Source organism: Solenopsis invicta, chromosome 3, assembly GCF_016802725.1.
Source record: "Solenopsis invicta isolate M01_SB chromosome 3, UNIL_Sinv_3.0, whole genome shotgun sequence".
Classification (NCBI taxonomy): domain Eukaryota; kingdom Metazoa; phylum Arthropoda; class Insecta; order Hymenoptera; family Formicidae; genus Solenopsis; species Solenopsis invicta.
In genome coordinates this window covers 1,532,191-1,658,229 of record NC_052666.1, presented here as the reverse complement: position 1 = coordinate 1,658,229, position 126,039 = coordinate 1,532,191, and the positions used below count along the sequence as shown (strand labels likewise).

Genomic DNA, 126,039 nt, shown 5'->3' with positions numbered 1-126,039 from the left:
TGAATAATTTTTCGGTAACTGCAATTCATTCGAAAAGATAAAAGATTATAGCACGCATTTATCAGACGTTATCAAGTAATCGGCTGATTTTATTGGATATTGTTTTATAATTTCACTGTAAAGCAACATTTATAAAATATGTAGAAACAATATTATTAAAATATTTTTTTAAATATTAGGATATATCATATTATTTGGTAAAGTTTTAAAAACATTTATACAATATTTTATAACAACGTTGATAAGTCATATAAAATCAATTTTCCGTCATGTTAATTTATTGTTTCTTGCTTACCGAGAATGTTTTCATATTTTGCTTATCCAATACAAACCGGTTAAGATAAAATCTGATTAAGATAAATGAGTAACTACACTGTGTACAATTCTTATTGTGTGACTGAGAATAATATTCTCAAATAATAATGTCGTGTGTAAGAATACTAATATCATTAATAACGCTGCATTATAATGATATAAAAAAACGATTAACAAAGAAAATTTAAAAACATAACCCGGAACTTACATCCCGAATCAGCGTATACATTAACTACAATAATTATAATCCAAATAATTTATCTTTACATAAAATGCAAAGAAATAACATTAACAAATAACAATCAAATCTAAATTTTAATCTCTGTTTGTAAAACAACTTGTAGCATAAACATTTTCTATGTGATTGTAGTTTGATTTTGCATTGATTTTTATCAGAACTTCATACTTCAGCTACACGATTGATTTTGATAACAAGAACTGCGGAAAATCCTACATGTTCTTGATCAAAAAAACGATAAAAAACGATAGAAAGTGCCAGAAACCTGATATCGTTTTGATAGAATACTATTGTTTTTAAATCAGGTTTCTGGCACTTTCTATCGTTTTCTGTCAATTCTTTTATCAGGGGTCTCTACGCTTACATATATGCTATACTTAATATTTTCTTCTAATATCGAGACTGCATAAAATGCATGCTATTGCTCATGATCATCATGACCTCGCTCTACAACTTTGTATTAAAAAAATGTTAACGTTATCTCAAACAAGCAGTATTTTAAACTTCCTTATTTTTAACACATTAAAACCAAACAAAATTTTTATTCTTACGAGTAAAGCTTTCCATTCAGCCGCCTCAGATTTCAACCGCATATGTTTTTTCCGATTCTATTTTGAAGGAAAACAACAATCTAAAAAAATTTCCATCTGATAGAAAGCGGTTTACAATGGCTATGGGAATAAATTTTTGAAATTTATCGGTATATGGACCTTATTTTCTCTATATTTCAGGTCATAGGTCATGAATGACTGAATTGATTTCCAATTGCAAACAAGCATTTGTAAACTAAAAATTATACAAAAATTATGAAAAAAGAAAAAATTGAAAAAAACATTAAATTAAATTTTAATTGTTATTAAACTTTTATTATATTTTTTTTTTTTTTTTCAATTAATTATGTTTTGCTTTTTTAAATTTAACGTGGGAAAAAGCAAAACATTATTGCGACAAATATCACCTCAGACAGGGTTCAAACCTGAGACCTCCCGAATCTCCGGTACGAGTGTCTTAACCAACTCGACTACTAACAAAAAGTGGTTAGGCTATTACTTAATCTTGTTCAATTTGGAATTGTGTTATGACTGAAAATTAATTCGGCGCACAGTTTATTGAACCTGAGAAAGTATATAAAATCACACAAAAAAAATACAAGCACGAAGACCTAGCTGCGACCGTAAAAGGCATTCTTGTTCAATTTGAATTAAAATTTAATTTGAACTCTTTTTATTTTTTTTCTTTTTCATAATTTTTGTATAATTTTCAGCTTTCAAATGCTTGTTTGCAATTAAAAATCAATCTAGTTATTCATAAGCTATAATCTGAAATATATATGTGGAGTTAAGAAGTACCGCGTCGCAGGACGAAAGGGGAAAAGAGGGCGCAGGCGAGCGAAGGCGAAGCCAGCGGCTGGCAACGAGGAGGGAGACAGAAATAGAGAGATCGAACACGAACACGAGGAACGGGACTCTAACTAAATCAGTCTAATTCTTTCCATGTACGCTATATTGAAATATATCTTTATCCACTATTCAACTCAGTGTGACTTCAATCCCACATATTGGGGGCTCGTCTGGGATTGAGCGAGCAGTTGATAAATATAAAGATACACGACGACGACGACGGTTAACCTAACCTATAAGAAAAAAGGGGCACGGTGAGAAAAATGACGGAAACGACGACGACGCTTGGCGAGATAGGTTGAGCTGTTACACCACGAAGCTGAAGGACATTAATATACTGCATCTGCTGTGCTACAGTCAAGAAGGTAACCCGAAAACGAACCGTAAAAACGTCCGCGCGTTCAAAGGATTCCGGTTCGCTAACGACGAGGAATACGAAGTTAAGCGAAATTTAATTGTCAATACGTTCTCTGTCGATGAGCTTGTAAAAATTTGCGAATGGTTTCAGTTCGATCTAGGATCTAAATCAGGATCTAAAGAAAAGTTAGCAGACTGCTTATGCACTCGATTAAACAAATTAAATCAGCTCAAGCCAGACGACGAAAGTGAGGACGAAGATGACGAAGATGCTCACACAAACGATGGTGAGGTTAACGATGAAAATGACCGACGTGAAGAGGAACGCACGATGAATCCGAACTTGTCAGGAGAGCCAGACAATAACGTTCAGGTACGAGGAAATTCACGACGATTTTCTGGGGACGAAGGGACATCGCGGCAAGCTTGTCAATTCGTTCCGTTACGAAGTAATAGCGAACACGACGCACGATGTCAGAAAGACGATCATCGTCAACGAGAAATGGAGAGACGACAACGAAAAGAAGTTTCTCGGCATTCAGAAGAGGGTACGCAGTACTACGAAGACGAAATACGACGACTCAACGACGATATAAGACGTCTCAATGCCCGACGTCATATTTACGATGCACGACGCGTGAATGACGATGGATACCACGACGAAGAGCAACGACGAGAAGACTATGTACGACGAGATTACAAGCAGGAGTATAACGAGCAACGAATTCCTTATTACGGTGAGACGATTACACGAATGAATAATAATATTCGACCACGAGACGTAGAGGCCCTGATACCTACATTCACCGCCGACGATGATTATCCAATTGAAAAGTGGCTGTCAGATTTCGAGGATATTGCGCAGATGGCCAATCTTAACGAGTTAGAAAGAGCTGTTTTCGGTCGCAAAGCGATTAAAGGAACAGCTGCCAAATTTCTACGATGTCAACGACACACGGAAAGATGGACGGAACTTCAAAAATCTTTGCTACACGAGTTTCGAAGAAAGAAGACGAGCGCTGAATTACACGAGGAATTAACCAAAAGAAAACAAAAATCGAATGAAAGTTTACAGCAATATCTCTATGCTGTAACAGAAATTGCCAGTTACGGAGATATTTCCGACGAATCAATAATTGATTACGTGATTCGAGGCATAAACGACGATGATGTTAACAAGATGGTCCTCTACGGTGCTCGTACATTAGATGAACTGAAGAATAAATTACGAGTGTATACCAAATACGTATCCAGTCAATCTATTACGACAAAAGATAAAACAAAGATTAGAAAAGTCAACGAGGTAAAGCCCACTAAAACAACGACGAGGGACACGACTGATATGAAGAAAGAACGATGCTACAATTGCGGACGCAGTGGACATAAGTCGGATAGTTGTCAAGACAAAGAAAAAGGCAAAAAATGCTTCAATTGTGATCAATTTGGGCATATTTCAGCGGATTGCTCACAGACCAGACGAATTAGTGCTAAACAGAAAGCGGATAAGTCAGCGGAGACTACGACGAAGAATGCCTATCTGGCTAAACAAGCAGAGGATTTCCACGAGATGAAGAAACACGTTTCCATTAATGGGCATAACATGATTGCTTTAATCGACACGGGCAGCGAAGTTAATATGATAAAATTTGAGAAGTACGACGAATTGGGAAAGCCCAAGTTAAATTCAAGAGCGACAACAATAACTGGCCTAGGTCAATATGAAGTTAAAACGATGGGCGGATTCCAAGCAAAAGTAAATGTCGACGATGTCAAGACCGAAATGGAGATGCACGTAGTTCCAAGCAGTGCAATACAGTACGACGTGGTTCTCGGTCAATCATTGTTACAAAATAACACGATAGTGATAAATCAACATACTATTAAATTGGTGACGCCAGCTGCCACGGATGAGTTAATAATCGAGGAAGAAAAGATGCACACCTGTGAACTAAAGGATGGTCAACTATCAGAAGCTAGTGAGAAAAATCCTTTGTGCTACATAACTCTAAACAACGATGAGATAAATTTGGATGTAGGCAATCAACGATATTTCGAGACTATTGTCAATTTGGTCAATAATTATCAACCTGCAGATGTCAAGGAAACAAATGTCAAAATGAAGATTATACTCAAGGATGACCAACCGATTTACCAACGCCCACGAAGATTATCACGACCTGAACAACAAGAAGTCGATCGGCAAATGAAACAATGGTTAAAGGATGGCATAGTGAGGCCGAGCTCGTCAGAATACGCAAGTCCGATTGTTTTGGTCAAAAAGAAGACGGGAGATATCAGGATATGTGGCGACTTCAGGGCATTAAATAAGAAAATGGTGCGAGATCATTATCCTTTGCCTATAGTGGACGATCAATTTGATAAATTGACGGGAGCAATAATCTACTCGACGCTTGACCTCAAAAATGGATTTCACCACGTGCCAGTCGAAGAAGAAAGCCGGAAATACAAGTCTATCATAGTTCCGAACGGCCAGTACGAATTCCTACGATGTCCATTTGGCATATGTAACAGTCCTTCAGTATTCCAACGCTATGTTAATGAGGTATTCAAAGAGTTAATCCAGAAGAATATTGTGCTTACTTATATGGACGACCTGATTATACCTGCCACAAACGAGGAACAAGCGCTAGAACGATTGAAGATGGTATTGGAGACTGCATCGAAATATGGACTGCAGTTCAATTGGAAGAAATCTCAGTTTCTCAAAAACGATATCGAATATTTAGGTCATGTGATAAAGAACGGAGCTATCAAGCCATCACCAAGGAAGATCGCGGCTGTGATGCACTTCCCAAAACCTATTACGAAGAAACAAATCCAGAGTTTTTTGGGACTATCTGGATACTTCAGAAAATTCATCAGGGGTTATGCCTTACTAGCACGACCTCTCTCTGAGATACTCAAAAAGGATGTGCCGTTTCGATTCGGACCAGAAGAAGAAGCATCGTTTAATCAGTTAAAGAGAAAATTATCTACAGAACCTGTTTTGAAAATCTTTGATCACCAAAAAGAAACAGAATTACATACCGATGCTTCAAGTGAGGGCTATGGAGCTGTCTTACTTCAGAAAGACGACGTTGATGGACAATTTCATCCCATACATTTCATGAGCAAGAAAACGACTGATGCAGAAAAGAAAAAACATAGCTACGAATTGGAAGTTCTAGCTGTGGTCGAGGCCTTTAAAAAATTCCGACACTATCTATTAGGCATTCCGTTTAAAGTGGTGACTGACTGCCAAGCTTTCGCGAAGACTATGGATAAAAAGGATCCGATACCGAAGATAGCACGATGGGCTCTGTACATGCAAGATTTCCAATTTACAGTGGAACATCGTTCAGGCCGCAGAATGCAGCATTGCGACGCACTTAGTCGTAACCCGGTCGCACTATTCACACAAAACGAGTTAATACAACGAGTGGCCAGAGCACAACGGGATGACGAATATTTACAAACGCTAGCGACAGTACTACAAGACAAGCCGTACAAAGATTTCTGTATGATCCGGGACGTCGTTTACAAGGAGCGCGATGGTAAGAAGTTACTAGTTATACCTAATTCGATGACGCAAGACATAATTAGAAGAGCTCATGACATGGGTCACTTTGCCGTTAAGAAGACTACGGAAATTTTGAAGAACGAATATTGGATTTCCAATTTAGAAGCAAAAGTCGAAAGATACATTCGAAATTGTATTCCATGTATTCTAGCCAAGGATAAAGGAGGTAAAAAAGAGAGTTTATTACATCCAATAAATAAAGGAAACAAACCGCTATGTACTTATCATGTCGACCACGTTGGTCCTCTGGAAATTACCAATAAAAAATACAAATATTTATTGGTGGTAATTGACGCTTTCAGTAAATTTACGTGGATTTATCCAACTAAAACTATGAGTAGCGAAGAAGTGATATCGAAACTAGAAGAGCAAAGCGCTTTATTCGGCAATCCTTCTGTAATAGTATCAGATCGAGGAGGAGCCTTCACATCTCAGCTGTTTGAAGAATACTGCACAAAACAGAACATTAGTCATCATCTGATTACGACGGGAACACCACGGGGAAACGGCCAAGTTGAGAGAATCAACAAAGTCATATTATCTATTCTAACGAAGTTATCAATAGCAAAGCCTGATTATTGGTATCGGCATGTAAGAAAAGTACAACAGGCCATCAATGGTAACCATCAACGAGCTATAGGAAGAACACCTTTCGAAATTATGTTCGGCACTAAGCTACGTCATGCAGACGATCCATCGTTGCAACAATTGCTTCAACAAGAATTGCTTGAATGTTTCATAAACGAAAGAGACGAATTACGTGCTGAAGCCCGAGCTCAGATTGAGAAGATTCAAACGGAAAACGTTAAACAATATAATCTACGAAGGAAGGAAGCACGAAAGTATACCATCGATGAATTGGTTGCTATTCAAAGAACCCAGTTCACTCAAGGATCCAAACTACTTCCAGGATTTATAGGACCCTACCGTGTTACGGAAAAAATTGGTTATGACCGATACGCTGTCGAAAAGGCTGGGCAGCAGCTAGGACCAAGGACGACGACAACCAGCGCTGACAAAATGAAGCCATGGTCAGAACCTCACGCAGCAAATGATGTCCTAGACGAAGTTCCTGACGAAATAACAAACCAGATTTCCCAAGGAGTTCAGGATGACGTTCCTGATAAAAGCGTAAGTGAGTCCGGGACGGACTCTAGTCAGGAATGGCCGAATGTGGAGTTAAGAAGTACCGCGTCGCAGGACGAAAGGGGAAAAGAGGGCGCAGGCGAGCGAAGGCGAAGCCAGCGGCTGGCAACGAGGAGGGAGACAGAAATAGAGAGATCGAACACGAACACGAGGAACGGGACTCTAACTAAATCAGTCTAATTCTTTCCATGTACGCTATATTGAAATATATCTTTATCCACTATTCAACTCAGTGTGACTTCAATCCCACATATATATAAAAAAATAAATAGAAAAAATAAAAGCCATATACCAAAAAATCTCAAAAATTTATTCCCATGCCCACAACGAACCGTTTACTTTCACAATCAGACGGAAATCTTTCTCTTTCTAGGTTGTTGTTTTCCTTCAAAATATATTCGGAAAAACCATATGCGGTTGAAATCTGAGGCGGCCCAATGGAAAGCTTTACTCGTTAGTACTCATTTATTTCATCTTTATTCTAACCCAATGATATACATATAGAATGATGATATATGTTATTTTAAAGAATAAAAAAGTCTTGAGAATCATACAATTGTGTTAAGAATACAGAAGTTTCACACACAATCCAGAGATTATTCACGCATTCGCCTATCCTAATTATTTTTACAAATTAACAAAAATCTTTCCTTGTCACACAAATTTATTTTTTGTTCTTTAGATAAAGTTATTGCAAAATAAAGCTACGCTCTTTTCTATAAATGGCAATACCGCAATAGACATTTGTTCACAGGGTATAAAAAAAGTTCAACCTAATTTTGTGAATTTGATGCATCAATTCAACGATGTATTTACCAAGTAAGGTACTTTGGTGTTTTGTGCTTCTGTTTGTTGCTTTGTCCTCAGAGTTTCAGGAAAATTCTACCAATGGCGATAAGCAAAGCGATAGTTCGACGGTACGGTACGATCTTTTCATAAGCTCTATGAAATATCGAGACAATGAGATTAAGTCTACACGGTGTGTTTCACCTGAAAATTTTATCAAAAATGACGACGAAATGGAATATGAGTTCTACATTAATTCTACAAAGAACGAGAGAAAGGAAAATATTTCGAAACAATATGAGTCACGCAAATATATCATAAAAAATTGCGAAGAAAGTAATCAGATTTCTATGAAGTCTGCCGCAAATTCTACGGACATCAATGATTCCATAAAAGAAATTGAGAATTCCTCCAGCATCGAAAGAAAGAGCAATTTTGAATCAAATGAATACGAATCGGATGAAGACGAATTGGATGAAGATAAATCGGATGAAGACGAATCGGATGAAGACGAATCAGATGAAGACGAATCGGATGAAGACGAATCGGATGAAGACAAACCGGATGAATACAAATCGGATGAATACGAATCGGATGAATACGAATCGGATGAAGACGAATCGGATGAAGACGAATCGGATGAATATGAATCGGATGAATATGAATTGGATGAAAACGATTATAACGACACTGAACTCCCTTATCCTATTATAATTAGTTCGTTTGAAGAGTGTCTCGACGGTACTTGCGTTCAGCTCTGTTGTCCTTTATATAACTTCATGACAGATACAGGCAAATGTGTTGCTAATGAAAATGGTACTTACTTTCTTCCAAAGATGTACATATACAAGGACGGTCCCGATCACCCAGCATTTTTCGTGACTGTCCACGATCCATGCCTTTCACAAGATTTAGGAAAAAGTTTACTTTCTTATAATGAATACTATTTTCTCACTAATGGCTCTTTGTATCAAGGCCCTGGCAAATTTATTTTACAGAGATCTTACTGCTTAGCCAGTTTTAATCTAGAGATTTATGAAGTTATGGTCTGCAATAATCAGAAAATGTATCCGATATATGTATTCGCGTGTCTCCTAATATCTTTGCCGTTCCTGCTGGTGACATTCGTGGTATATTCCATTTTACCAGAGCTCCAAAACATGCATGGCTATACATTGCGTGCACACATAGCCTCATTATTCATCGCATATGTAATTATGTATTATGATCAACAAGATTCCGAATTACAACGAGTTGATGACAAAATATGTTGCATTGCATTAGGTACAGCATGCATAAATTGTATGAAGTAATACAGTAATGCAATTTTTATATTATTATAACAGAATATTTACAGTAATTAGTAAATTTGTTTCCCGTATTTCTGTTTCTTTCTGATAATTTAATAAAAAATCTCACGGACAAACTTAGCAATAATTATAAACTTGATTGCCCAGATAGCACACAATATTTACGATAAATATTAATAAATATATATCATAAATATTTTTTATAAATATTATAGAAATATTTTATACATATTTTATATATATGACGGAAAAAGATTATAAAAAACTTTATCAAAACTATTGTTAAAATATTTTCTAAAATATTGGTCGCGACTTGGATGGGTGACCGCTTCGGAATTTCCGAAAAAAATTCCTAAGAATGGAATTTTTTTGCGAAAATTGTTTTTTAAAATATAGAAATATTGACAATTAATTGAAAAGGCCAGTGAGACGAGCAAAAAGGTGTAGATGTTCGTATAGCTAATAATACATATTTATTCGTATATAAAGGACACAAACGTTTCGACTCTACGGAGTCTTCTTCAGTGTGTGTGTATTCTTACATTACAGACGCAGAGCGCAAACAAATCTTCATAACAGCCTTTTAAATACAGTAGTCCGGGATTTAAAGCCCATGGTCCGAAATCCCGGACTACTGTATTTAAAAGGCTGTTATGAAGATTTGTTTGCGCTCTGCGTCTGTAATGTAAGAATACACACACACTGAAGAAGACTCCGTAGAGTCGAAACGTTTGTGTCCTTTATATACGAATAAATATGTATTATTAGCTATACGAACATCTACACCTTTTTACTCGTCTCACTGGCCTTTTCAATTAATTGTTAAATTGCATACGAGCTTACCAGAATAGTTGATAAAAATATTGTTTTACTCATTGGGATTATGTGGTGTAATATAATATTTATGCGGATATTTTGAACATTTTCAAATAATTATCATAAATCATAAATATTTTTAAAACATTTATGATAAATATTTATGATCAGTCCAATCTACGGCCATAAAAACATTTATTAAATGTTTTGATAAATGTTTATAAAATATTAAAATAAATATTATAAATATTTAGTAAATATTTTATAAATATTTTGTGCTATCTGGGTGATATTTTAAATACGTACTTAGTGATTAATGCATTACCTATTTGATTCTTTCAGCCTATATTTTGAATTTCTTCCTTTTATCGACTTTTTTCTGGCTAAATGTAATATGCTTCGATATTTGGTGGAAATTTAGGTAAGCAATACGTATAAATTTTATATTAGACAACACATCCCAAGCAACACAGTTACGTTTAATAAATGTTTAATAAACGTTTAGCCGAAACGTTTTTGTGATGTATAAAAATACGTTTATTAACCGGTCGAAATGTCTCGTATAAAAACGGTATTTTACACTAGTAAAAAAAACGTTAAATAAACGTTGTAAAGTAAACGTTGTTGTAGATATAACGCCTGTGGCCGCACTGAAAATTTCCAAGCGGTCACTCATCCAAGTCGCGACTCCGGTGAACGTTGCTTGACCTCCGTGATCGCTGTAAACTGATTCCTCATGATGACTTGTGAACACTTTATGCTGATATGTGTATATAACTGGTAGATCAGGTCAATATACGTAATCGAAAAAATGAAATATGTATAATTAAAGCACAATATTTATATAAACAAATATAAAATTATAGTTTTTTTTACTAATTTTGCAAATGCAGAATAGCATCTGGAATAACTTTTCTGTTATTTGTTTAAATAAGAATGTAATTAGAAAATATATATCAATATAATACAATAATTAAATTAAACGTGAAAAAATTTTTATTAAAAATACAATTAAAAACTATTGTTTGTTTATTGGGTTGTAGACCAAGGTTTCTTCATATATGGACCTATTTTGTCTATTATAAATATTAAAAAATTATGATATTGTAATGTTTCCGGAATATTACTGGCGTATGCCATGAGACGTTGCAGGCATATTTAATTTATGTTTCTGCAATGTCTCCGTAATATTACATTGCAATCTGCAACATTGCAACATTGCTGCAATGTTGCTGCAATTTTCTGTGCTGTGTGGGTAAGCTGCTTTTACAACTATGATAAATGTTAAATAATAATAATAATAATGTATAAAAATTAATAATTTTATTTTTTCACGAAAAAGATGTTGTCGGAGATAAAAAATGAATAGAAACTAATGTAATAAAATGCATTTGAATACTCCCGGTCTATTAAATGCATTATACCTCTAATGGCGGCGATTGTCCCCGATCCCTCTCTTGAGATTTCCTAGGTGCCATTAGTAAGCACTGCTTTATCCGTTTGTTTTCTGTTCCTGAACTCCCTGAATTAGTGTGCGCTTAAAATAAATATATATTTGATAGGGGTGACACTCTTTTGGACACAGCACGATTGGACACCAACCAATCCATCTTGACTTATCTAACCAAACCAACGGAAAAACTCTAGGTATCGGCCGCTGTGAGTGGTGGTGTCCAATCGTGCGGTGTCCAATCATGCGCACCCCTATATATTTGATAGTTAGCGAAAGCAAAGGCTTGTTTTCTGTTCCTGCACTAGACTGCACTGGAACGTTCCTTCTTGCTTTCGCTAACTTTGAAAAATCTATCTATTTCATTTTAAGTGTACACTTATTTAGAGAGTTTAGGAACAGAAAACAAACGGCAAGAAGGAACGTTCTAATGCAGTCTAGTGCTGGAATAGAAAACGAGCCTAATATAAGAATCCCTATTGCTAGGGACTCTACTGCTATAGCCTGGCAGTGGCGACACTGAGAATCCCACATACGGCACAATCGTTGATCGTACACTCGTCAACGATTGTTACAAAATGGCAGGTGATAAGATTATTGACTGCACGCAGAACGGTAACAGCGAGAAAATAAACGAAAATGGTGACTTAAATCTCAGTCTAAACCTGGAAGATGATTTCGTCGAATCGATCGAATATGTTCCCTGTCCCGAGTTTCAATTCTCGGTAAGCTGTCCCTCTGTCTCTTTCTCGCGCGCGCGTGTTCATCTCTTCTCTTTCTGCCTTTTTTTTTAATTACATCGAGGTATTTTGTTAACATTTGCGCGATTTTTATATTATACGATCCAAATAATTGTGTGCGATCGTGTAATAAAGAATATTAATATCTGTGCATTTATATCTATACCTAACCATAAATTATTTTCTTATGTGAGTAACTGTTGATTTAATTATATGACTTGTTTAACTGTTGAAGCAATCATTTTTTATAACTTTCATTATAACTTGATTATGATCTATGTATGATTGATTAAATTTTAACTTTTGTTTCATCTCAAATTTCATTATATATCTCAATAAATTTGCATATGCATATATATAGATTTTTAATTTGCAGACAATGGCATGTTACATTTGTAATGGATATTATGGGCCATGTTTCGAGGAACCAGTTTGTGCAACATGTCATGCATTTCTATTCCCAAATGACGTTGATCTGCTCCAAGTGCCAATTTTCAGTGAGGTATAATAAATATAATATCTGATTTTAGGTAATTGTATCTAATACACATGTATAATATACATATATATATATATATATATATATATATATATATAATTATATATGTATATTGATATATCAATAGACTATTGGCAAGTAATGTATTATTTTTAATGAGAAGTTAAAATGATATATGAAAAACATAAAAAGGAGAAAAAATGTTTTTTTTTATTTGGTATTGGTGTTTATAATATTTCTATATCAATTTTTAAATATAGTTTTATGTGCTCATATGAGTTATTCAACTCATTCGATAGTTACTCAACTTTGAAACACAGTCATAAACAGATATATGGAATTGACACTCCTATGATACAAAATTGTATTTCTGTGAAAAGTTATACACAAAAGGAAGAATTTCTGGTGGTTTTTACAAATAGTCCTACCTATTATAACAAAGAAAATAAATTTTAAAAAGTAGAGGTGCTGACTTTAGGTCCAACATTAGTATCAAATAGTTCTGAATAATCTACTCATCTTTTGACAAGTATTAGAATTCCTGATAAAAAAAAATTGTTTCCATTTGTATCATGTGACAGTTCATTTCTTTGTCTGGTGACTCTTTTCTGTATCCCATGTAATATCCCATGTATACTCTTGATCCCTTGTAGTTATCACAAGAAAGTTTATTCCTTTGTCTAATGTAGTATTTTTTAATTGATTGTACATCTTGACTTGTACATTGCTCATCTATGTATCTCAGGAATTTATTATAGTTTCAATCATTGTTAAATGGATTTCGCAATTTGTAACATAAACAGACGTAATTATATTTCTTTTTATTTTGAAACTTTGATTATCATCATTGTACTACACATTTTGTATCACTGAAGATAACCTAATATACGACTGAACTATCTAAAACAAAATTGTAATTTAGCAAATTATCAGATGTAATTTTTAAATCTCTTTGTGAACTCTGTATTTTGTTAACATATGATAGTAACTACCTAGCTTAGCTCATCATGCTCTATTTTTTGTATTTTTTGTATTTTTTAAATTTTAAATTAGTGAGCCTTTTTATTATCATTTAAAAACTTTTGATTCTTTTTAAATAAAAATTTTTTATATTGCCAAGTGTCTCAGTAGTCAAGCTAGTTAAAACACCCGCATTGAATGCAAGGGGATCCAAGTTCAATAATATTTTTCTTGTGTATGTTTCTTCTAAAAACAGAAAACGGATGACGAAGATTCGGGAAACGACGAACCAACGGATCTATACTACAATCACGAAAGGAGAACTAGTCAACAGCAGCAAAATTCTCCACAGAGTGTCAACCGCAGTATCCCAAACGCACAGCAGAATCCGCTTAATCATAACGCAAATGTTTCGCGCAGATGTTATGCACAATATCAAAACGCGGTGCCCCAGTGCAATTATTACGTACTCCAGAACAATTCGACCAGCAATTCTGTCGACAAATGTGTGACGTTTGCACGAAATGTGCCAACGCCGCGCGATGTGAGTCTTGATTTGCAGAGTATGGTCTGTAGGACGGGAGCAGACGACTGCCATCAGAACTGCATCAGCAGGAACGATCGAAATGCGCAAGATAGGGCGGAGGCAAATCCGCGGAGTACGCCAGATATGTTTGCACTAGATCACAACAGTCAAAATGACGAACTCGGATACAATACTGTGCGATATCATTGGAACTACCGAGTATGTGAGGACGCGGGCGAGCCGTCACGACCGTACAATCTGTCGGAACGACTGGAGATATTATCGAATCACAAACACATTGAGCATGAACCCATTAATGAGCCAGGTTTAGTAGAGAGATTGCCGCCCGAGGTGCTGCTTGCTATCTTCTCGCATCTTGATGACATCAGTCTGTGGTCGGCGGCGAACGTCTGTCGACGATGGTGCGGTCTGCTGTCGACACATGTTACGCAGCTACAATGGAAGCGACACGTGAAATTACGCTGGCCCCTCTATAAGCCCATTGGCTGTGTTCAAAATTGGTACAAGGTGTACGACTATCTAGCCTCATCAGCACCATGCCGGACTTGCTTGGCACAGACTTCTCTGCGATCAAGACCACCCAGGATGGAGGAGAACTCCTGGCGAAGAAACAGACTACGCAGCGAACTGAAAAGTTTGAGAATTGATCCACCAGAAGGCATCGAGGCGATGCCTCTCGATCATATGTGCTGCCATTGGCAAGCCACTATTACGGGACCAGTGGGAAGTCCATACGAAGGAGGATTGTTTTATCTGTATCTACAGGTTCCATTCAGGTACGTATTAAAGGGTACTTGCTACGTGCATTACAAGAATCTATCTTTTTCATAATAAAATCTTTAAAAAAGTTTGATAAAATTCCATAAAATATTTCAAAAATTAAGTTTCGATAAATTGTAATATAAAAATTAAAATTTTATTTTTATATTACATTTTCAGACACTTTTTAGAACTCAGAACTCTAATATTCATGGACACAAGAAAGTTTTCAGTTTGCATTACATCAATATTTTATGTAATGTATGTATATTTCTTATAGCTATCCTATGTGCCCACCCGTAGTGAGATTTCTAACGAAAATACTTCACCCGAATGTATCGAGACACGGGGACGTTGGCATAGACTCGATACATCATAATTGGTCATTAGCTCTCACAATATCAAAAGTTCTTATCAGTGTACAAAGTCTGCTTACAGATCCATATTGTCAGGTAAGTGTACCATTTTAGAATCGGTTTTTAATAAAAATATTTCAAATATTTAATTACATACATTTATTTTAATTTAAACTTTTAATAAAAAATTTTTAATTTATATAAAAATTAATCTCTCTCTGTAAATTGATACTATATAGGGTTCGGAAACAGGTGGAAGAAATTTTTAGAAATAATCTTAAATAATAAAAGAAAACAAAAATCAAAAATAATAAAATTGTGATTAAAACTTTATTTTTTAATTATAAATATTTAAATATTCACATATTTTAAGCACTTTTTACGTAGATATTTTAATATTCAGAATTTAAAAAAGAGAGTAACAATATATAAACATAAAATAGATTCCTAAGATTGATTAAAAATAATGAAATTAGCAAATGGAAGTTGGCATAATTGATGCGCAATTTTTTCAAACAAATTTTATCTTTAATATATCATTTAACATAATCCTGAAATAAACATAAAATATACAAACGTTTTAGCGCTTGTTTTCTCCATCTTCAGTAATACCAAGGAATTGTCAATTATGATTGAAACAAAAATCCGTGATCGATCAGATTTACAATCCTATAAATAAGATGACCACAAAAATCTCCATGAAGTTGCATCCTTCAAGTCGCATTTATGTCGTTTTAACTAACTACTAGATCAAGATGCCTATTTATACTAGACCATGTCATTTTCCATCATTTTGTGTATATTCATATTGCGATACGACTGCGTGGAGGCTTTTGGCACTTTTTACGCGAATATTTAAATATTTAAAATTACAAAATCAAGAATAACAATAATTTAATGGGAGCTTTATTTTTTAATTATAATGTCTAAATATTCACATGTTTTAGATATTTTTTACATAAATATTTAAACATTTTTAATTAAACAAACAAACAACTTTAATCATAATTTTATTATTCTTGATTTGCGTCTTATTTTGTTATTTAGAATCAGTCCTCTTTTAAATTTTCTCCCATCTGTTGTCAAACACTCTATTTTAATGTATATACTTATTAATGTCTGCATTATTATTGCTGATATGTATGACTGTTGTGGACAGGTATGTATGGAACCAGAACTTGGAGAGATGTATCTGAATGATCGTGAGAAATTCGAGGAAGTGGCAAGAGCATGGACGTGGAGGTACGCGATGCACGATGTTGTAACGCCATTTTAGTGCACATGGAATGTATAAATCACAATCTATATAATTACTGTGTAAGTTGTGTAATTACACCAGATATTAATTAGAACATAAATAAGCTATAAAGTATTTAACATAAATTGATAATGAGATTTGTGATATATTGTGCTAAAAAAAAAACAAAATCTACCAAGAACGACTGTATATATTTATAAGAATTATTTGTTAATCACGTGTACTAGCAAAATTACAATTGAATCTTTTTTATCTAAGAGTTCATTATAAAATGTATTAATATTCTTAATGTTGTTACTTTAATTGTTACGTTCCTCATGAAATAATTTAAAATCAATTATATAATATTGTATACAGAGTGTCTCGAATTAAAACTTTGTGTGGGGAATTAATAAACTAAAAAAAAGTTCTTTAGTGAATTGTTCGTTTTGGCTATGTTTTAGAGAAAATCACAAAAATTTTTGTTTTTCTTATTTAGTATTTACACTAAGTCCATATATAATTTTTTGATTAACAATTTCTCTTGTAAATGTAATTTTATCTTTTCATATTATTTTTATAGAAATAAATCATTATTCTAAAACGACTTAAAAAACGAATTGTTAAAATCCAATCTTTCGATATCCTGAGATATGTATAGTAAATTTAAGAATGGTACCGACAGTGCAATACGAGTTATACTAAATGCAACACTTATTTTGCTACAAGAAGTCATCATTTTGAACATCTTTATTAAAGAATAACAGAGAATAAATAAGTAATAAAGTACAAAATAAAAATTTATTTTTGCAATTTTCCCCAAAACAAAGCAAAAACGACCAAATTTTTAAAGGACATTTTTTAATTTACTAATCCCGTACACACTTTCGAAAACTTGATATTTAAATTCGAGTTTGTATAATATTCTTTGTAATGGCCTAATTTACACCGGTCATTTGATACGCATATCAAGCACTATATTCATATTAAATTAACTTAATTCAAATGGTGTAAATGGTAATGTGCCAGCCTGATACAATACATATCGAAAAAATGTATCAAATCAAATTAGTATGTATAACACATAACTCTGTAAACACTTGCGTATTAATCGATTTAGGTTCTCTTCAAGTGTCTTCTATACTGACAGTGAATATGTGTGAATCTGTGTTCCTTGGAACTTTCTTTCTATTTATTAACTCAATTTATTTGATGTTATTCAATGTACACACATTTAAATTAAACTTTTAGTGCGAACCATCTTGATTTGCGTATTAAAAAAGCGGTGAATAAACTAGGACAGTATATAATATACAGGTGGTCTTCCATATTTCTTCTTAAAGATGTATGTATTTCTGTGGTAGTTTAAGAGACGAAAATACTAATAACAAATATTGAAGTTATAATACTTTTAAAATTATAATTATAAACGATTAATGTTTATCAGTTTTTGCCTCGACATTTTTTGTATTAGAACTTTTGTTTTTAAATTAATTTGTCTTAAATTACCTTAGGATATACAGGATTTTAAAGAAGAAATGTGCGTGAGAATGGTATAACACCTTATATATATTCCATGCTTTTTATTACATGTGCGTGCGTGCGTGCGTATGTATATATTAGGGTATGTATTTGGATAGTAACTAGTTAAAAAATTAAAAATTGAATAATAAAATTAAGAAGTCAATAACTTTTAACTTGGTTAATTTTTAATTCTTTTAATTTTAATCCTTTAATTTTAATCCTTCTTTCTTTGAATGATTTAAATTCTTTACAGTTTTCAGGATGGAAATAATCGTAAAAATGCTAGTTAGCATTTATTAAATTAATTAGCAATTATTTTAATTTAAATTAGCAATTTAATTTCATAATATTATATTTATATAATTCTACGTGTTATAAAATCCAGCAAACATGCGGCGCACAGTTTAAAGAAAGTAAATGTATATAAATTCACCTAAAAAATTATTATTGAGCATTAATTATAAAATCCACTTGCGACCGGCATAATTACGTTCTTAATTTAAATGTAGTAAATGTAATTTAAGTGTCGATATACACTTCGCGGTCAGCAGTATGTTGAATATATTATTTAATTTTTAACTTTAAATAGTTATTTTTAAAACACAAACTTTATTAACTTTTTTTCTAAGTTAAAAATTTATGTAAAAGATATAAAATTTTATAAAAGAAAAATGTATATTCTCACATAAAAAACAATAATTCTTTGTTATTTTATATGAACTTTATTTACAAATAAAATATTAAATTTGATAATCCATACTAGTTATTTTGAGTAATTACAAAATTACGAATTTCTAATTTAATATGAATAATGCTTCTCAATATTAACTTTTAACTTGATTTAATCTTAATTTTTAATTGAGTTATTTTTTTAGTTATAACTTTTAACATAATTTTTAAATTAATCTTATAAGCCGTTAACTTTGCCTTAATTTAATTAAAAAATATATTAAGTTACCCAATCTTGATATAAATATGATGAAAAAATAGTGTACGTAAAAAGCATGAAATATATATATATATATATATATAATTTATTAAATTTTAAAATATTGTCTTTTATAATTTGCGGGAGAAGAGATTGCGGTACAAAGAAATCACAGGAATACCAACCGTAATCAGGTTTGCATTCTGAGGGATGCGCGACAATGCGCATACGAGTTGAATACCAGCGTTTTCGCGTGAATCCTAACCTCAAAAGTCATACACTGTACCGTACAGTACCGTACTCAACCGTACCGCAGGGCACAGGTGCATTACTTCGACGGCTAAATTGTTGTTGTAGTACAAAACGATGCACAGTTTCTAAAGAAGAAATTGGTATTCGAGAAAGGAAAAAAGACACTGCGAACGCCTACCATACATTTCGAGCTTTTCGGCTCGGCTTCAGCGCGACACGGCGCGCTCGCGGGCGGCCGTGGGTGACGGATATGATTTGTGCGACGGCATAAGATGATACTGAGGAACCTGCCATTCGCGCAATGGATTCCGATCCTGATCCTCGTCGTCGTAATAGTCTATCTGCGGTTGCGATTGAACAACCTGGAGGAAAGCTACAGAGCGCTCCGTACGTGTCTATAGACAACCTTGAATGTGGTCTCTAGTGTTTTTAACTCTAAACAAATCTCGAAAATTTTGAGAAAAAAGACTGGTTTTTTTTTTCGGTTCTTTCCTTGCTGTATTTTTCCAAGTTTCTTTTAAGATAACGTTATCTTTACTGTCTTCAATGTCAATGACTTTAAGATTTCTTTTATATTAAAGAGTAATATACCTCATAAGTAATTCATCAATGCAATCTGTATTATCACAATCGTTCTGTATTTTTCTGAAAAATTAACACTAATACTTTCCCAAGCAATAGGTTTAAAATATGTTAAATAAACATTAAATCTCAGTTTTCTTATGGCATTGTTTGTACGACATCAGAGGCAAGAAATGACATGCAATAAATTATTTTGTATATGTAGCTTTACTTTTTGGTTTGGATATGTAGCTTTTCTTTACTTTTCCCTTCAAAGTATAATTTCATAATTTTGAAATCCCTGTGTAAAATATGTGTCAAACCAAGACATTGGTTGCGTTCAGTGGAAAAAGCAACTTTGCAACTGTTGTAAAATTCTTTAATATTGGCTTATATATATTCAGATCCAGCAGAAACTAAGGGCAAATACCACTCATATTAATGAATCTTAAATTGTTACAAAACTACTTTTTTTTACTAAATGCAATCATTGTCTGATAATGTCTGTTATCATATATAGTGTTGCCAGATTTTGCCAGACTAATGTCTCACTGAAATTTTGATAAAATATTGATAGCTGTCTTGCTGGAGATCAATTATCACTATTACATTTCTCAATTGTCAAAACCATTATAGACAGCTGAAAAATGTATCATTATTTCAAGAATTATTTTGCACTTCTATGTGGGAAATACAGAAAAAACTGGATTATTTTCTTCGATTTCATTTTTCTAGTAAATACTATATTCAGAGAAAAATTCATAGTGGTAACAATTATAAAAGTGACTATGTCTACAAGTTTTATATGTAAAATTAATATACATGGTTCAATAAATTATTATACAGTTATTGCAATTTAAAGTAGTTTGTATCACTGTGATAAGAATATTTGTACAACTATTAGTGTATACTAAAATAACATCTCAATTATAATTATAGACTTACTACAAATATAGACTTATATAGACTTTACTACAAATACGCTATGATACTTATATACTTCCAGTTTAACAACCTATTAAGTACATAACTGGAATAACTATGATAGCAATAAAGCAATGATTCAGAATCCTAGGCGCTAAGACTAAGAATAAGGGATCTCAAGTTTGAATCTCAGTCAGTTCAATTTTTTTGTCATCTACATTTGTATTATTATTTTTCTATAGTTTATCCAACAATTTTACTACAAATGATTAATATTATTAATATTTTCCTAGTTTATGTAACTTATTTTTATTACAATTTCGTAATTCATAGTTGAGGTACTATTGTTCATTCACAAATTTATAGTTGCTGATACTACAATTTTTTTTCTCTAAGTATATCAAACAGTCCCTATTTAATTTTCCAGTAAAATAAAAATAACACGATTTCCTTTCTAGATGATGCCGTCGTACAGGCGCGAATCGACGCTAAGAATGATGGGCGCATTGATATGCGAGCAAGTAATGAGGATGATCTGGAGGATGTTGTGGTGATATACAACAGAGTGCCGAAGACAGCATCCACCAGCTTCATGGGATTAGTTTATGATCTATGCAAGCAGAACAAGTATCATGTGCTGCACATAAACGTGACCAATAACATGCACACCCTTACTTTTGCCAACCAGGTGCATCATGCATTAAGGAGGATTCACATACTGCTTAACTGTACACCCAGAAAAATATCGATTCTATTGTTAAGAAAAATTATTACACAATGTACTTTTCTTTTTTTTAATTAATAGTTATTTTTAACAAAAGAATATTTTCTTGATAATAATCTTAAAATACATTCATCATAAATTTTAGAAAAACTCATCATGTGTACTCAAAAAAAGAATTCACATTCTTTCGAACATTTATAAAATTTTATCGAAAATAATCTTGAAGAATGCTGATTTTTTTATCAGGAATGTATTTAATAAATCAGAATATTTTAATTGGATGCTTGAAGTAAACTTACAATAGATTTGCTGATATAAGAATTTATGAAATACTAATAAAATGATTTATCATAAATATTTCTCTATATATAACCTGTGATTTTTCACATTAGAATTTTATTTTTCTCATTAGAATACACGATAATGTTTTACATACCGGCAATAAATACAAAAGTTTCTGATGATAAATTTGAGTTTACTTCTACTTGCTGCATATTCTCTTCTTTCAATCAAAACTTAAGATATATATATCTTATAATAGATTTTATTACTAATGCAAAGTTATTTTATGCACAGGTTCAATTTGCAAATAACATATCAAACTGGAACAGTATAAAACCAGCATTTTACCATGGACACATGGCGTTTTTAAATTTTGGAAAGTAGGTACATCAAGATTTTTACTTTTCCACAAGATAAAATAAATGTTTGTTTTATTTATACTTTGATTTTTCAGATTTGGTACTAAGCGTATGCCTTTGTATATAAATTTATTAAGAAAACCTTTAGACAGATTTATATCATATTATTACTTCTTAAGATATGGGGATAATTTTAGACCTCATGTTATAAGGAAGAAACATGGAGATACAAAGGTTTGTACATATCTCCGAAGAGGTATCAAAAATTTTAACACACTTGAAATTTTGTTGTATTTCACAAAAAATTAGATAGTCTTCAAAATTTTTTTTTAATTCGTGGGAATCAAAAGCATATTGTAATTTTTCCTCATCTTTCTTTTATTTACAATCTTTTCATTTAACAAGTGTTATGCCTATTTCCACCAACGCAGATTACCTTTGATCTCAGTTTAACTTACTCTTTATCTTTCTTTAGTTCTAAGAATTGGAAAAAGATAAGGAGTGAGTTAAACTGAGATCAAAGTTAATCTACATTGATGAAAATGGACATTAAAGTTAAAAAAATATTTTAGAAATAAATTTTTACAAGTTTTTATTTATTATAAAACATTGTTCTAATTTAAAAAAACATTTAAAGCTTAAAAAATATACTTTAAAAAGTAACTTTTTGTTCATTTTTGTCCGATGGTGCATCAAACACTTCAAAGTAAAAAATGTTTCAAAAATATCAAATTTTATATAATTTAGAAACAAAATATTAAATTTATTACGTACGAATATCTCAGAAACTAAAAAACAGATTAAAAGTTTTAGCTTTTGTTTTTAAAAAACATTAAAAAAATTTTCTATGATTTTCTTTCCTCAAGATACTCTACTTTTTGTTAGGCGTGAGAAAATCTCAAATGTGCTGAAACTGAGTATATACTTATAAAGAATAAAGTCTAATTAAATTTTTTTATGTGCAGACATTTGACGAATGTATAAATATTGGTCAACCTGACTGTGATCCTAATAACATGTGGCTGCAGATTCCATTTCTATGTGGTCACGATCCAGCTTGTTGGTAAGTTTTCTTCTTACAGCTTCTTACAGTTTCAGTAAAACATTTTGAACAAATTTTTTACTTGGTACTTATTAGATTCTATTAATTATATATATGCACAGTATTAATAAATAAATCGAGTACAGCTATGCCAACTTGGTGACAAAAATAAATTAAGATTTCAATTTAACTGCTTTGTTTAAATAACCAATTCCAGATTTTTTTTATGAACTGAGAAAAACAAAATAAATCGAAATGTACAATTTATTTATAATAGAAAATAAATTTGTTAAAAATTGTATCTTAATTTACTCATTTTTTTACCTTTTAATTTGATTACTTAGAAAAAACTATGTAGAGAAAACTACCATCAAAAAATTTGAAAAAATTTAGAAATATCTATATTAATTGTAAACTTATTCTCAAAATTTTTATATGAAAAGCCTAGAGAACCTTAAATTAGACATTAAGATATGCAATTATTATTAGTATGCTCACTGAATTTTTGTAGGGAAATTGGTAACAGCTGGGCATTAGAGGAAGCCAAACGGAATCTACAGAGGTATTACTTCCTGGTTGGAGTGACGGAAGAGTTGAACGAATTCGTAGAAGTATTGGAGAATGTACTACCACGATTTTTCAAAGGAGCATACAACTTCTTCTTGCATAGTTAGTATCCGTGAAAAGAAATATTAATCGAGAGAGATATACAATCTGTCCTTTATTACATTATCACAGTTAAAACAATATCAGAAGACATCAGTGCTTTCTTTTGGTTTTAGACAACAAGTCACATTTACGACAAACTACACAGAAACTCAATCCATTGCCTGAAACGGTAGAAAAAATTCAGCAATCGCCCGTATGGAAAATGGAAAATGATTTCTATAATTTCGCTTTAGAACATTTTCACGCTGTGAAAAGGCGACTCATAAATGCTTCCCCTCAAGATGCAAATCAACGTTTTATGTATGAAAAGATACGGCCAAAGTAAACTAACTTTTTTTACATAAAATCTCGCTCAATAATGCAATAGTGCAATTCGTGCGCGACTGCAAAATGTGTATTTATTGTAATTATGAGCATACTTTTTTTATAAAAATGAATTTATAGAGTTAATATTTATTTTCTTTCTATTTATAAGATGTGAACGTTTTCTTTTCGAATTCCTTACAAAATTGTCTATCTAAAATGAAACAAAAACAAATTATAAATTAAATGACTCAATATAAAATAATTTAAGAAAATAAAAATTTAAATAAGAAGCCTAGCTAAGGACATACAATAATCGGAGATTTGATTTGTAAATTGCACATTATTGACCAATTCACTGACTTTTTGGTCTAAGAGCAAACATATAAACTGGATATAAACCGCGTGGGAATTTAGTCTGCTGTTGTTCTTTAATACAAATAAGATTAGCCTTTTCAAATAAAGATCGCAAGCTCTTCATTGGTCTCGTCACAGAAGAGTCTTCCTTGTCAATTTCCATGTTATTTGAGGTTGTGATATTTTCTTTCACCACAAGCACCCCATTGTCTTTCAGGCCCAATCTGCAAATTGAAATTGCAAAGTGAAAAATAGTACGCTGTGCTTCCTCAATAGAACGAAAATAAAACTCACGAGCATTTTCTGAAAAATTCTATTAAATCGTCATCCTCTAAGTGTCCTAATACCCACTGACACCATATAAGATCGTACTTGTTTGCCGTAGGGCAAAAGTTTTGTAATCCTTAAAAAAAACGAGCATATTTATATATGTTATAACATCTCATAAGGAAATACCACAAAATGTCTCCGAGCTGTGGAAAAGTGCATTAGTATAAAAACAAAATTGTTATAAGCGAAAAGCATTTATGAGAAAATTCTATAGTATCAAAAATAATGAAGAGTAAAATATTCTTTAATATCGTCAATTGTTTTACAGTTTTATATAACTCGATAACTATTTTGATTAATAGCAAGATTTCATCCTATAATCTTCATTTATTACCTTAAATATCCTTTTTAATTTGCAATTAAAACATTTTCCTAATTGTGAATTATTGTGGAGTTGTTTCTTTTTGAATTAAAAAAATATTTAATTTGTTCAAAAATGTTTTATAACTAAGAATGCCCACAAAAATTAAATTTTTTAAATTCAGAAAGAAACAATTCCACAGTAGTTCACAGTAATTTAGAAAAACTTTTTAATTGCAAATTTAAAAGTGCATTTAAAAATAAAAAATGACTTATTGAACATAGCTTTCAGCATCATAGTAGATTTTCTTGCAAACGTCTCTTTCAGAATTTTTTTTTTTTTGTTTTAATTCTAATGAAAATACGCTATTTAATTTGCAATCAAAAACTCCAAAGCTCGAAAACATTTTAGGATATTTCATTATCAATTTCGTGATTAAACATTTTACCAATAGGATAATATTGGCCGATTCTCGACGAACAATTTTCCAGGGCAATTTTGGCTACTTCGAGAAATTTCGGGTTCTGTTCAACGAGGTCTACATGTTTAAAAAATCTTAGTAATAAATTCTTCGTAATTCTACCAATACCAGCACCGCAGTCTAAGGCAAATGCCTTGGAAGGTGGATTTTCTAACTAAAACAGAACAGTTTTTCTTGTTTTTTTTCTACACATAAATTTGTAATTACTGCTACTGTTAACCCTTAAACTGTAATGTCAGACCGCTATTGAAATTTTACTTATTAATAATCTTGACATCAACAAAAAGTATTGTGAACTCAGTACCTTTGTATGCCATCTGTCCCTATCAAAAATTTCATTAGTCCCATTATTATTCGTTGAAAACATATAATGTGAAAATAGTTGAAAAATTGTCTCACAAACCAGAGTTTACTATTTATATTACTTTTTCGCAATATTGGGCATATATGTATTTCTTCATCTATATCTTATTTACATTTTAACTCTTATTTACTTGTGTGATGTTATATTTGAATGTTAAAAAAATATTTGGTTCAACTTTCTTAGAATGTTTAAAATTTTTCAAATGGGAGTAACAATTTTTTGAAAATTGGCTTTTTTCGAACTTTGACCCTAAACAATTCTCGAACAAATCAATGTATCAATCTCCGCTTTGTACCAAAAAAAATTTTTTTTATGTTCTTCAAATAATTATAATATAGAAGATTCTATTTGAAATATTTAAGTTAAAGTTCCGAGCATCGTTTGAGAGGAGGGGGGGGGAACTCCCTACAAACGTCTCAAAAACAAGCTCCTTGAAATGATCAAACATGTATTTCACAGTTTTTCATAATTTTGAGCCGTTTCCAAAATATAGCGAGTAATACAGACATGAGAATATTTTGTATATAATTTTTTTTTTGTTAATCCTCACATTAAGACATCTTTCTCTACCTCCGTTACTTACAATTATTCAGAATAATTGAAAATTTAATCATTTTTATCATAAGGAACTTATAAAATTAATGGAAACATAATAGCAGTCTGACAGACCACTGTTTACCAAGTGTGATTTTTTCAAATGTTACAGTTTAAGGGTTAAATTAATGTAATCAATTTTTATCTAAATAGTTTTAATACACACATAAAAATTAAATGCTCTATCTTAATAAATTTTTTTCTTAAAATTCTTCACATCCCTCAAACTTTCTTTATAAATTTTGAAATTTTTTCATAATTTCCATATAACATTATAACGTTTTAAAAATTTTTTCAAAGTTTACTATACAAATTTTCAGAAGTACAGAAAAAATCTATATTTTTCCTAGAAATCTTTATATAGGATATTCTGAAATTCATGATCAAAATACATGTAGCAAGAAAGTTCTCAAAACTGAATAAACTATTTGTAAATTTTTATTTATTAAAAGTTATTTGTAAATTTTTATGTGAAACAGTTTTTGAAATACTCGTAAATACAATAAATATTAATAAACTAATAATTTTAGCAAATAGAATAGTTAAAATAGAAATATATTAACACATTTTATACAATTTACACACACATAATGTAACAAGTAAAAAAAAAAGAAAAAACGACAATAATTATTTTCATTAACTATTATCTGCTTTTAAATTATTGAAAAGTTTCCTTGTTATTTAGTTATAATTATATATACAAAAAATATTTCGATCAAAATAACCGGGAAGCGCCAACCAACCGTATGACAAATTTTTTAAGCGTGTTGATTGGCTGCAAAATAGAAAATTTCTAGAGACTCGAAAAATTTTCTATTCTACAACCAATCAACAAGTTTAAAAAATTTGTCATACTACACGTGTAATAACACCCTAACGTTATAGTTCTCACGTCTACGTCTGAGTTAAGAGATCACAATATTTTACATATTTCACAATCAATTTCCGATTAAAAACGTTGAATATCCAATCTCACGGAATTCATACATAATTCACTTTAATTAATTTCTTTTTTATCAAGCATGCAAATAGACACAAAATGTATTGATAGGTTAGACTATAACATATACCTCGAAAAGAGATTTTAGAAAGAGTACAGAGCCCTTTATATCAGTCTGCGAGATAAATCCAAAGCCTCCTAGCATTCCATCCACAGTGGGCGGAATACGGTCCCAATATTTCGCGGCGGCAGTATAAAATTCACCCTGACACGCATCCGCAATGTATTGCGGATCCTGCATTTTCGCAGATTGTAACATTTGTAACCTGCGAATCTTGCGATCTGCGACTAACCAATGATCGGCAACTGTCGGCAACCGCGAATTCGCGAATGATTCCGAATCATGGTGGAAGTATAACACCTTCCACCATGCTATAAAGTCAAAGCGACCACCACGACCGGAACATGTGTGAGATCAAGGGGAATACAAATTCCCCTTTTAAAAACACAGTTGGCACAGCTGATGAAGACAGAGCCGAGCACCCGAGCGCGCGTAGTACACGAAATCGTTCCTGTCCACGTACAAAAAAGATTTCAATAATTTTTTTACATTTCAAGAAAATTTTAGATTTTTTTCAGTAACCTTTCAGCAATATTTCTGTAAAATTTCAAGTGCGAGAATTGTGAACATTTTCTTATCCCAGAGACATCTTTGAAATATTGCAGACATATTTCGAAATCTTTCTAAAAAATAAATGTCATTTTTTCAGTTGAAATATTTTTGAAACATTTCTAAAAATTTTGGTACTTTGTGAATCATTACGCGTACGATTAAATGAAGATAATAACAATTGCGACATATTAAAACGATGCTGAAATAAGCTAAAAAATTTTCTTTTGTATTTTGGAACATAAAACATCGGCAGAAAAATTTTTCTTGTAGTATATTTCTAATCATAAAAATAATAAAAGAAAATATATAAAACATATAAATCGCCTTGCAATATCCTGTATCTTCAAGAGTAAACTTAAATAAGATTAATAGAATTATCTATCAAGTATTAAAAAAAAAATAGAAATGTTTTTAAAAATTTTTTTCAATTATTTATTATTTTAATGTTTATTTTTATTGTTACAATTTTAATCAATGAAGTTCGCATCGACATGTGTGTTGAAAGTGCAACAAAGTTTATTATTTAGAAACTAACATTTTTATACAATCCACATTTTTATACAATTTTCAACGGGAATTTTTGGCACAGAATCTTTTCGTCATTCTCATTTCTAAATTCCCACACAAAGTCAACACTCATCTAAAAAAAAAAAAAATGGAAATGATTTAATGATAACATTATTAACATTTTAAAATTAATATACAATATACAATAGGAGAAGAGGATAATGATATGGTACTCAGATTATTATTATCGACTCTAACTAATAACGCCTCTCTATTTTCTTAACTATGCTCGTTAGTTTTCAATTTTATCAGTTGGGTATGTGGCGAAGCAATCGCCACAGTATAATATAACACAAAAATATTTTCAATTTTATAGCATACTCATATTTATTACTGTCACGAAAAATCGTGATATACAATTAATAAATCGCGTTTTTCCATGTCAGCAGTAAATATTAGCCCATTATAAAAATTTTAAATTTTGAAAAGTGTTGTATCAAGGTCAACATTTTTTCTAGAATATTTTGGTAACGTTATATATACTATATATCTATAATGTATTTATTGTAATTCTTTAAAGGTAATTCATATCTTTGACAGCTTAAAAAAAGAAAATATTTCTTATCTCTTGGGCGTCTTTATGACATTTTTTATACTTTTTTATTTTGTCTGGAGTATAACATATTAACTTTATTTAATTTAAGTTAAATGTACGCTATCATTTTTTTACGGAAAAAAAGCAAATGTTTTACAAACACACGTGAATTTTTCTAATAAATTTTTCTATCCTGGAAAGAAAACCGAAAAAGTTCGCAGAAAAATTGAAAAAAAAAACTAATTTTTTCCATGTCTTTAAAACTAAAAATGTGATTTAAAAAGAAATTACCGGAGGAATTTTCTTCTCCACAGTTAATGAAGTTTTGTACTGAACCTCCTGATCTTTCTTTATCGAACAACTAAGCCCACCTTTCGGATCATTGCATATGTTAGGTTTTTCTATAGGAAGGGGTATAAGCACGTCCAGCATCACAGCAAATGCTTTCACTATAACTTCCAAGACATCTTTGCCTATAAAAAATATATATTAATATGACCAAAAAAGAGTAGACAAAGGGTTAATGAGAGTGCACGGTAAGCAGTGCGCAGAAAATCTTTTCTTTTGGACAATTTTTTGGGATTTGTTTAATATTAATATGATTTTATCAATATTCTATAAATAAAATTATTGCATCAATATTATAAACTTTTTATTAAAAATTGTAAGTAAGATATAATTTTTGAATCAATAACACTCTCTCTCTTTCTCTCTTTCTCTCTCTCAATAATTATCTATGTGTATCAACAATGACTCCTCTCAAAGATATAAAACTTTTTCTAACGTTAAAAAATGATCCCTATGAAATATAATTGAAATACATTTGTTTTACTTACTTGTTAAAAATTTGACAACTATATCTACTTTGGAACCACGAGTATATATGCATTTCTCAACAGACATATCGGGGCAAGATGAAATTGAAAGATTCCGTCAACTTGCCTATCTCCGAACCTAAAGTGGATAGTATAGTAGTAGTAATTTAAAATTGTATACATCAAGTATACATTATCACAAATAAATGATTTATACGTAAGTATTATACATTAATTTATTGTTAAATAAGATTTATAAATGTTTATTCAACACGTGAATTTAATTTACTTTAATTCAATTTATTAATGATTACACAAACATCCGTATCACACAAAGATACTCTTTTTGTATTGCTGATTTGCTGTAATTACAGTAATAATAATTACATGTTAGCTAATTACTGCAACTGTTATTATATATACTCAGACAAACATCCAAAGTATACATCAATTAAATAACTTAATGTGTAATACTACTAGCTTCCGGTATTACGCCGCTATTCTTAATTTATAAGGTCTTTATTGTGTAAATATTCTTCTTCTAATTTATAATTAACGCAACGCAAATCAATTGATACGTTACTAACACTAATACTTCTTCAAATTATTTTATAAGATTTGTATCGTTCGTTATTTACCAAATTAATTGTTATTTATACTTAATTCTTTTTTTTTAGTAAAAATTAGCGATTAATTTTAGTAATTGAACTCTGCATGAAACATAATATTTTTTGCTTGAAAAAGTCCATAACTTTAATAAAAAAAATATATATATGTAAAGTGCGTATAATAAAATATAAAATGTTATGAAATTATTTCTTTATTGCAAATTCTTTGATAAAGAGTAAAACCAAAATATTTTGACTCATTGTCAGTGATATCAAAGGTTAAGACGGATTTTAATGTATAAAAGTGTTTAACAATTGCGAAGTAGTGCAGAGGAAAAAGTGACCGTCATCCTGCAACGTTCTGAATTATCAGTAATTATTTTTTATTAGGTTTTTGTATTTAAAAATCCGCTTTGAAATTAATTAAAATTTGAAATCTTTTTGATCTATTATCTCTAAAATCAAAAACCGGATCACCATAAAAATTACATATTTGTAACCTGTTCGTTGAGATCTTTAATACCCATCTTGACCCTTAATATTATTAACAATAATAAGTAATTAGCCAATTGACATCACTTTTTAGTATTTTTTTGAGGCAACTTTAATAATACATTTAAAAAATATCCTTATTGATTATATTTTCTTCCATTTTCAAACTTCAATTCTTATATATCATTATTTATTTTTATATTTTATATATATATATTTTATTGACGCATAAGAGTAACATTTTTGGTCAGATAAAATCTAGTTATTTCGAATTGTCTAACAAATAAAAAAAAAAAATGTTCCAAAATACCACGTAGGGCCTAAAATACGGACGTAAGATGACTTACAGTTATCTTAACTCTAGAACACATTATAGATGTAGGGAGACCCCCTCCCCTACCTATGAAATTTTGATCACTTGTTGTGTGAAGACGGAATGAGAAAAAAGATTCGGGATAGAAGAGGAGTTTGAATAAGTCTCCACTATTAATCGCTATGATTAATCAACTTTATTGCTCAACTAGAGTCTTTAAACGTCACGGAAGCAAATTTTGGTTTTATTAATAGCATAATGTGTTTTAGGATCAAAGATATTCTTTAATGTTATATAATTTAACAACATTTTTATAAGTCATTTTGAAGATCTAATATTCCAATTTTGAATGATGCTGTCTAGATTATAATTCAAGACATAAAAATATTGAAATATTAAATTTTGAACATGAGGATAATAAATTTATTTATTTTATAGGCAATATAAAAATTATTGCTATCAAATAATAGATCAAATAATAGATTTTAATACTTTTTATTAGTCTTGTTTATTTTAATTAGTATAATTAACATATTAAATTAATGAGCAGTCTTGATAAAGAAAATAATAACTGAGCTTCTTATGGAAAAGTTCTTCAAACTTATTAGAGTGCCAACTTACCACAGTCCTCCAAAACGAAGGCAAAGGAGAATGTTATGCCGCACAGAACACATATTAACAGTGTTTGCTGTTATCTATATAAAATTATCTAGATAATTATCTAGATAAAGAAATGGCTTTATCTTATCTTTATCTAGATGATCAGAACATAAATTATCTTTATTTTATCTTAAATTTAAAAAAGTGTTATCTTTATCAAATTATCTAAGATGACGTGTAGTGGGATCACAAAAATCGCATCTACAAAAACCACAAGTCGATCTCACGCTGTCGCAACAACTATTATAATCAAATAGCGTTTTCGACTGAAGGCGAACCCGGGTCAGATTCGACGCCAAAATATAATACATCATTGCCATTATCGGCAGCAGTAGAGCGCCTCTTCAGTTGCAGACAGCAGATATTTGTACCTTGTAGAAATCGATTATCGGACAAATTATTTGAAAAACTATTATTTTTAAGAAATAATGATTTATAATTTCTTTTTCATTTATTATTTTAACCAATAAATGTTTAATGTTCAACCAATAAATAGAAGTTTTATAAAAATTTTTCTGTGTCCTGTGTCCTTCCTTAACAGTTAAATTATCTTAAAATTATCTAGATAAAACAATGTATAAATTTATCTTTTATCTAGATAAATTAAATTTAAATCATCTTTATCTTATCTAAGATAACTTTAAATGTAATTTATCTTATCTTTATCTAGATAATTTTAAGTTATCTAAGCGCAACACTGCATATTAATAACGGAAAGACAGCACTGATTCGCGTTATGTTTCTTCCACGATCTTCATGCAGATATTAATGATGTTGTGTAAGATCTTTGCACCTAAATTTATAATACCCGCTTATCTAACATGAATATGTAATTTATGTTATTACTCTAATAATAGACTATTGTTGTTACAAATGGTTTCACAAATGGCTAGGTATCTCTTGGTTTCTCATCCACATGTATTGAAAAATGTTATTGAATTTTCAATAACGAAATATGATGATAAAAGACAAAATTTATAATGTGCAAATAAAAATAAATATATACTATATATAAATCAGTAAAGCCAGAATTTTTTTGTTACGTACAATAATATAACGAAAATTACCCCAATTATTTTACATATTCTTTTTAAGATCTTTATAGTTTTATGTATCGTTGCATTATTACTGTGGTGCATTTGTTAATTTTGTCAAAAATCTTCGGAATAACATAAACAACGAATCGATAGTTTTCAGACATTTCACCCATTCGGAAATTTGACATCTACTGAAATTTCACATCGTTTTAGCATTGATATTTTAATAACAAGTTAGTAAATCAATACAAACTTTTGTTTAGAAATATTGCTCAGTATTTTATTTATTCATAAACAAAGTTTTACAATATTGACAATGTTGCTTCCTAATAATTTCGTTGACATAAGTGAAAATGTATTGCTATATCATAAGAATACGTGCAAAATTTAAAGTTGAATAACTCGTGAACCAGAATTAGAAGATCGACTTCAGATTTTAAACATGTGTTCAAATAATAAATAGAAACGATTTATAAAATTTTCAAGGCATTGTCAATGTTAAGACGTTATTGCTAGTACATCCTTAAACAAAATTATTCGAATTAGACTTTTATTTCCGTTTACAATGTTACAATATTTCAATACTTAGAGATTTTATTATTTACATATAAATTATTTTTATATTTTTTACACATATGTGTATATATGTACATACAGCGAATTTTTAAATTAAACTACATAGTTCGACAAGTTGTATAAAAAGAAATACACGTTTACATTAGTACTTAATTGTTTAAATAAGACATTCTTATGAAAGAATAAAAACAAACAGTATTTTTTTATCATAACTTAAACGTAAATCCGATTAAAACGATAACTGTTTTATAAAATTACATGAAACAAAAAGTTTAAAGCTGTTTCTACAAAAGTTTAAAACTAAAGTTTAAAGTTGTTTCTTTGTACTTATCAATTTTTAAAACAGAATCTTCTGCTATTACATATTGCTTTTTACGACGAGATCTCGCACTTTCGTATACTAAATGCTGAAAGAGAAGAATGTATCTCCAAACAATACTTTTATACGTCGTGCTTCCAGACTGTTTCGAAATTTTCTCTGGAGAATATTCTCGAAAATTATGTCGTAAAATCAACAATTTAAATGTATGTTGTAACTATAGTTTTCACACGCAAGTTACTCTCACATTAACATTAAATAAAGTATTTATAAGAAATATTTACAGTTACTTACACAAACAAATGTTATAAATAAGTGTACACAGATTTTACAGGTTTGTGAAGATTGCAGAACTTCGAGTGAGCGACTCCGACTTTGAATCCGTGAACAACATAATTCCACGGTCGGAGTAAAAGTGACTTACAATTAGTTTCGCAAACGCCGCGTGAAATTCAGGAACAAGCGATTCCTTAACTTACGAACAAAAAACAAACAAAATAAGACAAATGTGTCACCATGCAGTATTTTTATAAAAAGCGTGCTTTCAGACTATTTCCGAAGCTTTGTGAATTCATTAGATTGCATAATTCTAAGTTGTTGCAGCATTAACTGTTCCACATTGGACAACTATAGTTAAATTAGACAACCGTAGTTATTCCTCTCTTTTTTAGAATTTTTAACGTTTGGAGGTTACACAAGGTTTAAATGACTCACTTCAATTTTGAAGAAAAGTTTCTTTAAAGTAAAACCTCACGAGCTGATAGAGTCAGTCGAACTAAACCGAAACGTTCTCTACAATTTTGCATATTTTGTAATAATTAACAAGATGTTAATTATTGGAAATCGCCATATGCTAGAATTATTTAATTAAAACTTAAAATGGAGTATGTGACATTATTATATTAACCCTCTTCAATTGGAATTCTTCAGTTCTTCAATAGTGTATCAGTAATTTGTTTGTATTTTTATAGTTTTTTTTGTAAGGGTATCAGGCAGTGTGTCGTTTAATCCTACACAAAAAGTAAAAAGACCTTTATTAGTAAAGACAATTGCTGTCCATTACATAAAAAAATCGTAAAATCAAGTATCAATATTATTCTTCCATGTTTACGCCCGATGTGTGACACTCATCACCTTTACTTATGTAACAATTGCGGCAAATCAAAATAAATTTGCAAAATTTCATTTTTTTTAACTTTCAAAACCGTTTGAGACTAAAAAAAAGTTACTTTTGCACTGATTTTTGCTTAATAAATTTCTTTATATAAACGTAATTTTTCTTTTCAAAAATGGCCAACATTCTATATGTAAAATAAACCTATTCTTTTAAAGATTTATCAGAAAATTATTTTTAATTAAAGTAGCATATTTCAAAAGTATTACCATAAACTTTTAGTAAAAATATTGAAAAACTTATTGTTTTGGGTAAAATATGTTTCTTTTGGGACTTATATTTTTTAAAAAATGTTAAAATAATGTAAGTATAATTTTATTTGTTAATTTTTCATGAAGAGAATGCATTCCATGATGTTTAAACTTTACATCAAAGTTTTTCCGATCTAATTACATTGTCTGGTTTTATATGGCAATTATTTGAAAATTGATGTGGAATTAAATAATTAACTTTCGAAAATTACTCAAGGGCTAAATTGATCCACTGTGACCACCAAATTTTAAATATGGTGTCATATTTCCTTCTTTATCAAACCACAGATCATATAAGTCTTTGTATGCTTTAGAAGCTTTAGAACCTGATGAATTTAAAATACTGGATACATTAGTAAGAGTTATTTTATTTTCCTCTAGAGATTTTAAATATTTTGTTTTATGTCCTTTTTCATCAAACCACAGATCATATAGGTCTTTGAATGCTTTAGGACCTTTAGCGCCTGATCCATTTAAAATAGAGGAAACATTAACTAGATTTATTCCCTCTTTTTCTAGAGATTTTAAATATTGTGTTTTATGTCCTTCGTTATTAAACCACAGATCATATAAATCTTTGAATGCTTTAGGACCTTTAGCGCCTGATCCACTTAAAATAGAGGAAACATTAACTAGATTTATTCCCTCCTTTTCTAGAGATTTTAAATATTGTGTTTTATGTCCTTCGTTATTAAACCACAGATCATATAGGTCTTTGAATGCTTTAGGACCTTTAGCGCCTGATCCACTTAAAATAGAGGAAACATTAACTAGATTTATTCCCTCTTTTTCTAGAGATTTTAAATATTGTGTTTTATGTCCTTCGTTATTAAACCACAGATCATATAAATCTTTGAATACTTTAGGACCTTTAGCGCCTGATGTACGTAAAATACTGGATACATTAGCAAGATTTATTCCCTCTTTTTCTAGAGATTTTAAATATTGTGTTTTATGTCCTTCGTTATTAAACCACAGTTCATATAAATCTTTGAATGCTTTCGGACCTTTAGCGCCTGATGTATTTAAAATAGAGGAGACATTAGTAAGATTTATTCCTTCTTTTTCTAGAGATTTTAAATATTGTGTTTTATGTCCTTCGTTATTAAACCACAGATCATATAGGTCTTTGAATGCTTTAGAAGCTTTAGCGCCCGATCTATATAAAATACTGGACACATTAGTTAAATTTATTCTTTTCCTTCTCAGAACTGTTAGATATTTTAATCCTTCCCCTCTAATTAAAAAGTCTAAGAATTTGTTAAATTCAGATGTTTTCGCTCTGCCAACAACACATCTAGTAAATTTAATTTCATTATTAGTATGTTTACTTTGAGCTGTTTGGTAAGTGGATTTATTATTTTTTATTTCTTCAAGAATCTTCTCCATTATTCCTTGTGTAATAGGGCCGAATTCATAGGACTCAATCCAACGTAACGCTAATTCTTGTAATTCTTCATAGCTGTATGCGTAATTGTGTAACTGAGTTATCATATTTCTAATAAGAGTATTTAATTTTTTCTTATCTGGCTGATTAACCGCAAATATCAATTTATCTAAAAATTTTTCCTTTTTTTCTCTTTCATTTTCATTAGAAAGTTGTCCCTCATCTTTCTCTTTTTGCAAGGAAGATGGCAACACTAACATATTTATAATCTTCTCTCGTGTTATTTCTTCCGAGAATTGATAAATATCATTTTTGTTCATAGACGAACAATATCTTAAAACTCTATATTTTTCCTCACAAATATTTACGCTATCAAATTTTAAAAGATAGGTATCATTAGATATCCTTATTTTTAACCTCTTTTCTTTTGTCAGATCAAAGTTTGCATTAGTGTACAAAATTAAATATTCTATATTCTCACTAAAGTTTTCAACAAATAGTGTAAAATATTTATTAATACAGAACATATTTTCTTTCTCTGAGAAGGAGAACAACTGACTACTGTCTATATTAACATCTGCGTTATGAACATATAGATAAGAAATTTTATTTTGATGGTAAATAGCAATGCTATTATCATTATTTTCAAAGTTTATGGAAAATACATTTTTATGCACAAATGTATCATGAAGGAAGCTCATTAATAAATTAAACTGATATATAATTCCGGATACATCGATTCCACGTTTTACATACTGGTCTGAAGTTTTTAAGTCACATAATATTCTTTCTTGTAATGCTACATAATCATTTTGATCTTTACCATTTTTTTTCATTTCAATTTTTACAATGCTGCTCAGTTTTTCTCTATTGGGCTGATTAACTGCAAATACTAATTTATCTAAAAATGCTGCTTTTATTCTTTTATCAAATTCCTGAGTAAGTTTTCTTTTTTGTACTACTTTGTTCGTAGAAGGCGAAAATTCCAACTGTTTTAAAAGCTTCTCTCTTGTTGTTTTATCTAGTGAAAACCGATAAAAACCATCCTCTTGTGTATCATCATTTGTAAATAAAAAATCTTTTAAAATATCACATTCTCCAATTTGTAAGTTATCAAATTTAAAAGGATAAAAAGTTTTAGATCGTCCTATTTTGAATGTTTTCTCTTTTGTAAGATCCAATTTTGAATTGGTATAAATAATGAGATATTCTACATCTGTCAATAAATTATCTGTTTTCAATATGCGTTTAGCAAAAGCATTAAAATAACTATTAAGTAAAGAGTTGCGTTTAGAAAATAATTTGCCATAGCTAATACTACTTTCTGTATAGTATTCATCTACATATTCAATTCGTATATGAATTGACTTCTTTTCATGACGAATAACAACATTATTAAATTTATCAATTTCAGAATCTTCAAACATTAATGATAATGAAGGATATTTATGTTCATACGTAAACTTTCTAAGCGAGCAAAGTACTGACAAGTCTAATTGATACATAAGTTTGATCAAGTGATTAGAAGATTGATGTCTGTGGTGTTGAGTATGATAATCTGTATACAATTTATTCTGTGCAGATTCATGTTGTAAATCACCAAGAAATTCTAAATTCTCATTCTCAATATTTAAATCTATGCGCGAACTTTTTGATACTGTATCATATTTGTCTGTAAGAGAACGTTTCCGTTTTCTAGTGTTTACACTCATTTTAGAAAAAAGTAATGAATCGAAATATTCAGAAATGCAGTAAAAAGTTAATAGAGGAATTTCTATATTATTATAAAAAATGTTTAGTTAGTAGCAATTTTATATATTATTTAGAAATAACAACTGATAATTTTTTAAGAATCTAAAAAAGCTATCTAGAAAGCTTTTTTGAAATATGCGTAATTTTCCTTCAAATGTATTCACTTGAGGAGCAATAGTTTTCCTTTTTTTATTCCTTTCTTCACGTTACTAACATAAACTTTTGCTGCCCGTGTGTATCACGTATTATATTTATAGATACAATACATGTGTTTAGACATATACGCACCCATTTATAAAATATATGTATTATATCTCGGCTGAATAATCATGTCTTGCGTCTTGTCTTCTTTTGTTTATTTTCTTCTGTTCTTCTTTTTCCTTCTTCTTCCTTTCAGCCCAAAAAACCTTTAAAAAAAATTTTTTTAAATTAACAATAATTAACAACAATTAATAATTAAGAAAAATCTTCCAATGATGTCTTCCGATGTCGAATTCTTTGAACAAGTAGAAAAACAAATTATTTTAGGTAGAATTTTTTATATTTCAACATAATCTCCTTTTAGCTTGATACACTTTTCCCAGCGTTTCTCTAACTTTTTTAAGCCGTCTAAAAAATAGGATTTTGGAAGGGTCTCAAAATAGGTATCTGTTTGGGCGATGACCTTGTTCGACGTGAATCGTTTTCCGAGTCATCGTTTTCTATATTCATCAGATTTAGCACCCAGTGACTTTTTTTATTTCCAAACTTGAAAAAAAGCTCAGCGGAAAACGATTCACGTCGAACGAGGAGATCATCGGCCAAACAGATGCCTTTTTTGAGGACCTTCCAAAATCCTATTTTTGACTTCAAAAAGTTGGAGAAGCATTGGGAAAAGTGTATCGAGCTAAAAGGAAATTATGTTGAAGAATGACAAAAAAATCTTCTCAAAATAATTTGTTTTTCTATTTTTTTTTAAACCGCCGGAAAATCTAAATAAAGATTCTTTGGAATAACTCGTCTAAACACTCAAAAATGAGTACAGAAGATTCAATACGTATCCCCTCCCCTCTCCACCGCGTACACAAATAAAAAACAACAAATAAAAAACAAAAAATGCAGCCACATTATCTGTTCTACGTCCTCGTCATTGGCTCTGGATATAATACTAACGGAGTCATAAAATTCATGCAATTTTAGCGCATGGTCATAAGAATCGAATATTTGCAAAAATTAACTTCGCTATCGTATTCAGTGACCCCAAAATATTAAAACCTATGAAAACGACCTTTTTGGCCAAATTTGAAATTTTGAATTTTTTCCTTACTGATAGTCGCCAAAAGTTTAAATATAGACGCTACGACGAATTTCCCATTACATTAAGTTATATCCAAGATATAAGTACAATATTTTGAGAACTTTTTAAGGGAATTACAATAGATCCAATGCCGGCGGTCTAAAGGTTAAAGACTTACTGAACGACCTTGTACCAAAAATTCAACGATCCCAATCTATTTGATTTTCTGAAACAAACATTGCCAAGAAACTCAAAAGTGTTTGATTCTGTCGCTGCCCATTAGAATGAGGATAAAATTGAGTAGTTCGAGTCTTTTTTATTCCCAATAAACGAGATAATTCCTAAAATAACCGAAATTCAAAATTATCTTACCTTGATCAGTATGAATTTACAAAGGAACGCCAAATCTAAAAATCACCTAATTCACAAAAATTTCTGCTATTGTATTCGTCTTAATAAAGATTTTTAATCTACAGATGTTTGGTTATCGTTGGAACCAGAATTATTAAAATCAAAGTATTTTTAAAATAATTATTATATAAGTAAAAATAAACTTTAAAAAATTACTAAAAATTTTGAAAGTTTAAAATAAAAAAAAACACAGTAATATAATTTAATTTTGCTGGTTCCAACAATAAAGAGAATTATTTCAAATATATCCCAAGCAGAAAAAAAATATTTAAAAAATGTTTTTAAAATCATTTAAAAAACGTTTTCAAAGACGTTAAAAATAATGAGTATAATCTTTTTTTCATTAAAAAAAGAAACGTTTATTTCAATTTAAAAAAAACTTCATTTAAATGTTTAAAAAACATTTTTTAATGATTTGAAGAGAATATTTATTAAACGGTAAAGAAACGTTTTTTAAATGTTTGCAGAAAATGTTTTTTAAATGTTAAAATAATCAGGAAAAAACTTTTTTTTAATGTTTTTACAATTATTTCAAAAACGTTTTAAAAAACGTTAAAAATTATGGGTATAGTCTTTCCTTTTCATTAAAAAAAAAACGTTTATTTTAATGTTTAAAAAATGTTTTCTTAAAATTATATAAAAATAAAAATGTTTTCTCAATCAAAAAAGATTTTTTTCCCTGTGAAATATACTATGGTAGAATTTTACTATATTTTAATTGTGGAAGTGTCAACTTTGAAGAGGTTTTTCTCAGGAATTCTTTTTTCGGAAAATCCCAAGCGGCTACCCGTCCAAGTCGTTACTCCGGTAAAGTTGCTTAAACTTCTGTGATCGCTGCGAACTGATCCTTCGTGATGACCTATGAAATACTATGAACACTGTGTTGATACGTATATACTGTATAACTGATAGATCAAATCATTATATGTTATCAAAAAGATAAAACATATGTACAATAATTAAAGCATATTATTCATATAATCATACTTACAATTCTTTACTGATTTTCTCGAATAAGTAGCATCTAGGATAATTTTTCTATTTTTCGTTTAAATAAGAATACAGCTAGAAAAAAATCAATATGGTACAATAATTGAATTAAATATGAAAAAATTCTTATCATTTTATTTTAAATCATTCTAAATAATTTATAAAATAAATATGTAAAAACTGAAACGTTTTTTTAAATAGATTTTAAAATAAATATTAATTGAAAACTGAATAATTTAAATATTAAATAAACATAATTTTACAGATAAAATATAAAAATAAATTATTATGAAATAAATATTAAATAAAAATTTATAAAATGCTTATTGAAATAATTTTTTTATACGAGTGCTTCATAGAAAAAAAATATTTATAAAATATTAAATAAATGTTAGAAAAATATTTACTAAAAATCTTTTACTAAATAAATAATTAATAAAAAATAAATAATTTACATAATAATAAATAAACTTATAAAAAATTCATTGAACTTGAGGAAAGTATAAAAAAATCACACAAACAATATAAGCACGAAGACCTAGCTGCGACCGTAAAAGGCATTCTTGTTCAATTTGTAGTTATAAAAAATGTTAACTGAAATTATTTCGTCAAATAAATAATTAATAAAGATTAAATATTGAAAAATATTATACAAACGTTATGCAAATGTTTACTGACAACGAAATCATTTTGTCTAATTTATAATTAATAACAAATATTTACATAATATAAAATAAATGTTAAAAATATGTTTTTTAAAATCAATTTTTCAAATAAATAATTAATAACAAATAAATATTTATAAAATGTTAAATGAACGTTTGAAAAATGTTAACTGAAATTATTTTTCAAAATGAATAATTTATGAAAATTAAATGTTTAAATAATATCAAGTAAACGTTTTAAAAACGTTTGTCAGAAATCATTATTTTTAATGAATATTCAATGAAAAAAAATGTTAAATGTTTAATAAATATTTTTTCCCGAAAAAGTTGAGAAAATAAATTTTAATGAAAAACAAACATTTAAAAAATATTAAAAAAATATTGCCTGCTGCTTGGGGCCGCTGTTTATCTTTTCTTTGATACTTTCCTCAAAATTTTTTTTTCTGTTGGCGATTTGCACAAGAACGGTTAAATTTTGTACCTTTTCGGTCTATCTTTACGTTCGTATGAGCTGAAATTCAATCAAACAGTAAACATTAAACACGAGTGATCCTTTTCAGACATTACACACACACACACACACATACACACACACCCATCTTCATATTGCAATAGTGCAAAGATCTTCCTGTGACGCTTAGTGGCGATGAGTAAAAGCATTGTTAGTCAGATACTTTGAAGTAAAGTGTAACTTATTATAATGGAAAATAATGAAATAAAATGAAAAAAAAATACTATGTAAAAATTTTTACCGCTTCGAATAAAATGTTATAATTTCCGTAATTTTTTAAATGTTTTGATAAAAATTTAAGGATAGATTATTAAAAATATGTACTTTCATAACATGCAATAAAAAAAATCAAATTTTTTGACCCTCCAAGGGTCCTGCTTTTTAAATTTAAATTCAATATTTTCGTCAGAATCTAAAGCGGAATTTAAATATTATTTTCATGAGAATCTAAAGCGGAATTTAAATTAGTTAACGATTGGCTTTGTGTTTGTCGAAGCTGCTCTTCCTGCAGACACTGAAAAAATTCTTTATTCTGCCGAAGACGTTCAAGGAGTTCGTCCTCATGCCTATCTACGCTTCTCCTTCATTAAGCTAGGTATACACCAGCAAACCAACACCGAACGAACAATTGCAAACGTACTTATAAACATTGATATCGCGCACAAATTCTCTTTGATGTATGTACCGCCTCGTAAGCGAATCGAGTCGAACGCAAATCGAACGTTCTATTCGCATTTACTTTAACGTATATATCTACTAAATGATAACAAAAAACATTCGCTGTTTGTTTGCTAAGTCTGTACCCAGCTTTATACAAAGCTCCATCACCGAACGTAGTAATCCCTGACACAAATTTACTTTAGAACACTATAGAAATGTCTATAGTTCTGAATGTTTTTTGAAACAGGCATTGCATATACGGAATGGGATTCTCCTTATATGACTTTTATAATTTTTAATAAGGTAATGAACATACGTATTACCTTATTAAAAATTATAAAAGTCGTATAAAAAGACCTCCATTCCGTATATATGCAATACCTGTTTCAAAAAACACATTCAGAACTATAGACATTTCTATAGTGCTCTAAAGTAAATTTGCGGCAGAGGATGCCTACAGTGCCCTTCGTCTCGGCAACCTCTGTCGTCAGTTCGACATCTACCGACAACCGCGAGCTCGATCGTTCGACCACTTCCGGAGAACGTACAACGTACGTTTCCCGATGAGCACGTGCTCATTCCCTTTCGAGGAGTATACACAAAAGCCATAATTTACTGCTTGTACATTTGTTTTTGAAAAAAAAAACTCGTTTTGCTCTTCCTATCCCGGACGAGCCCCCAAATGTTGCGCTCAAACGAACGTGCACGCTTCTCCGTAGGCTTGTTTTCTATTCCTGCACTAGACTGCACTGGAACGTTCCATCTTGCTTTCACTAGCTTTCAAATATATATCTATTTCATTTTAAGTGCACACTAATTCAGGGAGTTCAGGAACAGAAAACAAACGGCGTGTCAAACTTATAGCGAATTTATAGTGAATTCGGTTGGACTGCACCAATGTGCACTGATGCACATTAAGGTCACCGTACATGAATTGATGTAAGATGTGTGTTCATTGTCAATATAAATATATAAACATATTAAATTATGAAATTTTTTTTTTATGTGTAAGAGTACATGTTATATATTACAAAGCGATTTATTAAATGTAATATCTAATATCGAGATATCGCGTGAAGCATTTATTTTAGTTCTTTTGTTCTTCTTAGATATAAAAAAGTTGTCCTGCATGTCAGATCTATTTTCCATCGTTGTTAATAAATAAACGAGATATTAAAGGATAGACGGTTTATTCTTTGTAATTCTAACATCTTGGTAGCAGAACGTGGTTTTACGAAGAAAAATAATAAAGTGAAACCGACATCCGGAGGAAAAAGCAGGATTAAAAAAAACGTATTAGACGTAATACAAAAATGGCAGAGAAAACAGCATTGCCCACCATTCCGTTGCTGACTGGAGATAATTATTTTAATTGGCGCGTAAAAATGGAATCAGTATTACAATTAAAGCGATTGGTGAATGTACTCACGTTAGACCGGCCTACGGGAGATGATAAGAAAAAAGAAAAAGAAGAATGGGACGAGAAGAATGCGGACGTCATAGCTTGCATCAGATTGTCGCTAAGTGATAGCCAAATCTTACAATTTGCGAGTGAGAAGAATGCGAAGAGATTATGGAAAGCAATCCATGATACATATGCGGGGCCTGCAGAGGATAGAGCAATCGATGCAGGAGAGGAGTTAAAGAACATCAAAATGCTCGACAATGAAACGGTTAACGAATACATCAGCCGTGCTCGGGGTCTGGGTGTAAAATGTGTATCCGCAGGATTAAATGTATCAGAAAGACAACTGGTGTACAACGTCGTTAGAGGACTTCATAAAAAATACGATCAAATCCGTGAGATATTAAAAACACAGCGTGACAAGAAGCTGGATGAAATCCTTGAGATTCTTAGAGAAAAGGAGAGAGAAACGCTGAAGAAAGGTAACAACAGTGGTCTGGAGACGGCGTACGCAACCAAGAATCCATTCAAGAAGAATTACAAGAGGAAGTGCTTCATATGCGGGAAGACGAATCATCTGGCAAAAGACTGCTATCATCGCAAGAACCGAACGGAGAAGGAGACATCCGAACGATATTTTAAGGATAAAAAGGACAGTGGCAAGGGTAACCAAAGGAGAAATGTAAACCTTGCATCTGAAGACAGGTTAGATTATGCTACTTTTCAAGTTTTTGATAGTGGTAATTGTTTAAGAAATCAGAATAAATGGATAATTGATAGCGGATGCACATCACATATGACTTTTGAAAGAAAATATTTTTTAGATTTTAAATCTATTAAGGGTAAAGTTTATTTAGCTGGTAAAGATAACGTATTAGAATCTAGTGGGATTGGATCACTTCGAGTTAAAATACAAAATGAAAAGGGTGAAATTATTTATGTTACGGTTTATGATGTCATATATGTTCCTAAATTACGTTCAAATTTACTATCAGTTATGAAATTAATGGAACGTGGTCTTAAAGTAAATTTTGCAGAATATGAGGTAAAAATATGCAAAGAAAACGGTCAAATAATTGCGACTGGGGAAAGGATTGATAATCATTTTGTGACGCATATGATTCCTATATTAGAAAACAATTGTAATAATGTATATGATAATGAAGTTGGGGATACAGATGATGAATTTAGTAGAGATCTTACACATGTATGGCATCGTAGACTAGGTCATGTAAATGATAAATACATACAGAGACTTACGAGAGAGAAACTTGCGTATGGAATTAATAATGACATAAAGGATACTAATTGTAAAGCGTGTAAAACATGTAAAATAACGAGAAAAACACATAAAAGTGTTATGCATGATCAAAGTAAGAGAATATTAGATTTGCTACATTTAGATATTTGTGGTCCTATGCCTGTTGAATCTGTGGGAGGTTCGCGTTATATATTACTTATAATAGATGATTACAGCGATATGTATTTTACTTATTTTTTAAAAAATAAGACTGAGACTTTATCTTTATTCCAAATATTCTATAAAAAAAGCAAGAATGTATTAGACAAAAATATTAAATGTATACGTACAGACAATGGTACTGAATTTTGTAATAATCAGTTTCGTGAGTTTACAGGCAAAAAGGGTATTGAGCATCAAAAAACTGTTCCTTATAATCCGGAGAGTAACGGAAAAGTAGAGAGAGGGAACAGAGTAATCTTAGAACGAGCTCGTACTCTATTGTATGAAAGCGGATTACCATTGTCATTTTGGGCGGAAGCTGTTGCTTATGTTACTCATACGGTTAATTTAACTCCGAGGAAGAATAAAAGTAAAACGCCATATGAAATTTGGAATGGTAAAGTACCAAATATTAGTTATTTAAGAACTTTTGGTTGTATCGCGTATTATCATGTTCCTAAAAACTTACGTAATAAATTACAACCAAGCGGAAAGAAAGCGATAATGCTAGGATATTCACGAGAGCGCGTAGGATACCGTTTATTTGACATTGAGAGTAAAATAATTATAGAGGAACGCAATGTTAACTTTGATGAAATTCAAAAGGGAAGTTATTATTTAAAAGAGTGTAACAGAAACAAAGAATATGAGTATTGGAATATAGAAGATATTATTAATATTTTAGACGATAATAAATCGGATAATAGCAATAATAATGATTCAGATAGAGAGGTAGAATTTGATAATCAAAGAGAAAATAGTGAAATAGAGTCGGTAAATGATTCAGATGATAACGATATTCAAGATAATGTAGAAAGCATAGATGATCAAAATGAAGAAGAAAATAGAGTTCAGAATAGGGAAATAGTTAGGAGAGGAAGACCAAAAGGTCTTACGGCAGGTGAGAGCTTAAGACGAAAAGAAGAATATTTAGCAGAAAGAGAAACTCGTCTAAGAGAGGAAGGGGTAAGACGCTCCGCTAGGCTTAAAAATGTTTATCATGCTCAGTTAGTGGAAAATATTCCTGTACCGCGTAATTTTAATGAAGCTCATAGTAGCAAAAATTGGGAAAATTGGAAAGATGCAATGGAAAATGAGTTAGCATCATTAAATAAACATGATGTATGGGAGATTTGTAAATGTCCAAAGGGTGTTAAAATTGTAAAAAGTAAATGGGTATTTTCCATTAAAAGAGATGGAATTAATAAAGTAAAATATAAGGCTAGATTAGTTGCAGCTGGATATAATCAAGTAAAAAATCAGGATTATGATGAGTCGTATTCACCAGTTGTAAGCATTGAAGCATGGAGAACAATTATAGCAATAGCAGTTAAGAAAAATTTAAATATAAGATTTTTTGATGTTAAAACTGCATATTTACATGGTAGAATAAAAGAAACTGTTTATTTAAAACCTCCTCCAGGTTTTGAAGAAAGATTTGAAGATGGTAAAGTATGTAAACTTAAAAGAAGTTTATATGGTTTACCTCAATCTGGAAGGAATTGGTATTACAAATTAAAGGAAGAACTTTTTAAAAATGGACTTAAACCTTTAGCGTCAGAGAGTTGTATTTTTATAAATAATAATGAAACATGCTTCTTTGTATTCACTTCGTATGTTGATGATTTTACTACGATAGATGATGATAGTCATATATGTGAGAAAATTTTCAATTCATTGCGGAAAGAATTTGAGATTATTGAAACAACTCAATCGAAAACATTTTTAGGAATGAAAATAGAATGTGACAATACAGGTGTTTATTTGAGTCAAACAGAGTATATTGAAAATCTTCTGAATAAATATGGAATGATTGAATGTAAACCAGTTAATACTCCAATTGTAACAGGCGGAGATAAGATACAGGTAGATGAGAGTGAAAAATATGACATTAGTAAATATCAAGAATTGATTGGAGAACTTTTATACTTGGCGAATAGAACAAGGCCTGATATCGCATTTGTAACATCTTATCTTTCTCAGTATAATCATTGTCCACAAAAGAGTCATTATATATTAGGCAAAAGAGTGTTACGATATTTAAGCGGTACTAAATATAAGCGACTTCATTATGATCGTAAGGATGGAATGTTAAGAGCATATTCTGACGCCAGCTGGGGAAATGCAGAAAATGGGAAATCTTTTTCAGGGGGAGTCATATTTATTGGTAATTCTCTCATTTCTTGGAAATGTAGAAAACAGAGAACAGTAGGAAATTCTACTTGTGAAGTTGAGTTATTTGCGGTTTCAGAAATAGTCAAAGATGTTATGTGGCTACAGAATGTGCTCAATGAATTAAAGTGCTCTGAATATATTAGTAAACCAACTAATATATTTTGTGATAATCAAGCTACAATTCAATGGTTAAAGAATGCAAAATCATCTACTAAAACGCGTCATGTAAATTTGAAATTTTATTTTGTACGAGACGAAGTTGAAAATAATATTGTGAATGTTCTATATGTTAACACAAATGACATGATTGCTGATTGCTTCACTAAAAGTGTAACAAAAGATAAACTCGAATGGTGTTGTAACGAAATGCATTTAATTTAAAATATTATTTATAAGTGCAATCGATTTGTAGGGGGAGAATGTAAGAGTACATGTTATATATTACAAAGCGATTTATTAAATGTAATATCTAATATCGAGATATCGCGAGAAGCATTTATTTTAGTTCTTTTGTTCTTCTTAGATATAAAAAAGTTGTCCTGCATGTCAGATCTATTTTCCATCGTTGTTAATAAATAAACGAGATATTAAAGGATAGACGGTTTATTCTTTGTAATTCTAACATTATGTTATTTGATAAAATACAACCCAGCAAACACCGAATATAAATGTTATATAACGTAGGAATAACACGCAATGTAACAGTTGTTATACCCGATTTATATTGAGATTATATAATTGTCTCTTGTTTACGTTATGTAATTATGTAATGAAATAGTTATGTAATGAAATATATTGTCCGTTACCTTCTGTCAATAACGAAATAACAGCAATGTAAGTGCTATGTAACATGTTAAATGATAAATTTTGCTCAACCTTTTACTACTGTAAGTCATCTAAATATGAATTTATAATTATAAATTTATTCGCGTTGCTTGAAATTACAAATATTTTTGTACTTGAAGTAAGATAAATATACATTCGAGCGTAGAAGACAGAATTAAAGAGAGAGTTAACGAAGATACAGCACAATCAGCAGATAATATTTGTAAAATGTTTTTTTAAATATTTAAAAAACGTAATAAATATTTAATAAATATCTAAAACACATTTTAAAAATATTGAAAGTGAGTACAAAATGCCCGAGCAACACGAACAGACTTCTAGATGTATAATTCACTGAACAGACTTAATCTCTTGGCTGTTTGTGAGAGGCGAGGTGGAGGGGGACTTCGTACTGAGCTTTGGAGAAGACAATGGACCGTTGATCTCTCTCCGTGTTGAACCATCGAAGCGAACGGTTGCTTGCTCTCTTCTGTGTGATTCTTACCAGCATATTCGCTTCATCCTTCTGAGCTGGGCGTTATATCAAATCAACTCGACTCAAACCATCTAAGCTCAGTGTTGGATTATAAAAACAAATAATTCATAAAAAAAAAAAAAATATTAAGGTTACCTTTTGAATCTTACAGATTTCCAATTTAATACATTTAGTTAATTTGTTTGTCATATGTTAGCTTTCATTCTTTATCACAATTTGTATAACAGAACCCTTTTCTTTTTCTTTTCTAATTATCATTATAAATTTACCTTAATACTACACTTTTGAACACCTACACTCTCGCTAGCCATGCCTACTCTTTTTTACACGTTTTGTGAACGCACTCTACGCTTTTCCAATAAAAGCCATGTTGTTGTATCGTTCGCTATCGAAATAAAGATTGAGTATATTGAACCTGATATCTCGTTATTTGGAGTGAATCTATACGGTCACCTTCTAACAGGTTATGGGCTCTTGCATGTATTAATACAAACATTTCATTAATCAACGTGACTTCAACTTGTGAAGGAACCGCTTAACCTCCTTTACGGCATTCAAGATGGCAAGTCCTTTCGATGTCTCAAACAAGTACGCCATTTCACGATTGAATAGCACAAATTATTTTAATTGGCGTTTTCGTGTCGAAATGATGCTCAAAGACAAAGGTTTGTGGCATACTATTAAATTACCGATACCGTCTGAAGCCGATGCAGAGTGGAACAAGGCGAATGAAAAAGCCTTGGCGATGATTTCGTTGATGATTGAAGATGACCAGATACAACATGTTCGTAATTGCGCACACGCTAAAGACGCTTGGCAAGCGCTAAAGGATTTTCACGAAATACGCCAGGTAGTAAGAATTCTACGTACAATCATGAAGCAACGAGCGGATGAATCAAGTGATATTGAAGCACACGTAAATCCAGGGATGGGAAGTAACTCGTTACTTGTAACGAAGTTACAGTTAGAGTTACCTGTTTTTGGTAACTGTAACTTAACTTCGTTACTTTTTTTCAACTGTAACTATAAACTTAACTTAGTTACATTATTTGTGTAACTAGTAACTAAATTAATAGTTATTTTTATAGTTACTTTATATATTTCAAACTCATTTGCCAATTTAGATAGCATTTGCAAACATCACCCGAATGGCGTCGTGTATCATTTTATCTTTATTTAACAATCGGTAAACAACAAGGATAAAATGATATATATGAGGGTACTCAACTGATGTTTTCAAACGCAGCTTTAATGTAATTGGTGATTGGTTAGACCTAAAAGATTACACTAATAGCAGTAAGCGCTCACTCAACCACTGAGTTTGCTGAACGCAGCCACTGTTGCTCGATGCAGTGACAATTCTATGTTCTATGCTTCTTATGTGATCCGAGAGAGATGATATGATGAGAGATGATGTGATCCGAGAAAAAGTTCTGTCTAGAAAGATACACGTGACAATGAGGTTATATGTATTACGAGTTATATACATTTGGCAGCCCCGTACCAGTAGTCATAGGTCACAAGTTATTTACATGTAGATACACGATTGTATGTACATACAGTCGTGAGCTAAAAGATTGAAACACATTTTCTTCGATGGTTTTTAAAATATAGACTTGCTCATCGAACGGCGAACGTAATTGGTTCTTACTTGTGGATTCAACCAATTATGTTCGCCGATCGAGGAGCAAGTCTACATTCTAAAAACCATCCAAGAAAACGTGTTGCAACCTTTTAGCTCACGACTGTACTTGTAGGGCCCGGATATTCAAGTACGATTCCGGGATGCTCGCGGAGAATTACTGCGTGTTGTGTGATCGTCTGGCTGGTCTATCGTGTACATACGTGTGATAATCAGCCAGCAGAGAATTGGTTACTAAGAATGCCTTTGAGTCTAAATTCTATACTTAGTCTTAAAGTTAGTTTATAATAGTCGTTACCATAAGAAATTGACCAATTATAGTCAATTATTCTTTTATAAATCAACTATGATTGACCAATTTCTTACGATTACGGCTATTATAAACCAACCTTTATCCTCAAAAAATTTAGAACATAATTCACATAGTTTTCATCTGTACATATAGGTAATTAATATTTAATATATGTAAACATGTCACATGCAAATTATGCGTCGTCAATAAAGACTATAATAAAGACTTAAGCCTTTAGCCTTAAGAAATTGGCCAAACACAATCGATTATTCTTTTATAAATCAATTATTATTGGTTAATTTCTTAAGGTTAAAGGCTTAAGTCTCTATTGTAGATAACGCTTTACACAATTAAAGATAGAAAAGACTTTACGTGGATGCTCTTCAGTAAAAGTCTCGTATTTAAATTATTAATGTTTTATAATATTACCAAAAAAAAACAGAAAAGTAACTGAAAAGTAACTTTAAGTTACTTTTTCAATAACTGTAACTGTAACGAGTTATTTTTTAAAGTCAGTAACTTGTAACGGTAACTAGTTATTTTTTGAAAGACAGAAACTGTAACTGTAACTAGTTATTTTTACAAAGTAACTTTCCCAAGCCTGCGTAAATCACATGAACGAATTATTTCAAAAATTATTAGCCCTTGGCGATGAGTTGAAGCCTGAATTCTTCATGTGTGCAACATTGCTTGGTTCTCTTCCGGGCAGTTACGACTCATTAATTACAGCACTAGAGGCAAGATCTGAAACGGAACTGTCATCGTCCCTCGTTCGATCCAAAGTAATTGAGGAATACCGTAGGCGCAAAGAGCGTAATGTCTTATCTGGTACTGGCGATGAAACAGCGATGAAAGTATCAAATGGTGAGTCAACCGTAAAGTCAATCAAGTGTCGATTCTGTAAACGCAAAGGTCATTATCAAAATAAATGTATTGAGTTTGCGAAATGGAAGATAAAGAAAGGATTCTCCAGTGACTCAAATCAAAACAAACCCAAGGCAAACGTAGTCGAACATAATACAGATTCTCATGAGTTGCTGTTCTTGGTTGGCAAGACCAACGGTTGGATCTTAGATTCAGGCGCAACATGTCATATTAGTTGTAATCGCATTTTATTGATTTTGATGCAAATCATTTTGAAAGTGTCTGTGTAGCTAACGGACAAATGGTAAAAGCGTCTGGTAGAGGAAAAGTCATTGCAACCTTTCTAAACAGCAACGGTGAATCAACACGTGTAATGATTGAGAACGTATTATATGTGCCTTCAATTGAAACAAATCTAATCTCTGTGAAGCAGTTGACAAGTAAAGGATTCAAAATAGAATTCCACAAAGATCATTGTGAAATTCGCACTGCTGACGGCAGCCGCCAAATCGCTGTTGGTGACATTGAAGCAAATCTTTACAGAATGCGAATGGCAAACAAGGTCAATTATGTGGCCAACAACCAAAAGCTTTGCCTCCATCAATGGCACCGTATCTTAGGTCATCGCGATATAGAAGCCGTGAAGAAAATGTCAACAAATAATCTTGTTGATGGAATGAAGCTTGCGAGTTGCGGATCAAACTGCAAATATACAGCTGACTGCGAAACGTGTATCAAGGCTAAAATGACACGAGTGCCGTTTCCCAGAGAATCTGAGGACAGGTCAACAGACGTATTGGATCTTATTCACAGCGACATTTGTGGGCCGATGCAAACAAAAACCCCTTCAGGTAAACGTTATCTTCTTACCTTTATCGATGATTTTTCTCGATATACAACGATTTACCTTCTAAAAGAAAAATCTGAAGCGTTTCAGAAATTTAAAGAATTCCACGAACTCGTCCAGAATCATTTCGGCAGAAAAATTAAATCAATACGCACCGATCGAGGAGGAGAGTACATGAGCACAGAGTTTCTCAATTATCTAAACATAAATGGTATTAAAATACAATGCACTGCTCCATACTCACCAGCTCAAAACGGTGTGGTCGAATGAAAAAACAGGACATTAATAGAGATGGCACGGTGTATGCTTACGGATGCTAATTTGGAATTCAATTTTTGGGGTGAAGCTGTGACGACTGCAAACTTCATACAAAATCGTTTAACTTGGAAGAATGTAACAAAAACACCATATTGTAAGCGACACCCTGTAGATTCGTGCGGAATCCTACATTAGGTTAGGACATGAGCGTGATGGCGCTGCGTATCGCCTTCACTTGCGTACCGTTGCAACCGATTGGCTGCAGTTACCCGCGAAACTGAGCGCGAGACCACATTGGCCCCTCAGGCCTCGTGATCTCTAGGACGGCCTGCGATTGGTCGCTTGAGATAGCGGACCTGCCATCTGGTGGCTTAAAGAAGCCGCATGGCAGGAGAAGCGTGTAGAACGGCACTTCTTGTGCGGCAACCGTCGTTGACGGACATTTTGTACATTCGGTCATTAATATATAAACGTATATTTCTTGAGACCTGCAAGTGTCATCCTTTTGCCCTTTCTTTTCTGGCTTCCTAAATATTCCCTGACGGTTCCTGACAAATCTAGTTTCCCCGCCTTACAATATGAACATTGGTATAACAAAAAACCTATCTATTCCAACTTAAGAAGATTTGGAGCGAATTGTTTCGTTAAAATCCCCGATGAACATCGTAAAAAACTCGAATTGAAAGCATGGAGCGGAATTTTAATGGGCTTCGATTTGGAATCGAAAGCTTACAGAATATACTTACCTGCATCCAAGAGAGTTATTATATCTCGAGATGTAAAATTCATCGATGACACATGCATAAACAAAAAGCAATCGTCAATTAAATCTAAAGAGACTGCTATCCAAATTGGTGATGCCGCAAAGGAAAAGCCTAATAGAGAAACATTCGTCGAGATTGATCTATTCAACGATGAATCGACAACAGAAGAAACTTTCGTAAATAATAACAACAATCAAACATTTGACGATTCAACGACTGAAGATACTTCAAGCAACGACGAGACGATATACGACGCATCAAGTAGTAACTCTCCAAGGACAGATGACGTCGAACAATCAATAGCTGCAGACGAAATCACTCCAGTAAGACGTTCTGATCGTGCGACAAAAGGTGTCCCTCCTAGGCGTTTAATTGAAGAAATTAGCGTTGTTGTCAATGGCGAACCATCCAATTACAATGAAGCAATCTCTTGTCAAAACAAAGATAATTGGATTCTTGCCATGGAGGAGGAGATTAGGTCACTAATCAGTAACAATACATGAAGATTGGTGGATTTACCCGCGGACAAGAATTTAATTGGCTGTAAGTGGGTGTACAAATTGAAAACTGACGTTAATGGAGAGATCAAGAAGTTCAAAGCTAGACTCGTGGCTCAGGGCTTCAAGCAAAAATTCGGAATCGATTACGATCAAGTGTTTGCACCCGTTGCGAGACAACAAACATTTCGCGCTTTACTGTCCGTTGCTGCAAGTCGAAAAATGGCGGTCTACCACTTCGATGCGAAGACAGCATTCTTAAATGGAAAACTACAAGAGGAAATTTATATGCGTCAACCACCCGGATACAAAGCTGAAGGAGCCGAAAATAAAGTGTGTCTCTTAAATAAAAGTATATACGGCTTGAAGCAATCTGCTCGAGTGTGGAACGAAACTTTACACAACATTCTGGTTAAGGCCAAATTCGTTCAAAGCAAAGCAGATAATTGCTTATACACATACCATGGATCGCAAGAAAATTTATACATTCTCATATACGTTGATGACATGGGAGGGTCCCAGATGCGCACAGACCCAATTGGACACCACCAATTATAGCGGCCGATGCCTAGAGTATTTCCGTTGGTTGAGTTAGATTAGATTACGTGATTGGTGGTGTCCGATCGGGTCTGTGCGCATCTGGGACCCTCCCGAAAATCTTGGATTGGTGACAAACTACTTAGGTGTCAGAGTAACACGATCTGAAGATTTCTTCTTGCTCGATCAAGAAAAATACATTTGGAACATTGCAACTAAGTTCGAATTGGATAAGGCTAAACATTGTGATATTCCATTAAGTCCATCGTATAACGATCCACATGGTGAGAGATTACCGACTAATGACAAGTATCGCACAGCAATCGGATGTTTATTATATATTTCAACAAACACTAGACCTGATATTGCTGCTGCAGTTTCAATTCTGTCACAGAGGGTGGCAGATCCAACTATAACTGACTGGAATAATGTGAAGAAACTTATTAAATATCTCAAAGGAACATCATCTCTTCGCTTGAAACTAGGAGGTGCTAAAGAAAACGAGAAATTAATTGGATACGCAGACGCAGATTGGGCGGAGGAACGCGGAAGTCGGAAATCAAATACCGGTTTCATTTTCATGCTTGGTGGAGCTGGTGCTGCAAGCGCCAATCATGCGTCGCTTTATCATCAACCGAAGCAGAATTTATCGCTTTATCTTAGAGATCCTCAAGTAAGAGATTGGATACCGCTTAGACAACTTTTGATTGGTGCTTTGATTCGCCATATTGTTCAGGACACTTTCGGCGAGCTTTCAAAAAATGTTTAAATCAATTTAGTATACGAGGTGTGTTCAAAAAGTATCGCGAATTTTGTGTTTTTTCAAAAATTATTTATTTATTCATGAATATCTATTTTGTCCCCTTCAAAGTAATCCCCATGAGATATTATACACTTGTGCCAACGGTTTTTCCAATCTTCGAAGCACTTCAAAAAATCATTTTTTTTTATCTTGTTCAGCTCCTCCTTCGATGCCGTCTTTATCTCGTCAAGCGTAGCGTAACGTCGTCCTTTCATGGGCCTCTTCAGTTTAGGGAACAAGAAAAAGTCACAGGGGGCCAGATCTGGGGAATACGGTGGCTGCGGCATCATTAGTGTGTTGTTTTTGGCCAAAAAGTCGCGCACAAGCAACGATGTGTGAGCAGGGGCGTTATCGTGGTGCAAAAGCCAATTTTTGTTCTTCCACAAATCCGGGCGTTTCTGGCGGATTGCTTCGCGCAAATTGCGCATAACTTGCAGGTAATATTCCTTATTGACCGTTCTACCCTGTGGCAAGAACTCAGGATGCACCACGCCCCTGCAATCGAAGAAAACTGTCAGCAAAACTTTCACATTCGACCGAACTTGGCGCGCTTTTTTCGGTCTTGGTTCGTGCGGCAGCTTCCATTGAGATGATTGAGCTTTGGTTTCCACGTCATAACCATAAACCCACGATTCGTCACCAGTTATGACCCTCTGGAGCAAATTTGGGTCGTCGCGGACAGAGTCCAACATCTCATTAGCAATGTTCATGCGATGCTGTTTTTGGTCGCAATTGAGCAATTTTGATACGAATTTCGCGGCGACCCGTCTCATGCCCAAATCATTGATAAAAATCGAATGGCACGAGCCAATCGATATGTTTAGGTCCTCAGCAACTTCTCTAACGGTGATTCGACGATTGGCCAATACCATTTTCTCCACTTCATTAATTTTTTCGTCTGTTGTTGAAGTGCTCGGGCGTCCGGCACGCTCTTCGTCGTTCACATCTTCTCGGCCTTCTGAGAACATTTTGTACCACCGATAAACGTTGCTTCGGTCCAAGGTAGCTTCTCCGTATGCCACAGTCAACATTCGGAATGCATCCGCGCACTTAATTTCGTTTTTCACACAAAATTTGATACAGGTTCTTTGATCCATTTTTTTGAATAGGTAAAAATCGAAGACGATCCAAAACACGTGCAAGCAAAGCAGCTGTCAACAATTAAGTGAACATTCAAAATGGCCGAGCTTGTCGGCATAAGTGAGAGACATGAGTACCAACATAACGCCACAAAAAGATCGAAATTCGAATATACGTAACCCGCGAAAATTCAAAATTCGCGATACTTTTTGAACACACCTCGTATATGTAGCTTATTAACATACAAAAATAAATTTAATTAAGAATTCATGTATGTTTACATTAGTTGTTCAAAGAAAATAAAAGAAGGGGCCCCGTTGACAGTTACAAAAATTTATCGGCCGTCTTTAACATTATCTCGACGGTGACTTGGATTAAAAATGCCTTGTTGCGCAGCCAAGGGTTATTCAAATTCTTCAATGTAAACGACAATACTTTTGCAAGTAAAAGTGTAGCTATGCATACTCGTATTAAATAAAACTTTTTATTGATTTCAGATATTTATTTATTTATTGCAATTATGCTTATTTTGTTAAATTGCTTCTTGTTTCTACGGATGCAAAAATTATATTATTTTTTATAAAATTCTCGTAATTTAAAAACATAAGAAATATTAATAATTTTCATAGTGATTGTACATTCCATGCTTCTGTCTACATAATTTATAATGACGTTTTTATTTTAAAAATTTTCCAAAAATAAAATTTTCTTTAAACCAGTAACATAAACATATACGAATTCTTAAATCAATTTTTTTAATAAGCTACATATATATATATATATATTAAATTGATTTAAACATTTGAAAGCGCGCCGAAAGTGTCCTGAACAATATGGCGGATGGACGGTGGTGTCCAATCTCTTACTTGAGGATCTCTAGCTTTATCTGAAGCATGTAGGGAGTCAGCATGGATTCAAAGAGTCTTAAATAATCTCAACTGGAAAGCGGAAAGTAAGACGACCATCTACGAGGACAACCAAAGCGTTTTGAAGCTTATCATCGAAGAAAAATTGAGCAATAGGACGAAACATATAGATACAAAAGTTTACTTCGTCAAGGACTACATCGACAAAGGACTCGTCATATGCAAGTACTGTCCAACCGAAGATATGCTGGCAGATTTATTTACCAAAGGGCTACCTAAAAATAGGTTTATAACTTTAAGAGATCGTTGCAACTTGATTTTTATGAATTAAGGAGGAGTGTTGGATTATAAAAACAAATAATTCATAAAAAAAAAAATATTAAGGTTACCTTTTGAATCTTACAGATTTCCAATTTAATACATTTAGTTAATTTGTTTGTCATATGTTAGCTTTCATTCTTTATCACAATTTGTATAACAGAACCCTTTTCTTTTTCTTTTCTAATTATCATTATAAATCTACCTTAATACTACACTTTTGAACACCTACACTCTCGCTAGCCATGCCTACTCTTTTTTACACGTTTTGTGAACGCACTCTACGCTTTTCCAATAAAAGCCATGTTGTTGTATCGTTCGCTATCGAAATAAAGATTGAGTACATTGAACCTGATATCTCGTTATTTGGAGTGAATCTATACGGTCACCTTCTAACACTCAGAAGCAGGGGCTTTTCTTTATATTTTCATCTCTCGTCTTGGACTACGAGAACTAGTCGACTAGGGAGAAGAAGTGGAAAAATTTTAATGGCGGAAGCCGAACCCATCACGAGGCACGAGGCGTTTTGAGCCGCCAATAATCACACGGAGTCCACGGTTATTATACTTTATAAAACAAAATAGCCTGCATACCCATATTTACAAGAAGAGAACATTGATCTCTCATAAGAGGAGAAAGAATCCCTTAACGAACTGCAACTATTTGACTCTCGACAAATTTGAATGCCGGTGAGTACTCCCGAGTATCTTGGCATTAAAAAAAATGATGAATACTTATTATAATATAATTCTTGTTATCCACTTTTCTGATTATTAATTGATTAATTAAAAAAAAAAGAGAGAAAAGTATAACTATCGCCACATTCCTTTATAATCTTCTCTTGTTCTTGACAGATGCTTTTTTTTGTAATATTATTTTACTAAGCTTATAATTCTATAATCCAAAGATGTGCTTATGGTATCAGTTAATTGCACTAAACAGCCTATAACCATGCACTATATTTATGAACAGCTCATTCTCTCTTATCAAGAATTACTATATAATTTGATCTGATTTGGCACGGCATGATTCATTATGTCTTTACTTTTCATACCATTCCCTTTTTTGTTTATTAGATAATATAGATAATTGCCACTTTATTTCCTGAAAAGCACTTATTTATGCTGTGTAACAGAATGCTCTTTCTTAATACATTCGAACAGATAATTGAATGGAAAACTGTATGGCTGTTTCTTAGCTGGAATGTGGCCTTGATGCTGCTCAATGTGGTAAACATTGCTTATATGTCCGTATGACTATTTACTGACACTTTGTGTTGAATTTATAATACTCTCGCGTTTTGGAAGGTAGACTTTTATATACTCGGTGTATTATTTTCTTGATATTACAACGTTTATTTCCTTTTTACCAGTGATACTCTACCTACGTTACTAAGCGTTCACATATATTGGTTTAATAATAATAATAATTATAATTAAATTATAAAATTAATAATACTTTATGTGATTTGATTCAATCCATTTATAATTCATACCACCGTACTAGCAAAATACGATATTTTAGAAAACTATTTAGAGGGAATGCTTCTGGGAATTTATTATTGCCTTGCAGTCTTATCTATTTTTATCAGGAAACGTGATGATAAATATGTTTCCGAATATTCATACCTTTATTAGCATTTATGTGATTTGTGTGTACGTTCTTTAAATCATATATCATTTATTTATTTCTTTATTTGTAAGATACAATTTGCGTTTCTTCTTACATTTATGTATATTTTGTCAGCTGTATTATAGAATAAGCACTTCTAAACTTGTTAATTTCCTTAACGTTTTTATTAAGAAGATTTTCTAGTCTTATTGTTAGACAAGCTGTTTAAATATATATCTGATTGGGGTTCTTTTCCAAATAAATAATAAAATTATAATATTAATAAAAATTTATATTTATTGTGTTATTTACTTAAATCAAGTCATTTACAATTATTTTATTTTACTAACTAAATAAAATATTTTTGAAGGCTTAGATTGAATGCCTCTGGGATTTTATTATTGCTCTTGCAGTCCTATCTATCTTTTTTCAAGAACCATACCTGTGATAGATATGTTCCTACTATTGATATACGTCTTAGTATTTGGTTGATTAATACGATCTTTCTATTATATTTATACATTATTTACTTATTTATTTCCAGGATTTATTTGTGTCTCTTGTTATATTATTTAAATTCTTTTCATTGTACTAAAGAATTAGCATTTGTATATACTCGCAAATTTATCTTTATATTGTTATCAAAAATTATCCTCTAGAATCTCAAACAGACTGTTTAGAAATATATCTAGTCGCTGTTCCTTTAAAAAAAAAGAATATTAATAAAAATTTACGTTTACTTAAATCAAGTCATTTTCAATTCTTTCATTTTACTAACTAAATAAAATATTTTTGAAGGCTACTTAGATTGAATGCCTCTGGGACTTTATTTTTGTTCTTGCAGTCTTATCTATTTTTGTCAAGAACCATACCTGTGGTAGATATGTTCCTACTATTGATATACGTCTTAGTATTTGATTGATTAATACGATCTTTCTATTATATTTATACATTATTTACTTATTTATTTCCAGGATTTATTTGTGTCTCTTGTTATATTATTTAAATTCTTTTCATTGTACTAAAGAATTAGCATTTGTATATTTGTATATCGCAAATTTATCTTTATATTGTTATCAAAAATTATCCTGTAGAATCTCCAACAGACTGTTTAGAAATATATCTAGTCGTTGTTCCTTATGTTTCCTTTATTGGAAGTGTGTATTAGTTTTAAGGAATTTTTAAGAGATGACGTAACTTATGCTCCGTAACTATAGCGGGCTATATTGTTGCTATTCGTTTTATATACCCGATGAACTTTTATTTATAGGGTGATTGGTAGAACCCTATGACTAATAAACTGGCGTTGGTTAGAATTGTTTCGCGTTAATATTTATCGAGTTATTATCAAAAGACAAAATATAATATTCCACAACCTCTTCCTTTCTTGTACATTATGTTATGAATATATATTATACATTACATAGTAAAAAATCATTTTAAAGCTTATTTATAATTTTTGGCTAATGTTAATAAATAAAAAATTTTTGACTCTTTCCTTAGATATTCCTAATATTCAAAGAGTTTTCCCGACGATACAGTCCCACTGCGAGATTTCTGTTCCGTCACCGATAGTTTCATAAAACTTACCCATCGTAATAAAACCCTTACACCACCATGCCAAAGGAGTGGCAATATTTATCAAAAAGGCGAAAGAATCAAGTCATTAATCGCGAACTGAATTATTATAAACATTGCAATCTACATTTAACACATTTAAATACACTTAATACAATTGAAGCAGAAAATAGTAGTAACAGTAATAGTTTCACAAATGTCGATGATGCAAATAATATTTTGTGCCAAGACATTAATGAAATAAGTGAATCAAGTCTAGATTTACTTATTTCATTAATGTCAGATAGAGAAAGCAATGAGGAGCATAATGTTGAAGCACAAGATTATGCCTCTCTTAGAAATATCTTTGATTCTAACAATAAGACGACTTTAAGAGAAGATTTACAAAAACTTATCGTTGAACAAAATGTTGCACATAGTATTGCTAATGAGTTGCTTGTAATTTTAAGAAAACACGGCCATGTAGATTTACCTAAAGATGTGAGAGTGTTACTTAAAACACCACGAAATGCATCTTCAAATATTAAGTCTCTTGGTAGTGGTCATTACATACATTTTGGTATTTCGTACATTTTGGAACGATCCATAAAAACATATTCTAAATTTATTAAAGGAAATAAAATAAAATTAAATATTAATATTGATGGTGTTCCACTTTCCAAAAGTTCTGGCAGTCAATTTTGGCCCATAATGGCATCTATAGAAAATATAAATACATATACATTACCTTTTATAATTGGTATTTACCATGACATGTGCAAACCTAATGATGCTAACGATTATTTACTCGACTTTGTCAATGATTTTACTCTTATTTCTCAAACAGGCATTATTGTTTCAAATAAAAAATATACAGTTACTTTAAATGCAATATTATGTGATGCTCCGGCGAAATCATTTATTACTTACTTACATAAAAGGTCATACAGGATATTTTTCTTGCTCCAAATGTATTCAGGAAGGTGACTTTGTACGTAACAAAGTAGTATTTTTAGAAACTGACAGTATGGTGCGTACAGACGAGACATTCAAAAATCGACAACATATTGAGCATCATATAGGTGATTCGATTTTAGAGAAACTTGCCATTAGAATGGTGTCTCAAATCCCATTAGATTACATGCACCTTGTCTGCTTAGGTGTTGTTAAAAGATTGTTGCAACTATGGGTCAAAGGAAATAGAGATGTTAGATTATCCTTAGAGGCTATAAATTCAATTTCACATTATTTAATTACATTGAGATCCTTTATTCCTGTAGAATTTGCAAGAAAACCTAGAAGTTTGAATGATATTGATAAATGGAAAGCTACGGAATGTCGCCAATTTTTGCTTTATACCGGATTGTTATTATGAAATTAGTATTGCCTACAAATTGCTACAATCATTTTCTTAGCCTTAGTATTACGATCAGAATTTTAACTGACGAACAATTATGCGTGTCATTTAATACTTATGCAAAGTCGTTGTTATTATATTTTGTTTCTAACTGTGGAAACATTTATGGCAACGAATACATATCGCATAATGTTCATAATCTTTTACATCTTTGTGATAATGTACAACATTTCGGTTGTTTAGATAACTTTAGCTGTTTCAAATATGAAAATCATATGCAAAAAATTAAAAACATGTTACATCAATTGGGCGCACCCTTACAAGAATTTTCTAATCGTATTTTCGAAGAATTAAAGCTTCCTATTCAAACATGTAAAGAGCAACACTATCCGATTGTTTTTCATAAGAAAAATTATGACATTTCTTATGTACAATACAAAAATTTTAAAATTACAACCAATCAAGCTGACAACTGTGCTATACTTAATGATAATAATAAATCTATAATATTTATCTTGGATATATTTGAAGAGAACGGTGTTTGTTATTTTCGTGCAAAACGTTATTTAAATCCAAAGAATTTTTTTGATATACCGTTTCCTTCCAAAAAAATTGGAATATTTAAAATATCAAAAGATACTACTGCAGACATAATTAAAATTTCAATAACGCAAATAAAAAGAAAGTGCATAAAAATTAAAAATTTAGATGAAACTGATTCTTATATAACAATACCACTACAAAGTATGAATAATTAGACAACTTTAGTTAAATGTAGTTTTATTTTGTTCATTTTTCTACGCATTTTATATAAAATTTATGTAAAAGTTATTTATTTATTGTTTCTTTTGCCTTACATTAAATATTGCAAAAAAGAAATTTTTATTTTTAATTTATGTATTATAATAATTCATAGGTGAGTACAGTATTGTCATAGTAATACTATGATATTGTATTGTGTGAAAGCTATATTTCATTTTACATAACTTATAATTAGACTAATAAAAAAAGAAAGATTTGGAAAACTGATCATTTCATTTACATTCCGTTAATCAATTTTTCTGGAAACCTTTTTTCATAAATATATATTTCAAATGTAAAAAAATCACAGTCTTAAGTTTTGTATTAAGTACAATATTATGCAACGAAGTTAAAAACTACTGTAACTGGAACTGTTTCCTAATGTGCATTATTGATACCTTATATATGATTATAGATACAAATTGATTATTTGCAATGAGACCTTGTGTAAAATAATATTTAATATCTAATCATAATCAAAATAAAATTTTCTTTCTGTGAATAGCGACTATTTTGGTTTTGGGGTGCGCACGATTGGACACCACCACTCATAGCGGCCGATGACTAGAGTTTTACCACTGGTCAAGCGCTGTGAGTGGTGGTGTCCAATCGTGCTGTGTCCAAAAGGGTGTCATTTTGTTTGTATCTTTTAGTGTCGTTGCTAGATCATAGAAAGAAACTATTTGTATTTTAATTATTATTAACATTAAAAGTATTATTTATATAAGGTTTCATTGAGAACGACGCAGTTATACTTGTGATTATTTGCATGATAACAAATAATGAACATCAGAAGATTTTCGCAGTTTATTTCTTTAAAATAGTAAAAAAATATAATATAAAATATATATTTGTAATCTATTTATAATTATCTTTTATTATTTACAAAAGGTAATTGAAAAATTCACTAAAGAAGATTGACAAACATCTTGATACTTTTTGATAAAAAATTAACCTATGCAATCTTTCTTTCCCATCTGTTTTTCTATTTAAAAATTATGTTATATTGAGCAATCACTTGTTTAATCAATTATTGATAATATTATTACACTAATTTTTTGTTTTCAGTTTCTGATACATTGGATATTTTCTACATATTTTTACAAAATGAGCTATGAAAAGAAAAAATATGCGGTGGTTAAATTTTTATGTGATTCTTCGTATTCCGAAATTCTGACGGCATGGTTGTTTCAAGAAAAGAATATTCAATATTGTTGGTGGCCACCTCGAACGGCAAACAGTGCAACATTAATATTGAACTGCGAAAGTCCTGATTTTTCTTCATGGAAACATTACGAAGTGGACATCATAAAACATTGCAGTAAGTATTAACGTTAATATATTATAGAATTTATAACATAAAACATAAAATAACGCATAAAGTATAACATTTATTTCCTTTTATCGCTTAGTAAGTAATAAAGTATCACATAATACATAAATATGTAGAGAAAAACTCATGTTTTAATGATTTTAGTAATATTGTTTCTAGTAGATATTAAAACTAGGTTGATTAGCAAACAAATAACATAAATGTTAATTTTTTTCTTTATCACAGCAACTATTGAGTCAGCTCGTAAATGTGCAGCAGATTCTAATTACGAAACAACCGATGAAGAACGACTCGGCCGAGGAAAGCGGCAACCAGTATTAAACAGTCGTTTTGCGAACAGCGACAGTGAAGACGAGGATTTCCGTCAACCTCCAAAATATATCACAAGTAATGTATCGTTGTTATAGAAAAATTCCGATTTTACCTACATTTTCTTTTCATATTGAAGGAATTATCTTTATTAATAAAATAGCCAGAAAAAATTTTTCCAAAACTTTTTATATAATTTAAAAATTCAGATATTCTGTATAATTTTATAACTTTTTTAGATTTTTTATACGAATTAGAACTCTTCAAAAATACTTAGAAAATGTACACCTTTACTCAGAATTTTTCTTATAGTTAATTATGAAATATTTTAAAATTCCTAAGATTTTTTATAAAATTTCTATAATTTCGATTATTCTATAATTTTTAATAAAATGTTAAAAAATCTAAAAACGTTAAAAGTATTTTTTTTAAATTATAACATGAGAAATCGCAAAATTTCTTCGAATGTATATGTATGAAAAATTTTAAGAGATGTAGACTTTCTGAGTATTTCTGAAAAATTGTTTCAGTTCGTATAAAAATTATGAGAAAAATTTTCATTAGAGTAATGAGCAATAAAAATAGAATGACGCTATTATCATAAAAGTGTACAAAGTAAACGCACCGTATACTTTGTTTATAATTTCTATATAATTATCTTGCATTGTTGTTTCTTATATCTCAATATATTTATATATATTATTGAAATAAAATTATATAACTGTTTACAGAAAAACAAATAAATAAAAACTGCGCATTTAACAAGAACAATATTGGCCAGGCACCACCGCCAGCTCCTTCAAACTTGAATTTTATGGTTCAAATTGCAGAAGAAAAAGACACAGTGATGGAAGACGAGGAGAATGAACGTCCTAATATTTTTAATGCACCAATAATAATAGGTATATACATTCAATATTAATATCGCCAAATATTTGTTGTAACACCTGTATGTAAACTTTAATGAAATTTTTTAGATAACACTCCCATGGAAAACGTAGAAGACGTATTTAATGTAAATGGTAAATCATTTTTGTATATTATTTGCATTCAACTTAGAAGCTATCATTTTATATACATAATTTTTTTTCTGTTGCAGTTGACATACAACAAATGTTGCGTATGCAAGCAGCATCGAATGTTACTCAAAGACAGATACTACAACGATTAGTAAAAATAGAAAACGCGTTGAAACACCGCGCGTTAAGTCCTAATAAAATTAAGGACGATCTTATAAAACCATATTTACCGTTAACAACAGTTGCAGTCGTGAAGGAATTTGATGCGTTATTGAAAGCATCAGATGATGCTGTGATACAGTTTGTAAGTTTACAAATTTAACTTTTAAGTTTTCCAATACAATTTAGTTAAACATAAATTATACAAGACTATCGTACTCATTTTTCAATATTTTACAATGCTACTGAGATTTTAACTCGTGCCCAATATGGTGACCATAGTTAAAATCCCACTTCAATACCAATTTGAATACATGTATATATATATATATATATATATAAATTTATTTACTATTTTTTTGTTTTAATAGAAAGAGTTTTTATCAAAAACGGGTGGTAATAACGCCAGAGATAACATTCTTCGTATTCTTAAAAAAACATTTACAAATCAATGCTCCATAAGATGTTCCTGGAAAGGACTGCGACAAAATTTTTAAGTTTCAAACTTACATCTCATACAAATTATAAAAAGTACGTTACAAATGTTATATCAATAAATTAGAACTTTGTATTGTAACAATTTTATTAAATATGTCATTTCTTTTCCAGAAGAGGTAATACTACGTTACGCGACGTTCACTGAAGCAGAATTTGAAAACGTTGTTGCAGAGTGGCTACGCTTTGCGAAACAACGAAATGATAGAGAACGAGCAAAGGAAAATATTGAGGTCGAAAATGTTGTCAGAAATGTTGAAAATAATTAGAATTAAATGTTCAAAATAAAAGTTCAAATTAAAAGTTCCTATATTAGAATTGTGAAAAAAAAAGTTTGTAGCGTTTTACTCTAAGAAAAATATATGAATTTTACTAAAAAAAAGTTTTTTTGTAAAACGCTACGAACTTTTAATCACCCAATATTAAATATTAAAAGTTTCTATATTATATTATATAATAAAATTAATATATTTTATGAATTATACATTTAAAAATTAAATTTTTATTTTTATTTTCTTTAAATAGAAATTTTATCCTATATATATGTTATAGATTTGACAGACTGTTTTGCTTTATAGAGATGTAAAATAAGATGTAAAATAAAATGTGATGTACTTTAAGTTTCATATGCAACAAATAAAATGTGATATACTTTAATTAAAATAAAATGTGATATACTTAAGTTTAATATACAAATTAAGTATTTTATTTCTCCTTATACATTAAGTATTATTATATTTCTCGTTAAATTCATTTGCCTTTTTTACATCTAATTCCAGAAAAGATCTTTCGATTATTTCAAAGCAAAGGCAAACTGTTTTGTTTGCTTTTGCTTTAAATTAATTCAAAGTTCTTTTCTGAAATTAGTATGTGAAAAAAGGCAAATGAAATTAACATTTAGTAACATAACACAGGTTACAGCAATATAACAACGTTCCAAATATTTGTTTGGACTACATTAATATTATATTACAGTTATGTAACATTTTAAACACACTACATCGCTGTAATATAAAATTGCATATTTATGTTATATAACTGCAATGTTCTATGAGTGGGAAATTACAACTAACGTGGACGTTACATGTAACGGACACGTTATATTGCGTGTTACTTTCGGGTTTATTGCGTCAACGTTGCTGTTACGTAACTGTGTTTGCTGGGAAGTATTAAAAATTCCGCCAGTCAAGATATTTGCAGTTTATTTTTATTCTAAATCAATGTACAACGGCTTTAATATGCACTAGTGCATCCGACCGAATTCGCTATTAGTTGGACACATTAGTGCGCACTGGTGCACATTAAAACCGCCGTACACTAATCGACAAAGGATATGTATTAATATAAATATATAAACTGATTAAGTTGTGAAATACTCAATCAATATTTTATTATGCTATTTGGTAAAATATATATTTTATCATTCAAGATACTTATATTTTATTTTTAAATGAGATCAGATCAGTGTACAGCGGCTTTAATATGCACCAGTGCGCACTAGTGCAGTTCAACTAAATTTGGAATTAGTTTTGCACTCAAACTTTCACGGTATTCTCACGGCGAAAGAAAAGACACTTCTTAAAAACATTAATCTTCATTGAGGAACCATTACAAGAAAATATTATCTCTATTAAACTGGACCCCCCCCCCATCATCGAAAATTAAGTTCTTATCTAGTCAAAAATTTAGTGCTATTTAGATGTTAATTTAGTACCACAGTCCGAATTTTGGTGCTCAAAGTTGACATCAAGCTGGATGTCAACCCTCCCACTTTTTACCAAATTTTCTGTTAAACGGTTTGAGCACCAATATTCGAACTGTGGTACAAAATTAGCACCTAAATAAATTTTTGACTAGGTAAGAACTTGATTTTCGATGGTCTGTGGCCAGCTTAGTAGAGGCTTGAGAATGAAAGAGACAGATGAATGAAATGTGATGGGTACCTTTTGTTCAGATGTTGCCGGAAGCTCGTCGTTAAAGTGTGTCACGCTCCGATGTAGAGTTCTCTGCTAATCTGACCGTTAAGCAAAATCTTCGTGCTGAAATAATGCTTCATATTTCAATTCACATCAAACTGCGCATCGTTATTTTTGATTTTGGTTAACACTAGAACGATGGCCGCGGTCAAAATGACCGTTTCAGTTTTTCGTATTAACTTCATAATCAATCTATTGCTTGTAGAATCTTGTAATTTTGTGATTGTGCATGAAGTTTACTTATATAAAAGTTGAAAAAGGGAACTAATTAACATGATTTTTCCAATCGCGTGTTTTTCGTGAGAAATTGTATGTACCGTAGTTCTAGTGTTAACAAGTTATTTCAACAATCGACTATCTGATTTCTACAATGAACGATTTGAGAGTGAGAGAGACAGAGGAATGAAATGCGGGTACCTTTTGTTCAGATGTTGCCGGAAACTCGTCGTTAAAGGGAGCCACGCTTTAATTAATCTGGCCGTTAAGTCGTAACAATTAAATCTTCACTTCTTTGACTTATTTTCAGCAGGTTTGGGTAGTAACTAGTTAAAAAGTTAAAATTTAAACAAAAAGTTAAAAAGTCAATAACTTTTAACTTAATTTAAATAATTTTAAATGCGTTAATTTTTAACTTTAATTAGCCATTTTTAAACATTAATTTATTCACTTTTTTCTACGTTAATTTTTATATTTGTATAAATGACAGTATAATGCATCGGTACCATCCTCAGCACATGTAGAACGAATATTTAGTGCAGGTGATTTACTATTGGTACGAATATTGGTTAATGACTTACGAGGAAAGTTAACTGATCATTTTGAAATAATGTTCTTATTAATATTTAATAATTACTTTAATAATGATAATTTTATTTAATAGAATTGTATTTTATCATCATATATAAGGTTATATTTTACATTATATACACTGAGAAAAAATTTACTAAAAAAAATATTTTCTTTAATTTTAGTAAACCATGTGTTTGTATAGTACTGTGAGCGCATTTTTTCAAAATAAGGAATTGTATTTATTAATTTAAAGAATGCAATTCTTCTTTTTAATAAATCATTCATTAATTATCAAATTTATTTTATGCAATACAGTAAATGTTTATTGAAATATAAATTTTCTTTTTATAAATTAGTAATTTTCAATTAATTTAAGAAAATGATTTTTATATTTAAAAAATGATTCATTATGAGAAATAGTTTCTTCAATACAGTCAATATTCATTAGATTTGAATAAACAATTTTGCAGTGTAAAAAATTTACAATTTATATCTTTATTATAAAAGTAACAAAATATTTACTTGAATTTAATAAACATTTATAAAAGCAACAAAATATTTACTTGAATTCAATAAACATTTATAAAAGTAACAAAATATTTACTTAAATTTGATTAATCATTGAACTTTTTTTTAATTTTTGGGTAGAATTTTGAAAAGGTGAACCCTCCGATTTGGTTGCTAATTGGTGGTTGCCATACTACTATATTTTGATGCGCTGATTACAAATATGATAATAAAAATCACCAAGAAAGTCATCTTCAAGGTAAAAAGTTAAAAAAACTTGAAAAATATCGATTCTTTAATATTATTTTGATAAATTATTTTGATAATTATAATATGGTGGTGGTACCCCCACTACATGATTTTAGCACAGACTTGAACCATCTTTATCGACAGAGTCACAAAATGGATGTAATTTTAATTCATATTCCGACCAGAATGGATGTGCGTCGTTAGTGCGCCGGGAATTTTAGCGTTGTAAGAAAAAGGCCGACGTAGCCGCTCTCAAGTTCCTCTCTGATACAAGAAACCTTCTGGTGCTCGAAGGGGCCGCGCGTCAAGGGGGCGGCGCGCGCGATGCTTCCCGGTGGTCGCGGGACCCATGCAATGAGTAAAAAGACACAGGAGGGATTACATCGATAGTGGGGGTAACCTAACGGGCGACGGATGCACGTCATGGATCCATCTTGGGGTGCATTCATATTCCCCACCCAGGTGCACCCAGATGTCATTTTATCTTTGTTGTTTACTGAATGTTAAATAAGGATGGAATGATACGTGGGTGCACCCTGGTAAGGAATCTGAACGCAGCTTTGAGCGTCCACTTTTTGTGACATTAGAAAGAGAGGGAAAGCTCGTGAGAAAGAGAGGGAAAGCTCGTGAGAAAGAGAGGGAAAGCTCGTGAGAAAGAGAGCTACAATGTCAAGCCAATTGGCGTCCTTAAGCAGCCATTTTAAGCGTCCACTTTGGCTACGTTCCGTTTCACGCATAATGCGCACGGCCCATCATTTTATCCTTGTCATTCCCCAAATATTAAACAAGGACAAAATGATACATAATGCGCATCATGTGTGAAATGGAACATTGGCCTAGTTTACACCGAGTACTTGATACGCGTACTAATTCGTAACTTTCTATTAAATTATCTTACTTTCGACGATGCGTGTATACATGATACATATATTTAATTATCTCAATTCATATTGTACCAGCTTAGTATACTATACTTTAAATTTATTGCCGAAATTAATATAATTTAATAGAAAATTACTAGTTAGTATGTGTATCAAGTACTCGGTGTAAACTAGGCCATAGCCTTTATATAGCTACTTCCGTCACCAATCGTTGCGCCAAATGCTCCCTCCTGTGTCTTTTTACTCATTGGAGCCATGCGAGGATCGCATGTGCTAGGGCCGTATTGTGATTTATTCCGATTTCGCGTCTTATTCTATTCGCACAATGTTTATTAGAAATTTAGCCATGGCGATTTATGATTGAGTTTAGTATACTAAATAACTGTGAGATCGTGAAATTAAAGTTGAGTATTATTTCAGCATGGTTTCGAATCTATTTGATTGGTCGAAAGGCGTTTCTGAATTTACTTTTAATTGCTTCTACCGTTTAATTTTAAGACGGATGATGTGAGAAAAAGAAAATTTTTGTTCGCCAGACGTAACAACGTAACTAAATTAATTTTATGTGCCGTTAACTTTAATCTAATTTAGTTAAAAAAATTTATTAACTTACCCAATCTTGATTTTCAGAAAATCTCTCCTACTTCCGGGATTTTATTTTCTAAGATGATTCGAACGTCTGAGTTTCCGTCCCAATAGATGCACAGTTTACTAATAGGCAACTTGATCAACCGCTTTGGAACGTGAGTTAGTTTTAACTAATCCCTCGGTTTCAGCATTCTCGAACTTGACCTGCCTCTTCCCCTTCTTATTGTCCCGTTCCCTATTCACCGTCTCCCTTACTAGCGTCTCATCGACGTTTCCACCGAGGGTAGAATAGGGTCAGAGTCGTGTCAGAGTCGGGTTAGCTCGTCTGTTTCCACCGGATCAATATTATGTAGGGTTGCAGCGGGGTTGTGACAAGGTTGAAAAGAACAGCCAATGTTGAATGTTTGTTCCAAACTGCATCTGTACGATAAATGATATGAAAATAAATATAAAAAATAATTCATTCATGTACTAGAAATAAAAACATAGTTACATACTTGATTTTTTTATATCGTTTTGTTCTGTTGCTGATATCTTGTTATTATTTGCAATATGATTGTACTCAGTGTCATCAGCATTTTCTACTTTAAAAAGCATTTGATTTCCATCCATAAATACTTCTTCTCCAATAAAACACTTGTGCTTTGGAACCATGTCTAATGAATTAATATTTTCTGAACAATTTTTGCAAGTAAGCCACTCTGTAATAAAATCAATAACAAAAATAAATTTATTTTATGTTTTTAAATATATCAAAGATATATTATATGCTTCAAAGCAACTGGATATAATATTCTAAATATTTGTTAATACTAATAATAATAATTGTTTTTTCCATACTGCTGGAATCTACTGCTAGTAAATAGTTGGCGTGATTGATACTCAAAAGTCTTCCGGATGGAATTTTTACTCTCGTACTGAAATTTATCAAAATAAGTAAGAATAATAAGTTAATTAACGTAAAGAGAAAATTAAGATATCAATACGCACTAATTTACATCGTCTACTGATTTCCATAGAGATGTAATATTTTGGCAGTTTGTTTTTTGTAAAATAAAATTGAAAGCGTCGTTGTCAAAATCTGTGAACAATCAAATAATTAAATCATAAAAAACATTGCATCTTAAATTTTGTACAGCAATTATACTTATACATACTTTTTAAACGCACATACGTGCTAATTTTTAAGTCAGTGATTTTAATAGGATCATTGTCATTTATTTTAAACCAAATGTTGAACCTTCTTTGATTTTCATCTCCTGTAACAGAGGATATCATTGAAAAATAATGAAATAATTTATTAACAAATCAGCTTTTAATCGATATATTGATAATAAATTTTACTTCTTTTATTCATCGCTGTTAAATGCCAAATGAAGTAGTTATATTTAACACAACAAATCGTAAAAAACTTTAAAAAAATAAAAATTGGCAGATTTCGCGAATTTTGTATACATGTAACAATATTTTGTTGGCTTTTATTACGGAGGTTATATCGCAAAATGTATAAATATGATGTCACTACAAAAAATATGATTTTTCTTGGAACGTGAGTTAGTTTTAACCCATAGAACTTATAGTATATGGAACAGGAATAGCCTATCTCCGCAATGAGTGGCAACTGAGAACAACATCTAAAGGACGAAGATATATCTCTGTCTTTTGCGCGTCCTACTTGACACAGTGCGCATGCGTTGAATTAGACTCCGTTTTCTAAGTGAGCATAATTCATGAACCGCGTGTCGTCAATTAGAAATCCATTGTGCCTGTTTTTGAGTCCATTAATTTGTTTATTTAAATCATTTTTTGTCTTATTTATAATAATTTCTAAATATGTGATGTGGAAAAATAAAAGTAAATGTAAAGTGGACTTTTCCAGTCTTTTATTCATGATGAAAATGTATTAATTTTGTGTATTTATAAAGTATATATGCTCTTTTTTTAGTAATATTACAAATCTTTGTCTCGTGAAATAAACGAATGATACATTCTTATGTATAAACGTATGATACATTTAACCAATTGAATTCTATGATTGTTTAAGATTTCTTGATTCCGAATGTGTTCAATCATTTCTTCTTGAAGAAAACAACGAGTAAGAATACTATTTAACACTTTCGACGCCAAGAAATCTTTCACATTTTTTTTTTCAAAAATTGCCTTTTTATTTTCCCTGATAATTTTCTCGCACGCACTTGTGATAACAATGACATCCTCACTCGGGTTAATTAAATTCCCTCTATTTTTTTTCTATGAGTCCGTGCGAGTTTTTGTCTGATATTAAAAAGCGTGCACACGTATGACACATTCTTTTATTTTTTCGTATTCTATCCTCCGTCTTCCGTCAGCTGACACGTCGCGGCGGGTAGAGGGGGGAGAGGATCTGAACGCTCATTGGCGGAGCGCGATCATGCGCACAACTTTGGATAGTATAGTCGTGAACTAAAAAGTTGCAACACATTTTCTTTGATTGTTTTTGAAATGTAGACTTGCTCATCAAACGGCGAACATAATTGGTTCTTACCTGTGGATCCAACCAATTACGTTCGCCAATCAATGAGCAAGTCTACATTCCAAAAACCATCGAAGAAAATGTGTTGCAACCTTTTAGCTCACGACTGTACACGTAAAGGACAGAGATATATCTCCGTCCTTTAGATGTTGCTCTCACGTTTGCGCCGTGGTGGGAATAGACATGGTGTGCCAGCGTTTCGAGCGTCTCTCTCTAATTCTCTCCCCTCTCGCTTATTTTCTGTTTGTTCGGCAAACAGGTTAACCAACCTTGTTTAACTCCATAAAGTTGTTATAACTGAACTGTATAAATCAATCAGCTTGCCGCTTTTCCGTAAAAGCTAAAAGTTGATTGGCTACACACTTTTTGATCTGAGAACTCGGATCGATAGCATCGGTAGCATCGCGGACACAGACCTTTAAATAAACTTTTTTTATCCTAATTAGAGTATCGTAATGTTATTACAATTTATAAGAGCTAGTTTCACAATCTCCTGATTTAGTACCATGATTGATTGTTTCTGGTCAATTTTACTTAACAAATGCAATATTTCAGATAATGAAATGAAATGTATAAAGGATGCATAATAATAAAAGAAAAACAATATAATAAAGAATAATAATAAACGACTTTTATTAATATGAAAAAAAAACTTTTATATACAGTACAAGAATAGACTTCTGAAAATGTCAAAATCTGTATGTTATATACATTTTAATTCATTTTAATAATACATTTTAATAATATCTACATTAATACATTTTAATATAACAGTCTTATACTCGAACAAACGTTTGAGTATTCACATTGCATATTATTTCTATCAAAATGATGTGTCAATCTCAAATAATGATTTCCCAGATAGCATAAAATATTTATAATATTTATTTTAATATTTTATAAACATTTATCAAAACATTTAATAAATGTTTTTATGGCCATAGATTGGACTGATCATAAATATTTATCAAATGTTTCAAAAATATTTATGATTTATGATAATTATTTTGAAAATGTTCGAAATATCCGCATAAATATTATATTACACCACATAATCCCAATGAGTAAAACAATATTTCTATATTTTAAAAAACAATTTTCGCAAAAAAAATTCCATTCTTAGGAATTTTTTTTGGAAATTCCGAAGCGGTTGTTCATCCAAGTCGCGACCAATATTTTAGAAAATATTTTAACAATATTTTTGATAAAGATTTTTATAATCTTTTTCCGTCATATATATAAAATTTGTATAAAATGTTTCTATAATATTTATAAAAAATATTTATGATAAATATTTATTAATATTATATATATTTATTAATATATCAACCTCCCTAATATTTCGAAACCAGCCCTCGCATAATTTCATTCTTCGGTAAATGGAAGAAACTTACTTTGCAGAGATTATCTGTTGTATTATTTGCACACAATTTTACAATACACCACATTTTTATTAAATTTCACATAAAAAATTGTGAATTACGAGCTTCTCGATTTTTCGCGTACTCCAAACTCCAAGTTAGGAAGTGGAAAACGGAGGAGAGACAAGAATACAACGCACATATCATATGGTGTGACAAAGATACAATGAAAACAGTTGTAGTAACCTCATATCATAAAACATTCAGTTTCTCGCAGTTGCCAGTCTGTTTGCCGAACGACCACCTCGATGACAAAAGGGGCGTGGCTTCCGAAACGCTGGCACACCATCCGTTTGTTTTCTGTTCCTGAACTCCCTGAATTAGTGTGCACTTAAAATGAAATAGATATATATTTGAAAGTTAGTGAAAGCAAGAAAGAACGTTTCAGTGCAGTTTAGTGCAGGAATAGAAAACAAGCCTCATGTCTATTCCCACCACGGTTTGCGCTCGTATTCCTGTTCCATATACTATAAGTTCTATGTTTTAACCACGTGGATGACACTGCTTATACTTCGCTTTTACGCGTCCCTCGAATGGCTGCGTTCCGATATACACTGCAAGTACTAAAAATCTATAGTTCACGTTACGTATACTATAGATTTTCAGTACTGGCAGTGAATTTCGGAACGCAGCCAATGTCTCCTTACGATCAAAAAATCAGCAAGAGGCGCTAGTTCCTACCTGCATTCTTTGATTTGACCGATTTGATTGACGCATAGACCTGCTAAACATTAAAACAATTAAAACTATTAGAAAGCTTTATTCGGTCTAGTAAGATTAAATTGTGTTTTTTGAACCTGCATTTTCTAATAAAACAATAACTTTCAAATCGGTTGTAAGCGTTCTAAGGATGCAGGTTGACTTATGCGCCACCAAGCGGCTTAATGTTCCCGTGAGACAAAATCGGGGGTGACACTGCCAAGATTTATGGCTCCTGCACACCAGCGCGATGACGCGACACGCGACGCGCGATTATCCAATAGGCGTACAATTTTTTTGAAAAGACGTACGCCCATTGGATAATCGCGCGTCGCGTGTCGCGTCATCGCGCTGGTGTGCAGGAGCCATTACTCGTCTCGATTTTGTCTCACGGGAACATTAAACCGCTAGGTGGTGCATAAATCGACCTGCATCCCGGACCCCGGGCTGCATTCTTACGATCCTTACATTTTTAATTTTTGAGAAGGGAAAAAACTTAATCAATTAAAACTTTAACAAAATATATTTCATACAATTAGTACATATGTATATACATATATATGTAACATACGTTATACACACATACATTATACATACAACATACATGATACAGTTTATATATTATGATATAAAAATATTTATGTCACATGAAACTTTGCCGTTTTTTTTTGTATGGCGATTTAATTTTTTTTGTTCATTATTAATTTTCTTGCAATGTTGCTGTATGCGTAATTGCATATAGTATTGTACAATATAAAAAATTATATCGTTCATATGGATTGAACAAGGAAAAGAGAAAATATTAGCCCTAATAGCTGTATTGAGAACATCATCAAAAACAGTTGATGATTCAGCATGCTGCAAAAATATATTTTCCAATGATTGAATTAAATAAAAAAAATTTATATTAGGATGAATAAAAGGTGATTTATTATGTTTATTTAATTTATTTAAAAGAGCAGCTGCCGACTGATCACTGTAATTTTTGGGGTGCATGATAGCGTTTTTACAAACCTCACAACTGATAAATTTATAAATTCTATTTAAAATATCTGCCGTAAAACAATATATTACGCAGTCGCTTACTTCAGGGCGACTATAATCGTGATCAGCAAGGTTCTTAAAATTCCAATCGTCGTATTTGACAGCGTTATTAATTCTATCTTTAATTTCTTTTATTAATGCTTTGGATGTTAAAGGGTTTTTATAGATAGATTTGAGATCAGATAGAGAGATGAGAATTTGACTTTCTTCTGATTGGATAATTGTGCAATTGCCACTGGCAGGAGGTTTGACAACCACACCAAGGATACATAGGATACGGTAGATCTGTAGGAACGTAGGTGTGCCAGGATGGTCATTGGATTCACCAATTTGCCTTACACTACCAAAAAATCTCTATAAAATAAAAATAAACAGCATATACAAATTTAATAAAAAGTAGTGTACTATGACAAATCTCCTATAAGACAAATCTCGGTTATAATCTGAACGTTAATCATCAGGTGCGGTCAAAGTTTCTTTACAAATGATTTGAAACTTAATTTGATTTACTAATCAGAATAAAGAATTTCACAAATTGACTAATCAAAAAATGCATTTGCAGCATCATCTTTACCATACCCGTTTTCTACTAAATAAATAAATTCATTCATTTATTTTATACCATAAAAGTAAATATATCAAACCTCGAGAGCATTTTGGTTTACTTTTCCTGTATATAATTCGTTGAATCCATACTTCTCTACAAGTTCACAAGTTAAATCCATGCTGGACTTCAACGTCACTCTCAAACCATCAACAGTTTGTGTAGTTAGGAATAAGTTTTTGCTTATTTCCTTCCGTTCTACGCGTTCTTCCCATTCGTCCAGTTTTTTTAATGACTCTTGCAAAATCTGTACAATGTTTTGTAAGGCGAGGTGAAAATAAATATGTTAATTATATAAATTGTATAATTTACCTTAAAATTTGAACAGTCTGGTTTCATTCCTTCTGAATCACTACCGAGATTTAATGCATCAAATATCTCGTTCATCCACTCGCAAAATACGGCGGTAGATTCACAATCCTCTAATCCCGGCAGCCCAGCATCTCTATAAAAATGCAATCCTTTGGCCATGGAATTGCTAAAAACCTAAAAATATTGAGAATGTATTATGGCTACATGTATATTATATTTATGTATATATATATATATATATATATATATATATATATATATATATATATGTTTTCTTTTTATGTTAAAGAAACATTAAATTTCCTGTATAAAATAAGTAATAAAGTTATATTGTTAACATACCTGTACGGCTAAAGAAACTCTCATCTTATCTGAGCATTTTAAGGTAATGTGATTATCGGTGAGTTTATTGCACTCTAAGAGTCGAAACCAATTTACTATCTTCTTTTTGAAGAATGTGAAAATGTTCCCATTTTATAAATAATCCGTTGGGATCCATCTAGTAACACAAAAATTTTATAATTATTTATGATTCACAATTATTATACAATAATCATCACAATGCAAATGCAAAATCCAGTTACAATAAAAACATTCAATACATTATAAATTACCTTCAGCTGCGAATTATTAGCAAGCCGGTTGCGAATGGTCTTAATAAGATGTGAAGTGTCAGAGAAAACAAAAACTTTTCTGTCCTTCACCATGGGGTGTAAAAAATAATTTTTTAGTCCCTTCCTTTTTCCGTTCACTCCTATATTTTCCCAAAAATTTCGATTTGTTGAAGCACCATCGATAATAACGGCGTGAACTTTAGCTCCAGCATTTTCTACCAATGAAATTGCTTTTACTACAAGTTGTGTTAAGACGTAGCCAGTGACTGGTCCGCGTGAAGCAAAGACAGCGATTGGTTGAATATACACATCAGCGAATGGTTTAAACATTATAACTAATCCGTGGTCTGCTTTTTCATTCAGATTTGTGGCGTGATTATCTTCACCAAAATCCACAAGACCTTTGTACGTTAGATTAGTACTCTTTACGCTGATACTTTTGCGAGTGGACATTTCATCGATGAGAAGCGCTCCGTGCCTCTGCAGATCTAATTTGTCGACCATAAATTTGGTGAACAATTTGAAAAAGTTCTCATCAAATCCACACTTCGTATCGATAATAGAGAGATACCTGTAAAAAATTAAATCTGTATTTATCGGATTTAATATTGCACATTAATGTAAGGAGTTTCTGAGAAATCTTTACTTTCGAACTGTTTGTATAGCAGGTAAAGGCAATATGCTTTGGTTGCGTAGGAATCTGTAGCCTCGAGGAGAACGCATATGTATTAACATGCATAGCAGGATCCATTCTTGGGAGTATCGTCTTCCTTTCAAGCTTTTGCATCGACTTGTTTGCAAAATTTCCTTTATTGCAGTACGCTGATTTTCCGGAATATTTTGATCCATCAACAGTTCTTCCGTTTTTGTTTTATACATTTTTTTTAATTTAGCTTCTTTTTTTGCAAGCTGGGTTTTTGATTTTTTAAAAGAGTGTAAAGCTCGGGATTTCAATTTTTTGGCTGCTGCATTTAGTTTTCGTATACGCTGTAACAGCTTTTGTTCTGTCAATGAATGCGTTAGGCGTATACTTTGGCTCTTCTTCTCACATTGTTTTGTTCGCAATATACGTTTTGCCAATGTTCTTTTCAAACGAATGCAATACTTGTATGCTTTTTTGCTATCGCTCAATAACAACAGACACTTATTATGCCGCCACTTACCCAATTTATCTTCGTAAGCGTAACGGTGGTCTATTTGTTGCAGTTCATGCCTCGAAGTAGTAAAGCCGATACAGATTTTCATAGAATCCACTTGACTTAGCAAGATTTCGAGATGCTCAATCTCAGTAATTGGTTCCTCGAATAATCCAATTGCAGCGACAGAATGGCCTATAACATTTATCTTTGCACTTATGCCCTTGTTATCCTCGGATAAAATTATTTCTTTTTCAATCTGGAGGGAGACAGTATTTCGAAAGTCTTTAATAATTGCTGATGTAAAATCCAATGACGTAGACTCCATCAAAAATTTGATTTGCCATCTGCCAAGCCTTCGGCATGCGAATAGTATTATGTAAAATGTCCTGCAGTGTCAAACGGCGGGCCGTATCCAACACACTCGGTACCTATAGAAACAGAGGAAAGAAACTTAAGTTAACATAATATTTCTAAATACACTTTAAATATGTAAGTAATAAATAATAATAATAAATAATAACGTCAATACATTAGTAACGGGTTCGCTCTCAGAAGTATCCATTGTTTCTAAAAATTTGATTGCCTCCATTGACTGCAATGTTAAACGGGTCTTATCCAATACATTCGGTACCTGTAGAAACATAGGAAAAAAAACTTAAGTAACAGTTCTACCATAATAATATTTTTAAATAGACTTTAAATATATAAATAATAAGTAATAATAAATAATAATGTAAATACATCAATAACGGCTTCGCTCCGTTCGCTCTTAGAAGCATCCATTATTTCCAATGATTGATCGATTGCCTTCATTGACTCCATTGTAGCTCCAAAAGCTTCATTGGAGATTGACATATCGATAGAAGTGTCTTTATCCGGTGCTATCTCCGCAGTTGCTGTAGAAGCAAAGACTTGGACCAATGTTGCGCTCTCCGACGGATGTGTGTCGGCGATGTTGACAAATTCTGTCCATGGAAAAATCAATAGAACAGTGCCAGGCTTCAGTCGCGGAATTTGAGTTTTAGCACCCTAAAAAATAACAAAATACTTGCAATATATTTGATGATACTATACATACTATATAAATGTATCATTTTATGAATTTACTTACCACGCCAACTATATTTCCATCCGCATCTTTTAGAATGTTTTGCCACACAATATTGCTTGGGTGAAAGTGGTTTTCGCACACGCAATATTTTTGCGTTAATTGCACGTCTTTTCGACGTACAGCAGCCTGCCACTGTTGTTGCATATTTTTGTTTTTTGGAACACAGAAAAAGTGTTTTTTATCAGAGTTACTTTTGTAGCCCAAGGTGCAGCCTATTACTATGCAGCGAGGCATTGTAGACCAAATACAGACTTGTGTAGTAACGGTAGTAGCTAGTTAAAAAGTTAATAGTTAAACAAAGTTAAAAAGTTAGTAACTTAATTTAGTTAATTTTAAATGCGTTAATTTTTAACTTTAATTTTTTATTTATATAACTTTTAGCGTAACTAATCTAGTTAATTTAGTTAAAAAAATGTATTAACTTACCCAACTTTAAGCAAATATAAAACACAAAATTCACGAAACGAACGAAACTCACAAAATTCACGAAACGCACAAAACTCACACAAAATGCAAGCAATCAACGAAATGTGCAACCTGCATAATCTAGATCAATCGAGGATGCGATCGATACGATGCAGGATCATGGTGGAAGTATAACATGGTGGAAGTATAACATGGTGTGCTCAATTTGGCTAAACCACGCCCCTTTTCACGGCAAAGTGTCTCTTATTCCTGAAGGCTGCCAACTGTGAAAAAATGAAATATTTAATGTCGGAAAGTTGCTGAACCTAGATGGTCGCATCTTTGTCACACGTACGAGTGCGTGCATTGCGTCTTTTTCTGTCATACCAGCGCCGCCAGCGTCATTGCTCCAATTTCAGTGTCTTTGCTTCATAGCGTCCATAGTAACAACACGTGCTTTGAGGTTATTTTTTAAACTTTATTGTAAAATAAAGTGAAAATGGTACGTTGTGTAGTGAAATCGTGTAAAAATTGCAACGAAACGTACTTGCCGGCGCAAGTAAGCTTTTTCCGATTTCCGGAAAATGCAGTAATGTGTGAAGGCTGAATTCAGAGAATCGGAGAGAGTTTTATGCCGAAAAATATTAAGAATGGTAAGTCTTATTAAATATTATTAGCCAATTTTTTGTAATGACATTATTTCCATTGCAATTTGTATTACACATACAGGCACACACACAACATTCCAATACTGTTCCAAAAGAAAATATTGTAAATATTCGTATCTTAATAGAGCAACCTAACCTAACACCAATTACTTGATATATATACTAACCAACAACTTTCTATTTAATTGTCTTAACTTTTGCAATAAATTTAAAGAATAGTATATTAAACTGATACAATATGTTTCAAGATAATTAAATGTACGTATCATGTATACATTTATACGTATTGTCGAAATTAAAATAATTTAATAGGAAGTTACATAGCACACATCAAGTGCTTGATGTAAACTAAGACAATTGTTAACTTATTAATTGTTAGTTAACTTAACTATTATTCTGTCATTTGAATTTGCAGCAAATATATGCTTAGCACACTTCACAGAAGATTTGTTTGTGAGAAGTAAAAAGATTCGACCTCCTATGGACATTCGAAGACAGTCGCTTTTGCCGAGTGCAGTTCCAACATTATTGTTACCAAAAACGGAAAATAGGTAAAAATGAATAAATAATAATTGATGTATTAATTACTGAAAAATACATTCCTTTTTTTGCATAACATTATCAAAGTAACATTTATATTTTCTATTTTAGTAACAATGAAAGTAATATGGACTTCAAAGTCATAGCCGAAGATTTTCCGCTTCCCGTCATCCACGAAAATGTACATGTAGTCTTCCGAGTTACTCGTCAGCCCTGATGATCCATCGAATATACAGGAATGTATGATAGATGCAGAATCACCGAAGGGTCGATTTAGAAGGTAAGAACAACATTGAACGATTACTGATGATAGTAATTTGCTATCTTAATTTGCCACAAAATTCTTGGTATATACAATAAACAATGATGTTTTGTTTTATTATTACAGTAATCGAAGGCTGGAGGAAACATATGCAATGTGTTGAACGCCACCAAAAACAAGAAAAAAATGAAAAAAATCAAATAGAATTTTTAGCTCTTAGTTTTTTAACTTTGAAATGTATAAAATAATAAATAATTATGTGTATCTAAAAACTGTATAATATAAGAATTGTGTATAATAAATTATTATATTTATCATGAAACTTGCATAAAAAATAATGACTTATTTCTTCACATTTTGTCGGTAGAGATTGTCTTAGTCAGTTCATTCAAAAACAGCAACACGTGGCTCAAGCATAAAATCAATGAATATTATTTAATTCAATTTAACTATCTTAACTATTTTTTTCTTTTCATTTTTAATGAAAAAATATCTTCAAATTTCAATAATTTTTTATTTAAAAAAAATTAATATTCTGTAATGATTTGTGGACTTAATAATTCTATTTATTTCTTGTTTTGGAAAAAATTCTTGTATATCAATAGTTGTTTTTTAAATTTTTAAGAACTTTATTTTTTATTATTAAAATTACCGTAAAATTTATTACGATATTTATATTTGTAGTGTTATTTCAAATATTATTTTATTATTCAATACTATTAATCTTTATATTTTACACAAACTGTTTAATTTTTATTAATTTTTTACAATGAGCGCAATTAGTCTTTCGTGTCGTGTTGTATTTAATAACATTTATTTACAGCGGTAACTATCTGCAAGAAAAGAGATAGAGTGAAAATAGAAAACGTCCGACAAAGACAGTTATATCAGGTGTACAGACTTTAGAAAGTGAAATACTTCAACTTTTCACAGTTGGCAGCCCTCTGGAATAAGAAGCAGAAAAACGACGGAGAGCGCAGATTTTAGAGAAAGAAGGCTGCAAATTGAGCACACCATGCTATCCCTTCCACCATGGTGCCAATTCAATAAAAGAAGAAGAAGAGGACTTAAAATGAAAAAGATAGATGTTTGAAAGTTAGCGAAAGCAAGAAGGAACGTTCCTCCAGTGCAGTCTAGTGCAGGAATAGAAAACAAGCCTTATATAAAGGAATACTGCAATTGACTGCAATTGTCATAAATGAGCATCACGTGTTCTTCATTCACGCAGAGATTCGTTTTTTTTTTAAGAACAAAACATTTTTTGTTTTTAACAATAAACAGTATTTAAAAAAACATGTTTTAAAACAAAAAACATGTTTAAACACATAATAGAATACATTTATAATGAATAAATTTTTAATATGCAATTATGTCAATCTTATATTACATATATAATAAATATATATTTCATCTTCTGTTTTAATATAAGAATTTGTGATACTAATAATTATTTCCAAATTTAGTTTTATTTCTGTGTCCAAAAAAATTTAGAAAAATAAAGAAATGTTTTGATTTATATATTATAAATAATTACATTTAACAGAAAAAAACAGCTTTGCAACTATAATTAATATTTTAATTTTTAATAAAAATTAATAAACATTAAAAAATACATTTAATATAATTACATATTTTATCCCATTTAAATAAGAGAAAAATATACTGGTCGAAAACAGATCCACCATGCCATGCTCAATAATTTTATAGGTAACTTTACAAATATTTACAAGATTTTCTTAGGAAGGTTTACGAATTATACATTTCTTTTTAAATATGTCTTAGTATATAGTGTAGCAATATCGTTCATTATAACATTTAAACTATTATTATGAACAAATCTTTTCTAATTTTTTCCCCATCAATATTTATCTATGTAATAAAAAGTATTTTTAAATAATCATTGTTTTTATTGTTTGAATTTTAATCATTTTTTTTTATTTTAAAAATGAAAATGTTAAAAGCTTCTGTATTAAAAAATATATATGAATAAAAGATTATGTGATTTTTATCAATTTTTTTAAACTAGGTAGAATCCCATCTTAAGAATTTTCCCTTATTCTTAAGAATCCTCCCTCTTAAAGTTATGAATACCGCACAAATTTGAATTTTTAAGAATTGACAAGTATAATTAGATGAAAAATGGCACAAATGAAAACTCCAAAAATGTACTTTATTATAATTCAACTTATTTTAAACTCATATGCAACTTAAATTACTAATTTATAAATGTACTTTGATATAAATACATTATTTATAAATGTATAATCTTGTGTAATTTTATGCTCGTAGAGAGACAAATTGATGAAATACATCCAAAATATGAGGATCCAAGTCAGGAGTGAAAAGTAAAGTTTCCAATGTCGAGGAATACTTTTGTACTTGCTCTTGATGCTGTAAAACAGACACAAATAAATTTCTAATTATAACATACTCATAAAAGTTACATATATATACATACATATTTGTATATTAATATTTTTTTAAACATTAATATATATTACTTCTCAAAAGTTTCAGCATGCTTAAAATTTTTTCTCGCCTTTCAAAAATTCAGTATAAAAATTTTTTTTCTTTTTCTCTTTCCCGTAAACTTTTTAATTTTGTAAAAATGAGTTTTTATACAAAAAAATTTATATTATTGTAAAAATTATTTCACCAATTTTTTAAAAAGGCCATTTTAAAGCTTAGAAAGCTTATTTTAAAGTACTTTTCGTTAATATTTGTACAACAATATTTCATCAAGCTACAAAATAAAACAAAAATATTGAAAAAAAGTAGTAATTTTTAATTTTATGTAATTTACAAACAAAATATATATTTTATAATAGAAACAAAATTAAGAAATAAACTTATAACTTCAACTTTCCTGTTTAATTAAAATACATTTTTGAAAAATTTTTTATTATTCTTTTTCACTAAAATACTTAACACTAAAGAGATACTTAACACAAAGATGTGAAAAAATCGCAAACATTCTTGAATTTATGAAAAATAATATGCATATTTATATTTTCCTATTGAACATTATCAAATAAGAATAATAATTTGTAACTTACAGATAAGAAAACTTGTTGCAGTCTTCCTATAGTCCATTTATACCAATGTGTGTTGTAGTCAATTGCATCTGTGTCACAACGCACTAAATGTTCTGATAGGATCATTATGAAACGCTAAAAAAAAATAAATTAAAATATTATATAAAATAACCTAAAAATCTTATATAAAATGGATTTTAGAAATTCTTTCGTATTATGTCAGAAAAAAAGACTACATTCGCAACTCTTCATATTATATATGCTTTTTTATACCTGAAATATGATGAGAAATAGATTTTTTTGATCGGCTTGTGCAGCTTCCAATTTTTCTTCCATTCGTTCCACTACATCCTCCGATGGTCTTTCCCTATTTCTCTCTTTATTAGTGTCCTCTTCATCTGAAGAGGAGCCTGATCTACTTTCCGCTCTCCTCAACTTCTCCCTTGCCTCCGTTAATTCCGTACTCAACTTCGTTACATGCTTGTTCATTTTACGTATTGTCAGGTGCAGTATTTCCCAAATATATAATCTGAAAATAAAAGTTTCTCATATAACTATTCATATTACTATTTTTTTATTTAGGGCAGAAAGTATGTTTATTTGTTATAAATGACACACCCGTTAAATGAAACTCAAGATACACTTCATTATTATGGCGTAATTCAAAACGTGAAGTTTTTCAATTTGAATGTTTCAAATCATTAAAATTTTATAATATTTTTAAATGCAATTTTGATATAACAAATTACTGATCGTAGAATAAGAATAAAAAATGTCATTATTTAGCTCTTTATTCGGGATATTAAATTTGTGTAAAAATTTTTTTTTCTTGCAAACAATTAAAAAATGACGATTTTTTAATTATTTTATTGTTATAGCAAATAAATGATATTTAAGAAAAAATATTTTATTTCAAGATGCTGCAATAACACGAACTTTGTGAACTCTGATGCCATCTCCTTAGAAAATATCCAGTTGGCGATAGCGCTGCATTCAATAATACCAGTTTTTAAAAACTTGTCCGTTAGTACCACCATCATTTGATAATGATTTTTCCACAACGCGTACATGTTCCTTAATATACATATCTGTGCTTCTTCTGTTTCAGCGAGAATCTATAAATAAGAAATACTCATGTGAAAGGCGTATGTGCACATGTACGTTTGAATCATACAGCAGAACATAAATTTACCTTAAAAACATAATGGAACTTTACTATAGCTGCAAAACTATGACTGAAACTTTTTGAACCAAGGTTCAATAAAGTTTGTACAAATACGTCGATCTTTAACGGATTGTAATTATTAGTCTCTTCGTTTTCTCTAGGACCAGGTAATGTATTCAATACATTTAATACTTCCTCCGGTGTACACTTGCGCCTTATAGAAACTACCAATTCATGGGCTGCAGATGTACCAGGGAGTGAACCTGAAATAGTTTACTAATGTATTAATGTGTTATGAATGTATTCTCTATTCAATAATTTTACTGATTTGAGCAAAACTATTTTTCATTTACAAAAAAATATAATTTTAACTCATTCCTAATTTTGATTAAAAAGTAATAAATATTACATCCTCTTACATCTTTAAAAATATGAAGAGCATTTCACAAAAACCTAATAAGTTTATTTTTACAAAAATCTAGGTGCCAAATTGTTCTTTATCACGAGTACCATTATAAACAATTTTGTGAAAACACGAAATAAATTCAATATGTTATTTTATAAGAATAAAACTAATCCATCAAAAAAATTATTACCTTAAGTATTATTTTAATATTACTTTAAATAATATTGCCTTTTCCACCTTTATTATTATTATTATTAATATTACCAAAAAAGTAAATACAACATATTACAGGATAAATAAGTAGCAAATATATAAAATTTCCATAAGAATTAAAAAAATCTCGAGGTTTTTTATTTTTTATTTTAAATAGCTCCTCAAATTATTAAGCCTACAATTTTGTTCGTATGTGTTCGGGAAACTTTGTTCAAAAAGAAATTGTCATTGTATGTATAAAATAAACAGTTTGAAGTAAAAAGCTTTTTTGTTTCTTAAAAATTTAACATTTTAAACTTGTTTGTTTTCTGTGAAACACTCTTTAATTTGATATCAAAATAAATTTACAGTACATATATTTTATTAAATATTAAAGCTATGACATTAGATATTTCTAATCCATTATATACTTACTGGCACCTTCAGATGAATACTTGTATACGGGATCGGGAACTGCTGGAATCAACTCTACATATGAGTCTGGCATCATATCCCGAATCCTTTGATAATATGACAATCTAAAAATGTAAAAATATTGATTTTACTTTTACATTTGATAAATGGAGGTAGAATGCTAATCTCACAATACATATATATATATATATATATATATATATATATATGATTACACGAAGATTATTGCCATTTTTTTTAATGAAATTGTATAATTTTTTTACATTTTTTTCAGTTGTTCTGCATATAATAATATTAAAGTTATCAAAAAGAGTTATTTTGGCACATTTTGATATAAAATATAATAAATATTTCATAAACTATTCATTTTAAAGCAACTATACTTTATTTTTATTTACCTTCAACTTTTATATGCAGAAAAATAAGCTAAAGCGATTAATATGTTTTTCAAAAAAAATTATACAATTTGCAACATACAATTACATTTTGAAAACTACAAATTTTTTTTCCGTGTACATTGTGAAAGCAGATATACAAAATATTAACCTCAGAGCCTTGAGCAGAACCTCGCGTATAAATTTCGGTCTGGGATGTTCTGCATCACGTTGCAAGCAGGAATCCCAATCTTCCCACGACCAACGGAATTGGAAGTTGCTTAAATGATATGCAAACCACCAAACAAAACGGTCGAAAGCGGTAGCCGCCATACTGTCTATACGACGAAACAGGATCTCCGTGGCTTGTGCTAATACCTATACATAGCACAATTGACATGTTATTTATATCAGATACTTTATTATTATATAAGTAACAATAGAGTTAAATTTCCCAGTATATGATTTATATAGTTTATACCTGTGGCATAGTTGAAGGTTGCAATTTGCAGAGTTCTATTAATATTGATCCGTAGCAAATCTCTAAATGTTTTGGAGTAGGCAGTCTAAACAATTCGCCGAATATTACTTCAACAATGCAATAGTCCAAAGGAATTTTAGCTTTGAATGGAAAATTCAGCAATTGCGCAGCACTGTAAAAAATATTATGTAATTTGTAAAGAACAATAACAATTATGAGAAAGTTTTTATTGTTGCTTCATAAAATATTATTTGACTCAAGTATCAATTTTTCTCCAATATATTGCACTCATTTACTACAATGCGACATAACTAAAAAATTGTCATTTTTTAATTGTCTACAACAAATTTTAATGAGAATTCTAATAAGAATTTAATAGACTAAATAAAAAGTTAAATAATACTTTTATTCTTCTACTTCAATATAATCAATGAGTCAAATTCTTACACCAAAATCTCATTAAAAAAAATAATAATATAAAATTCTATTCAAAATACTCAAATTGAAAAACTTTAATTTTTGAATAGTGTTCTTAATTTTTTTCAGAGAAATATAATCAAGAAAAATCTTATTTTTTCCCCAAAAAAATATAGAAAAAACAACTGTTGAAGTACTAATGTTCTTAATTTTCTGGAAAAATAAAATCAAGAAAAAATCCAGATTTTTCCATTTTTTCCAAAAAATATGTAAAAATACGACTGCGATATTCTGAATTTTACAATTAAGGATCTTACACGTAAAATAATTCTTAAAATCATTGATAAGAAGACAATAAAGGCATTATGTTTAAAAAAACCTCCAGAAAAGTATGGCAAAAAAACTGAAAAAAAAACACGCCAAGAATTTTTCCAGACTAAAAATACTATTATTTAATTGTTGTAGTAAAAGAGCGATATGTAAGTATATATTACCAATCTTTTCTCTCAAAGTAATAATTATTAATAATCTGTCGCAAGTGTTCTTCTATCAGGAATCTCTCGATAGCATGACTTCCTGGTAACAATGGTCCTTCGGCAGGACAATCCGTATAATCGAACATACGAAAGACAACAGTTGGCAACGGATAAGAATAAGACTCATGATGCGGAGGCGGCATCAAAGGTGGCAAATTATGTTGTAACGCTTCGCACAAAATCGAATCAAACGCCAAATATGGCCGAGGAATATGCTTTTCAGCCCAATTATCCTGTCGCAGTTTGCGAACTTGTGCCCACAGGCAATCTAAATACTCTTCTTGTGGATGAGGTGTGTCGCTTGACCATACTCTCAATGCCGGTTGGTGTTTTTTGCTTCGTTTATTCAAAAATATCTCTATTGTAACCATTAGATGATCCAATTCTTGCTCTTTTTTCTCATATAATTCTCTACCAACCCATGGTAGCGTCGATAGAACAGCATAAACATACCTGCAAATTATTGTATACAATTAAAGAATAACATATTATGATCAGTAAGTGTATTAACTCATTTAAAATTGAAAAAAATGGTTGTTGAAAGCGGATCTTAATGTTCAATAATAATTTTTTAGATAATTCTTGTGATATTATATTTTTTGTTCTATTTAATAGTTGCGTTTTAAAATTTGGCAAGCATACAGCACGCAATTTGCAAATTTGTAAATATATATAAATTCACCCAGAAAATTATTATTAAGATCTGCTTTCAATTAGCCATTTTTCTTAATTTAAATGTGTTGATACAATTGTTAAACTATTTACATATACTAGCACTCAAAATTTCAACACGTTTAAGATTTCCTTGTATCTCCCAAAAAGTCAAGTATCTTATTGAAAAAAATTGATAGAAAAGTTTTTAAAAATAAATTTCAAAAAGGAAAAGTAGACTTCTGAAGTTGTCACTTAATGTCACTTCTATGCTATTTTGTTCCTAAATTATTTGTTACAAAATTGAAAATTGATATTTTTCGATGACCTTTTTTTATTTTAAAGCTCGCCATTTAAAATAAAACATCAGATAATTGGATAAAAAATTATTCTAAAACATAATAAATAGCTTCCCCCAATTTTTAAAATGCTTTTTTAAAGAAATGATATGTCTATTTCTCATAATGATATTGAACTTCTTGTAAAAAAAAGTCAATTCTTAAAAAACATTTTTTTAATTCTGAAATTAAATTAATATTTTTTAACTTTGAAAAATTTACGGAAAAAAAGAAAGAAAAATATATGTTATACTGTTTGATTCACATAAACTTTTTCAAAATTTTTTAAAGTTATAAAATTTTTTAAATTTAAAGTTTTAATTTTTAAATAATTTAACATTATTGGAGGGAATAAAATCTATAAAAGTAACGTCAATAAAGACCCAACACTGGTTGTTCATATGTGTGTGTAATATATGTATAACTTTATTATTCAATAAAATTAGTAAATAAAATAAATCCATTACGTAAATTTTAAATTGCATATCATCGAAGTACATTATGTTTCAGTTTTATCTTTTGACTATCATGAACACGAGGAGTATACCTGATTTAACAGTAGAAATGTATAGCATATTTTCACGTATAATACTTTGTAATATATTAATCAACCATGCGCCTATCTTAAAAATTGTAATTATCACTGTAATTGTAGATAACTTGTACTGATGGTCCGAACCATAAAACTGGTACCTCCACATTGTTAATTTTACTAAATAAAAAAGTTATCAAGAGATATATCACACACAAACCAGTGTCGGCTGTTTATTGGCATTATCTTTATATATTTTAATTTTTACTTTTTTATATTTTCCATGAAATATACGTTACTTTTTTTGTTTTTCGTAAAATATACATCTTCATGAATTATATCCCTTAGATAAATATCAAGCGTGCTGAAACTTTTCAATGAATGAATAATTCATGTAACAAAAATAAAAATTTTTTATATACCAATCACGTCTCACTTGGGGCACACCATCCTCATTTGCAGCATCCAGCATATTATCAAATAATTGCATTAATGAGCCACATGATAAAACATGGCAATTTACCAAATCAGCTAGAAATCTAAGCGAATATCTTGCCACATCCCATTTGCATGCTTTTAAGGAATCCTTAAAATTTTTCACCATATAATCAACAAATTCTCCACCAAAATTGAAATTTTTTGCGTTCAACAATCCAACGAGGGTAGTGTAAATTGTGCATTTCTCAGGCATTTTAATAGCGCAATCCGTTAAAATCCGAAGAATTTTACTACGAAATAAACCCAGATCAGCCTCCAATACAGAAGCCAGACCTTCTAAGTTGCTCTCCAAAGATGACGTTGACTTCTCTCCAACGCGGAGGATGAGAGATTCAAGACGATCCTCGATCTCTTGATTCTCTGATACTCTCCTGCGCTTCTTATAAACTCGATCTAAAAAAAAATTAATGTATATGTAATTTTATAATAGCATAAAATAAGTATAATATAATTTAGATTTCATATTTTTTCGAAAAATACATATCACTTGAATTAAATAACACAATTTTGTGTTATTATTTTTATTTAACCCTTAAACATGCCGATCCCGTAAAATATACGTAAACACATTTTCCGGTCTGGGGAACTTTTTCAATTTTGAGAAGCTATAACTTTGACTCTCGCTTTGCTCCAATCAATATTTTTCAACAATCTTTTTTATCAAATATAAGTTCAGAATCTCAAAAATGTGATTGCACAATCAATATTATCAAAAATTGATTTATTGTAAAGTTATAAAGAAAAAAATCATTAAGCAAAAATAAAAAATTGTTAAAAAATCCATTTTTTCTTTAAAAAATTATATCCTTGCAAAAAAAAACTTTTAAGGACTTTAAAATACGGCGTTTTAAAGCTAAAAAGTCATACTTTCAAACAAAAATTATGGCAGTTATTCCTTTTAAAAAATATAATTATGTATTATAACAAGGAGAATATGATGTATTTTTGGATGTCTAGAAATTCACTTTTTTGAATCATATCTTTGCAACAAAAAACTTTTAAGAACCTTACAATACGAAGTTTTAAGAGTCATACTTTCAAAAAAAATTATGGCATTGTCATCCCTATTAAAAAGTATAATTATGTAACAAGGCAAATATAAAGTATTTTTGATTAACTCAAGGTGTAAAATTGAAAAATGTGTTTCATGATATATTTCGGACCCTGCGCAGAAGCCCCCTTTTCTACAGTACTATATGATACTCTAACTTTAGACAGAGTATACATGAGTAACATATGCAAATGGACCTGTTCAAACATGTTTTGTCTAACTTTTTTTGTATAAAATTACAAAAAAAATTTTATTCACACATAACGGTAGTCCCACAGACCCCAACAAACTTTGATGCCATGCCATTCAAATTCTAGTTGACCAATCAAGTTGATCAATCATATCAATCAAAGGAGATTTCAACTTTTTTTACCCCCTGGTCCAAATATCCTACCTCATTTCGTCTTCACACAGCAAGCATTTGAAACTACATATAAGATTTCTCTAACCCATTTGTGTGTTTAAAGATTAAAGAAAATTAAAAATTATTACTTGAACTTTTTAGTACAATTTTTTTTTTTTTAGAAACACGTACATTTTGTACTCTTTAAAAAAATAATTTTATTTAGTTAATATCTACATTATTTTTAGAAAACTTAAAATAAACAATTTATAATTAGCTCTAAGTTAATTTAGAGTAAAGTCATATATGCCTCAAAAACTTAATTTATCAAGTTTTATTTAGTATGTTTAAAAAAAATAAAATAAAATATATAAAATAAATATAATATATATAATAAAAACTTCATATTGTCTATTACTAGAAAAAAATGTTTTAATATGAAATATTTCTTTTCTTATATTTAAAAAAGAAACTTTAAAAAAACCCTTGCATATTTGTCATATTAAAAAAAGTGATAGAATGTATGACTACTTATGTATAAGATATATGGCGCATCAATTTACAAATAATATTTACAAATAATATGTAAAATAACATGATTTGCAAAATGTATTTATTACAAATTTTATCAGGGAATAAAAATGATAAATATATAAAGTAATAATAATGTAATATTGAAGAAATTAATATGCATAGATATCAATAGAACAGATATATGCACATTGTATTCTCAATATAGGAGCAAGTGCTGCTTCCCAATCATGCAGCATTTGTATTGTGGCATCCTGCTCGCTAAAAATCCTAAACAGGTGTGATATACAAGTTATCACACTAAACAAAGAATACAAAAGCTATTTAGCTTGTATTCCATTTCTTTACTATCACTTTACATTCACGTATCATGAAATAACCTTTTACATTCCTTACTATAACCATTTTACATTGTAAGTACACTTTACATTGTAAGTCATAATACACAATCACGTTACTTAGTATGTACAGAAATAGATTCTTTAGATTATATACAGACATATCTTTAGATTATATACAAACATAACAGATATTTAAAACATATATGTATATCTTAAATGATGCATAATAGAGCAAAGTTCTAATATGAAAAGTTCTAAGATGCTTTCTGTGCTTCCAAAAAGATTTGTAATATGCCTATACGTCATATGTGTTTACTCGTCATGTGTGTGCCAAAATCAAAAGTATAAAAATTAAAACTTAACTTGAACAGAATTTTAAAAAAAGACGCAGTATAAAAATAACAAATATTTGTATTAGCACAACACAGTTTTCTATCTGAATGTCACAGATAACGTCAAAGTTAGTGAATCACAGCGATCAAGGTGGCGATAACTTAAAATATTTTATCACTTACCGTAGCCATCATCCTCTTCATGTACTCTTCTACGACTCATATTTTGTAACACAGGAACAGCCGACGGTTCCGAAAGAATGGTCCGTGATCGTTACTTTCGTACTTATCGCGTTTTCCTGTAATTCGTGGGCAGAGTAATCAGAAAATTTCACACGTACAAATTCTAACCCCGTTACGCCGAAAGCGAACAAGCGAACAGCGAACATTAAAACTGTACAGTAACGATGAGTGGAAAACGACAATTCGGATCGTGTCCAACTCCCGTCATTGGTCGCATTTAAGGCTTTTTCACCAATCAGTATGCAAGAGCCAATAAGACAAACCTGTCTAAAGCCCGTATCAGACTACGCATTGAAAATTGCGATTGAAGATTAAAGATTGAAATTTGACCAATCAAAACAAGAAAATTTTAACTCCTTTTATTTTGATTGGCCAAAGCTCAATCTTTAATCTTTAATCTTCAATCTTCAATTTTCAATGCTTATTGTTAGTCTGATATGGGCTTAAGCTGCGTTCGAAAATATTCTACTCGTAGGATAGAATAAAGATTAGTTTATGCAGGCAATAATTGTTAACGTGTGCCGGAAAGAATTTAGTCAATCATAATCGATTTATAGAAGAATAATCGACTATGGTTGATAAATTTCTTACCGGTTCCAACATAAATTTGCGATAAACCGTTTGTTTTCTGTCCCTGAACTCTCTGAATTAGTGTGTACTTAAAATGAAATAGATATATATTTGAAAGTTAGTGAAAGCAAGAAGGAACACCCAAGGACTTTGATTCTGTCCATGGGGAAATTTTTCAAACTGAAAAGTCGCTATCTTTCTACATACTTACAGTTCATGATTAACGTAACAACCAATAAGCTCTAGTTGTTTCATTAATCATGAACTGCGAGTATGTAGAAAGTGGTAACTTCTCAGTTTGGAAAATTTCTCCATGGACAGAATCAAAGTCCTTAGGCTTGTTTTCTATTCCTGCACTAGACTGCACTGGAACGTTCCTTCTTGTTTTCACTAACTTTCAAATATATATCTATTTCACTTTAAGTGCACACTAATTCAGGGAGTTCAGGAACAGAAAACAAACAGCTTGAGTGAACGTTTCAGTGCAGTCTAGTGCAGGAATAAAAAACAAGCTTAAAGAAATCTTAAGGCCCAGTTTCACAACTTTGGGTTTAATCCGAGCTTAGTTGAACTACCGTCAAGTTTAACGCCACGGTTAAACTTCTATCGCGTTTCACAACCAGATTTTAACTCTAGGTTACGTAAACCTATAATCTATGCAAAGAAACTTCAACAGACTTATCTTTCTTCTAGAACAAGTAGTGTGATTGGTTGTTACCGAAGAGTAGGGAATGAGATATTACAGGTTCTATACACCAAAGCAAAAAATAATGAACAAATTTAAAAGTTTTAAAGTTTTCTTCTTACATGTTTCCAAATCAGTTTGAACTAAACAATTAAATTCAATTGTTACTGTAAAAATTTACACTTTATTAAGTACATTAAACATTGGAACACTAATTAGAAAAAAATTTCTCATAAAATAAAGAACAACAGATTAGAATAAAAGACAAAATTGAGTTTTGAAAAAAATAAATAAATCTAAAAGACAGCCACTCGAAATAAAAAAAAGCTGTTCTTTGGAAAAACACATATATGGTCATCGTAATTATAATATGTAATCTATAAGTACTAATTTAATAATATTACAAAACTATTTTTACTGTTCTGTTTTATGAGAAATTTCTTCTTTGATTTCTCTTAAGACTGCAGTAACAGATTCCTTGGTTAAGCGAAATCGAGCATAAAAATCAATGTCATCAAATTCTTCAAATTCTTCAAAATATGACGGTCGTCTTCTAATTATTCTCGGGCGTCGATTTATTATTTGCACAAAATCTTCATCGTTAGATGACGATAACATATATTCCAGAGCCATATCTTGCAACATAACCTTTTTACAATTCCGTGGAGATATCAGCCATGAAGTACAATACTCGAAAGATTACTGAAAGCAGTGGCGCTGCAGTATTAAACCTCGGTTATCTACCTTAAACGCCCGAATTTCGCCGTTCAACTTTAACCGCAGTTTAACAACGTTAACCGAGGTTTAAGACAATTATGGGACACAATATTTTCCGTAAACCAAGTTTAAAGGTTTAAACTCCGGTTAAACTAAGTTGTGAAACTGGCCCTAAGAAATCTCAAGATTTCTTTATTTTGATTGGTTACTCAAAGTTAAGGTTGGTTTATGCAGGCAATAACCGCGAACTCATGTCGGAACCGGTAAGAAATTGACCAATCGTAGTTGATTATTCTTCTATAAATCGATTATGATTGGCTAATTTATTACCGGTTCCGGCATAAGTTAAGGTTGGTTTATGCAGGCCGTAATCGCTAACTTATGCCGGAATCTGTAAGAAATTGACCAATCATAATTGATTTAGAGAAGAATAATCGACTATGATTGGTCAATTTCTTACAGATTCCGGCACAAGTTAGGGTCAATGCACACAGGACGCGTCAACGCGTTACGCGTGGCGGATAGCCAATCATTCTTTTGCTTTCTTATTTCTTTCCATAAAAGCGAAAAAATGATTGGCTACCTCGCCACGCGTAACGCGTTGACGCGTATTGTGTGCATTGAGCATTAGCAGTTACGCCAGCATAAACCAATCTTTTAACGGTTATTGCCTACATAAACTGACCTTTATATGTGTCGTACGACAAATTTTTTAAGCGTGTTGATTGGCAGCAGAATAGAAAATTTCTCGAGTCTAGAAATTTTCTATCCTGCAGCCAATTTAAACACACGTTTAAAAAATTTGTCATACGACACTGGCAGTGAATTTAGGAACGCAGTCTTTATATAGGGTTCTACTGTTTCCACTCTTTGTCTTTCTCTGTTCAATTTATGTTCTGTGGCTAAGACAGTTGTAAATCCTATCTTTCTGCCTTTCCTGTTTACGACATATTGGCAAGTGGTATGTATCGCGTAGAGAATCCGTATTTTCCGCGATAATCATCAACGAAACAAATATAATATGACAACTGATTAATCATTAACAATTTTTTGAAATACAAAAGTGCAATATTTTTAAGCATGAGACACAAGTGAAATAATAATACCTTATTACTGGAGTGATTTAAGATCGCTATTCTTTCAGTGATACGCTGAACACGACTCAAAATGTCTATCCGACCGGTCTACCGACCTAAAATCGTGAAGAAAAGGACGAAAAAGTTTATCAGGCATCAGAGTGATAGATACAATAAACTCAAGGTACGTATATCTTTTGCTGTGTTCTTTTCAATTGTGTGAACGTGTTGTAAAGTTTGGTTATGTCGTACATTACACATTTACATTTAATCGCGCACTGTAATTTTATTTAACATTGCATTCATCTTAATTATTCAAATGAGTTAATTTTTTTACTGGACATTTTTTATAACACAAACTTTTTTCCTAAAATTTTATGTAAAAGATAAAATAGACTCCTGTATAAATAACAATTTACTTCCTTGTTATTTCAAATTTAATGTTACATATTTATCCATCTTAATTATTCAAATTATTGTCTCTGATAGAGATTTGTCCTTCCAATTAATTGACTGTTAAACAGTGTGAAAAGTATTTTACAAATTGTCATGTACGTTTTACAGCGCAACTGGCGTAAACCAAAGGGTATTGATAACAGAGTACGTAGGCGTTTCAAGGGCCAGTACTTGATGCCTAGCATTGGTTACGGTAGCAACAAGAAAACACGTCACATGCTACCCACTGGTTTCCGCAAGGTTCTTGTACATAATGTGAAGGTAAATATTACTTTAAAAAATTCTATTTGAAAATCAAAGTAATATCTATAGACAAAGTGCTTTAAAATGTAGATATCCCTCTATTCACAACTATCTCGACTCACGAATTTTTGAAACTTTGAACTAGTATGGCTGTATTCTGAAATTCACAGCCAGTACTGCAAATTTATTGCATACATAAAGTGAACTATAGATTTTTAATAATAGAAGTGTATATCAGAACATAGTCTATGTTGTTGATTAACACGAGAATCTCGAAGTGTCCAATTTTGATTTTAATGAAACTTTGTATACATAAGTTACATAAATAGATAAATTTAGAAAATATTATGGTCCAAAAATGATTCGAAAATATAAAATGTTTTATACAAAAGTTTTACAATAAAATTCTATCCATCCACATATTTTTTTTAATCAATTTGTTTTTCAATTTTTAATAATAAATAATTCTTAAAAATCAATTATTCTTAAATTACGTGGATAAATAGAGGTAATTTTATTGTAAAACTTTTGTATAAAATATTTTTTTGTTTTTAATAATTTGTGAGACAAAGGTTCAAAACCACTTTACATAAAGAGTGATTTCACCCCTTAAAACCGTTTTTAGATTGTAATTGATATTTTCTAAATTTATCTATTTACGCAACCTATGTGTAATTTTGTTAAAGTCAGAATTTGACATTAAGCAAGGTTTTCTTGTAAAAATGTGAACTAGTGAATTACAATAAAACTAATTAATTCTAGAACATTATATATCATTTATAATAGTTATAATTTAACAATTATTTACCATTCAGTAATGTTTGAAATATTTATAATCTAGGCCTTTATAAACAAAAATCTGATTAACTTAAATGAAAGGAATAAGCACTTATTAAATTCAATTTATAAACTACATATTAATTTTGTAATATAAATACATTACACATTAAAAGTTATTTTTTAGAAAAAATAATATTGTTTTAATCACTTGTTGAAATTAATGTGTTTTAAGTTGGATATTAAGATATTTAGAAGCAGATATTTAGAATTATAATTTTAAAGTTTTGTTTTGTCATTTCCTAAATAGAGATCTGTAATCGTTTTTAGTAAAAATTATTTTGCATGTTTTTTTTTACTCATATAAAATAATGTATATTAGTTTATGATAATAGTTAACACACTTGATGGTATTGTATTTGACTTAAGTTTAATTTAACTTAAAGCTGAAATCTCAGGACCACAAAGTCATGAGAATAATATCTGTATCAACTTTCTCTCTCTCTCTCTCTCTCTCTCTCTCTCTCATTATATAAAAAAATATATTTTAAAATATTTCGAGATTTTTTATTAGCATAATAAAAATATGTAAATAGCATGGGTTACAGAAGAAAATAAGTACATAATCTGAGACTGCATCTGTAAGACTGCATATTTTATTTATTTTTTGATGAAATATAAACAAAAATTGATTTTTTGTAGGAACTTGAAGTTTTAATGATGCAAAATCGCAAGTTCTGCGCGGAGATTGCACATGCTGTTAGCAGCAAGAAAAGGAAGAGCATTGTCGAGCGTGCTCAACAGCTTTCGATACGCGTAACTAATGCCAGTGCACGTTTGCGTTCGGAAGAGAATGAGTAAGCATTACTTTTCGTGTATTTTGGCAATAAAATGTTAAAAATATATCTCCAGTCTACTTTATTTACAATTTCTTAGGAGTTCTTTAATATTCTACATAAATATTTTTAAAGTTTACAAGAATTGAAACCTTTCCTTGTAAATCATATATAGCAATAAAATAAGCTTTTTAGTATTGTAAAATTTTTCTAAAACAGCAACATATTTCAACTTACAAGTTAATTACATAATCGCAAATAGTTGTGCATAGATTCTACGTCACATTGATTCTACGGTGATAAAAGAGGAAGGTGGAAAATTTCTGTGGGTATTCAATGCGATAACTCTCTCTCTGGATTGAGTTTAATAATTCTTATATTTCTTAAGAAGTTATTAATTTCTACACATGCTTCCATTATTTTTTATCTTCAATCTACATTATCCTGAAAAATTAGTTTTACATATCCTGGCGTGCCTTCGAGCGGTACTGCACAGAAGGGACAAATCGCGATATAACCGTTTGTGCCATGTGGAATGGCTACTTTTTCCCAATATCTGCAAAAATAAAGAAAAATGACCGATAAGTGAAAAAATCGTAAGAAGATGAGTAACATACTTGAAATCAGGATTGAATAATAACTAGGTAAAATATTAAATAACAAAGTAAAAGGATTAATAGTTTTTAACTTCGTCAATTTCAAATAAATTAATTTTTAACTTTAACTAGATATTTTAAAAACACATACTAATTAACTTTTCCTTACTAAATTAAAAATTTTAAAACAACTTTATAATTGAGTTAGTTTTTTATTCATGCAACTTTTAATGTAACTAAATGAATTTTGAAATAGAGAACTTATTCGATCAATAATGTGAAAACGCAATATAAAACAATATAAACAAAGTACTTTGACGGCCAGTTAGATCTTGGTGTTGATATTTATTGTATGATTTTATATACTTTTTCAAGTTAAACTGCGCGCCGAACAAAAATTTGGTTATAAGTTGAACAAGAATTTGTAATATCACGTTTATTGAATTGCAAATCAATTTAATAATAAATGATGCTAACTCACATCTGAATGTCAAAACCCTTTTCCTTTAAAAAACTGAAAAATTTGTTATGAAAAATAACAGCTGCAGTGATCACAAGTTGGCTAAGACGCCCGTTCTGGAAAATTGGGAGGTCCCAGATTTGAACCCTGGCTAATGTGTTATTTTAGCATTATTTACTATTAAATTGATTTTCAATTTAATAAACGTGATATTACTAATTCTTGTTCAACTTGGAATAATGGTACGAGCGAAAAATCTATTCGATGTGCAGTTTGTTGAATTTGAAAAGATATATAAAATTACACAATATCAGCACTAAGATTTAACTATGATCATTAAGACACTTTGTTTATATTGTGTAAATCAATTTTATAAGCTACTAACTATAACTCAATTTCATTTAACAAATATTATGTTATCCAACTCTGTTTAAAATATGTTTGAAATTTATTTACAAGAATTAGCAACTGGCGCACAATACTAACTTGACAGTTTTTTCTGTAGCCATATGCCCACAGGGACTAAATGCATAAGTGGGCGGTCCGCAGTCTACATAAAAGGCAGGCTCTATTCCCATAGACAATTTGACTACCGCCCCTGCGACAAGGCACATGGGACATCTTCTCGTAACTTTATCCTTTTCCTGGCCCCAATCGTGATGTCCTTGTACATGACCGCATTTAAGATAAACATATGGCTGCTGCTGCGTCGAATCCGAAGCTGCTTTGCGTGGTATGACCAGTGTGTTCAAGCCCACAGGACACTGCGGCCTGCCGGCATTTATAGCATCAACTAATTCCTCTAGATCCTGCTTCGTCTGAGAAAAATACACCGTGCAATCGGTCAATGTAAACTATATATGATTTTATATCTTTATAATCTTTCTAAAGATGTGTAAATTACCGGAGACTTCGCGAGACCCTCGGCTGATCGCCAAAGTAAAGTAGCGCCACAGAGATCAATGAGAGTACCATCTTGCAGAATATTGCTCTCATCTTCGACAACATTACCCTTCTGTTGAGCGCTCCTACTTTCTCTGAGCGAGAAAACTCCACCGCCCACACTGACTTCCCGCCAGAAACCGCATTGCGCCTCACCACCGCAGAACTGACCTCGCGGATGCATTATCAGGACCCCGTTCGTCGTAAGTCCGTCGATCTCGCGATTCTCCTGCCATTTAGTTGCCTTTTCCTGTGTAAGAGTGTTTGTAATGTCCATTTTTTTCTTTGTCAAATTAGGCGTGTCAAGTCACATGATCAATCGTTGATTGTTTCGAATCTTACCCCTAAAAAAATGTTTCTTGAACTGTCGAAGCCCGCGGCATAGATCCTAGCGATTCTAGGATCCGATCGATCTGCCAAAATCCGACAAGCAAACCTGCTGATAGTGCTTTGGGCGACACGTCCTTCGTTAGCGGGCCCGCCATCGCCGCCACCCGCACATGTGTCCATCACTACGAAATCGATAGGCGACTCGGACGAACGGCCGATCTATGAATACAACAATAAATTTATATGTAGAGCGTGTAACTAAAAAAAACATGGAGTATACTATGAGATGGAGGACAAGAATCCAAGTCGAAAAGTCCCAAGTCATTTTTTTATCTGAGCTTTCTGTTCGTAGTTATACGATATTCAAATTTAGCGCCCGTCTGTAGACGGAAAGCAGAGACGGGAGAGTAGCGACTACTCTTCACTCGTGATATACTAACTCGTAATATACTCCATGTTTTTTTTAGTTACACCTTGTATATAATCTTATTCACTACATTAAATATATTAAATTCTCAACAAAATTTTCTTTTTTACGAACAACTTTAAAAGTTATAATTAATTTAAGGGGTAACGCTACTTTAAAATTTTCAAAAAATCGATTTTTTTTTGCTTAAAATATGCCTTAGGATCTTAGAAATAAGATACAAATAGTTTTATACGGAGGAAAGGTTGCTAAGAACATGTAAAAGGGATTTTGTCGGGATACTTGTGCGCTGAGCGCTTCAAAAAAACCTGTTATGAGTCAGTTCTCTGTAATGCTTGTATCCTTTGACATAGTAAAGAAATTAGTTACCTACACATGTTAAGGAATTGTAATAGCTTCACTTTACCTATAGGTAGCGACAGTTGTATAAAAAAATTTTTTTATACACTTAAATATATAACTGTTAAAGCCCTTAATTTCAATGTGCCTGTTTTTTTGTTCTTAAAAAAAATTGTCAAAATTCAGCTTTTTTTCGTACTCTAGAATGGCGTTACCCCTTAAAATACATAATTTAAGATTATAATTTTTTAGTAGTTTTGTAAAAAAAAAAGAATTCTGATGAAAGAATTCAATATATTAAATGAAGAGCTAGTGACATTTTTATTTTTAAGTTCATTTTTAAATTACTATAGTAAATGAGTGATATAATGAACATATTTATCTGATAAAAAAGATAATAAACTATGGAGAAAATTTTCTATCAGAATTTATCTTGAAGATCGTGATATATAAAAGAGTTTTGCTGTATCTTTACTAAAATTTGATTAAATTTTAGTAAAATTATACCGAACTATTTTATATTATAAAATTGTTTGATTAAATTTTACTAAAATTTATACTAGAATTTTTCAAAGTTAATGTTATCCCGCAATTCATTTTGAAAGTGAATTCAAAGAGAAAATTCTCTTCATGTAGAAATAACTACATGGTCCATAAAATAAAATTATATTTTGGGCTTACCTGAAACATATCGGTTTTTTCATCTTCTGTATATTCGACAATAACAGCTTGTGTTCTGGAGAGTGTATATGAAATCGAGTGCTGCTTTGTATTGAGGATGGCTTGCGAACTGTGAGGCGTTTTAACGATGTAATGCTTGCTACGTTTAACACCATTTGGCACGGGTCTTTTACATAATACGAATTTGCTTCTCCTTCTCCCTCTATCACCAGGTGGAAGGTAACCATTGTACCTGTGGAAAGCATCAGAGAGATTCATTAGTCACTAATCTTGCGTTTTCCTTCACGTATCTGCTTTATTTATGATGGGAATTCTTACCCAAGTATAACTAGTTCACCGTATTTCACTACTTGTTTGGGCTTTTCATGATGATAACTGTGAGATCGGTGTGGATTGCCATGTGAATGGCTGTGACTGTGTATATTGCGTGGACTGTGAGGTGCACCGACTGTCTCATTTTCTTCCACGAGCAATGGGCTCTCACTACTACCGCCGTCGGATCTAACGTAAAACACATGATATGATAAACCATTCGTACGTATACATACACAGAAAAAAATTAGTATTCGAAATCAACAATCATTGTCTCATATAAATATGTAAAATCTTTAAAGAATTTGATAATCTTAAACAGAACTTGCTTACACATGAAGAAATTTTGTATAATTTTATCAAGAAATATATAATTTATCTTTATACAATAATAATTTTCATTGAATTAAGAGAAAAAAATATCAGAAATAACAATATCTTTAAGTCAAAAAAATTACAATTTTTTAATATTATTATAACATCATAATACTCATATTGTGCTCTTTATATGATTGTTATAATAAAGAAACAAAAATATTATATTTTGCTTAAATTTAAGGCTACCAAAAAAGTTATTATATTCTTGTTTATACAGAGTATAAATTAATAAGTGTTAAATATTCCAGGGACATATTATCATCGATCACACATTTTTTAAAAATGTATATGTACGTGAGTCTAAAAACGCTTGTTTTTCGAGGAATCTTATTGTTAAATAATGGAATATCTTGAAACCAAAGCAGAGATATTTTGTATTTTATTCTCGCAAATTTCGATATAAAATCAATTGTTTCATTTAAAACCTATTACACTGTTTCACAGTAAAATTCCTTTTCTTTTAGAAACTAAGCATTTTTAAACCCATGTTTAGATGATTTTTTTAAATGTTTGATTGATGAAAATACATTCCTAGAATATTTGACATATATTTATATTCTGTATGAAACACTATTAATTTGACATTAATTTTTTTCTGTATAAGGTGATTCCCTCCCCCTACATACACACACACCCTACCACTTTTTCTTAAAGAATTTTGATAAATAGATTCTGTATTGAATTTAAAAATCGATTTTTTTAACTATGCCAAAGTTTTGTTGAAAATACATTAACTACAAATATTTTTCGATATTAAGTTTCAATAGTAATCAAATTCGATTTCTGTTAAAGAATTAAAATTAATTAAAATTATAGTTTTTAACCTTTCAATTCTCATACTATTTTCCTAAACCAAGTCCCCAAATGATGCAAGCAATTGACTCCAACAAATTTTTTGTATATAGTTTTGTATAATGTTAAAAATTAGATTGGATGAATGCAAAAATTAGTGCCCGATGTATCATTAAAACTCTAGTAGTAATTTAGTATATAAAATTTGTTATTAATAATGTAAACGCAGTTTTCTATAATTTTTTCTGATAGCATCCGGATACCTCGATCATAAAACGATTTTGCGTTGAAAAAGAAAGTAATATGGTTTTTGATGATTTCCAAATGATGTGCAAATTTTTTGCCATTCAAATCGTTTTGCAATGATCGAAACAAGTAATAATCCGATGTTAAGTGCGATATCAAAAAAATAGGGTTGTAATATAATATCTCATTTCAATTTCTTTAGTTTGCACAAGGTTTGTTTTGCAGTGTACGGTTTCTTCACGAATGTAGTGGTAAAAAACAATTCTCTTACAATTAGCCAGAATTAAATGCTTCTCCTGGATTGTTATCTTTGAATTGTTTAATTGTTGACAATACTTGTCAGAATTAATCGTTTAGTCAACAGAAAACAGCTCAAAATAAATTATTTCTTTGCAATCTCACTGAACAGAGAGCATCACCGTCTTAAAATACAAATTGGCTTTTGTTTTGAATTCTGTACACTCATCTGCTGGTTTCCAAATGCGTTTGCGTTAAACATTATTGTACAAGAACCATTTTTCATCATCAGTTACAACTCGATCTGAAAAGGACTATTTAGTCGGCTAAGCAAAGAAACAGTTGCACAATCTGATTCAATTAATTCGGTTAGCAAATGTGGCACTCATATTTCGAGCTACAAAGTACTAAATCTTTCTTAAATGTCGGAATGCGATCAATCAGTTAATGTTGAATCTTTCAGCAATCTCTTCTGTTGAAATTCGTGAATTATTTTACACTAAATTACGTTATTTCATTATTTGATATATAATCAATGTTAAATGTAAGAAAAAATATTAAAACTTGAAATTCTAAGCTATTCTGTATATATAGAGCAAGCTTTTCTCTCTATATATTAAACTTATTTAATAATTATTTTAATTCTTTATTTTTTTAATATTTTTACAAGAATTTAGATTAAACTCTTTTTAAACACTAATGTCGTCTTTGTTAAGAATATATTTCAATAATCACTGTTAATATTACAAATCTAATTTGTTATATAAATTATTCAATACCGACAATGACTATCGGAATGCAACACAAGATATAAAGTACTGCATCGGAATATTTCTATTTATCACGTAATCAATGTGTTATGCTACTGAATAACCTGAATATAATCTATTGAATATTTAATAGAAAAAAAACTAAAGTAACTATCATTACACACCGAAATGAAAGCGATACAAATACTTCTCAATTCTGCACTTTTCTATAGATGTGCGATACGTACACATAACAATTAATAACATTACTATACACTTCTAATAACATCTATTGAAATCGATATGAACTTTTGCAATCACCCAATATTAAAATATAGTAAATAAATATATTAATGCGTACATACAATACAATATTATTTATTTTATTTTTATATCGATATAAAATCTTTAAAATTATAATTATAGTAACAAAACAAGTATAATTCGTGTACTGTTAATAGAGCTCGCTCCGTTTGGGAATCGAAGGATTAACACTTACTTCCAGTTTTGATGCTTAGCTTGCTGAGAAATTTAACAACAGAATTTGTAACAGAATTAATAAAATTTCTTTAAGGAAATTATTAGTTTCTGCTTTTTTAATTTTTAATACATGGCTGGAATAAAATGGTAGTGGCGGTATCACCCTATAGAATAATATGATAAACTACTGAGATGTACATATATTGTTAATTTTTTATAAAACATTCAATGTAACAGAAGAATCAATTATGCGTATGAATTTTATGAAGCCCATTTTATAAAGCAATGAGAACTTTCATTTGATTAAAATATTTGCAGGAAAAAAAAGATAAATCCTCATAGATGCAGTCATAACAGCCCTAGTTAGGAGATCGTAAGAGTAAAATGGAGGATAAATGTATAATCGTACGTGTACGTGTTGTATTGTGTTATAAAACTGTACAAGTTACACACATTCCCTGAACATTTCACTAAATCTTGCATTATTGTAGCTTTCACCAAGGAAAAGGAGATTTCATTTTGGAGATTAAAACGGGATTAATATGTTAATAACCATGGAAGCGTTGAACAGAAGGATGTCTGTAACTGGAAATTACTTTCCGATCCCAAAAGCAAAAAGTTATCAAACATGTTTAAAATTGTACAACCAAATTTTTCAGTATTTCAAATATTTTACATCGAACAATTTCTCACCAATGTAACTGAAACCAAATTCAATTTAAATTCGGAACTTACTTTCTATCTTTTCCTAGTTTTATTATGAATTTAAAAAAGAGACAGTAAGTTGAACCGAGTTTAAAGTTGAGTTACATTGATGCAAACGGGCTTTAACATTGTTAACATATTCACACAGGGATCAGTTAATTTATCGAATGAATTTCGCCTTCTTTCATATTTTGCATCGTTCAGAGATAGTAAGAAAGCCTTTTGAGTTTGCCAATTTTGCGAGTAAGAAAAGCGCTTAATATACATCACCTTGTCGCGTATATTTGTATATATACACCCAATAATCTAAGTTTCTAATTTTCTAAATAATTTAGTTCATAAAAGCGCTTATTTTCGGTTTTTGTCATAAACATGTGACAGCGCGCTTCGTGCGTTTCTAACGAACGGTGCTCCATAAGAAAATCCAAATTGCAAATCCAAATCTGAATATAAGCCGTATGCATAGAAAAGATAGATTTTTGCGGCTTACATTACGTAATTATGTAAACCGTAGGCTTACTTACCGCGAGGGGTTTGGAATGCGTTTAGTTACCGGCATCCTCCTTTCAGTGGGATTTATAGATTACTACTTCCACACATGGTACTTGAAAGGGTAACTTGGTAAGGAGTCGGGCAGTCTTAGGGATCTTCACGCGGTTGCAGACAAATCTGAGCGAATGCATTTGCACGCGGCAAGCTCTGCGAATTGGTAATTATGATCTGCAATGAGAAACATTCAATATAAAGACTCTCTTTTCTCTATTTCTGTTCGCGCAAGGTGAGTTGCCGACGCAACTTTTCGCGTATTAAAATTTTCCATTATCTAGTAAAAACACGCCCGTCTTTGCTTCGCAACTGCTATTGTTAACGAAAAGGTTTTCCATTTGTCAGGAGTTGCTAGGGTTCGAGGTTTCTTCTCTAAATTTCGGTTTTGTTATTTCTACGAAGAATTTTTTGGGAAGATAAAAATATTAGAAATATTTTTTTTTATTTCACTTCCCCAAAAATCCCTCTTAACTTTTTATCCTATCAAAAAATTTCTCGCACGTAAGAAAATAATCAATAGCTAATACACATTTCTTTGTTATATTGCTGAAAGTTGGCTATGAGCGTACTTTAGCACGAGTAGCTAAGGAAGTGGTAACTACATTCTCCTCAATATCTTACCGATGCACTTGCCGGCGCACGTGAAACCGAGCATTCGATTCGCAATTGTATGCAGCCAACAGATGGACGCGGTGAAATACTTCTGTATTTCTCATAAGTAAAGAATCACACACAGAATAAAAGGCGTTATGAGATTTTTCACTTGCTCGAAGTAAGATTTGGTTTTATGGAAAGTTTCCTCGAAGTCAAATCCTCAAAATTGAACAAGACGAAAATAAATAAAATGTATTTTGTAGAATTTTGTTTATTTCTAAAAATTAACGCAAGAACTTGATATTTTTCTTAGGAAAGATTCAATAGCATCGAAGTCTATATCTCAGTTATAAAAGATTATAATCTCATTACAAATATGATTAGTTTAGAAAAGAATGTAGCAAAATAGATTCAGCTAAATATCATTTGATTCTATTAGCGAATATCTTTTTTCTATATTTTATTTGCTAACATAAAATGAATTTCGATACCAATGACATTAATTATCTCTATTTTAAAAACATATTATTTTAGCTTCGTTAACTAATTTTTTCTTTGCGTGTGTGATAATAAAATCCAAATTTAAGAGAAAATTTGGCAATTCTGTTCGCTTCAAGGCTCCAAGTATCTTAACTCTCGCTACTATTACCAGATTCCATGGTTTTTTTTTAAGTTTATTCCAATGGTAAAATCGGTCTCTTGGGAAAAACCTAGGAAAAAATCGATAAAACCGATCTTTTTTATTAAAATGCTAAAAATGGAAAAGAATAAAAGGACATTGTAAATTAATTGAAAGTTTTTTCCAATTGCAGCTTTATCCAAAATAAAATTCGTAATAGATCAGACGATACAGAGATCGACGTAACAACTAAATTAGTCTTTTTTTTTGTTAAAAAAATGTTGAATAGTAAATACGAAACAGATCTATATAATAAAAATATTTAGTACTTATTTATTATTATGTTATTATATTTTTTTCATTAAACTAAAATTTCATATAAACTAAAATTAAATTTAGTAAGCTACATTTATAGCTGCAAAGTTTTTATTAAAATGTATTTCACAAATTATTTCACAAAAAATTTAAAAAAAGTTTATTATTATAAGGTTTCATCATTATGACTTCATTACTGGTTATTGGTTCGTTTCATTTTTCTTTAAACTGTGATTAGTGATTAATGATTTTAACTAATTAGAGCAAAAATATCCTTTTGCATAAAACTATGTAAATATATTTTAGTATCATGCATCAATAAATTTTATAGTTTGTGCTAGTTTATTCCATTGGCTAACTTCCATTGTAAAAATTGAAATTTATTATTTATGATTTTTCCATTCACTAGTATTTTCCAACCAACTCTGATATGTTATCATTCCTATAATGTTACATAATTTTATACTTTAGCAAGCAAGAGTACGATAATACAAAAATGAAGTTAGTTAATTATAATGCGTGTAAAAATTTTTTCTACTGTGACGCTGATGTCTCTCATTTATTTCTAAATGTAATCGGATCTTTTACAGTAATGCGAATTGTATGGGTATATTTCTATCGAACCATCCTCAACTTTTCTCTGTAGACACCTACAAACAAATGGGCCGTCATGACTGCTCTTACAATAACTAATAATTTTAGACGTGTATACATGAATGAAAATGCCATGTAATATCATAGACTACGTTTACACGACATGATTTACGCTGAAGTTATAACATCGATACCTATTATAAAACTAGCCAATCGTAAGTATTCCTCTAAAGAATGGAATGACTGTAATTGGCCAGTTTCATAACTATGTGTATTACTAAAATCGATTAATGATGACGTGTAATTGTTTTATTCAAATCAAAATAAAGTTCAAAAATAATTTGTGAAATTAAAGAGATCCTAAAGTAAATTATCGACATTTTTTTATTAGATAAATTAAATTTACAGAATTCTTTTACACAATTAATATTAAGGTATATTAATATATATCAAGTAATATGTTAAACAATTTTTTTCGTTATTTATTGGCCCTAGACGCTCAATATTACTGCACACAATATTATTGATCGTTTGGAGTTTATACTGAGTTTGTTTTGCATTGTTTAGAGGAGGAATATTGCACAATATTGAACGTCCAACGATCAACTTTTGCCCTCTTCATTTTTGTAAAGATTTTAATTGTGTAAAAGAATTTGGAACTCTCTCTGTAAAGTCAATTCAAAGGTTTTCTAATAAATGTTAGTTATTTGTTTTATGATCTCCCTGGGGGAAGAATTAAAAATACCGACAATTACACATTTTTTAAATGTTATTTTCGTTTTTATGCTCAAGTTAAATATCCCACCTTTTATTCCTGTGTATATTTTAAACGTGTAAAAAAAGGGTTTTCAATTCTCTCTTTCTCTCTCTTAGAGTCAATTAAAAGAATTGTGCATCCTACATTGTCGATAATGCCATCAATTTAAGATCTCTTTAAGAATGTTAAGCTTCTCACACATAACCATTTGCTAGCATGCTGCTAAAAATGTGTACACAGAAAAGCCCATTTAGAAATTCCCTTCGACACATTAACAGTTGTACGTACATATAACGTAACGAAGGATTACATGAAACGTAAATTCTTTTGCAATGACAATAAAAATTTTTGAACGGGGCAATATTTCAAAAAAACTAGTTCATTTGATTAATTTAGAAAAGCAACGGTTTTATGGGAATTCCTCGCGCATTCCCATGTATTCTTTTATTTAATAACAGGTACGAGTTACTCACGACAGAGATTCAAAATGTACAGTCATGCCGCGACGAGGTAACTTTCGGTTTCAACAATAGCGAACAATTAACGTCCGTGCGAGAGAGTCATTACAAAGAATAAGTGTCAGCAGATATTCCAACTACGATCAAAATATGCTTATCACGTGCAGAATAAATACATGTCTTTCGCAACCACTTGAACAGTGCCGTACTACATTACATTGTTGACGATGACCTAAAAAGCTATATATTTCGCCCGTTATACTCGCACAATCAAGAATGAAGCGACTCGCGCCGATAGTCGCGCTGTCCGCGAGCCTTCGCCAGAATTTCCTTAGGATTACGTTGCCATCGGACAACGAGATCGGTATGGGTTTTATTCGAGTTTGAATTTTCTTGCAACAACTGTAAAAACTAGTTTTTTTTTGTCTACTTTGAGATTAAAAAAAATTTTTTTTTCACATGGTCACGAGATTGGAAATTGAATCTGTCAAAATTACGATGGTTCTTGTTTATTTCGATGAGTTTTGCATTCAGTAGCGATGGGATGAAATATTTTACACAAGTACATAGAAAAAAAATTATTATTATTAAATCAAAAGTAATATATTCTATATTTAACAGTCATTGTTTCACGTGTAAGTAAGAATATAAAATCGAACCCGAAAAACAGGGTTGGCAGGAAAAGTTCAGTGAGTGGAAGAAACCAAGATAAATTTCGGATTTTACTGTCCTGGATTCTATCCCATAAATTAGCAAAACTGTAGAAGTGACTAGTGAATACTAAAATATATTTGTGCTTTATATAGAAAAGAATATTTTTGCTGTAATTAATAAATCATACATAACACGAATCAATAATACTGTGGCAGAACATCTTATAATAAAATCTTTTTAAATTAATATATACACATGTGATATACCGTTTTTAGAATATAGAGCATAAATACTGAAGAGATATAAGAGATAAAAATAGTATATTTTACATTCAATTTTGACATAATGAGCAAAACAGTAATAGTATTGAAAATTTTTACCAATCAGATACATCTAATTCGTATTTGCCACTTAACATTTTATAATAAAAAAGAAATTTATTTGTAACGTAAATTCCTACTCTATTACGAATTTTGTTTGAAATAAAATTTGAACTGGCAACATTTTCTATATTGACGCTGAACTCGTTGGACCACGATCTAAATGCGCAACAAAATTATTAATGAAATCTTCGGGCAAGTTATTTTTATATAATGCTTTCCACCACGTTGTGACATTCATATTTCTAGCTGTTTTGATAAAAAATGATTTCAATAACAATTCAGCTTCTGCTTGAAAAATTATAATGATAAAAAATTGGGCGATAATTTTATTATATAATACAATTTCTTGTTTTAAATTCTATTCTGTTGATAACATGTAACAGAAACGTATTGTTCGTAAAATATTAGTAAGTGCAAAAATTCCGCGACTGAAACAGCATCTTCAAAAGTATTAAAAGATTATAAAACAATAATTCAACGGATTAAGATAAATCAGAAGATTTAGAAGAAGAATCAGAAGATAAAGAGGAAGTTTAAGTTTTTTGACAGTCTTTTCCGGAAAATACCAGGTTCTTGCCACTGACATGGACATAAAAAAAAAAAAAAAAAAATGTATGTGTGGAATTTTGCCAACCCTGCTAAAAAATCAGCAAATCTTGTAATGTTCGAATTGGAAGGGTCCCGTTAGCGTACAGTGCCGTAGCATACATTCACTAAAATCAACCATTGCCTAGAAATTTTTTAGTATACTATCAATCAAAAAATTTCATATTAAATTAGCTAATCAGCAATGTCCGGTTCACCCTTCATTTCTTTACTAGAAATTAAGTTTATTAGATTTTATTAAAGTACTATTATAATTTTTTAAGAAATGTATTCAACAATTTTATTCGTAGACTCCAAATATAATAAGTACTACTAAAAGATTCGTGTTTACAAAAAACTATTTACAAGTACATTTCAAATCTTCGCATGTATTTGTTCTAAAATTTAAAAATAATTAGTTGGAATCGATTACTTCGCAAGTACAATGTATGAAATATTATTTCTTACGAATATTACTTAAATCCTTTAATACAGAAAAATAGAATATTCTTATTTTGAGAATATCTTTATTTTTAAAATGTAAATATTGAAATAAGATAAGCATTAAATAGATGTAATTTGTTTACATAAAAAATTTTATGTGCGCGCGCATGTGTATGTGTGTGTATAGTGAGGAAAAAATTACTAAATTTTAATAAATATTTATTCGAACAGTACTAATAAAATATTTACTAAATGTAAATATACATATTGAGTACAAGAATCAATAATTAAACTTTTTTAATATTTTTTTTTCTTATAGAGTAAATATTTAATACTGTAAAGAAATATTTTATTAGTACTATTCGAATAAATATTTATTAAAATTCAGGTTTATTTTTTCTTTCAGTACGTATATATAGTTTTATTAAAAGAAATATATTTTCAAAATTATTCCGTAATAATTTTAAAAGACACAAAAATATAAAAGACAAAAAATATCTTCAAATAAAGAATAATAAATTTTTTTAATATTATTATTATCAAACAATCATATTGTGCACTTTAGATGATTATTATAATATAATAAAAATAAAAATAATATGTTACTAAAATTTAAGATTCTTTAAAAAAGATTTTTATTATAAGATTTTTATAAGAAGAATTTTATATTCTTACTTATATATGAAACAATGATTGTTAAATAGAAATAAATATATTAGCTCAAAGATATTTTGGCTTTATAATACCAGCTAAAAGTTATCGAAATTTGAAAAGTTGAAGATAGATTTATTCTTTCCTTTTCTAATCAATAACAAAAAATTTTAATTTACCCGAATTTTAGCCCTAAAACTAGCTGTAAGGAAAAATACAATGAAAAATTTATAATGATTTATACAGCGAAAATTTCGTTATTTTACGGTTAAATAACTTTTAAACGAAGTAGTCCCAAATAAATTTTTATATGAATATTTATTATTTCATTAGAATATAAAAGATAAATTGTATTAGCATATATAAAAAATTCGATTTAACATTATGCTACTTTACATCAAATATGCAAGTAAGTACTACAAAACAATTTTATATAAGAAACAAGAGTAAACAAAAAATTAAATAACTTTTCGAATAGAGAATTAAGCTAAAATTTTACAAAGATATTCAAACATATTAATAGAATTATGAAATTTAACATTTTTTCTAACATTTTAAGACGTGATATATATAGTACATTCTTAATTCGATACTAATTTTTTTTCTATATATAGAAAATAAAACTTGATTACTGGATTTGATTTTTAAATACTGGATTAGAATAAAAGTTCGTAGCAACATATGTAGTTAAATAAATCTATGTATAAACATCTAAACATGTAATTTAAAATTTCGCTTAATAAACTTTTGTTCCAGCACAATACATGTTGAATATTGATTCCATATCTACACTTTCCTAGGCCTCCAAAACAGTGCGAGCACGAGCTATTCTCGCGAAAGAGGAGAAAGGTAAGGTCGTGACGAAGAGGAATGAAGTGCAACGAGCGTGACTGACGAGGACAGCTTTCAAAATATCAGGCGAGCCTGGCAGAACCTAAGCTTTGCTCGGACGATGATAGCATCGCACACCTCCTCGCGAGACACTGCGCAGCGGCGCAGTGAATCGAAACAATAAAATCAGTGAACATGGTCTAAAAAAATAAGATCGTGGTTTTTCTTCTCAAACTATGAAAAATGTACTTTAGAATGATTAAACTAAAATAATTAAACTAAAATCACATCGATTAAAATATTTTTATTGATACTTTCTTCGTCATCGTTTAAACAGTGTTATAATTTTAAAATTACTAATGAGACATTGCTCCTCTTTGTCTTGAAATTATACAGGCGTATAATGTTCGCTTTTACCATTTTTTTTCCAGCTCTTATTCTTCACAATTTTATTTAAAAAAGAAAATTCTTTGGCAAACACGAATAATACGACAGATTGATAAAATCAAATTAACGAACAAAATCCTTTTATCATATTGGTTGTTTTTTTAGAATTATCACGGAAGTTCCTGAATGATAATAATCGCTGGCTTTAACAATCTTTAAGAAGGTAATCTGATATGAAACAAAATGACTCTGAGTATCAGCTTCTTTATTAAGAACGTCGTCGAATTCATGGACTATGAATTCATAATCTTAAAACAATCTTCGTCAAATAACATGATTTTCAATGAGATTATCTTGAGAAGTATTATCTCGAGAACAATTATGAGTACCAGCCATTGTCTGCTTATTCACGTTCAATTTGACACATTTAACAGTTGCATATATATATATATATATATATATATATATATATTAGGGTGGTCCAAACAAACCGACTATTTTTTTTTTCATGTGCTTCACCAGAAATCGAAAGTATATGTTGCAAAAGTAAATTTCGTTTTTTGTTCAGATTTTTAAAAAATGTTTTAGAGGTCACTGTAGTCGTTTAAACACGAAAATCGACGTAACATAATATTTTAATTTTTTTATTATATTTTTTCATAAAATATTGATAATTATTATATTTGTGCAATTCATTTTGAATTATTATTTCGGTAAAACTTGTAACAATAGGGTGGATCATCTTAGTGATATGCAAAATTAAATTTGAAAAGAAATTGTTCAATAATTAAGAGAAATATTTTAGTTGCATTATGTATAAAATATTTAGAATGTAATTAATTCATATATATACTTACAAAAATGCACAATTATTCCTAAATTATAATGCAGAAATATTACAATATAAAATATTGCACATTCAGTATGGCAAATAAAGAATAAAACAGTTTTTTAAATAATTTTAAAATACTTATACTACAATCTTGAATTTGTGCCATTTTTTCATAAATATTGTTCAGAAATTTTATCTCAACAAAATTGCTACGTTATGGCAAATAGAGAATAAAACGGTTTTTTTAAATAATTTTAAAATATTTATACTTCAATCTTCAATTTGTGTAATTTTTTTCACAAATATCATTCAGAAATTTTATTTCAACCAAATTGCTGCATTTGATGTATCATTTTAGTACAATTATAACAAAATTTTTGTCAATTTTTGTAAATGCCATTAAACAATATTTCCATAATGTGTTTATCGGATTTAATTATATCTTAAAATATATGAAAAATATAAAGAATATTGAGCCATCGAAAAATATTAAATATATCCAGTGATTTTGATGTTTTGATCTACCGCGACGATCACGCGAACGAAAACGTCCGGAGTGCACAGTGGCGATTAGTCGAGGGTAAAAATAAAATGAAAAGGAAAGCTGTCCCATGCACGTCGTGCCAATATAGCACTACAGTCCGCGTCTTCGGGAGATAACGTTACTGCGACGCGACGGGCAGACCTCCACGAATGTATCCTGTGTGTTCGGTAAATAACACTGGCGCACACAGGTGCACGCACGTCGTTGCGTGTATGTACAATGCATATTTGTAAGTGCCGCCAACGACGCAGTATCGGTTGCAGATAGGGAAATCGCACGGTGCAGTCCGGTGCACTGCGGCACGTCGATCGGCGTGACACGATTGTCGTGCAGTTGCTATCGACCGCGCGCGGGGAAGACGATCGTCTTCCTCTCCTAGTTTTTCATTCTCTTTTATTTATCTATTTTACTTTCATTTTGGATAATTTTTCATTATTTATCACACAAACTTGCTTCTTAATTTCGTATTTTATAAGCGAGATAAATGTTAATTAGTCATTAAGCTCAAAGTATAGATGAATGTGTGTTGTTAAGAAATTTTGTAAACAAAGTTTCTCCTCTTGGCAAAATAGCCTGAAGTAAATAAAATGTTATTCTTTTCCCTCTCTATTTTCTCATTTAGCCTTTTTTGTTCTCTACTTTAGTTTCTTATTATTTATTGTAAGAAAACTTGATTCCTAATATTTATTTCCATGTTGTTTTGCGAGCGTGATAAGTGATAAAGATTAATGAGTCGTCAAGTTCAAAGTGTAGATGCGCGTTGAGAAATATTGTAAACAAAGTTTTTTTTCTTGATAAAAAAAGCTGAAGTAAAATTCTATTGCGTACTCCATATTTTGTTGTAAATATTGTAGTTTTTCTCCTTAAAAAAAAAAAAAAAAAAAAAAAAAAACTGAAATAAGTTAATTCTATTCTCTTCATTTTCTCTTCTTTTCACTTTAATTTTGTTTTCTACTTCAGTTTATTATTTATGTGTAAAATATTGGTTCCTAATAATCCTAATATTCCATATTTTGTTAGCACAGTAATAGATAATTGTTAAGTTCAAAGTATTTTGTAAATGGATGTGAGTGATTAAGAAATTTTGTAAACACTTTTTCTTCTTAGCAAAAGGCTGGAGTAAATAAAATTCTATTGCGTATTTCATATTTTGTTGTAAATATTGTAAAGTTTTTCTTCTTGACAAAAAAAACTGAAGTGAAATTCTATTCTCTTTATTTTTTTCTCTTCCTTTCACTTTAATTTTTGTTTTCTACTTCAATTTATTATTTATTATGAATAAAATATTTGTTCCTAATAATCCCAATATTTAATAATTTTGTTAGCACAGTAAGTGACAGATAATCATTAAGTTCAAAATATGTGATAGACGGATGTAAATAATTAAGAAATTTTGTAAACACCTTTTCTTCTTAGCAAAAAGCTGAAGTAAATAAAATTCTATTCTGTATTCCATATTTTGTTTGTTGATTGTGTATTGTTTGACAGCAATTCTGGAGCACTCAATAAATAACAATCTCTCTTTTATATACACATACATACACATACACACACACACACACACACATATACTCATTCTTTCAGTTTTAAGAAGGATGCAAGGATAAAACAGATGATTTACCGTATCACCATCGTGGCACTTTCCGCATTCGAGAACTACTCTGCGATTTCCGACAACGAGAACGACGACGCCGAAAGCACAATTAAGAACGTTCCTCCGTCTCTTCGCTGGGAAACGGGCACTCTTCTCTACCTTACTACTCTTCCCCCCCACCCTCTCTCTCTCTCTCTCTTTCCGACGAGAAAAGTCCACCGACCGCGAACACTGATGATATGTACGTTGATGGAACGCGCGCCGCCCTCGTTCACTGCTCCATTCTCGTCGGATCGTCGCAATCTGTCGTGTTTACTACGAGCGACGACGACGACGATGACGATGACGATCCTGAGGCAGAACGGCGACCCATGTTCACGCGTGTTACGTGACTGTCATATCGATTACCAGCACCGAATTCCGCCTCGCGACACTTTTCCGCGTCCGTCTCTCGCTTCCCGCAGCGTTGTTTCACTTCCCCTCCCGTTCGATCGTCATGCACGTTTGTTTAGCACGTCGCACGATGAAGAGACGACGACGACGACGACGACAATGACGGCAGGGGCAGCAACGGGGTCGCGGGATAGTAGCTGCGCCTCCGTCAAGCGTACGACACAAGCACGCACAAATAAACGCACGCACGCGGAACACAACACAATACAACACAACGAAACACACGCACGCACACGCAACTTTTGACGCGACTTGCTGGTGGCGAGCGCAAATGTATATATGTGTGTGGCGAATCGAAGAAACGCTTTCCCGGATTATACGCGTACGCGTCAGATCGCGGAACGCGTCGCTCGGTTGCTCGCTGGTTCCTCGGAGATGCGTGACGAGCGAGAAAATCAGATTACCGTGCTCTAGTCCGATACATTCGTATACGATGCGTGAGACGCCATGTTGCTGCGTTCAGCTAAAGCCTATTGCACAATGAAAAGCATAGGCTGCATAGGTAACAGAAATAGGGAATAATGGCTGCGATCCCGCTTGACGATACAAATGTTTCGAGGCGTTTCATCGACCAATCGAAACAAAGAATTTTATGAATTGTTCAATTAAAGAATACTTGGAAACGTCTGTAGCATCGTAGCCAACAATAAACAATAGTTTTCAACCAATCAGAGGTTTCCAAATATATCTGCGAACCAATCAGAAGTTTTTGCCACGGTCCACTTCGGTCCACTTCGGTCCAAACGTTTCCGACTTGATTCTGAAACGTTTCATTAATTAATCAACCACAAAAAGTTTTACGAATTGATCAATTCAAGAATAGTCTGAAGCGTCAGTGTTCATAGTCAATTCTTGTAATGTTTTCAAGTGCAGTGGATTTTAGCCCTAACCGAACCAGATTTATTAATGGCATCATTATGCCATATGCTGAAATCATACTGTGAGAACTTAAAATAGAGTATGTGACGTCATCAATTCACCATAAACCAAGTTAAAGTTAGTTCATAATAGCCGTAAGAAATTAACCAATCATGGTCAATTTATAAAAGACGACAATGATTGGTGAATTTCTTACGGTAACGGCTATTATAAACCAATCCTTAGCAGTTATTGCCTGCATAAACCAACCTTAATAGGTTTTCTACAATAAGCTATTAGTCGGTATTATAAGTCATAAGCCATAAAAATTGCCCAATCATAATCAAATGTGAAGAGAATATTCGACTGTGATTGGTCAATTTTTATGGCTTATGATTCATGATACCAACTAATAGCTTATTGTAGAAAGACTATTAAGCTTGGTTTATGCAGATCGTAACTTTAAGAAATTGACCAATCATAGTCGATTATTCTTCTATAAATCGATTATGATTGGCTAATTTCTTCCCTACTCCGGCATAAGTTAGCGCTTATTGCCTGCATAAACCAACCTTTATAGACTTTCTACAACAAGCTATTAGTCGGTATCATAAGTCATAAGCCATAAAAATTGACCAATCACAGTCAAATGTGAAGAGAATATTCGACTGTGATTGATCAATTCTTATGGCTTATGACTTATGATATCGACTAATAGCTTATTGTAGAAAGCCTATTAAGGTTACATACCATGGGTCTAGTTTAAACAAAGAATAATGTATATTTCAAAAATTATTAAAAATAGTAGAATAATAATAAAAATTATCACAAAGTTTAATAAGATTAATTTCGATTTTGTTAATTTTGCGGGATAAATTTAAAAAAAATATTTAACAAGACATTTTAATATTAGTGCTATTAGTAGGTTTATAGTTTAGAAATATTAAATATAATATCGTCTAATAAGAGAAATCAACTTTGTGATTTCTTGAATATTATAAAATTATAATAGATAATCGTGTAGCATTAAGATAACATATCATGCTTACCTGCTGGCAATTTTTATGGCCCGTATCGCTATCTGACTCACTCACTAAAAATACAAGCCGGAACTGCAATCCATCTCAGATATCGGCACCAAATTAATTAACAGCGACCTAGCGTTCGGATGTTCGTTATCGATCCTCAAGGCGCTTGTAAATCAATCGAACGCATCGAGTATCAGATAGATCTATCCCTCTCTAGAGTATCAAAAATTATTGAAAATAATAGAATTGAAATTTAAAAAAAATTCTAAAAGAGGCGTTACTATGCTTTATTAGAACCAGAACATATATTAGAGTGAGTAAAATAAACCGAGCGATTGCAACTAAAAATTATAGGCAAAAATAGGAAGATATCAAAATTTAATTAATAAAAATTTATCTTTTAAATATTTGCATGTTATTAAATTCTTTACAGTTTTTCAAAGGGGGGGGGGGAGGGTTTAGATGTTAGTCAGCATTAAAATTATTAGATTAATTTAATAAAAAACATGATATTGCTAATTTTTTTATTCAATCTAAAAGCTGTTAGTAGTAAGGGAGAATTCACATCTTGATAGAAAAACAGAAAGCAGAAAAGCAGAAAGCCAATCAGAACTTGCGCTGGTAATACATTTGCAGATTGCAGAAAAACAAAATGTACATACTATTTACAGCGCGAACTCATCAGATTGGCCTTTGCTCTTCTGCTTTTTGTTTTTCTGTCAAGGTGTGAATTCTCCCTAACGGCGCGCAGTTTGGTTGAATATGAGAAAGTATATAAAATCACATGAATAAATATAAAGCTAAGATTTAGTTACGACCGTGGAAGACCTCTTTGTTTAAATTTGTGTTGTTACATTATCGGTCGAATATCTTTCTACTTTATTTGAATTTTGTTATTTTATCTTTATTTTTCTTTAAGTTTCTTATGTTTTGCGTCACAATACATTTTTATTTTTATGTCGCAACTTACGCCATCGACAATTTTTTTACAATAATTTTTCGACCATCTTTGGTCATTTTTATTTCAAATTACAAAATTTATATTACATTAATTATTTGTATTTTTTAAATTATATATTTCTATATTACATATTTTATATTTTATATGTTTATATTATACATTTATAAAATATTTTTTTTTTATAAATAATTAAAATGTCTGCTCAAAATTCTTTTATAAATAACTACTACAGAATCGCTGTTTAAGATTGCTGTTTAATGTGACGTAGCTTTGACCAGAGAGGAACTTGAGAAGTATACGGCAGCTTTTTTCCTATAACGTAGAGTCCTATATAAAGAGAGAAGCGACATTGATGTCCGAAGCTCTGATTGGTAATCTGATTGATACTTGATTGGCTAAGCGAGCAGCCATATTGTGACCACAGCTGTTTGTAGAATGATACGAATGGTGTTTGATGACGTTAAGCGGTCCCAAAATGGCGGTGGAGGACTCAATTGGATACTGAAGGTTGTGGTGGGGGTTCGATGTCGCTTCTCTCTTTATATAGGACTCTACTATACGCTTTGAAACTCTCGTATGTATGTACCAAGGTCCGTGGATTGGCGTTGGAGGGGAAGGAAGGTCGTTGCATCCACTTCAACGATGTGGAACGAAAATGGCGGCGGCCATACTTTTACTGCACACTCGCTCACTCACACAACTAATAGCTGTAGTACCTTACTATCTACGTACATACACTAACACTGACTCGCTGTCTCGAAAATGGCGGCTATGCAACGACCTTCCTTCCCCTCCAACGCCAATCCACGGACCTTGGTATGTACACTAGCGACGCAGATCCATTTAGGCCAGAATGGGAATTACATGTCACATCCATTTGCGACTCGCCGTTAAAAACAGTGTGGATGTTAGCATGGACAACAACTCACATCCATTTCTCGTGAAATGGATGTGGGTTGTCCACGCTAACATCCATTTTGCTCTTGACAAAAGCTGAAGCGTGTCCGCGTGTTGCATCCACAATAGGGCTCGAGAATGTGCACAAATGGTTAATTACGTGTACGTTCGCATAATTTTTTATTTATTATAGTCTGAATTATTTTGATTAACACTAATATTAATGCACATCAATATTATATGTTTATGCCCATATATTTTGCATATTCATATTTTTACTTAAAAAAAATATTTAATAGTAACAGAGAGAATTTGATTCTTTAATAAAAAAGCATTTTATTTTACGTAGTACTTTAAAAATAATTTTAAGATTGCATCATATAATAAAGAAAAGAAAATGTCTTTCTACCATAGACTTAGGAAACTATAGACCGAGCACAAACTGCTATCTAGAGTCCTATATAGGCCTAGTTTACACCGAGCACTTGATACGCGTACTAACTCGTAACTTTCTATTAATTTATCTTACTTTCGACAATGCGTGTATACATAATACATATATTTAATTATCTCGATTCATATTATATCAACTTAATATACTATTCATTAAATTTATTATCAAAATTAAGATAATTTAATAGAAAATTACTAGTTAGTACGCGTATCAAATGCTCGGTGTAAACTAGTCGTTTGTTTTCTGTTTCTGAACTCCCTGAATTACATGCACTTAAAATGAAATAGATATACGAGGTGTGTTCAAAAAGTATCGCGAATTTTGAATTTTCGCGGGTTACGTATATTCGAATTTCGATCTTTTTGTGGCGTTATGTTGGTACTCATGTCTCTCACTTATGCCGGCAAGCTCGGCCATTTTGAATGTTCACTTAATTGTTGACAGCTGCTTTGCTTGCACGTGTTTTGGATCGTCTTCGATTTTTACCTATTCAAAAAAATGGATCAAAGAACCTGTATCAAATTTTGTGTGAAAAACGAAATTAAGTGCGCGGATGCATTCCGAATGTTGACTGTGGCATACGGAGAAGCTACCTTGGACCGAAGCAACGTTTATCGGTGGTACAAAATGTTCTCAGAAGGCCGAGAAGATGTGAACGACGAAGAGCGTGCCGGACGCCCGAGCACTTCAACAACAGACGAAAAAATTAATGAAGTGGAGAAAATGGTATTGGCTAATCGTCGAATCACCGTTAGAGAAGTTGCTGAGGACCTAAACATATCGATTGGCTCGTGCCATTCGATTTTTATCAATGATTTGGGCATGAGACGGGTCGCCGCGAAATTCGTACCAAAATTGCTCAATTGCGACCAAAAACAGCATCGCATGAACATTGCTAATGAGATGTTGGACTCTGTCCGCGACGACCCAAATTTGCTCCAGAGGGTCATAACTGGTGACGAATCGTGGGTTTATGGTTATGACGTGGAAACCAAAGCTCAATCATCTCAATGGAAGCTGCCGCACGAACCAAGACCGAAAAAAGCGCGCCAAGTTCGGTCGAATGTGAAAGTTTTGCTGACAGTTTTCTTCGATTGCAGGGGCGTGGTGCATCATGAGTTCTTGCCACAGGGTAGAACGGTCAATAAGGAATATTACCTGCAAGTTATGCGCAATTTGCGCGAAGCAATCCGCCAGAAACGCCCGGATTTGTGGAAGAACAAAAATTGGCTTTTGCACCACGATAACGCCCCTGCTCACACATCGTTGCTTGTGCGCGACTTTTTGGCCAAAAACAACACACTAATGATGCCGCAGCCACCGTATTCCCCAGATCTGGCCCCCTGTGACTTTTTCTTGTTCCCTAAACTGAAGAGGCTCATGAAAGGACGACGTTACGCTACGCTTGACGAGATAAAGACGGCATCGAAGGAGGAGCTGAACAAGATAAAAAAAAATGATTTTTTGAAGTGCTTCGAAGATTGGAAAAACCGTTGGCACAAGTGTATAATATCTCATGGGGATTACTTTGAAGGGGACAAAATAGATATTCATGAATAAATAAATAATTTTTGAAAAAACACAAAATTCGCGATACTTTTTGAACACACCTCGTATATTTGAAAGTAGTGAAAGCAAGAAGGAACGTTTCGTGCAGTCTAGTGCAGGAATAGAAAACAAGCCTTAAGGTTGGGTTATGCTGACCGTAAAGGGCCTCGCACATGAAATGCATAACATAACATAAGCACAACATAAAACCGACGGACCAATAAAAATGTTATGTAAATCAATATGGCGACTTTGTACTGAATGCCCATCGGTCTTATGTTGTGCTTATGTTATGTTATGCATTTCATGTGCGAGGCCCTTAACCGTTAACTTTTGCCGGAATCTATAAAAAATTGACCAATCATAGTCGATTATTCTTCTATAAGTCGATTATGATTGGTCAATTTCTTACAGATTCCGGGATAAATTAGCGGTTACGGCCTGGATAAACCAACCTTTAGGACATAAAGAGAGAAGCGACATCGAACCCACATCACAACCTTCAGTATTCAATTGAGTCCTTCACCACCATTTTGGGACCGCTCTAACGTCATCAAACACCATTCGTATCATTCTGCAAACAGCTGTGGTCACAATATGGCTGCTCGCTTAGCCAATCAAGTATCAATCAGATTACCAATCAGAGCTTCGGACATCAATGTCGCTTCTCTCTTTATATAGGAGTCTACTGCTATCTTAGCGGGGATTCACACCTTGGTGGAAAAGCAGAAAGCAGAAAGCAGAGAGCCAATTAAAACTTGCGCTGGTAGTATATAGTTTCAATATTTTGCTACAGACTGTACCTGCTTACTACCAGCGCGAGTTCTGATTGGCTTTCTGCTTTCTGCTTTCTGCTTTTCCGCCAAGGTGTGAATTCTCCCTTAGACAAGAGAGGGTGTGATAATCAACGTAAGGGGAAAAA

General features: G+C 31.0%; 10 protein-coding genes and 3 long non-coding RNA genes across 23 annotated transcripts; 8 read left to right on the top strand and 5 right to left on the bottom strand.

Annotated features, from left to right (window-relative positions):
• Window positions 1-7,382: 7,382 nt before the first annotated feature.
• On the top strand, window positions 7,383-11,901 carry LOC113005085. The gene is made up of 4 exons (XM_039446860.1): window positions 7,383-9,106; window positions 10,291-10,369; window positions 10,579-10,595; window positions 11,885-11,901. The coding sequence occupies exons 1-4, from the start codon at window positions 7,843-7,845 to the stop codon at window positions 11,899-11,901; spliced, it is 1,377 nt and encodes a 458-aa protein (XP_039302794.1). The 5' UTR covers window positions 7,383-7,842.
• A 24-nt stretch (window positions 11,902-11,925) lies between these two features.
• LOC105199773 lies at window positions 11,926-18,190 on the top strand. Its single transcript, XM_011166994.3, has 5 exons — window positions 11,926-12,123; window positions 12,515-12,640; window positions 13,854-14,920; window positions 15,184-15,355; window positions 16,419-18,190. Exons 1-5 carry the CDS (start codon window positions 11,977-11,979, stop codon window positions 16,533-16,535), a joined length of 1,629 nt encoding a protein of 542 aa, XP_011165296.1. The 5' UTR covers window positions 11,926-11,976; the 3' UTR covers window positions 16,536-18,190.
• Window positions 18,191-19,155: 965 nt separating this feature from the next.
• LOC105199771 (heparin sulfate O-sulfotransferase) lies at window positions 19,156-24,588 on the top strand. Its single transcript, XM_011166992.3, has 7 exons — window positions 19,156-19,587; window positions 21,144-21,373; window positions 21,986-22,071; window positions 22,146-22,284; window positions 23,016-23,113; window positions 23,604-23,761; window positions 23,875-24,588. Exons 1-7 carry the CDS (start codon window positions 19,473-19,475, stop codon window positions 24,084-24,086), a joined length of 1,038 nt encoding a protein of 345 aa, XP_011165294.1. The 5' UTR covers window positions 19,156-19,472; the 3' UTR covers window positions 24,087-24,588.
• On the bottom strand, window positions 23,796-27,891 carry LOC105199772 (N-terminal Xaa-Pro-Lys N-methyltransferase 1). Its single transcript, XM_011166993.3, has 4 exons — window positions 27,562-27,891; window positions 25,501-25,687; window positions 24,716-24,824; window positions 23,796-24,645 (listed from the first exon to the last, which is right to left on the bottom strand). The coding sequence occupies exons 1-4, from the start codon at window positions 27,748-27,750 to the stop codon at window positions 24,420-24,422; spliced, it is 711 nt and encodes a 236-aa protein (XP_011165295.1). The 5' UTR covers window positions 27,751-27,891; the 3' UTR covers window positions 23,796-24,419.
• Window positions 27,892-28,605: 714 nt separating this feature from the next.
• Window positions 28,606-30,674, bottom strand: LOC105199775 (ecdysteroid-regulated 16 kDa protein-like). The gene is made up of 3 exons (XM_011167001.3): window positions 30,043-30,674; window positions 29,498-29,679; window positions 28,606-28,744 (listed from the first exon to the last, which is right to left on the bottom strand). Exons 1-3 carry the CDS (start codon window positions 30,107-30,109, stop codon window positions 28,661-28,663), a joined length of 333 nt encoding a protein of 110 aa, XP_011165303.1. The 5' UTR covers window positions 30,110-30,674; the 3' UTR covers window positions 28,606-28,660.
• Window positions 30,675-34,689: 4,015 nt separating this feature from the next.
• LOC113005448 lies at window positions 34,690-73,626 on the bottom strand. Of its 6 annotated transcripts, none has more exons than XM_039447040.1 (9): window positions 73,209-73,626; window positions 73,022-73,123; window positions 72,855-72,945; window positions 72,705-72,781; window positions 72,362-72,565; window positions 71,890-72,284; window positions 69,268-69,392; window positions 68,818-68,924; window positions 61,151-62,584 (listed from the first exon to the last, which is right to left on the bottom strand). In XM_039447040.1, the coding sequence occupies exons 1-6, from the start codon at window positions 73,219-73,221 to the stop codon at window positions 72,181-72,183; spliced, it is 591 nt and encodes a 196-aa protein (XP_039302974.1). In that variant the 5' UTR covers window positions 73,222-73,626; the 3' UTR covers window positions 61,151-62,584; window positions 68,818-68,924; window positions 69,268-69,392; window positions 71,890-72,180. The 6 variants fall into 6 exon arrangements, with proteins under 6 accessions (XP_039302970.1, XP_039302968.1, XP_039302974.1 ...); XM_039447038.1 differs by having other exon boundaries at window positions 68,818-68,913; XM_039447039.1 differs by lacking the exon at window positions 61,151-62,584 and having other exon boundaries at window positions 68,060-68,924.
• LOC113004515 lies at window positions 58,344-67,562 on the top strand. 2 transcript variants are annotated; one of them, XM_039447057.1, is made up of 8 exons: window positions 58,355-58,922; window positions 64,628-64,880; window positions 65,118-65,279; window positions 65,933-66,103; window positions 66,179-66,223; window positions 66,301-66,524; window positions 66,751-66,910; window positions 66,989-67,556. In XM_039447057.1, the coding sequence occupies exons 1-7, from the start codon at window positions 58,917-58,919 to the stop codon at window positions 66,874-66,876; spliced, it is 987 nt and encodes a 328-aa protein (XP_039302991.1). In that variant the 5' UTR covers window positions 58,355-58,916; the 3' UTR covers window positions 66,877-66,910; window positions 66,989-67,556. The 2 variants fall into 2 exon arrangements, with proteins under 2 accessions (XP_039302992.1, XP_039302991.1); XM_039447058.1 differs by lacking the exon at window positions 66,751-66,910 and having other exon boundaries at window positions 58,344-58,922; window positions 66,989-67,562.
• LOC120357186 lies at window positions 71,360-72,365 on the top strand. The gene is made up of 2 exons (XR_005574361.1): window positions 71,360-71,679; window positions 71,907-72,365. It is a non-coding gene; the product is annotated as an uncharacterized LOC120357186 (long non-coding RNA).
• Window positions 73,627-82,929: 9,303 nt separating the features above from the next.
• Window positions 82,930-83,376, top strand: LOC120357185. The gene is made up of 3 exons (XR_005574360.1): window positions 82,930-82,944; window positions 83,045-83,213; window positions 83,322-83,376. It is a non-coding gene; the product is annotated as an uncharacterized LOC120357185 (long non-coding RNA).
• Window positions 83,377-85,344: 1,968 nt separating this feature from the next.
• Window positions 85,345-95,258, bottom strand: LOC105202872 (nuclear cap-binding protein subunit 1). Its single transcript, XM_026141052.2, has 11 exons — window positions 95,037-95,258; window positions 92,180-92,648; window positions 90,195-90,689; window positions 89,284-89,455; window positions 88,975-89,180; window positions 88,429-88,532; window positions 87,423-87,658; window positions 87,167-87,345; window positions 86,504-86,759; window positions 86,252-86,365; window positions 85,345-85,586 (listed from the first exon to the last, which is right to left on the bottom strand). The coding sequence occupies exons 1-11, from the start codon at window positions 95,074-95,076 to the stop codon at window positions 85,473-85,475; spliced, it is 2,385 nt and encodes a 794-aa protein (XP_025996837.1). The 5' UTR covers window positions 95,077-95,258; the 3' UTR covers window positions 85,345-85,472.
• A 2,737-nt stretch (window positions 95,259-97,995) lies between these two features.
• LOC105205973 (60S ribosomal protein L32) lies at window positions 97,996-100,521 on the top strand. The gene is made up of 4 exons (NM_001304605.1): window positions 97,996-98,029; window positions 98,213-98,328; window positions 98,709-98,861; window positions 100,323-100,521. The coding sequence occupies exons 2-4, from the start codon at window positions 98,236-98,238 to the stop codon at window positions 100,479-100,481; spliced, it is 405 nt and encodes a 134-aa protein (NP_001291534.1). The 5' UTR covers window positions 97,996-98,029; window positions 98,213-98,235; the 3' UTR covers window positions 100,482-100,521.
• A 293-nt stretch (window positions 100,522-100,814) lies between these two features.
• LOC105202866 (protein pellino) lies at window positions 100,815-119,838 on the bottom strand. Of its 5 annotated transcripts, none has more exons than XM_011171549.3 (8): window positions 118,946-119,837; window positions 108,655-108,850; window positions 104,550-104,732; window positions 104,232-104,463; window positions 102,797-103,003; window positions 102,417-102,704; window positions 101,999-102,330; window positions 100,815-101,012 (listed from the first exon to the last, which is right to left on the bottom strand). In XM_011171549.3, exons 2-8 carry the CDS (start codon window positions 108,687-108,689, stop codon window positions 100,886-100,888), a joined length of 1,404 nt encoding a protein of 467 aa, XP_011169851.1. In that variant the 5' UTR covers window positions 108,690-108,850; window positions 118,946-119,837; the 3' UTR covers window positions 100,815-100,885. The 5 variants fall into 5 exon arrangements, with proteins under 5 accessions (XP_011169851.1, XP_039302975.1, XP_039302976.1 ...); XM_039447041.1 differs by lacking the exon at window positions 118,946-119,837 and adding an exon at window positions 109,298-109,657; XM_039447042.1 differs by lacking the exon at window positions 104,550-104,732 and having other exon boundaries at window positions 118,946-119,838.
• LOC120357187 lies at window positions 112,284-115,845 on the top strand. Its single transcript, XR_005574363.1, has 2 exons — window positions 112,284-112,377; window positions 115,531-115,845. It is a non-coding gene; the product is annotated as an uncharacterized LOC120357187 (long non-coding RNA).
• Window positions 119,839-126,039: the final 6,201 nt, after the last annotated feature.

Bases quoted from the DNA above. Each gene is read 5' to 3' on its own strand.
- LOC113005085 (XM_039446860.1), top strand. From the start codon at position 7,843: ATGTATTTACCAAGTAAGGTACTTTGGTGTTTTGTGCTTCTGTTTGTT. The intron at 9,107-10,290 runs GTACAGCATGCA...TGATTCTTTCAG, and splicing joins AATATGTTGCATTGCATTAG to CCTATATTTTGAATTTCTTC.
- LOC105199773 (XM_011166994.3), top strand. From the start codon at position 11,977: ATGGCAGGTGATAAGATTATTGACTGCACGCAGAACGGTAACAGCGAG. The intron at 12,641-13,853 runs GTATAATAAATA...TTCTAAAAACAG, and splicing joins AAGTGCCAATTTTCAGTGAG to AAAACGGATGACGAAGATTC. The intron at 14,921-15,183 runs GTACGTATTAAA...TATTTCTTATAG, and splicing joins TATCTACAGGTTCCATTCAG to CTATCCTATGTGCCCACCCG.
- LOC105199771 (XM_011166992.3), top strand. From the start codon at position 19,473: ATGATACTGAGGAACCTGCCATTCGCGCAATGGATTCCGATCCTGATC. The intron at 23,114-23,603 runs GTAAGTTTTCTT...GAATTTTTGTAG, and splicing joins GGTCACGATCCAGCTTGTTG to GGAAATTGGTAACAGCTGGG. The intron at 23,762-23,874 runs GTTAGTATCCGT...TTTTGGTTTTAG, and splicing joins ATACAACTTCTTCTTGCATA to ACAACAAGTCACATTTACGA.
- LOC105199772 (XM_011166993.3), bottom strand. From the start codon at position 27,750: ATGTTACAATCTGCGAAAATGCAGGATCCGCAATACATTGCGGATGCG. The intron at 25,688-27,561 runs GTATATGTTATA...GTTCTGTTTTAG, and splicing joins TTCTAAAATCTCTTTTCGAG to TTAGAAAATCCACCTTCCAA. The intron at 24,825-25,500 runs GTAAAATGTTTA...GTTTTTTTTAAG, and splicing joins CGGCCAATATTATCCTATTG to GATTACAAAACTTTTGCCCT.
- LOC105199775 (XM_011167001.3), bottom strand. From the start codon at position 30,109: ATGTCTGTTGAGAAATGCATATATACTCGTGGTTCCAAAGTAGATATA. The intron at 29,680-30,042 runs GTAAGTAAAACA...TATTTTTTATAG, and splicing joins AGTTGTCAAATTTTTAACAA to GCAAAGATGTCTTGGAAGTT. The intron at 28,745-29,497 runs GTAATTTCTTTT...TTTTTTTTTTAG, and splicing joins TGGAGAAGAAAATTCCTCCG to ATGAGTGTTGACTTTGTGTG.
- LOC113005448 (XM_039447036.1), bottom strand. From the start codon at position 38,550: ATGAGTGTAAACACTAGAAAACGGAAACGTTCTCTTACAGACAAATAT.
- LOC113004515 (XM_039447057.1), top strand. The intron at 66,104-66,178 runs GTATATACATTC...GAAATTTTTTAG, and splicing joins TAATGCACCAATAATAATAG to ATAACACTCCCATGGAAAAC. The intron at 66,525-66,750 runs GTAAGTTTACAA...TTGTTTTAATAG, and splicing joins ATGATGCTGTGATACAGTTT to AAAGAGTTTTTATCAAAAAC.
- LOC105202872 (XM_026141052.2), bottom strand. From the start codon at position 95,076: ATGAGTCGTAGAAGAGTACATGAAGAGGATGATGGCTACG. The intron at 86,760-87,166 runs GTTCGTGTTATT...TTTTATTTTCAG, and splicing joins ATGGCATCAGAGTTCACAAA to ATTATATATTTGGGAAATAC. The intron at 86,366-86,503 runs GTATAAAAAAGC...ATTTTTTTTTAG, and splicing joins TATTTCTCATCATATTTCAG to CGTTTCATAATGATCCTATC.
- LOC105205973 (NM_001304605.1), top strand. From the start codon at position 98,236: ATGTCTATCCGACCGGTCTACCGACCTAAAATCGTGAAGAAAAGGACG. The intron at 98,329-98,708 runs GTACGTATATCT...TACGTTTTACAG, and splicing joins ATAGATACAATAAACTCAAG to CGCAACTGGCGTAAACCAAA. The intron at 98,862-100,322 runs GTAAATATTACT...GATTTTTTGTAG, and splicing joins TTCTTGTACATAATGTGAAG to GAACTTGAAGTTTTAATGAT.
- LOC105202866 (XM_011171549.3), bottom strand. From the start codon at position 108,689: ATGCCGGTAACTAAACGCATTCCAAACCCCTCGCG. The intron at 104,733-108,654 runs GTAAGTAAGCCT...GTTTTACGTTAG, and splicing joins CGCATTCCAAACCCCTCGCG to ATCCGACGGCGGTAGTAGTG. The intron at 104,464-104,549 runs GTAAGAATTCCC...TGCTTTCCACAG, and splicing joins GGTGAACTAGTTATACTTGG to GTACAATGGTTACCTTCCAC.